Consider the following 123040-nt stretch of genomic DNA (forward strand, 5'->3'; position numbering starts at 1 on the left):
TGTAGGATATATGATGTTCACAAATGCCTGTTTCATTACTTCTATTAAACTACTTTATTTTTTACCCCCGAGACATGTTTAATGAGAAAATTAATGCAGTTTATCAAGTCCATTGAGACGTGTGTGTGGTTTTCATATGGTGTATTTAAAACTTGTTTATGTTTAATAAACACAAAATGGGACTTTTCATTCTAAGACTTTCATTGAGATTCTCTTTAGTATACATCACATCTGGGCCTGTATCCACAATGCATCTCAGAAAAGGTCCAAGGCGTCCTGTTAAAACATGTTTACATTTTTTTAAATAATAACTCCCAGCTTAGAGTAGGTTTATGATAACCCTTACCACCAGGTGGTAATAATGATGCAATCTCTATTGCACTCCCTACTGCCCTTTCAGACCTGGACAAAAGGAACACCTATGTGAGAATGCTATTCATTGACTACAGCTCAGCGTTCAACACCATAGTGTCCTCTAAGCTAAGGATCCTGGGACGAAACACCTTTATTTATTTAACTAGGCAAGTCAGTTAAGAGCAAATTTTTATTTTCAATGATGGCCTAGGAACAGTGGTTTCAGGGGCAGAACGACAGATTTCTACCTTGTCAGCTCGGGGATTCGATCTTGCAACCTTTCGGTTACTAGTCCAACGCTCTAACCACTAGGCTACCTGCCGCCACAAACCTTTGCAACTGGATCCTGGACTTCCTGACTGGCCGCCCCCAGTTGGTAAGGGTAGGTAACAACACATCTGCCACGCTGATCTTCAACACGGGGGCCCCTCAGGGGTGCGTGCTCAGTCCCCTCCTGTACTCCCTCTTCACTCATGACTGCATGGCCAGGCACGACTCCAACACCATCATTAAGTTTGCTGATGACACAACAGTGGTAGGCTTGATCACCGACAACGATGAGACAGCCTATAGGGAGGAGGTCAAAGACCTGGCCGTGTGGTGCCAGGACAACAACCTCTCTCTCAACGTGATCAAGACAAAGGAGATGATTGTGGACTACAGGAAAAGGAGGACCAAGAACGCACCCATTCTCATCGACAGGGCTGTAGTGGAGCAGGTTGAGAGCTTCCAGTTCTTTGGTGTCCACATCACCAACAAACTAACATGGTCTAAGCACACCAAGACAGTCGTGAAGAGGGCACGACAAAACCTACTCCCTCTCAGGAGACTGAAAAGATTTGGCATGGGTCCTCAGATACTCAAAAAGTTCTACAGCTGCACCATCGAGAGCATCCTGACGGGTTGCATCACTGCCTGGAATGGCAACTGCTCTGCCTCCGACCGCAAGGCACTGCGAACGGCCCAATACATCACCGGGCCCAAACTTCCTGCCATCCAGGAACTCTATACCAGGCGGTGTCAGAGGAAGGCCCTAAAAATTGTCAAAGACTCCAGCCACCCTAGTCATAGACTGTTCTCTCTGCTGCCGCACGTCAAGCGGTACCGGAGCACCAAGTCTAGGTCCAAAAGGCTTCTCAACAGCTTCTACCCCCAAGCCATAAGCCTCCTGAACAGCTAATCAAATGGCTACCCAGACTATTTGCATTGCCCCCCCTCATTTAAGCTGCTACTATTCTCTGTTTATTATATATGCATAGTAACTAACTCTAACCGGTGCCCCCACACATTGACTGTACCAGTACCTCCTGTATATAGCATCGCTATTGTTATTTTACTGCTGCTCTTTACTTATTTGTTACTTTAATTTCTTTTTTACTTAACTATTTTTTACTTAACACGTATTTTTCCTAAAACTGCATTGGTGGTTAATGGCTTGTAAGTAAGAATTTCACTGTAAGGTCAACTACACCTGCTGTATTCGGCGCATGTAACAAATACAATTTGATTTGAAGACACTGCCCAGGCAAACTGAGCCAGGAGTAAAATCAACTCAAAAAAGTTTATCTCAGCTGATAGTCACGACATCCCGCAAAGGAAAGATAGTGATGACGCTCATTGACATTGTTGCAAATGATAGGGAATAACCAATGAGGCATCGCCAGCTGTGAACTCTATACATCAAATATTGCGATGGTAAAACGTTTGATATAGTTTTCGCCTGACACGATCACTTTGCCTTCTCTTAATTATCGCCTAATATGTTGGCATAAATAACCTTTTTTTTGTTTTTACCAATTCTGATTATTTAGTGATTATTATACTGTTACCAACCCTTGTCACTTCCCTTTAACAACTTTTAACTCCCGTTTATCAAATCACTTGCCAATAATGTTGCATACGTTTGAAAGGTCTAGAATTTTAATCGGACACAATCAAAGTTTACATAAGCCTTAGATGCTTTCAGTTGCCCAATATACCGGCATTCCCGATTTAGGGTTTTGTTGTTGCGCTTCGACGGGATAACATGAAATAGCATTATGTAGGTAATTAAATAATCGAAAGAAAAACGTGTTTATTAATTTAATCTAGTCTTTATAAGTATTTAGGCATATCATGTGAAATAGGCCTCGTGAAATCATTGTCAAAAGCTCAAGAGATACTGTTGCATGTACGTCTAGATTATTTACGAATTGATCATATAGAAATATCCAAACATTATTTGAACAACTCCAAAGCAATTGCATGTGGCACAGGAACCACTGACCCACTTCATTACCAGTAAACCTGCTGGTAACTCTTAACTGGTTAGGCCAGCTCATGTCGTTTCCTAAATATCTGTCGACTAGCTGGGACTGTTATGACTAAAGTAGCTTCATGCATCGCTTTTATTTTTACCCATTAGAGTAGGAGTAAATGTATCTATTCTCAGCACTTATGAACAATTTTCTACTCTGAGAGGCTTTTGTGGATACCGGCCCAACAAAGAGTCTTAGAGTAGAAGTGCTGATCGAGGATCAGGCCCCCGGCCTGTCTACATCGTCTTATTCATTATGATCTGAAAGGCAAAACTGATCCTACATCAGCACTCCTCTGAGAGACTTTTTGGATACGGCCCCTGATTTCACCTTATTCTACATACCCCCGACAGCGCATTATAACCAGACTACTTACTAAATATACCTACACATCCCCACACACTAACAAAAACCTACTGTACACGTCAAAATAGTTTAGTCTTGTCTGATCATAGCTGACTATTCACCCACACCATATTTACTGTATGTCCACCATGATGGGTTTAACAACAATGAAGTCGTTCTGTAACTACAGTATAGGACCTAAACGTAGACACATGCACACACACAAACATGATAACATTTATTGTGTGTTGTAGCTATGTGGTAGTAGAGTAGTGGCCTGAGGGCACACACTTAATGTGTTGTGAAATGTATTGTAATGTTTTCAAAATTGTATAACTGCCCTAATTGTGCTGAACCCCTGGAAGCAGCTAATGGGGATCCTTAATACACACAAACAGTGGGGATGGGTAAACACTCCATGTTGAAAGTGTGTTTTATTTTCTGTGTGTGTGTGTGTGTGTACGTACCTGAGGGAGTGCATGTCTGTATAATCTGTATCACCTGTCTCTTCCAGGAGGAGGAGGTGCTGCTGGTGAAGGAGGAAGGGTGTGAGGAGGGTCTGGGGAACCCTGAGGGGACCATGGTCATGGAGGACAACCAGACTACACCTCCTGAACCCACAGAGGAACCAGCTGAGCAGCACAGGACCCTACACAATCTCACTGAGGTGAGCCCATTGTATGGTATTAGGTCAGGGCCCGTATCCACAAAGCCTCTTAGAGAAGGAGTGCTGATTTAGGATCAGTTTAGCCTTTTAGGTCATAATTAATATGATTAAATGGAAAGATCAGCAATTCTACTCTGAGACTTTGTGGATACGGGCCCAGATGTTGATTCATTTTGTTTTAAGTGTGGGACCCTGCATTTGAATTATCCAACCATTTACGTGTCAGGTAATCAAATCAACTAACATGTTTGCATAGTACTCATAGCAATCTCTCATTGCCCAATCAGAAGATGCTCCATAGCAGGGTGCTCATATCAGATTTCTTGATCCAACATCCTCTCACTCTGTATCTCTTACAGTCAGTAGACATGGAGGATGGGAAGCCTGATCTGCTGCTGGTCAAAGAGGAGACGATAGAGGACGGACCAGAGAGCATTGACCTGCTGAGTGGACTAAAGATGGGGGAGCAAGGTAAGGGAGACACACAAATAACCTACATACAGTAATAGATCTTCAATGGGAATAGTGATGCGCCTGACAAATGTTTTTATTAAACACATATGAAACCTTATGAGTACTTTATTTCTAAAACAATATCAATACAATTTGTATGAAATTCAAAAATAAACAAAACTATGTATATCAACATGACAGTCATAGATATCACCAGGCAAATAACACACACAAAATCCATGTCTATGATTTTTGTTCTGTTGTCATGTTTGTTAAAAAGTTAAGTCTGGATTGTAACATTTGCCAATAGGTGGTTTGCTGGAGGCTAACAGAGGAGACTTGGTGGCCATATTGGATTCCCAGACTGGTGCAGCCAAGAGCCCAGGGGATGACATCACAGAGCAGGCTGGGACCAAAAGCGACATAGTGGAGTCCTGTGGATGGGACAGTGTCCTCATCTCTGGGCTGGGGAACAACACTGTTAACCACAACCAGAAACAGACAGTCGAACGCAAAACAACATCCGATCTTAGTCTCCATGACAACAGACTGGCTGAGACCAGGACAAGGTTTAGATTTGGTCTGCGGGGACGGGGAGGTGTCAGTATGGGGCGGGAGAGAACAGACACAGACTCGGCTGGCGATGCTCCGTCCTGCTCCTATAGTTGTGATTCAGAGAGACTGATTGGGCCTCAGGTTAATCACCTAACAGGTGCTGCCTTCAGCCTGCCTTCTATAGGATCTATCAACTGGAACATGGACCCTGTGACAACACAGACACTCCCTGGCCTTCGTCCTCCTCACACTCTGCTAATGTTAAACCAGACCTCAGACAATGCCAGTGCCTCAACACTAAATGGCTACACAAGTCCATTGACAAATAACAGTAGTAGTAGTAATGCTATCAGCAGATCTGGTGGCAAAGAGAAGTGCTTCCCATGTTCATTCTGTTGGAAAGTCTTCAGTTTCCGCAAACAGATGGAGAGCCATCAGAGGATGCACACGGGGGAGAAACCGTTTGGCTGCCACCTGTGTGAGAAGAGGTTCTCCCACCAGCACCACCTGAAGAGGCACCAGAGGGTCCACACAGGGGAGAAACCCTACAGCTGCCCCCAGTGTGAGAAGAGGTTCTCCCACCAGCACCATCTGAAGGCGCACCTGAAGGTCCACACGGGAGAGAGGCCATTCACCTGTACGCACTGCGGGAAGAGGTTCTCAGAGAGGAGCTACCTCAGGATACACCAGCAGAAAATGCACACAGCCCATGTATAGAGTATTATGACATGTAATGTAGTACTAGTTAGTTTGTAGTTAATTCTGTTGGTTTAGGATGTAGTAGGGAACTGGATGAGGTGAACTGAGAAAATAATGAGTATGATGAGGCAGAGTAGATGATATGGTGAAAGCTGGTGTGATGGTGTCTGTAAAAATGCTTTACTTATGAAGAGTAACAACCTTGTCCTGTTTGATGCTGGTGTTTTATAATGAGGAAATGATAGTGCCTTAATTCAGGTTTACTTGACCTGAAGTAGTTGATCGGTGAAAATTATCTGTTAATTGAATGATTAGAATATTCCGCCCTGAAACATAATTGTATGGAATTGATTAGAATGTATAAAATCATAATCAATAAATGTGTAGTCCTAGTCAGAATTAGGGTAAAGACAATATGTCTTTATGGTATTTTAAACACAGACTGTCTGAGCTTGGTGCCGACCTGACTAGAGATTTGAGAGAGAACGGGGAGTAAGTCTCAAGGACAAGGTCACTAATCTCTGTCGGCTGGGTAGCAGGACATGTGTGTGCTTATGGTTGTGTATGTGTGTGTGTATGGTTGTGTGTATGTGTGTGCGTATGGTTGTGAGAAGTCAGTATAAAATTAATTGTTTTGTATTCTTGACTGTGTGTTGTTGTGTCGTTATATGCCAATGTTTCCTGAGGCTATGGTCTTAGGAGAGGACTTAGTGAAATTTGGCAGTTTTATAAGTATAAATCTACCAAATTAAATAAGGCCTGGCAATTTTTGTTTGTTTTTGCCATATGGTTTACCACACACACACACACCAGCATGCACACACAACTTACTGGTTATGAATATGGGTTAGTGCCGAGGTATCTTAAAGGGGCACACACACACACACACACGAGTTTTAATTAAACGTGAATGATTTTGAATAGAAATGTACTGGAAACTTATTGTAAACCTGGGATACGAAATGTATGAAATGTTTGACTATTTCATTAATTAGTCAAATATAGTAAGACACACTTCTTTGAAGGGTTTGTATGACCTCTGTCCTGACTTTCCACTGTGGTTTGATCGCCCTCAATGGAAAGCCATTCAGATGATGATTTGAAGGTCATTTGTAACACTGATATTTATGATGAAGTTCATAGTTCATAGTCATATTTGTGATTTGGACCAACGGGAAGAAGGAGAGGGCGTTGCCTTTGAGGCTGCATTAAGACTATTTTCCTTTAATCGTATGGGTACAATGTTTTTCTTTATGGAATTATTAATGGTAGTGATTCTTATTCGATTAGATTTTTTAACACATGACTCACACTGGTGTGAATTACCAGTCCTCTGAGGTTTTGGATTGAAGTTTACACACCTTGAGTGATATGTAGAAGTGTATGGAGTGATATATGAAGGAGTGTATTGTTGTGTTGTATGTTCTGTTTTGTTTCGATACAAATCTCACTAGATTGGGTCTGCTGGATTGTTGGGATTTCTCACGATGGGTTAGAGATCTAACTTCCTGATCCTGTGGCTCTGCGATGAAGTTGACAGTGTGATGGGGAATGTAAGCCAATTTGAAAAAACAATTCAGCAGAATGTGTTGTTATTCTCTTTGACATGTGTTTAGAGATTTGTATTAGGAATAAATGGTAAAAGTAATAATTTGTCATATAGTCAATGCTTGTCTGGATTTCCTGAATCAGAAATGAACTAAACTGTTGTTCTGATCTCTCTCTCTCTCTCTCTCTCATATCATGAAAAGTGACGTCAGAAGGTGTCTTGATGCATGGCAGGGAAAATTCGGCAGAGAACGGTGTGAACCTCAAAAACCCCCTCTAACCGTCTGAAGAAGTGCAACAAAAGCGTTCAATACGGCCCTGTCCACACCACTTCCACCAAAAGACCTGAGCCAGCAACCGGTGTACAGCATCCAATCAAAGCTATCAACTGGTTCTTCTCTTGTGTCTTTTCTCTCGGGAGTGTGACAGGAGTCCACCTAGAGTGAGCATGGAGGGAGATCTGTTCCAGTCTTCTTTCATGTTGCTGGTATGCTGGTTGACAAATGGACAAGACATAATGGGTGGTAAAGGTGGTGGCAGCCCAGGTGAGACATTATCAGGGGCCATCCACTTTGAAATATGAAGCTATCTGAAAAACAACCAATGAAGAGACACCAGGAGAATCAGTGCCTGGTTAACTGCACCCATAATTGATTTAGATTTGTCTAAAATTGTTTATTTTGGGTATAAGGTTGATTGTAGAGATCTACACACTGCTACATGTATAGTAATTTAGATTAAGAATGCATTAAGATAATGATCTGTAATTATAAATCATGATAAGAAAGTTAATACAAGAATTATAGGTTCATTATACTGTATGTTAATATAAATGTACATTCTGCCAATGTTGGTGTATGCCAAATTGAGGGTTCTAATCACTGAACAATGTCATTCTAAATTTGGGTTGCATAATTAATTAGGTTTTGATTATGATTTGGAAATTGAATGATTTTTAAAACTGACGGATTGATTGGTGAATGGAGAGGGTGAACTCTGACCCGGAGAGTGGAACTGATCCTAATCTATTTGATTTATATCCATTACCAAATTACATTTGTGATGATAATGATAATACTCAGGAACTATAGCACGTATGGTACTAATGGATGGTGCTAATGGCTAGGGTGAAGAGGGTGAACTCTGATCCGGAGAGTGGAACTGATCCTAATCTATTTGATTTATATCCATTACCAAATTACATTTGTGATGATAATGATAATACTCAGGAACTATAGCACGTATGGTACTAATGGATGGTGCTAATGGCACATAGAGTCTATAGGAGTGGCCTTATAAGTAGTGGAATCATGATGTTTGTTCTGGGTCATGTTCATTGGGCACCAACGCAATACATTTGACTTAAACCGGGATTCACTACCTGGATTTGTCCAACAAGATATGCTAATTTGTGTTCCTAAAGATGGTGTTATGGGGATGGAAATAGTTATTTCCACCATGCTGACCAATGGGGGTATGCTCAGTATCAACAAGATGATTTCTTTCATACTGATGAAAAATGTACTCTGATTTAGATTGCTGGTCATTTGTTAACAACATTCTAATGTTTATATCATTCCCAAATGAAGGATCATTTTATGTTTAAGGTTAAAGGCCGTGTCGCAAGCGATGAGTATTGACGTTTCTAAACGTTAAAACAAAAGCGTCTCGATTGTAGTTCACATGAGCTAGTCGTGGGCAAAGCTAACAGCTGCTAACTGTAGGCAGAAGGCAGAATACTGCCGAGAGTTTGAGACCTAGGAGCCCCCCGGTGAGTAGGCCTGAAGAGAGAAATCCAGAGGATGAGTTTAAGTTAGGTAGGATTTCTTGCGTTTATTGCTATGGTCATTAAATTGTACTGCACTGATGGAGCTTAAATCGCAGAAAGTATATGTGGCAGTGGCAGCAGAACAGACATTTTTGGGTGTAAGGGTTTCTCTTTGCAGAAGATCTACAGTTGGTTTTAAGAGAAAGGTTCCATCCTCCCAGGCTGGTGTAGGATCTGGTAAGGCTAAAGTAGTGGGATAAGGGTGGTGTGTTTATGTGTAGAGTTAGGTGGAGGTGCGATAAAAAAAAATAATCCTTTCCACTTTTTTCTGACAATGTGCAATTCACACTCCGACCTGTGAAAGGCAGCAATACGCAACACAACTAGTCTGCCGGAAACTCACACGAAGAATTAACGGAAGTGAAAAGTGACAAAGAACAATGTCCACGTTAGTGTTTTATTGTTGTTATTTAGATGTTAAAATATAACTAATTTAACTGCACAGCATCACATACTTACCCCATATAGTGTTTAATTCACGTTGGAGACAGGACTTGGTTGATAGACGATATTTATGTATGTACCGCAGGTTAGTTAGCTGCTAACAATGGCTAACTGTGTGGTTTTTCACACTCAAATAGCTTCCATCATGGAGGTGCTAGCGAATGCAGCCGTGGCAGAGATTTGTAAACTCGTAGACGACGACTATGCAGTGTTTCGTTTAGAAATAACTCAAAGCCAGAAAGAAAACAGGACATTACGAAGGAAACTACTGGAACTGAAGGTGGCACGAGAGCGCACAGAGAGGACAATGCGAGAGCGCGTCCTCGCCAGTCGTCCCAGTAGTGTCAAGATCCTCGACCGATACAGAGGAATGGCAAGAGGTACATTTTGCAGAAAAAAGGCAGAGGCTGCGTAATCGGGTCTTGGTCAGTTTTTGGATAGAATGCAATAATTCTCCTGATTACTTAGCTACCTTGAGCAAAGACACAATAGCATATTGTAACCAGATCCCTGATTTACTGTATTTCTTATTACTCATTGCAAACAATGTGATACATGGAACCTAATCAGCCTACATCAATCAATAAGTAGTACATACAGTAGTTATAATAAGTGTTACCTTGCATCCTACCCATTCTAGACAGCGTCAATAGTGCACAATATACTGTTGATCATTGACAGTAGTTAACCTAAGCACCTCTTCCCCCCCCCAATCACTCTCTCAGGTGAAGGAAATCTCACTGGAGGACACAGGAGCTTTGTGAAGCCAGTGGGACACAATACATGGAGAGATGACCAACCAATCACTGTAGATGAGGGGAGTGGAACCACAACCCAGAACGTTATCGTGATAGAGGTCAGTGTAATAGTGTTGCATTGAAAATGGGTTACTATGTAAATGAAATATGGCCTGTTTATTTCTGTAAGGCTCCCCTTAGCTATTCACTTGTTTACATGTACATCCTCATGTATCTGCCATATGGGAGTTTGTGAGACTTCCCTACGACATTGTTATCCAATTCAACTAGTTACCGGTAACAACCTCCTCTTCTTGTCAGGCTGCAGATGCAGAGACTGCAGGTCTTGGGGTCAAGCAGGAAAGGTCTGAAGGAGAGGAGGGCCAACGACACAGCAGAGACATCCAGACTGGATCGGCTGGAGCGCCATCTTTAGCCACAGCAAACCCCACCACCGCCACCACGCAGCCCAGGACCAGATGCAGCATCACGGAGGTCAGTGGAACGCTGAACAGCACCCGCAAGTCAGAGACCGACACCAAGGCTTTAACTGTAACACAGAGACCAGAGAGCCCAGAGAGACTGGGGCTGGGGAGACTGGACTGTCCTCCTGCTCTCGGCTCAGAGTATTTACTTTACGGTAACCCAAGCCTGAGGACGGGTCATTCCCATCGAGACGCAGGTGATGTGTTAGAAACTGGCAATGATCCGTCTTGTTCTTACACTACAGAGATGGACCCTGGCAACATTCCCTTGGATTTAGAGACACACACTGATCTGTCTAGAGGGGACTGGAACCAGTACAGTGGTACTGTATACACTGAAGGCTGCCGAGATAAGAAAGGGGAGGTTATAGTGGTAGATGAGGTGAAAGTGGAGGGCGACGCTCCTCCCACATGGAATGCAGATACTCACTTAGGAGATGGACTCTCACAGGGCAGAGATTTCTTAGATTACAGGGAAAGCTTAGAGACTAATCCAAATGTCACGACACACTCCCCTTTAAATGACCTCACGGATCGCAACCGAGTGTCCACGTCGATGTGGCCTTCCGATTCACACGGCTGCGTCATTTTTGATCAGGTATTGAACTCAAACGACAGAGCTAGAGCCCAGGCTCAGGGAGGAGGAGCCACATCAGGCAATAGTAAAGAGAAACGGTTCCTCTGCATGTTTTGTAACAAAGGCTTCAGCTGCCCCCAGAAAGTGGAGATCCACCAGAGGGTCCACACAGGGGAGAAACCCTTCAGCTGTACCCAGTGTCACATGCGCTTTGCTGAGGCTGGCAACCTGAAGCGGCACCAGAGGGTCCACACAGGGGTGAAACCCTTCAGCTGTACTGAGTGTCATATGCGCTTCGCCCAGGCTGGTGACCTGAAGAGGCACCAAAGGGTCCACACGGGAGAAAGGCCATTCGCCTGTAATCACTGCGGGAAGAGGTTCTCTGAGAGGAGATACCTAAGGATACACCAGCAGAAAATCCATTCCTCTTTAACATAAAAGTAACCATTCCACTCGATAGCTACCTGGCTAGCTAAGTAAACAACAGCTGGAACGATCTAGCTAGCTGTAAAGTTTTCAAGTATCCCCACTAGCTGGCTACTAGACAACCAATATAACAGTTGGGCCTAAAGCTTTTTGTTGGGACCCAAGACAAGCAACTCTTGCCTGTATCAGTATTGGACACTAGCAATACTGTGGACCAATACTTTTATAGCAATATAGCTACCTACTGATATAATGGCCCAATGTATTGCACATTGTTTTGATAAGCCGGTTAGAATAAGGCTGTCAAATCATAAATCATAATCTGTACCAAATGCATTGCCTATCAATTAGTGCTGGGCGATATATAGAATTAATTTGATTCATTCGACTTCATGTTTTTGTGCAATATTCCAAATGCCTGTATCGCATTTGGAGTATTGCACAAGTTTTTAGTTTGAGTTTTTCTGAGCGTTTATGTCCCCTTGTTCTGATGTTGTCTTTTTGGTCTCGTTCGCTCCTTCTGTGCTGTGCACCTTTCCATTTACACCAGAGATCGGTATATAACGACGAGATGCTCATGTCTCCCCGCCCTAACAATGGGGGGGAGTCGTCCCAAAGGCAGAAAGGCAGGGGACAAGCTTAGGGTCAAAATAAGCGCATACAAACGCATTTGGCTTATTTTGGCGAGAGTGAAACCTCTCCCTTCTCCTCTTTCTCCCAAGCCCCTCCCCCTACCACACACAACAATAAAGATGAGAGATCACTTCTTCCTCTCTGACAAACGGTTTCAACTCGCTATTTGCATTTGAGGTTTGGTCCAACAGAATCGGTCATATGGACACCGAAACACATGGAGACATTATTTTACTGTAATAGAGGAGAAGGTAACCTTTCGACCCCTGTTTATGTTTCAGCTGCTCAAATTTCGAGCAGAGTAGACACTGCTAAAACGGATGTACCAATGAACATTCATTCTGGAAAACGTACGCTCAGTTTGTCATGCGCATATTACGGTACCACGTATCGCTAGCAGCATTTTTGTCAAATAAAGATTGTTTTACTAGCTGTTTAGTCTGTGTTTTCTAAATGTGGAATAAGCATAAAACTATTTATATAAGGAATTGGCAACTTGTCATTCTGAGAAATAAGGTAGGCCACTTGACCTCAACATCTGAACAAGGTGAACAGGCCGTTCAAACAGTTGGAGACAGACAGATGGTTGTGTTCATAACAATCCCAACTGTTCTACCGTGTTAGCTGAATTCAGAGCGTGTGAAATTATATCGAGATCCAAGTTGGCTAAACTTGAAATAGAAATATTAGCTGGCTACTCACTAGCACGTGGGCTTGTGCTTGAGAGATTGTTTATGAGACCGGTGTTCATTTTCTACAATACCTAGTGAATGTGCATTATGCAGGGTTCTGGTTAAATTTGTAACAAAAGGACATTTTCATAGACAGACTTGAAAGCCAGATCAGTGATTATTAAACTATTTTGATAAAATAATGAAACTCTTAGTGGTTCTTGTGATTGTGGAAGGCTTATATTTAGCCTAGGTATAACTTCACACGCTCTGAATTCAATAGATTATTGCTCACTGTTTTAAATGAAGTGTATTTGACCTTTTACTTGTACAACAAACTTATTTAGAGAAAATAAATATATATAGTGAATCTCCCATAAGTTTGAAAAAAAAAAATCAAGATATGAGTTAAGCAATATCGCCCAGCCCTACTATCAATAAACATCTTCAAATGTATACATATCGTGTACTTCTGCTCTGTTCCTTGTTATTTACTTTGTATTATCAACCTTCAGCCAGATATTACATTGTTGATGTTTATGGAGTACATACATGACTCGTTCTCCAAACAATAACACCTGTGTTCCTGTACCAGAATGTAGTGTATACTGTATTAAAGGTTATAGTCAAGACAGGAGGAAGTGGGGGCTTGTTAGAGCACAGACATGGTTCTAATGTGGTGCTAATGTGGTGCTCATGAGGAACTCAGTGGTGCTCATGAGGAACCCTGTAACAATTGAATTGTCATTGTGGCCCCTGTCAAACATTGTAACAATGGGAACCCTCAGTCAATGTGTGATAGGACGCTGAGCGCAGGAGTAGACTAGAATGAACATGTGGGCTTTCTGTACATTCTAATCATTTATTTTCCATTCCATTGTTTGTTCACCTTGTAATTGGTTTTGTAAACATGATCAGAACAGGCATTAAATGGTAAACGGAACAAAATATGGACCCATTGTGATGTCGTTTTTTTTTTTTTTCACAATTTCATCCACTTCCTCACTTTGTCAATAGTACAATATTGCCGCTTGCTCAACCCCCGGGAGTCCTCCGTCCTGTAAGAGTCATGAAACACATAGTTAGGTTGTTGAATGGTCATCATGTCTGTCATGGATCCGGTCCATACATTACCAGTTTGCTGTTCTCAGTTCAGCCCAGAGAACTGAGAGTCAGGCATCTCTCTCTCTGTATACAGTCAAGACAGTACTGTCACGTTCCTACCCACCGTGTACATCAACACCCAGGTCAAGCCACCCATGATTGTCCAACCTTGTAGTCCTGACTAGGCTACTCTACTTCACCTAGGTGTTGTCGTCCCGACTACTCCCCCTGGGTGTTGTCGTCCCGACTACTCCCCCTGGGTGTTGTCGTCCCGACTACTCCCCCTGGGTGTTGTCGTCCCGACTACTCCCCCTGGGTGTTGTCGTCCCGACTACTCCCCCTGGGTGTTGTCGTCCCGACTACTCTACTCCACCTAGGTGGTGAAGGTATTTTAGCAGGGTTAACAATCATGAACGGTGACCTGATTTGCATTTTGTGGGAGAGAGAGAATCCTCTGTTTTCTGGGCATGTGTGAGTTATGTTATTTACAGTGACATAGGCCTACCTTCACAATAAGCTCAAATGAATGTGTACACTGCATTCTTCAGGGCAAACTTCAGTGAGGCTGAGTTATTGTCTGTTGACTCCTGAAACAGACTCAAAGGTGGAGTTAGTGAATAGTGACATTGTCTGTCTGTCTGTCATGGATCAATGTAAAACCTAAATGATATGAACTTAACAATGATATACTCAAGTATTCTAAGTGGAGAGAAAGGTGTATGTCTTGGTCATGGTTTCTATTCTGTAGCCATGCAGAGCAGAAGGGGCTGGGATGGGTAGCCGAAGAGAAAATGGCATATAAGGCAATTACAATATTAGTTATCGCATGTGATGCCTGTTGGATACGACAGAATGTTAATATGCCTAACACAGAAGCACAAAATTGAGGGAAACACTCAATCTGTCAACTTTGAAAGCAAGCTTTTTGGATAATTATAACCGTTTGGTCCTTACTCATTTTTTAAAATGTTATTTAGGTTTAGATAATTGATGTCACAGGGTAAAACAATTAGAAGCAAAAGACAATAAATTAAAAAATGTAATTGTTTGACAACCCTGGCGTGTAAGCTTTTAAATGATATCAAACTCAACTGTGATGAAGACATGTCTCATGTTATGCTAGGGTATGCAAAATGAATCAACTTTGAGCACCTCTCCTGAATGTTTTGGCACTTAGGTCCAAAATGTTACTTTCTGACCACTTCTACCATGGGCAAATATGTATGAAAAGTTTCGTTCAAATCAAAAGGGATGTGGTCAAAAAGTGATTGAAATCAAAAGGAATAACCTCAAATCAATTAATACATTTGCATAATATCAAATCAACTAACATAGTACTCATAGCAATCCCTCATTGCCCAATCAGAAGATGCTCCATAGCAGGGTGCTCATATCAGATGTCTTGATCCAACATCCTCTCACTCTGTATCTCTTACAGTCAGTAGACATGGAGGATGGGAAGCCTGATCTGCTGCTAGTCAAAGAGGAGACAATAGAAGACGAACCAGAGAGCACTGACCTGCTGAGTGGACTAAAGATGGGGGTGCAAGGTAAGGGAGAAATGCATATAGCCTACATACACTAATAGAGCTTTAATGGGAATAGTGATGCACCTGGCTGTTTTTTCTGAAACCAGTACAACTTATGTTTACATAATGTATGAACTTGACCAGGTAATTGACTCAATTTCATATGTAGAGTTTTTGTCAAATCTATTTTGTAACCTCTTCCTGCAGGTGGTTGGCTGGAGGCAAACAGAGGAGACTGGGCCGCCATCTTGGATTCCCAGACCCAGATGGGTGCAGCCAGGGGACAACGTCACTGAGAAGGCCAGGACCAGAGGTGACATAGTGGAGGTCAGTGGATGATGGGACAGCATCCTCAACTCTGGGCTGGGGAAGAACACTGTTAACCACAGACAGAAACAGACAGTCGAACACAAAACAACAACCAAATGTAGTATCCATTACAGCAGACTGACTGAGACCAGGGAGAGGTTTAGATTTTGTCTGTGGGGATGGGTAGGTGTCAGTATGCGGCGGGAGAGAACAGACACAGCCTGGACTAGCGATGCTCCATCCTGCTCCTATAGTTGTGATTCAGAGAGACTGATTGGGCCTCAGGTTAACAGGTGCTGCCTTCAGTCTGCCTTCTATAGGATCTATCAACTGGAACATGGACTGTGTGACAATACAGACACTCCCTGGCCTTCATCCTACTCACACTCTCCTTATGTTAAACCAGAACTCAGACAATGCCTGTGCCTCAACACTCAGTAGCTACACAAGCCCATTGACAAATGACAGTAGTAGAGACAGAATCAGTAAAGGTGGCAGCGCCAAAGAGAATTGTTTTCCGTGTTCGTTCTGTGGTAAAGCCTTCAGTTTTCCCAAGCAGGTGGAGATGCACACAGGGGAGAAATCATTTGAATGCCACATGTGCCAGGCTAGTTTCTCCCACTAGTCCAACCTGAAGAGGCACCATAGGGTCCACACAGGGGACAAATCATACAGCTGCCCCCCAGTGTGAGAAAAGGTTCTCATACCAGCACCAGCTAAAGATGCACCTGACGGTCCACACGGGAGAGAGGCCGTTCGCCTGTACACACTGCGGGAAGAGGGTCTAAGAGGAGCTACCTCAGGATACACCAGCAGAAAATGCACACAGCCCATGTATAGAGTATTATGACATGTAATGTAGTACTAGTTAGTTTGTAGTTAAATCTGTTGATTTTGGATGTAGTAGGGAACTGGATGAGGAGAACTGAGGGAAGAATGAGTATGATGAGGCAGAGTAGATGATATGGTGATGGTTGGTGGGATGGTGTCTGTAAAAAAGCTTCACGGATGAAGAGTGACAAACTTGTCCTGTTGTTTGATGTGGGTGTTTTATGAGGAAATTATATTGCCTTAATTAATGTTTACTTGACATGAAGTAGTGAAGGTGTTTGTAATGTAATGTTGAGCCTTTTCCAAAGTATTCTAACATTAATTTAATTAAAGTGAGGGTACCAGATTTACAGAAAAAGATAGAATATTGTGCAATAAAAGTACTGTACTTCACGTTATGTGAGTGTATGACCATTTCGTTCAAATTAAATACAAAATTGACTCTGTGCTGACTGGTTATTTTTGTATCATTGTAAGGACTTTCCCTTCTCTGTCAAACCAAAACATACTTAATTCTTGAATCAACACGTATGGACATTTTAAAAAATAAACTCCAATGACTCCATATTGTTAGGTACTTGAATCAGTGTTAAAGATGGGCTTGACTGTGGTTAACATTTTATAATATCATGTTTCTGTGTCTACAGCAAAGAGTTTCTTATGCTCTTTTGTACAATTTGTTTGCCGTCTGCAGTCCATGAGGACCTGCTGATATCCTGTGTTGCTATCGGGAGGAGACTGGACCTCTGTAGTGGCTGGTTACAAACCCTGGCCCCAGATCAGGACCCTGGAACAGAAGCCTTCGATCTTCCTTCCTGAGTTGGAACCGGGACCAAACCACAACTGACAGTCTCCACCACACAGAACACAACCAGTGGACAGGTGGACCGAACAACCTCAGACCTTGTGGTCATCAGAGAGACAGAGGCTCCAGTCAGGGATCCAGTCTGCAGCCCAGAACCTTCTCTTCGCAGTCTCAGTGTAGGGATGGAGCAGGGCCTGGGGCTGATAGAAATAGACCCTCCTGTTCCTATGATACAAACACCACAACATCCATGATGAGCAGAGAAGGTCACCCTGGGCTTCAGCTTTTACAGAGAGTGGTGGAAGACCCTCCTGGTGGTAGTCTATCGGGAAGTCTGTCTTCTCCTTACCTCAGGCTTACCCCACCAATGCAGACAGGGTCAGGATGGGCGTTCACCACGAGAGGTACCTAGCCTATAACACAGCACACAGCCCAACAACACCCAAACAATGGCTAGAGGTCAAGGAGGGAGCTCAAAGACTAACCACCTGAGGGTGGCTCCTGCTTTGTACCTCCTCTGGTGTCATCGGGTCACAATTTGGGAGGCTGAGCATTAGGACATATGCCGACAAGCCATACGCCTGCCCCACGTGTGGAAAGCGTTTTACTGAGGCGAACTATGTGAAGAAGCACCAGACCATTCACATCAAGGAGAGGCGCTTGAAGTTCAAACTATGTTACAAGAGCTTCTCCTTCCGGAGTAACCTAACCAGACATAGGAGTGTCCACAATGGCGATGAATTGTAGCAGTGTGGCTTGAGATATATTATAGTTATCATCTGAAGTGTCTTCTGGTAAGAGTTGTTTTGGTTTACTAAATCCCTCAGTTGAGCACATGGGTATTCTCACATGATACAGACTTGTTGTTTGGTGTGCTGGCATAGCATGCTCCCTGAATTTGAGACATCTGTGGCATTGTGTTGTGTGATGATACTTCACATTTTAGTGTCATTTTATTGTCCCCAGTTGTAGGTGCACCATGCCACACCTGTAAGGTGGATGGATTATCTTGGCAAAGAAGAAATGCTCACTGACAGGGATGTAAACACATTTGGCACAAAAGTTCAGGAAAGTAAGCTTTTTTGCACTTGGAACATTTCTCTTATCTTTTACTTCAGCTCATGAAATATGAGACCAACACTTTACATGTTGCGTTTATATTTTTGTTCAGTGTACATTACCTCAGTAGAGTAAATATTCAACTGTCCTTTTTCTAGACTAGGTTTACTCTCTCTAAAAAAAATGGTTTTACACAATTCTGTTTCAAATGACAAGTTAATAATGGGTTAATTACCCTCCTAAACAAGTCGTACACTCTTCCCCAGTTTGTAGAGACCCTTCTAAGATTAGCATAACCCAGTAATTTTATCCGGGTTTCTCATAACTGGGATACAAGCCTTTTCGGGTTATTGTAAACCGGATATGTTGTTTGATATGCGTCAACTCAAAAGCAGAATACTTGAGTATCCCGAATAAAAACGTGATATTGGTGTGCATGTAAATGTGGTCAGTGATTAAAAAAATGTGTTAGATTGTTGGCAGAGGCAATGTGGTGAAAGTAAGGCAGACATTTTTAGATCACAAGGAAATCTGTACTATAATGTAATGGGAACAGAAGGGAGAAGTTATGTTGTGGTGGATGAGATTAGGGGATATGGGATTGAATTCTTATTTGGAATTTCTAGGGAAACATGGTACTGGAATGAGGTTTGTAGGGAATTATTTTATTTTATTAGAAATTCTCTATAGCAGTATAGAGACCCACAGTGGAGGTGTCATAATACCCATAAAACCTAGTGGTTAAACAGGGAAATGTTTCCAATTTTTTTCCCCCATAGGTGATTTTAGAAACACTTAATAAGGGCTGTGTTTCGTGTAGGCTTACCCTGGCGTGACATTTTGATAAAGTTGTAAATCGGACAAGGTGACTATTATCAATACATTCATCTCTTTACTCTCAGATTTAAAAAATTATAATTAGCATCAAAGTAGATAATCATGCAAAACTACAAATCCCTGCAAGCTCCTGCACATCATCTCTAGCTGACACCTTTGCTAACAGATATTGTGTCAGTTTAAAACATGCTCAAGACAGTTCACAGAATTTTCCATTTAAAGAAATGTTGCCAATTTATTCTTTACTACATTTAGCTAACGTTACATAGTTAATCCAGAGATTCTTACCTTCAGCAGTCTCATACAGATATTCATGATATTTGTAGTGCTTTATGATTGGCATATTAGCAGTTAATTAGCATTTCATTTTAGGTGGGTAAATACAGGCAGATATATTGATAAGTCACCTTGTCCTAGAGAGATTTACACGGTTATCAAAATGTCATGCCAAGGTAAGCCTACATGAAACACAGTCCTTATTTTAAATGTTTCTAAAATCCTTTATGGGAAAAAGGAATGGTGGAAAAACAATTGGAACCATTTCCTTGTTTGACTGCAATATTTTATGGGTATGACTTATACTATGGTCCTCTATGGCAGTGGCATGCATTCATGGATGCCAAGGGAAGCCAGGCTTCCCCCAAAAAATGGACAAAAAATATAATATATATGTCTCTCTGTGTTTCATAATTTTCCTTCAATTCGCAAAAGGCTGAATGTATCTCACAGGAGAAATCATCTGAGCGAGCGATACAGCGCCCCTCTGTCTCTATACTTGTGGGCCATCCATCTAATGCTGTTTTGTCCAAACGAGTATGACATTGTTGACGCCCGTAGCATTTAAAAAATATATTTTTTTTATTTTACCAGGTAAGTTGACTGAGAACACGTTCTCATTTGCAGCAACGACCTGGGGAATAGTTACAGGGGAGAGGAGGGGGATGAATGAGCCAATTGTAAACTGGGGATTATTAGGTGACCATGATGGTTTGAGGGCCAGATTGGGAATTCAGCCAGGACACCGGGGTTAACACCCCTACTCTTACGATAAGTGCCATGGGATCTTTAATGACCTCAGAGAGTCAGGACACCTGTTTAACGTCCCATCCGAAAGACGGCACCCTATACAGGACAGTGTCCCCAATCACTGCCCTGGGGCATTGGGATATTTTTTAGACCAGAGGAAAGAGTGCCTCCTACTGGCCCTCCAACACCACTTCCAGCAGCATCTGGTCTCCCATCCAGGGACTGACCAGGACCAACCCTGCTTAGGTTCAGAAGCAAGCCAGCAGTGGTATGCAGGGTGGTATGCTGCTGGAATTAAGGGAAGCCAGCGAATATTTGGCCTCCCTTGACAAAAAATGTGCCACTCAGCGTTGTGCTAAACTGAGCGAGCTCAACTGTGAATGGTCCTGGCGCACCAAAAAAAAGTGTCAAAGGAAGCCAGCTTGGATTTAGGTGTCACTCCTAACAAATCCCATTGAGAGTGGTTTTAGCTAGCTAAAATTGTCCCTTTCCAAAATTAGCCATAGATGGAGCTAGGGATTTGGACTTGTGGTTTTACTTAATTCTCCGTACTGGGCAATGATTATTGCGATTCTGATCCATTGTTGTGACTGGCCTAATTGGATGGAAGTTCCATATGTAGCTAGATGTAGGCCTAAAAGGCTAATGTTAACTAGCTAATGTTGCCCATGAATGGAAGTAAGGCTAGCGAGCAGCATGCTAGCTAGCTAAAATTGTCCCTTTCCAAAATTAGCCATAGATGGAGCTAGGGATTTGGACTTGTGGTTTTACTTAATTCTCCGTACTGGGCAATGATTATTGCGATTCTGATCCATTGTTGTGACTGGCCTAATTGGATGGAAGTTCCATATGTAGCTAGATGTAGGCCTAAAAGGCTAATGTTAACTAGCTAATGTTGCCCATGAATGGAAGTAAGGCTAGCGAGCAGCATTTTAGCCAGGTAGCCTAGAACAACAAACAAAAGTGTGTACTGTATGATAGAGTGATAGAGCGTTTTGTCAACATGAAAGAGAGGAGGCTGGCATTGGCATTTCTCTACAAGTTGGGTGAGTCAACATGTTTTTCTACTTGCACCAATGGCCACACACAGAAGTCAGAACCATGGACAACCACGTCATATTTTGCTTATGTTGATTGTACTAAATAGTTTTTGGTATCTTTTAGTTGTCCCTGTATTAGACTAAGCATATGTGATCTGATGTTGAAGTTGAAATGTTGCTGGAAGAGTGGAGGCAGCTCCTGTTTTCTTTGCGACTTGTGGTAACTCTTTGTGGTTCTAAATCAATAGTTGTTTAGTGGTCCGAAAATGTCAGAAACATTTACTGGCTTGACCATGCTGTAGGTCCTGTAACGGTCTGTTACTGTACATGCAATATGCTTTGTGGATTGCACCGGACAGAGGTTGCCATCTGTTCTTTTGATAAAACAAAAGTATGGTTGAATTCATTCTGCCACTGTCTTATTGTCTCAGCCTTTAGGCATATATCACGGTCGCAAGGCATAGGAATTAACAGGTTACAGAGCAAACAATACAATTACCACAACACAGGTTGTAATAGGGCTTTTTTGGAGGGGGTGGCATAGCTTCCCCAATGATTTTACCTAAGCACTGCTACTGCTCTAAGGCAGGGTTTCCCAAACTTGCACGTTTTGGTTTTTGCCGTCGCGCTACAAAGCTGATTCAAATAACCAACTCATCATCAAGCTTTGATTATTTGAATCAGCTGTGACGTTCTATGGCAAAAAACAACGTGCACCCAAGGGGGACCCCAAGAAGGGGTTTAGGAAACCTGCTCTATGGGGAAGCCGTAAGCGGCCTCACACTCCAGTACAGTAGGTGGCGGTGTGTGTACCTTTCAGAAGTAACGTTAGCAGTAAACGGAAGTAAACCGTGACCAATAATCATTTCCAAGTTCGCGTTTTTGTTGTTGTTTTTCAGACATTTATTAACACCATGGACTCATTTAATTGCACAGCATCGCATACTTGTCCCAGGTAGTCTTTAATTCGCGTTGGTGACCGGACTTGGTTGATAGACGTTATCTAGGTAACGCTAGCTAGCTGCTAACGTTAGCTAACAATGGCTAACTGTATGGTTCTTCACACGCAAATAGCCTCCATCATGGAGGTGTTAGCGAATGCAGCAGTGACAGAGGTCTGTAAACTCGTAGACGACGACTATGCAGTGTTTCGTTTGGAAATAACTCAAAGCCAGAAAGAAAACGGGGCATTACGGAGGAAACTACAGCTACTAGAACTGAAGGTGGCACGGGAGCGCGCAGAGACAACGCAAGATCGCGTCCTCGCCAGTCGTCCCAGTGGTGTCAAGATCCTCAACCTACACAGAGAAATGACAAGAGGTACATTTTGCAGGAGGCCTTGTCGCCCGGTCCCCCCCCTGGCATGTGGCTTTAGATGTATTAAATGCTTAAGGTTAAAGGGGAACTTCACCACTATACATTATTTGGAGTGATTAACCACTCTACCGACATAATTCTGAGTGATGAGGTGTTAAATAAATAATGATGCACTATAGCGGTATTTTAAAATGTTCGTGCCAGATAGTTACACTGATGACGCCATCAGATGATTGAGCGTGCTGTCTGATATAAAAATGAATGGAGTCATGTTTTGTAGCAATTATTGTGGCCCAATTTGTGTTTCGCTAATTGCACGATCACGAATTGATATGGTTGTCCCTGTTCACTAGAGCCATTGCAGGGCTTGACATTCAGGTACTTTTTCTAGTACCGTGTGAAAACTACCGGCCCAAATTAAAAAATGACTGTTCCTAGCCAATATTACAGGAAAGCAGGTTGAACATGCAGAATTTCAATCATGGGTCATTTCATGTTTCATTTGCAGTCTGCACAAGTACCTTATAGCCAACCATACCATTTGGAAAACGCTTCCTGCGGTTACTTTTTATATTGTCATGGCAGATACTCGTAAAAATGAAATAAATCAAACAGCACTGGTTTCCACCTAGGATCCCGCTCTTTTCAATAATTGTTTTTGCCAGAGATTACAATCGGCTGTATGAGGCGTTATGGCTTTGCCACCTACCAGTTGATACATTTTTTTTTTTTTTTTCACCTTTATCTGGCTAGGATAAAGCAAAGCAGTGCGACAAAAACAACAAATAAACGACATAGCTCATTAACAGCTTCTGGAATTAAGCTGGTTTTTAAACAATTATATAGACTACAGAATAGCATTATTACAATATTCATTTTTACCAACAAGTAAGTGATGTGTAAATTTGTCTTGACAAGCAAGCAGCTACATAGTGTAGGCCTACGTAAACCTTTACTTGCTAATAATGGCATCTCTGTGTAGGATGTCTGGCGGAGGACTTTTATTCTGTGTTGGTGAAATACGCGTGCCGATGTACAACCTTGCCTCCGCTGTGAGGAGTCTAGTGTGAGTACCAGGCCATACTTAGGTGGGGTTTACTAGTCCAGTGTTGCCAACTTAGCGACTTTGTCGCTATATTTAGCGAGTATCCAGACCCCTCTAGCGACACATTTTCAAAAAGCGACTAGCGACTTTTTCTGGTGTTATTGGAGACTTTGAGACTGACATGAAAGCACGTATCGTTCTTACTCTTCTCAACGAGCAGCGGGTGCTGCCGTGGGCCCCACCCCCGTCCCAAAGCACTCACAGGCGGCCCAGTACTCGCGCAGCAGTCAGAGCAGGAGATGTTCACCCCTCTACGTCCAGACTGCAAATGAATCGCGCATGCGGGAAGCCGCCGCTGGCTGATCACGCCCTGGCTTACATACAGGGCGGGATGTAAATGTAAAATGTTCTTTCTCTAAAATAAATCACTGCATTTGACACACAGCCTCAGTCACTTACTCACCTTGTCCACTGTGTGTGTGCCTCTCTGTGACATAAGTTAAACATCTAGCTGGCTAGCTCATCATGTCTCAGTCTAAACTGTACACTCAAAAATACAGAAAGGAGTGGGAATCAAACCCTGAATTCAAAGGCTGGTTGAAGCCGTTTATTGGCGATGATACATGGGCATACTGCCTGTATTGTAAGGCTGATTTCTACGCCAAACTTTGATGTAAAAAAACACATGACAACTCAAAAACATACTAGAAAAGCAAAGCCTTATAACAGTTCCATCCACTCTTAAATACAAGTAAAACTAAATGCATGCTCTTCAACCGATCGCTGCCTGCACCTGCCCCCACGTCCAACATCACTACTCTGGACGGTTCTGACTTAGAATATGTGGACAACTACAAATACTTAGGTGTCTGGTTAGACTGTAAACTCTCCTTCCAGACTCACATCAAACATCTCCAATCCAAAATTTAATCTAGAATTTGCTTCCTATTTCGCAACAAAGCATCCTTCACTCATGCTGCCAAAACATACCCTTGTAAAACTGACCATCCTACCGATCCTCGACTTCGGCAATGTCATTTACAAAATAGCCTCTAATACCCTACAACAAATTGGATGCAGTCTATCACAGTGCCATCTGTTTTGTCATACCCACCACTTCGACCTGTACGCTCTCGTTGGCTGGCTCCAGGTCATCTACAAGACCCTGCTAGGTAAAGTCCCCCCTTATCTCAGTTCACTGGTCACCGTAGCAGCACCCACCTGTAGCACGCGCTCCTGCAGGTATCTCTCTGGTCACCCCCAAAACCAATTCTTCCTTTGGCTGCCTCTCCTTTCAGTTCTCTGCTGCCAATGACTGGAACAAACTACAAACATCTCTGGAACTGGAAACACTAATCTCCCTCACTAGCTTTAAGCACCAGCTGTCAGAGCAGCTCACAGATTACTGCACCTGTACATAGCCCATCTATAATTTAGCCCAAATAACTACCTCTCCCCCAACTGTATTTATTTATTTAGCTCCTTTGCACCCCATTATTCCTCTCTATTTTGCATATTCTTCCACTGCAAATCTACCATTCCAGTGTTTTACTTGCTATATTGTATTTACTTCGCCAACATGGCCTTTTTTTGCCTTTACCTCCCTTATCTCACCTCATTTGCTCACATTGTATATAGACTTATTTTTCTACTGTATTATTGACTGTATGTTTGTTTTACTCCATGTGTAACTGTGTTGTTGTATGTGTCCAACTGATTTGCTTTATCTTGGCCAGGTCGCAATTGTAAATGAGAACTTGTTCTCAACTTGCCTACCTGGTTAAATAAAGATGGGGGGGAAAAAAGCTGCCAGTTATGGTTAATTTTTTTACTGCAATAAAGGCTGGGGCCTTGGCATTAGCTATTGCTCAACACTGTTCCATGCTGGCATGTGATCACATTGGCGAAGCATGTAGAGCTGCTTTCTCAGACTCCACTGCTGCTACCCAATTCAAAATGCACAGGACAAAATGCACAGAAATTATTAATGGTGTTCTAGCACCATACTTTCTGGAAAAGTTGGTCGCAGATGTGGGTGACCAGCGTTTCAGCCTCCTCGATGAGTCCACGGATGTAAGTGTTTCTAAGTACCTGGGGGTTGTGATAAGGTACTTTAGTGACACCAAGCAGAAAATTGTATAAAGGAGATGCCAAATCTATAGCCCATGCTGTTGTGGCTTTCCTCGAGAAGTGTTGTCTTAAAAAAGAGAAACTCCTGGGGATAGGGACTGACAATTAGGTGATGACGTCATTTAGCGACTTTTAGGACAGCCAATAGCTACTTTCCTTACTGAGGAGTTGGCAACACTGCACTAGTCTAGACCGAGAGGAAAAGCCTTGACATTCTTGCCTCAGCGTGGAAACCGAATGCTGGTTGACAACTGTGATGCGTCAGATGTCGGGCAAAATTGTAAAGGATTAAATACAAATATACATATTCTGTTTTGGAGTTTGAAAATGTACTGGCCCAAGCAGGCCATATGAAAGCCGGACCAACGGGCAGCCCTGAATGTCGAGCCCTGCACTGGACTTGTCTCAACGATGTTCCTGTCTGCCTGGACATTGCAGGATATCTAGGTTGACTCAATTTCCCTGACTACTGTGTGATAGGTGCCCTACTTCCTTGTCCAATTGTGTTCCCACCCTGAAGGCAGGCTCTTCAGAGCCTCATAGAACAGGCACGGGCAAATCCAGTCCTCGGAGCTGCAGTGGTCACTTTTTCCCCTAGCAAACACAGCTGATTTAAACTAATTGCGTTCTAAACTGAAGATCATGATTAGTTGATTATTGGAGTCAGGTGTGTTAACTAGGGCTGGAGCAAAAGTGTGACACTGATCAGGCCCCAAGGACTGGAGTTACCCATCCCTGTCCTAGATCAACTGACGGTGGCAGCCAAGACCAACTTGGGAAAATTAGTAAGTTGTTTTGTTTTTGCTAGCTAGCAATATAAGCTCTTTTTACACGATGCAGTGTTATTCAGTACAATTTCGTGATCAGTTCGGCCATAACGGGGCTAGCTAGTACCACTACAAGTCAAGATATCCAAGTTTAGCTAGCTTTGTTTACTATATCTAAAATTTACTGTAGTCTAGTGTTATAATTAACTAGCAAACTAGCCTCAGTGCAGGTCACTGAAGAAATGCTTTGCGAAGCGTAAATGTGTAACTTTGGCTTTATGACTCATGAGTAACTATACCCATGTTGGAGCTAGCTAGCTAACATTTTGTATTTGGTTAAGATCCCCATTAGCTGTTGCAAAAGCAGCAGATACTCTCCCTGGGGTCCAAAACATGTCTGAGATGTCTCATTCTACATCTTGCTGCTACACAACGATTGCCCATTCATTTCTAATAGTGTTTTTGTCTTTCTCTCACAAACAATACCGCTTAGATATAAAGAAGTTGATCACTCCAGGACATGTGAAAGATCCCATAACAATCTCCCCTTGTATCAAAGTGACTTAACACCTCACTACACCACACAAATACATCATATGCAAGTATTCCCTTTGTAGAACTGTAGTATTTATAGGCAATTTGTATATTTTTGTTGTACTGTATATATGTCCGACATTGCCATAACTGTTCCTGCATACGACTGTGTAAAGTCACCTCTGTCTCCAGAGCAAATACACTTTGTCTTGAAGACAAGCCATGTCTACTTATTTGCTATATTGAAATCTATTTGCAATATAAAATCCCCCCCCAAAAATGTAATAAAACTTACTCATTGCAGTTTATTTTTATTTGTTTACTATTTTCTACATTGTAGAATAATAGTGAAGACAAGGAAACACATATGGAATCATGTAACCAAAAAAAAGTGTTAAACAATTCAAAGTAGCCACCCTTTGCCTTGACAGCTTTGCATTCTCTCAACCAACTTCATGAGGTAGTCACCTGGAATGCATTTCAATTAACAGGTGTGCCTTAAGTTAATTTGTGGAATTTCTTTCCTTCTTAATGTGTTTGAGACAATGTGTTGTGACAAGGTAGGTGTGGTATACAGAAGATAGCCCTATTTGGTAAAAGACCAAGTCCATATTATGGCAAGAAAATCTCAAATAAGCAAAGAGAAACGACAGTCCATCATTACTTTACGACATGAAGGTCAGTCAATCCGGAAATGTCAGTGTGTAGTCCCAAAAACCATCAAGAACTATGATGAAACTGGCTCTCACGAGGACCGCCACAGGAAAGGAAGACCCAGAGTTAACTCTGCTGCAGAGGATAAGTTCATTAGATTTAACTGCACCTTAGATTGCAGCCCAAATAAATGCTTCAGAGTTCAAGTAACAGACACATCAACATCAACTATTCAGTGCAGACTACGTGAATCAGGCCTTCATGGTCAAATTGCTGCAAAAAAAAACACTACTAAAGGACACCAATAAGAAGAGAGACTTGCTTGGACCAAGAAACACAAGCAATGGATGTTAGACCGGTGGAAATCTGAGATTTTTGGTTCCAACCGCCGTGTGGGGGTGCTTTGCTGGTGACACTGATTTATTTATAATTCAAGGCATACTTAACCAGCATGGCTACCACAGCATTCTGCAACGATACGCCATCTCAGCTGGTTTGCGCTTAGTGGGACTGTCATTTGTTTTTCAACAGGACAATGACCCAACACACCTCCAGACTGAGTAAGGGCTATTTGAGAGTGATGGAGTGCTGCATCAGATGACCTGGCTTCCACAATCACCCGACCTCAACCCAATTGAGATGGTTTGGGATGAGAGTGAAGGAAAAGCAGCCAACAAGTGCTCAGCATATGTGGGAACTCCAAGTCTGTTGGAAAAGCATTCCTCATGAAGCTGGTTGAGAGAATGCCAAGAGTGTGCAAAGCTGTCATCAAGGCAAAGGCTGTCTACTTTGAATAATCTAAAATATATTTTGTTTAACACTTTTTGGGGTTTCTACTAGATTCCATATGTGCTATTTCATAGTTTTGATATCTTTACTATTATTCTACAATGTACAAAATAGTAAAAATAAAGAAAAACCCTTGAATGAGTAGGTGTCCAAACTTGACTGGTACTGTATACATATGTAAAATAGCTAGGAATATCTGTACCACAATGCAGTTGTGAGCATACTGGGCATTTTATATTATACTATAACATAAGTCAAACTGAATATGGATGTTGTTGGTTGAATGTTCTTCAGCTGGTGTACCTCGTCTTGTTATGGGTGTCATGGCAGCTGGTTTAGCGGGCTGTGGCGATGTTGGCAGGGATGTTGGGTTTGTGGATCTATGACTCTGGCTCCTTTTAGACAACCATCTGATGCTTTCTGCGTTCCACAGCCAGGTGGACAAGCCTCTCCCAGAAGTGGTGGGTTCTGGGCTCGTACACTTTCTTTACCACCCACTGCTTTGACCTCTTGCAGAAGATTTGTTTGTACTGCAAGTCTCCTGGAAAGACATGAAGACTGATCATGAGGGTGTGTAAAACACGACTGATCATGAGGGTGTGTAACTGGGGCTGTTGCGGTGACCGTATTACCGCCACACCGGCAGTCATGACCGCAGTAAAATTTGACATGACCGTCGAGTCAGGGTAATCTCCTCTTATGCACTCTGGACATGCATTCGTAGTACTCAACTCGCTAACGACCATCAGGTCGCTAATGGCCTGGTCTCAGGGCTCTATTGTCCCTCTAGCCATCAATGTAAAGGCAATTGAAAATCACCCCTGAACACTTATCAAAACAGTATGTGCTTTTAAAACTCATCTCACTGTGATTGCTCAATTTGAAGAAAGAAGTTCAACAGGTTAAAACATGGTCGTTGTGAGTTGTTTCAAAGCGTTCTCAAATCGTCAATAGCCGCATCATGCAGCCCATATATCTTTAGAATGCCTTAGAAATCAAAGGTTTGTATCATTCCCAACTACAGTTGCCAAATAACTCTAAATCTAGCCTATAGGACCTGTTTCAAATGATTACTTTTACGCTCATCATAGCCACTTCATATGCACTCACTCGCACTCTGGAATTTTATTAATCTAAGTTTAATTATATTCCTCTTACTATAAAATAATGGCACAGGACTTAAGCATATCTTGTCTGCTAAATGAACAAGCCTACAGCCTTAGGTATGGCGCATAGCCAGATAACAGAATGAGTTGGCCTACTGCATGCTTTCTGAAATATATTTTCTTCATATATATCAATGTTTCTTTAGACCTGCCTAAAATAAATAAGGGATTTATTGTGATGGTGTATATTCAATTGATTTTAGACTTTAAAAATGTATATGTTCCAAAGGCCGCATCAACGGCTTGCATGCATGGAGGCCTGGACATGCTAAACATGGTTATCTTAATTAACGGTCAATTACCGGGAGACCGGTAGTCTTCTGCATGACAATAACTGCTGAGAAAAGGCCATGCCTGCCACAGCCCTGTGTAACCATACAAGAAACCATGTTCATCTGTAAACAAAAAAAGGGTACAGTACACTGGTATGTGTTGTAACACTCAATGAGGGACTGATTTAAACCTGGGTTTCACAAAAGTATCGTAGCACTAAGATAATCTTTCGTCCATTTCGTTTCAATGGAATTAAGATCTCGGTGCAATAATGGTTTTGGGAAACCCAGCCCAAGTAGGTGCGATTTAATGATCAGGTAGAACATAAAACTAGCAGGCCCCAGACCTCGTAGGGTAAGAGTTGATTCCCAAAAGCTTAAGGTTAAGTTCATTGTTTGAACCTTTGTAGGAGCGTTAAATCTGAGCTTTCCCCCCAAAACCATCGTTAGTAAAGTTGAACTTAAACGCTTGTTATTTACCGACTGCCTCAGACCACTCCTAGAACACCAAACTGCATCGTTAATGTCCCCCCCCCCCCACACTTCTGCGACACTTTATACACAGAAGATAACATAGAATCAAGCTGTTTACAAATCACATTTTACAGATAGCAGCCGGGTAATTACATTGATTTGCTTTGGAATGTCTAGCCAGCTTATTATGAAAGCGAGCTAGCTAGATTTGCTTAGATAAACACATGTAGTTCGCTTGCTAGTTAGCTAAATCAAATATTTTATTTGTCACATGTGGCCGAATACAACAAGTGTATACTTTACCGTGAAAGATAATTCAAATCCATGTTTTATTGGTCACATACACATATTTAGATGTTATTGCAGTTGGAGCGAAACGCTTGTGTTCCTGTCTCCAAGAGTGCATTAGTATCGGACAATTAACAATACGCATCTAAAAGTAAAAGACTGGAATTAACAAATATAAAAATATTAGGATGAGCAATGTGGGAGTGGCATAGACTAAAATACAGTATATACTGTAATGACCCTGGGTTTATAAGCGCGGAAATCGACTCTGCCGCCGCTCGAGCATGCTTTTGCAGCGCAGTCGATAGCGTGCCGGACCTCGGGCTAGAAGGTCGAGGGTTCGAGACCTGCTCCCTGCTGTTTCATTACAATATAAATGAAATGAGTAAAGCAGTATGTAAACAGTTAAGGTAATTGAGGTGATATGTATATGAATGTAGGGTTAACGTTAGCTAAGTTACCTCAGCTTGACTTTTTTGCTGCGCTGATCGGATGCCTTTCTTTGAAGTGGAAAAATCGATGGAATAGCATCACTTTTCGATGTTCGATGACCTATTGTAACTATGTGCTTGGAGTCAGGAAGCAGGTGCAGAAGGGGAGTTTAATAAACATGGCAGATAAACAAAACAGGAGAAGCGTATTGAACGTGAACAAACCCACTACTGCCTGAGGCTACAGAGGACTAAATAAAGGGAGAGTAATCAAGGTTATGAAGAAGTCCAGGTGTGCGTAATGATGGGGAGCAGATGCGTGTGATGATAGGGGTGACACCTGGCAACCTCATTAGTTGAGACTTCAGGTCTGTTTCGAAATCCCCTGGCTGAAAGTGCTGGCATTTGGATATTTCTCAAGGAGAGTATTCACATCAACTGGATCCACCTCTACCGGGACGGTACTACGTCTTGAAATCGCTATGAATTCTGGATATTGTGGTTCGCTTACAACCAAGAAATGTGGATGGCCCGTTTCTACCGGTGAAATGCAGAAACGCATCTATTTGCGTGTAGTGAGAAAATTCTCGATTTTTATGAAAAATGCTATGTTAATAACATATTCATGGACATATACAGTGAAATAGAGCAGCGGTGAAATTTCCCTTTAGCCAAAATTTGGTCTTGGTCAATTTTTGTGAAGTATGCAATAAATTCCCCTGATTACTTATCTATCTTGCACAAAGACACTATCATATTCTAACCAGATTCTTGATTTACTGCATTACCTATTATTTACTCATTTGAAACAATATAATGCATGGAACATAATATCGATCTATAAATAGTACTGTATATCAAGAAGTAATCCGAAAGGTTACCTTACATCCTTGCCAATTTTACACAGTGTCAATAGGGTAAAATATACCATTCAGCATTGACAGTAGCTAACCTAACCACTTATTTGCCCCCAATCACTCTCCCAGGTGAAATACATCTCACTGGAGGCCACAGGAGCTTTGTGAAGCCAGCGGGACACAATACATGGAGAGATGACCAACCAATCACTGTTGATGAGGGGAGTGGAACCTCAACCCAGCACGTTATCGTGATAGAGGTCAGTGTAATAGTGTTACATTAAATTACAGTTACTTCAAATGTGGCCTGTTTATTTCAGAAAGGCTCCCCTGAGCTATTCACTTGCTTACATGTACATCCTCATTTGAGCTTGTGAGACATTTATCTAATTTAACTAATATTGTACCCGTAATAACCTCCTCTCTTCTTGTGTCAGTCTGCAGAGGCTGTAGGTCTTAGGGTCAAGCAGGAGAGGTCTGAAGGAGAGGAGGACCCAAGACACAGTAGAGACATCCAGACTGGAGCGCCCCCTGTAGCTACGGAGGACACCACAGCCGCCCCAGTACAGCCCAGGACCCGACGCAGCATCACGGAGGTCAGTGGAACGCTGAACGCCATCAAGTCAGAGACAGACACCAAGACTTTAACTGTAACACAAAGGCTTTTACACACAGGATCTGACCATAGGTCACACCCAGAGAGACTGGGGCTGGGGAGACTGGGCTGTCTTCCTGCTCCCGGCTCAGAGTATTTACTTTACGGTAACCCGAGCCCGAGGACGTTTCATTCCCATCGGGATGCGTTAGAGACGGGCAATGATCCGTCTTGTTCTTCTACTACAGAGATGGACCCTGACAACATGCCCTTGGGTTTAGAGACACAGACTGATCTGTCTAGAGAGGTCTGGAACCAGTACAGTAGTAGTGTATACTCCGAAAGGTGCTTAGATAAGAAAGGGGAGGGTTTGGTCGAAGATAAAGTGACTGTGAAAGTGGAGGGCGACATTTCTCCCACATGGAATGTAGATAGTCACCTAGGATACAGACTCTCACACGGCAGCGATTTCTTAGATTACAGGGAAAGCTTAGAGACTAATCCAAATAACACGACCCACTCCCCTTTACACCCACTCAAGGATTACAACCCAGTGTCCACTTCAATGGGGCCTTCCGATTCACACGGGTGTATCCTTTTCGATCAGGTATTGAACTCAGATGACAGGGCTAGAGCACAGGCTCGGGTAGGGGGAGCAACATCAGGCAATAGTAAAGAGAAACGGTTCCTCTGCATGTTCTGTAACAAAGGCTTCAGCTGCCCCCAGAAGGTGGAGATCCACCAGAGGGTACACACAGGGGAGAAACCCTTCAGCTGTACCCAGTGTCACATTGGCTTTGCCCAGGCTGGTGACCTGAAGAGGCACCATAGAGTCCACACAGGGGAGAAACCCTACAACTGCCCCCAGTGTGAGAAGAGGTTTTCCCGCCAGCACCATCTGAAGATGCACCTGAAGGTCCACACGGGAGAGAGGCCGTTCGCATGTGCGCACTGTGGGAAGAGGTTCTCAGAGAAGAGCTACCTCAGAATACACCAAAAGAAAAAACATTCCACTCTATAACATAAAGTAACCATTCCACTCGATGGCGTCTGACATTTAGGTCAAACCCTACTTTAACCCTTACACTTGTGGGAATTGGCCTATATGAATGGAGCTCAATTGAAATGTTTCTTACAGAAGAAATAGGGAAAGCATATGCATAACCATGGTAGCAATCAAAGGGGAACTGTTTGGAGATTATGTGAAAATTATTAGACTAAAAGTGAGGACACAACAGTTCACCTGACACAAGACTGAATCAAAACATTACACTGTTGATTTTATGCACATTTTACATTTACTCTACTTTGCAGCATATGTTTAAAACAAAATCAGAAAATACACTGGATACTTTCAGTAACATAATAAGAATATTCCTGGAAAATGTAGGGTAGGTGCAACATAAGACAAAAAAAATACAAGGGTTTGAGTGAGGTCTATTTGTTGTTTCCAAGTGGCAACACACCTCTCCAAAGTGTACACAGTTCCTGGAGCAAGCACACTTTGTTTGGAACACAACCCTGCATCCCAGTCTTTACACAATTACTGTTGCAATCCAAAAACAGTCCTTTTTAAAAAGCACAATCTGGGTCAGGTGTTCATCATTTGAAACCTTGTTCTAATGCCAACATGAATTATAAACGCTAAATTATAAAACATGTCTAACACAGTGTTAGGCTTTCACAAGGCAATTCAGAGAAGCAGATCTTCATTTTCATGCACATGGAATAGAGTTATAAGTAAATTCAAATGCGTGGTCTGCGGCAAATCTTCACAATACAACAAACAGGCTCATTCTGTTCAGGACAACACAGGGTATAACGCCATGTCATCTTGTAACTAGGGCTGTTGCAGTGACCATATTACTGCCACACCAGCAGTCATGAGTGATGACTGCAGTAAAATTCCACTTGTCATGGTAATCTCACTTTATGCACTCTGGACATGCTTTGGTAGTACCCAACTTGCTAACAACCATGTCCTAATGGCTCTATTGTCCCTCTAACCACTCTGATATCACATCAAACAAATATCATCAAAAGAGAATGCCTATAGTACTTTTAAAACTCACATCACTGTGATAATCACATTTGAAGAAAGAAGTTCAACAGCAGGTTGAAACAGTGTGAAACATGGTTGTTATGGATGTTGTTTCAAATCCTAACACAACGAAATGGACAGCACTTTCTAAGGTGTTGATTAATTGAAAACACCCATACACATAAGAGTTTATGCATAGGCGTATGAGCCTAAACCCGAAAGAAAAAAAACGGAATTATGATTGTGCCTTTTATACATACAGTACATAGCCTACCGCATATTACGCATGGCAGAAAAACATCAAACAAAACTGATTTAAGATGTCTTTGGTACATAATTAGCCTATACTCCAAAACGAAACAAATTCGAGTAATCGCCTCGGAGTGGCCTGTATTATACTGGATAGATTGGTTACTTTATGCTACGCTCCATGAGTCGGGGAGAGAATGTATAGCGATGCTAGGCGATGCTGTTGGTTCATTGATTGTTTGTGCAGTGCGGCTTACAAGGTAGCCTACAATTAGTGAATTTGTATTTGATTTTGAATAGCCTAGTTATAGGGCATTTTTAATATGTTAATAATTAATTGGGTCACACATTACCTTTAGCTATACATCTCTCACCCTCCTGCGTTTCCATCTCCTCCTCGCTCTCATTTATTCCTTTCTCGAGCGCGCAGACGGGCTGTCAACAGTTTAGTGAAATATGTTTCACTATCGATGTTCCCGAACATATTTCAATTGGTTTCCCAAATTAAGCACTGGGTAGCTGCAGGAACAAGGTTGGTGGCCTCCATTCGCTATTCGAGTGCCTACAGATTAAATTATTTATTTTTCGGCCACTGTTGATAATGGGCCATTCTAAATCGACATTTTACATATTAGTAAAGACGAGATTAATTTGAGAATAGTCTGATGGGTGAAAATATGATCACTTGAGAGAACAGCTGTGCAGCCTGAGGCAAGGAACAAGCTTTTTTTCTTTCTACTTTCTCAAATCATCAATATCCTGTTGTCACACCATGCAGCCCATATATGTTTTGCTTTCTAAGGCATTCTAAGGTTTGTATCATTCAAATCTAAAGTTGCCAAATAACAAAAAAACTAGCATATAGGACCTGTTTCAATTGACAACTTTTTTTACGCTCAACATAGCCACTTCATATGCGCAGTAATTGGAAAAATATTACTTAGATTTTATTCAGCTAAGTTCAATTATATTCTTCTTACTGTAAAATTTAAAAAAAATGGCACAAGACTTAAGCATATATTGTCAGCTAGACTTAACAAGCCTACAGCCTATGGCATGGAGCATAGCCAGATAACATAGGTCTACAGTACGCCAACTCGTACTCTGTTCTTCTGAAATACATTTTCTTCATATCATAATGTTTATTTAGACCTGACTAAAATAAATTATGGATTTATTGTGATGGTGTATATTAAATTAATTTATTATACTTTTTTTATGTAGATGTTCCAAAGGCCCGCATCGGCAGCTTGTATGGGCGGAGGCCTGGACATGCTAAACGTGTTTATGTTAATTAACGGTCAATTACCGTGAGACCTGCAGCCTTTTGCATGACAATAACCGTCTGACAAAATTTTATGACCACAGCCCTTTTATTTTTCAGCATTTCCCTCAATTTACGTTCCCCTCACTCAGACAATATTAACATTTGCAAAAGTAGCCCAATTAGCAGCATGGAGGGAGGGGGGCATCTTCTTGTAGTGTGGTGCTCTAGTTCAGAACGTCTGTCAGTCAAAACCCATTCATTGCTGAGACCCTGAGCTCCGACGTTATGTATAGCATGTTACTGTACAGCCACTTCGTTCCAATTTAAGTGCTTATCAGTGTCAGAATCTTCCATTTTCAACCCGGTAGGAGTGTAAAGGGTTAAAAAAAACATTTTCATTGTCAACAGAAAAGCTCCACAGATGCATTTGGAATAAGGAGAGTAACATTTTTCATTATTACATATTCCTGAGTATAATATTGCATCCAGACATTGTTATATACACGGAGTATACCAAACATTACCAATACCTTCCTAATATTGATTTCCCCTGCACTCAGAACAGCCTCAATTCATCGAGGCTGGCCCATGTTGACTCCAATGCTTCCCACAGTTGTGTCAAGTTGGCTGGATGTACTTTGGGTGGTGGACCATTCTTGATACACACGGGAAACTGTTGAGCATGAAAAACCCAGCAACGTTGCAGTTCTTGACATAAACCGGTGTGTCAAATATTTTGTCTTGCCCATTCACCCTCTGAATGACACACACACATCTCAATTGTCTCAATACTCCTTTAACCCGTCTCCTCCCCTTCATCTACACTGACTGAAATGGATTTAACAAGTGACTTCAATAAGAGATCCTAGCTTTATCTGGTCAGTCTAAGTAATGGAAAGAGTTCTTTAATGTTTTGTACACTCAGTGTGTAAGGCATATATAAGCCTAAAAAGTCTGTTACATATTGTGTGTAGGCTATAATGATGTTCACAAATGCCTATTTCATTACTTCTACTTAATTTTTTTCTCCCCAATACACTTTTTTAATGAGAAAATGAATGTAGTTTATCAAGTTCATGCAGAATGATGTGTATGTGTGGTTTTCATATGGTGTATTTAAAACTTGTTTATGTATAATAAACACAAAAATGGGACTTTTCATTCTAAGACTTTCATTGAGACTCTTTAGTAAACAGTTGTGGCCAAAAGTTGAGTGACACAAATATTAATTTTGTCTGCTGCCTCAGTTTGTATGATGGCAATTTGCCTATACTCCAGAATGTTATGAAGAGTGATCAGATGAATTGCAATTAATTGCAACATCCCTCTTTGCCATGGAAATGAACTGAATCCCCCCAAAACATTTCCACTGCATTTCAGCCCTGCCACAAAGGACCAGCTGACATCATGTCAGTGATTCTCTCGTTAACACAGGTGTGAGTGTTGACGAGGACAAGGCTGGAGATCACGCTGTCATGCTGATTGAGTTCGAATAACAGACTGGAAGGTTCAAAAGGAGGGTGGTGCTTGGAATCATTGTTCTTCCTCTGTCAACCATGGTTATCTGCAAAGAAACACATGCCGTCAACATTGCTTTGCACAAAAACGGCTTCGAAGGGGCAAGGATATTGCTGCCAGTAATATTGCACCAGAATCAACCATTTATCGGATCATCAAGAACTTCAAGGAGAGCGGTTCAATTGTTGTGAAGAAGGCTTCAGGGCGCCCAAGAAAGTCCAGCAAGAGCCAGAACCGTCTCCTAAAGTTGATTCAGCTGCGGGATCGGGGCACCACCAGTACAGAGCTTGCTCAGGAATGGCAGCAGGCAGGTGTGAGTGCATCTGCACGCACAGTGAGGCGAAGACTTTTGGAGGATGGCCTGGTATCAAGAAGGGCAGCAAAGAAGCCACTTCTCTCTAGGAAAAACATCAGGGACAGATTGATATTCTGCAAAAGGTACAGGAATTGGACTGCTGAGGACTGGGGTAAAGTAATTTTCTCTGATGAATCCCCTTTCCGATTGTTTGGGGCATCCGGAAAAAAGCTTGTCCGGAGAAGACAAGGTGAGCGCTACCATCAGTCCTGTGTCATGCCAACAGTAAAGCATCCTGAGACCATTCATGTGTGGGGTTACTTCTCAGCCAAGGGAGTGGGCTCACTCACAATTTTGCCTAAGAACACAGCCATGAATAAAGAATGATACCAACACATCCTCCGAGAGCAACTTCTCCCAACCATCCAGGAACAGTTTGGTGATGAACAATGCTTTTTCCAGCATGATGGAGCACCTTGCTATAAGGAAAAAGTGATAACTAAGTGGCTCGGGGAACAAAACATCGATATTTTGGGTCCATGGCCAGGAAACTCCCCAGATCTTAATCCCATTGAGAACTTGTGGTCAATCCTCAAGAGGCGGGTGGACAAACAAAACCCCACAAATTCTGACAAACTCCAAGCATTGATTATGCAAAAATAGGCTGCCACCAATCAGGATGTGGCCCAGAAGTTAATTGACAGCATGCTAGGGTGGATTGCAGAGGTCTTGAAAAAGAAGGGTCAACACTACAAATATTGATTCTTTGCATCAACTTCATGTAATTGTCAATAAAAGCCTTTGACACTTATGAAATGCTTGTAATTATACTTCAGTATTACATAGTATCATCTGACAAAAATATCTAAAGACTCTGAAGCAGCAAACTTTGTGGAAATTAATATTTGTGTCATTCTCAAAACTTTTGGCCACGACTGTACATCACATCTGATCTCACCCTATTCTGCATACACCTGATTATGCTTTATACACTTACTAAATATACCTACACTAACAAACACCTACTGTACACCTCAAAATAGTTTAGTCAGGTTTGTCTAATGATGACTTATCATAGCTAACTTACTCTTCACCAACAACATATGTCTACAATGATAATCATGCAATTTAAAATCAAAAGGTCCAGACAAAACAGGACAGATAAAGAGTTAGGGGTTTGGGTTTATTTTATTTTATTTTTTACAGGGACAGTGCACATTAATCAACGTTTCAGTAAAAGTGCCGATTTTATCCAGCTGGCTAATTTTCAACCGCAGTCCCTGGGCAGGTTATTAAAAACAATTAAACTATAGACAATCATTGAGCAGTGAGCACACGCAGAGCAACATAGGACAAGCAAGACATAGCATACAGACAGAGCAACATAGGACAAGCAAGACATAGCATACAGACAGAGCAACATAGGACAAGCAAGACGTAGCATACAGACAGAGCAACATAAAACAAAAAGCAGCAAGACAAAATTCATAAAAGCAACAAAGTGTTTCCACACCTCATAAGCTACAGACAACATGGAAAGCTGCAATACACAGCTAGAGATTATGTTCACAAATCTGATTGACCTTTAGCCATGTCTTCATGCCTTTTGTGAAAGTGTGATATGTGGTGCAGTTATGTGTGTCTGATGGCAGTGTATTCCAGAGATGGGAAGCTCTCACAGAGAAAGCAGATTTACTAAAGGTGCTTTTCCTTAAGGGAACTATACAGTCACCTCTCATGGCAGACCTTGTGGATCTGCTGCCATATGTTTGGGTTTTCTGTTTAACAAAAATACTGAGTGGAGGGGGAGCCAGGCCATTTAGGATCTTGAATACAAGACATGCGTCGGTGTATTGCACAAGATTTTCCCAACTCAGGAGCTCATGCTTTCTGAAGATGTAACAGTGATGATGGCTATTGGGCTTCCTATCAAGCACTTTGAGAGCCTGTTTGTAGACAGACTGAATAGGTTTTAATGTTGTACAGCAAGCTTGGGCCCAACTAGTCAAGGGGTTGGGTAGAGGATACGAACCTGGTTTAGGGTAAGGGTTTAGGTTAGGCGAACACAGGGGAACTAGGAAGGCACAAAAGGTGATGGGGTGACAGAGTCAATCATGGACGCTAGGCTATATGATAGGTTTAACAACAATGAAGCTATTCTGGAACTACAGTATAGGACTCGAACGGATGGGTAAACACTCCATGTTGAAAGTGTTTTTATTATCTGTGTGTGTACGTACCTGAGGGAGTGTACGTCTGTGTAATCTGTATCACCTGTCTCTTCCAGGAGGAGGAGGGTCCAGAGGTGCTGCTGGTGAAGGAGGAGAGGTGTGAGGAGGGTCTGGGGAACCCAGAGGGGACCATGATGGAGGACAACCAGACTACATCTCCTGAACCCACAGAGGAACCAGCTGAGCAGAACAGGTTCACACACAGTCTCACTGAGGTGAGCCTTTGAATTATCAAACCATTAGAGTGTCAAGTAATCAAATCAACTAACATGTTTGCATTGTACTCATAGCAATCCCTCATTGCCCAATCAGAAGATGCTCCATAGCAGGGTGTTCATATCAGATGTCTTGATCCAACATCCTCTCATTCTGTATCTCTTACAGGAAGTAGACATGGAGGATGGGAAGCCTGATCTGCTGCTGGTCAAAGAAGAGACAATAGAAGCCGAACCAGAGAGCATTGATCTGCTGAGTGGACTAAAGATGGGGGAGCAAGGTAAGATAGAAATACATATAGCCTACATACAGTAATAGATCTTCAATGGGAATAGTGATGCACCTGGCTTCTATTTTCATCCATAAAATTAAATCAATAAAACTTCTTTAAATACCAAAAAACTAAATAGTTACTTCACCAGGTAATTGACTCAAAACTAAATGTGTAGAGTTTCCTCTGACATGTTTGTAAAGTCTATTTTGTAACCCCTTCCTGCAGGTGGTTGGCTGGAGGCTAACAGAGGAGACTGGGCAGCCATCTTGGATTCCCAGACAGGTGCATCCAAGGGCTCAGGGGATGACATCACTGAGCAGGCCAGGACCAGAGGCGACATAGCGGAGGTCAGTGGATGGGACAGCGTCCTCAACTCTGGGCTGGGGTACAACACTGTTAACCACAACCAGAAACAGACAGTTGAACACAAAACCACATCTGAACTTAGTCTCCATGACAACAGACTGGCTGAGACCTGGGCGAGGCGTAGACTTGGTCTCCGGGGACGGGGAGGTGTCAGTTTGTGGCGGAAGAGAATAGAAACGGACTCGGCTAGCGATGCTCCATCCTGCTCCTATAGTTGTGATTCAGAGAGACTGATGGGGCCTCAGGTTAACCCCCTAACAGGTGCTGCCTTCAGCCTGCCTTCTATAGGATCTATCAACTGGAACATGGACCCTGTGACAACACAGACACTCCCTGGCCTTCGTCCTCCTCACACTCTCCTAATGTTAAACCACACCTCAGACAACACAAGTACCTCAACACTAAATGGCTACACAAGCCCTTTGACCAATGACAGTAGTAGAGATGGAATCAGTAAAGGTGGCTGCGCCAAAGAGAAGAGCTTCCCGTGTTCGTTCTGTGAGAAAGCCTTCAATTTCCCCAAACAGGTGGAGATCCACCAGAGGATTCACACGGGGGAGAAACCATTCCTCTGCCACCTATGCCGGGTCAGTTTCTCACACTCGTCCAGCCTGAAGAGGCACCAGAGGGTCCACACCGGGGTGAAACCCTTCAGCTGTACCCAGTGTCACATGCGCTTCGCCCAGGCTGGTGACCTGAAAAGGCACCAGAGGGTCCACACAGGGGAGAAACCATACAGCTGTACTCAGTGTGAGAAGAGGTTCTCCCACCAGCACAAGCTGAAGATGCACCTGAAGATCCACACGGGAGAGAGGCCATTCACCTGTACGCACTGCGGGAAGAGGTTCTCAGAGAAGAGCTACCTCAGGATACACCAGCAGAAAAACCATTCCACTCTATAAAATAGAAAGTAACCTTTTCACTCGTTAGATGTTTAGATCAAGCACTGCATTAAACACAAGATTAATTTTCATTGTCAACAGAAAATAGCCACAGATGCATTTGGAATAACAAGATTAGCAGATTTCAGTGTTAAATATTCCATGGTAGAATATTGCATCCAGACATTGTGTGATATATAATCCTACAAAGTCTGCTACATATTGTTTGTACTGTGTAGGATATATGATGTTCACAAATGCCTATTTCATTACTTCCATTCAACTATTAAATGTTTTTCCCAAGACACTTTTTAATGAGAAAATGAATAAAGTATATCAAGTACATGCCGATTTAATTGATACGTGTATATGTGGTTTTCATATGGTGTATTTAAAACGAGTTTGTTTAATAAACACGAAATGTGACTTTTCATTCTAAGACTTTCATTGAGACTATTTAGTACACATCCCATCTGATCTCATCCTATTCTGCATACACATAACAGCACTTTAAAACCAATATACACTTAAATATACCCACACACTAGCAAACACCGACTGTACACGTCAAAATAGTTTAGTCAGGTTTGTCTGACTTGATTTATCATAGCTGACTTATTTTTACCCACAACATATTTATGTAGTGGGGATGGGTAAACACTCCATGTCACTCCGTGTCTGTACCCAAGGGAGTGTACAATGAGTATACCAAACATTAGGAACACCTTCCTAATATTGAGTTGTACCCCCTTTTGCCCTCAGAACAGCCTCAATTCGTCTGGTCATGGACTCTACACGGTGTTGAAAACGTTCCACAGGGATGTTGACTCCAACGCTTCCCACAGTTGTGTCAAGTTGGCTGGATGCACATTGGGGGGTGGACCATTCTTGATACACATGGGAAACTGTTGAGCATGAAAAACTCAGCAGCGTTGCAGTTCTTGAGATAAACCGGCGTGCCTGGCACCTACTACCCTACCCCGTTCATAGGCACATTCACCCTCTGAATGGCACACATGCACAATCCATGTCTCAATTGTCTCAAGGCTTAAAAATATTTTTTTTACCTGTCTCCTCCCCTTCATCTACACTGATTGAAGTGGATTTAACAAGTGACATCAATAAGGGATCGTAGCTTTCACCTGGATTCACCTAGTCAGTCTGCCATGGAAAGAGCAGGGATTCTTAATATTTTGTAAACTCAGTTGATGTCTGTATCACCTGTCTCTTCCAGGAAGAGGAGGATCCAGAGGTGCTTCTGGTGAAGGAGGAGGGGTATGAGGAGGGTCTGGGAAACCCTGAGGGGAGAACCAGACTACACCTCCTGAACCCACAGAGGAACCAGCTGAACAGCACAGGACCACACAGAGTCTCACTGAGGTGAGCCCACTGTGAACTACTGTCTGTATGGTATTAGGTCAGGGTCTGTATCCACAAACCCTCTCAGAGAAGGAGTGCTGATCTAGGATCATTATACGGTTATTTGTAAAGATCTTAGATCAACACTCCTAGTCTTAGACGCTTAGTGGATATGGGCCCTGGTCGTGACAAATTTTGTGTTAAGTGTAGAACCATGCCTTAGAATTGCTAAACCATCAAAGGCATAGTTCAAGATTCTGGCAATGGATCCCTTTATCCACTTCCCCAGAGTCAGGTGGATACCATTTTTACGTCTCTACATCCAGTATGCAGAAAGTTAGAGGTAATTTCGTGAGTCAATGCTAACTATACCATATTTTGTTACATTACAGCCTTATTCTAAAATGGATTCAATCAAAAAAAATCTCATCAATCTACACACAATACTCCATAATGACAAAGCAAAAACAGTTTTTTAGATATTTTTACCTTATTTACATAAGTATTTAGACCTTTGCTAGGAGTCTCGAAATGGATCTCAGGTGCATCCTGTTTCCATTGATCATCCTTGAGATGTTTCTATAACTTGATTGGAGTCCACCTGTGGTAAATTCATTGATTGGACATGATTTGGAAAGGCACACACCTGTCTATACAAGGTCCCACATTTGACAGTGCATGTCAGAGCAAAGACCAGGCAATGAGGTTGAAGGAATTGTCCATAGAGCTCCGAGACAGGATTTTGTTGAGGCACAGATCTGGGCAAGGGTACCAAAACATTTCTGCAGCATTGAAGGTCCTCAAGAACACAGTGGCCTCCATCATTCTTAAATGGAATAAGACTCTTCCTAGAGCTGGCCGCCCCGCCAAACTGAACAATTGGGCCTTGGTCAGGGAGGTGACGAAGAACCCGATGGTCACTCTTACAGAGCTCCAAAGTTCCTCTGTTTAGAAGGGAGAACCTTCCAGAAGGACAACCATCTCTACAGCACTCCACCAAACAGGTCTTTATGGTAGAGTGGCCAGACGGAAGCTACTCCTCAGTAAAAGGCACGACAGCATGCTTAGAGTTTGCCAAAAGGCCCCTAAAGGACTCTCCGACCATGAGAAACAAGATTCTCTGGTCTGATGAAACCAAGATTGAACTCTTTGGCCTGAACTTACAGCCTTATTCTAAAATAACCGCCATAAAATAAGTCATTTTTTGGGGTGTGGAACGAACAGCTGACTTTAGACGGAAATAGGAATTTTGAATCTGACTTCTCTGTGGCCGTGTATGGAAATTGTCTTTCTGAGCCGGGTGTCAGTTAAACTACAATACCAAAGCAATTCATATCTTGCAATAAACTACTTTAACCTCAAGAGAAGAATAAATGTAAAAATAAATAGCATAATGTTCTCGTACTTAAACAGTCCTGATCAGATAGGTCTAGACAATATCCAAAACAACTAACAATACACTGAATTCATACATTTTCAGTAATTTACAACACAATACCACAACAAGGTTTTTCAATCTGGGAGGTCAACTCAATAAAGTATTCGATAATTTCACTGTGTATTTTGGATGCCATTAAAATGTGCCAGAAGAGAGCTAGTTCTGCAAAAAGTTCTTAACCCGGGGGATCCTGGCTGGCTACTTTTTCTATTTGGCTGGCTACTCCATGTGATTGTGGAAAACACTAAGCCCTACCATGGACGTCCAGTGTCGGTCGGTGCTCAGTGAGTGAGGATGCTTGTTACAGTAAATGGAAAGAGGGTAGGTGGTCCATGTCATGGGAGGTGTCGGGAGTGGTGACATTCACTGGAGACAAAGAGAGAGGCAGTGTGAGGGGTTGTCCAGATTGTTTTTGTAGTCTTGCTTTAACCACCAGACAACCGAAAGATGAGCTGAACATGACAGTATGCAAGTGGAAGGGAGGACAGTAGCAGGAGACCCAACTGTGGTTTGTGACTACTACGATTTCCCATTGTAGCCAATTCAATGGCAGTAATTCTGTTACCAATTTACCAATTTGGTAACAGAATTGAGAGTTTCAATCCCTTAATATTTCATAAACTTGATCAGTAAGAATAATAACTAATTGGTACAGTAAGTCTACTTTTACATGTTATGACCTGTTATTATCCTTCCTCCTCATGAGTGTAAACGGTGTAACAAGAGTTTCTAAGTAACATTATCAGACATAGGAGTGTCCACAATGGGGAGAAATCGTAGCAGTGTGGTTTTAGATGTACACAGGGGATATCTGGGAACCATTCTTTAGCTGACATATAGTTATCATGTGAAATGTCTTGGGGTAAGAAGATAATTCATCCCCCTCGGCATTATTCCTATTTTGTTGCATTACAACCTGTAATTTAAATCGATTTTTATTTGGATTTCATGTAATCGACATACACAAAATAGTCCAAATTGATGAAGTGAATTAAAAAAATTACTTGTTTAAAAAAAAAAATTTAAATGGAAAAGTGGTGCGTGCATATGTATTCAACCCCTTTGCTATGAAGCCTCTAAATAAGATCTGGTGCAACCAATTACCTTCAGAAGTCACACAATTAGTTAAATAAAGTCCACCTGTGTGCATTCTAAGTGTCACATGAGCTGAGTATATATACACCCCAGAGTCTGCAACGCCACTAAGCAAGTGGCACCATGAAGACCAAGGAGCTCTCCAAACAGGTCAGGGACAAAGTTGTGCAGAAGTACAGATAAGGAATGGGTTATAAAAATATATCAGAAACTTTGAACATCCCATGGAGCACCATTAAATCCATTGTTTAAAAAATGGAAAGAATATGGCACCACAACAAACCTGCCAAGAGAGGGCCGCCCACCAAAACTCACAGACCAGGCAAGGAAGGCTTTAATCAGAGAGGCAACAAAGAGACCAAAGATAACCCTGAAGGAGCTGCAAAGCTCCACAGTGGAGATTGGTGTATCTGTCCATAGGACCACTTTAAGCCGTATACTCCACAGAACTGGGCTTTACGGAAGAGTGGCCAGAAAAAAGCCCTTGCTTAAGCAAACATGTTTGGTGTTCGCCAAAAGGCATGTGGGAGACTCCCTAAACATATGGAAGAAGGTACTCTGGTCAGATGAGACAAAAATTTTGCTTTTTGGCCATCAAGGAAAACGCTATGTCTGGCGCAAACCCAACACCTCTCATCACCCCAAAAACACCTGTTTTTCCATCAGCAGGGACTGGGAAACTGGTCAGAATTGAAGGAATGATGGATGGCGCTAAATACAGGGAAATTCTTGAGGGAAACCTGTTTCAGTCTCCAAGAGATTTGAGACTGGGAAGGAGGTTCACCTTCCAGCAGGACAATGACCCTAAGCATACTGCTAAAGCAACACTCAAGTGGTTAAGGGGAAACATTTAAATGTCTTGGAATGGCCTAGTCAAAGCCCAGACCTCAATCCAATTGAGAATCTGTGGTATGACTTAAAGAATGCTGTACACCAGCGGAACCCATCCAACTTGAAGGAGCTGGAGCAGTTTTGCCTTGAATAATGGGCAAAGATCCCAGTGCCTAGATGTGCCAAACTTATAGAGACATACCCGAAGACACTTGCAGCTGTAACTGCTGCAAAAGGTGGCTCTACAATGTATTGACATTGGGGGGGGGGGGGGTGAATAGTTATGCACGTTCAAGTTCTGTTTTATTTTTTGTTTGTTTCACAATAAAAAGTATTTTGTATCTTCAAAGTGGTAGGCATGTTGTCTCAATCAAAGGATACAACCCCCCCCCAAAAAAATCTATTTTAATGCCAGGTTGTAAGGCAACAAAATAGGAAAAATGCCAAGGGGGTGAATACTTTCGCAAGCCACTGTATCACTCAACAACCCCTTTGTTAACTTTTCATTTGAAACGGGCTTGTGTAAATATGTTTTTAGAGAAACTAAACCTAGGCTAGAACAAGGTCAGTTGAATATTTAACATACTGAGGTGATGTACACTGAACAAAAATATAAACGCAACATATAAAGTGTTGGTCTCATGTTTTATGAGCTGAAATAAAAGATCCCGGAAATTGTCCATACGCACAAAAAGCTTATTTCTCTAAAACGTGTTTACATCTGTGTTAGAGAGCATTTCTCCTTTGCCAAGATAATCCATCTACCTGACAGGTGAGGCATATTAAGAATTACACTGGTGCAGTTTGTGCTGGGGACAATAAAAGGTCACTCAACACAACAAGTCTCAAGTTTTGAGGGAGCGTGCAATTGGCATGCTGGCTGCAGGAATGTCCACCAGAGCTGTTGCCAGATAATTGAATGTTCATTTGTCTACCATAAGCCACCTCTAATGTCAATTTAGAGAATTTGGCAGTACATCCAACCTGCGTCACAACCACAGACCACGTGTAACCACGCCAGCCCAGGACCTCCACATCCGGCTTATTCACCTGCGGGATTGTTTGAGACCAGCCACCCGGACAGCAGATGAAACCGAAGAATTTCTGCACACAATGGTCAGAAACCGTCTCAGGGAAGCCCAGCTGCGTGCTCGTCGTCCTCACCAGGGTCTTGACCTGATTGCAGTCTGGCATCGTGACCGACTTAAGTGACAAAATGCACACCTTCAATTGCCACTGGCATGCTGGAAAAGTGTACTCTTCACGGATGAATCCCAGTTTCAACTGTACCGGCCAGATGGCAAACAGCGTGTATGGTGTCGTGTGGGCGAATGGTTTGCTGATGTGATGAGATCCTGAAGCACATTGTCATGCTATTCATCCGCCGCCATCACCTCATGTTTCAGTATAATGCAATGACCACATGTCGCAAGGATCGGTACACAATTCCTGGAAGCTGAATATGTCCCAGTTCTTCCATGGCCTGCATACTCACCATACATGTCACCCAATTGAGCATGTTTGGGATGCTCTGGTTCGACACGTACGACAGCGTGTTTCAGTTCTCGCCAATATCCAGCAACATCGCACAGCCATTGAAGAGTGGGACAACATTCCACAGGCCACAAACAACTGCCTGATCAACTCTATGGGAAGGAGATGTGTTGCGCTGCATGAGGCAAATGGTGGCCAGATACTGACTGGTTTTCTGAACCAGCCGCTACTTTGTTTTAAAAGGTATCTGTGACCAATATATGCATCTGTATTCCCAGTCATGTGCAAGCCATGTATTAGGGCCTCATTTATTTATTTAAATTGACTGATTTCCTTATATGAACTGTAAATCGTATTTTTGTTCAGTGTAGATGGAATAAAGTAATTATATTATTTTCTACTCTATTCTTGCTAACACTCTGTTCTTTCTAAACAAGTCTGCTCTGAGCTTGAAAGATGTTGATCATAGGAGATTTGATGTGTAATGTAATAAGCAATTCTGCATTTTAAAAGGACAGCGTGCATACCTTTTTCATTCAACCACACCCTTTGAGCTATGACGTCATGTCGCCAACCAATAAGATCCTTTCTATTAAGTAAAGCAGAGGCCAAGAGATTTGTGTTTTTTTATGCTTAAACACTAACAGCGATTCTTGAAGCACCATCTCTGAAACCATTAACACTTGTAGCCAATGCTTTAACCAAGTGTGCCAAACTGAATGCACGTTCTCTGCTTTACACTGAGTTTGCAATTTAATAACATACTTCTAGCAAAACTGTAAACATTGGTCTCTACATTGCTACACAATTTCGCCAATTGCCTTTCCACGTGAAAACACTTTTAGATAATGAGTTCACTTACAAATCAGAGCTTGAGCACTATAAATAGGCCACAGGTAAACATTTGGTTTGGACAACAATGGAGGCCAGTATTGGACAGTAAGAGAGTAAGAGGGGTGAGAACTAGAGGAGGACGAGGAGGTGAAGTAGGACGGGGATAAGGAGAGGACGAGGAGTCAGGAACACAATAACTGAAGAAATCAGAGCGACTGTGGTTGACCATGTTGTCATGGTAACACTCTGTTCCCATGTTGTCAACCATGGGACGAGCATGAGGGAGACTGGGCAACGGGTTCAACCAAATCTGAGCCACTAAACTGTTGCAGGTATCATCTGGATATTTCGAAATGAGACTAAGTGCTGTAGTCTTACTGGTACAGTAATATGTACTGTACGTTCATAATGAGAAGGATCTATCACTAAAACCATTCAAATGTTTTTACAGAACTGCAAGAAAACCAGCATCTGGTGGAAGAGGTCGACTGTTCACCCCAGAGCAGGAGACCCACATTGTAAATATGGTCATTGCAAATAACTGCATCAGACTCAGAGAACTGCAGGACCACATAATGGCAGATAACACCATATTCCAAAACGTCAACAGAGTGAGTCTCTCTGCACTGTCTCGGCTACTGAAACGCAATAGAATTAGGATGAAGCAGCTGTACAGAGTCCCTTTCGAAAGAAACTCAGACCGTGTAAAACAACTGAGATATGAATATGTGCAGGTAAGCTATACTATCCTATCGCTGGTACTGGATCTGGAAGTGTATGGTGCTACATCATATTGACTGATCCCTGTCTTTTCCTACTGTGCTACATTGTTTTGTCTCTTTCAGAGTGTCATGGAGCTAGAAGCAGATGCAGTGCATCATGAGCTAATATATGTGGACGAGGCAGGTTTCAACCTTGCAAAAACAAGGAGCCGCGGCAGAAATATCATTGGACACCGTGCCATCATCAACGTCCCGGGACAACGTGGTGGCAACATAACAATGTGTGCGGCTATTAGTCAAAACGGCGTCCTTCACCATCATGCAATCCTAGGCCCATACAACACTGCACACATTATCACATTTCTGGACACCCTCCATAACAGACTAATCCCTAATGACCAGGGGCCAGAGCAGCCCAGGTACGTTATCATCTGGGACAATGTTAGTTTCCACCGGGCTGCTGTGGTCCGCAATTGGTTCACAGGTCACCCACTTTTCATCGCACTCAATCTCCCCCCATACTCTCCGTTCTTGAATCCTATTGAAGAATTCTTCTCTGCATGGCGTTGGAAGGTGTACGATCGCCAGCCCCACCAACGCATACCCCTTCTACAGGCAATGGAGGAGGCTTGTGGAGACATCGATCCGGGGTCATGCCAGGCCTGGATACGGGACTCCAGGCGATACTTTCCACGCTGCCTAGCTCAAGACAACATCGCATGTGATGTGGATGAAGTCTTATGGCCAGACCCACAAAGGCGGCGAGATTTAGCCTAATTTTCTTCTGTTCTGTTTTTTCCTAGCACAAATGTTTTTCCTTCTACTGCGCTTTTGTTGTTTGAGGAGTGTTAGAACATTGAAGGGAAAAACCTTTTCCCCCTTATTTGTATTGATAGTTTATGTTCGGAATACACATCCATAATTTACACATTTGGATACCTGTGTTTACTACATGTATGACAAAACTTTATTGCAAACTGCTATGCCCTGCACACAGAAAAAGTAAAAGCCATAAGTGTTTTTCATTTGTACTATCAGTGCGTAGTTGGTGCTTCGTGTGCTTATTCAAAAGGTGGTTTGTGTGTACTGAATTGATGCAAAAGCATTTTTTTAAGAGTAAAGAGTTTTGCAAGAATTGTATAATGTTTTGGTGGTTAGTGTGTAGAGTTTTGCAAAAATAGCCTGTAGTTTCAAAGATAGTGCCTAAGCAATCAGAAAAAAACTGTCATGGAAAGAATGGTGGAACAGGGAGGGAAAGGGAAGACACCTGTATAAGATCCAGGAAAAGGTGGGGGAGATCCTCAGGTCAACAGAGAAGGGAGGAAGACGTAATCACAAGACTGAAACTGGGACACACAAGGCTCAACAGCACTTTGAAATTAGGGAAACATCCGACTGGGAAGTGTGATCAATGCCAGTAGATGGAGAGAGTGGAACACATCCTATTTCAGTGACAGCGATATGGGAGGGAAAGGGACAGTTTTATTAGTAGGAATAATGGTATTGAACAGCCGAGTTTAATTTAATTGTTAAGAAAACCTTAAGGTAATGATGTATTCCGATAGGGAGAATTGTTTAATTGGATAGGGTTCAACTTCAGACCTTATCCAGCTCTGGTCCACAGTCCAGTAGGTGGCGGTAATGCATCAATAAATTTGGTTGTAAAACGCGATTTACAAACCACTGAGGAAGTGTAAACAGAAGTGAACAACAATTTTCACTTTAGCGTTCTTGTTATTTAGACGTTTATTAACACCCTGGAACTCGAAATATGACTAATTTAACTACACGGCATCACATACTTACCCCAGGTAGTTTTTAATTCGCGTTGGGGACAGGACTTGGTGGTTAGATCTGTTAATAGGTAACTAACGTTAGCTAGCTGCTAACAATGGCTAGCTGTATGTTTTTTCACACTCAAATAGCCTCCATCATGGAAGTGCTAGCGAATGCAGCCGTGGCAGAGGTCTGCAAACTCGTAGACGACAACTATGCAGTTATCCGTTTGGAAATAACTCAAAGACAGAAAGAAAACAGGGCATTGCGGAGGAAACTACAGCTACTGGAACTGAAGGTGGTGCGAGAGCGCGCCCTCGCCAGTCGTCCCGGTAGTGTCAAGATTCTCGACAGACACAGAGGAATCGCAAGAGGTACATTTTTCTGAATGTGGATGCTGCGCGGCGATCTGCGCACGTGTGACTTCAGATGCGTGAACAACAGGTTAACCAGATTTGGGTCTTGGTCAGTTTTGGGATAGTATACAATAACTCCACTTTACTTACTTAACTAACTTGCAAAAAGACAATCATTTTCTAACCAGAATCTTGATTCACTGCATTTCCTATTATAATTGAAAAGAATATGAAGCATGTAACAATCAATCCATCTATAAATAGTATATCAAGAAGTTATGCTTAGTGTCACCTTACATCCTTGACATTTCTAGTGTAAAAACTGTCAATAGTGTATAATATAGCGTTGAGCATTGACAGTACCTAACCACCCCCCCCCCCAATCACACTCTCAGGTGAAGGACATCCCACTGGAGGCCACAGGAGCTTTGTGAAGCCAGCGGGACACAATACATGGAGAGATGACCAACCAATCACTGTTGATGAGGGGAGTGGAACCTCAACCCAGCACGTTATCGTGATAGAGGTCAGTGTAACAGTGTTACAGTACATTTCAGAAAGGCTCCCCTCAGATATTCACTTCCTTACATGTACATCAGCATTTCTCTGTCTGTGAGACTTCACTATGCCATTGTTATCCTATTCAACTCATGTACCTGTAATAACCTCTTGTGTCAGTCTGCAGATACAGAGGCTGTAGGTCCTGGGGTCAAGCTGGAGCGGTCTGAAGGAGAGGAGGACCCACGGCAGCGCAGAGACATCCAGACTGGAGCAGCTGGAGAGCCCCCTGTAGCCACGGAGGACCCCACTACCACCCCAGCCAAGGGCCCGACGCAGCATCACGGAGGTCAGTGGAACGCCGAACGCCGTCCTCAAGTCAGAGACAGACACCAAGACTTTAACTGTAACACAAATACTCTCACACACAGTATCTGACCACAGATCAGACCCAAAGAGACTGAGTCTGGGTAGACTGGGCTGTCCTCCTTCTCCCGGCTCAGAGTACTTATCGGTATTACACCAGAGCCAGGGAACGGTTCATTCCTATGGAGATAGTTACGTGTTAAACACTGGAGGTGATGATCCGTCTTGTTCTTACACCACAGAGATGGACCCTAGCAACATATCCTTGGATTTAGAGACACAGACTGATCTGTCTAGAGGGGACTGGAACCTGTACAGTAGTACTGTATACTGTGAAGGGTGCCTAGATAAGAAAGGGGAGGGTCTGGTCGTAGATGAAGTGACTGTGAAAGTGGAAGGCGACGCTCCTCTGACATGGAATATAGACGAGACAAAGTTAGGAGAAGGACACTCACAGGGCAGCACCAGTGACAACTTAGACTACAGGGAAAGCTTAGAAACAACCCACTCCCCTTTACATACGTTCAGCGGTCCCGACCCAGTGTCCACGTCGATGGGGCCTTCCGATTCACACGGCCGCATCATTTTTGATCAGGTATTGAACTCAAACGACAGATCTAGAGCCGAGACTCAGGGAGGGGGAGCAACATCATGCAATAGTAAAGATAAACGGTTCCTCTGAATGTTCTGTAACAAAGGCTTCAGCTGCACCCAGAAGTTGGAGATCCACCAGAGGGTCCACACAGGGGTGAAACCCTTCAGCTGTACCCAGTGTCATATGCGCTTCGCCCAGGCTGGCAACCTGAAGAGGCACCAGAGGATCCACACAGGGGAGAAACCATACAGTTGCCCCCAGTGTGAAAAGAGGTTCTCCAATCAACACCAACTGAAGATGCACCTGAAGGTCCACACTGGAGAAAGGCCGTTTGCCTGTAATCACTGTGGGAATAGGTTCTCAGAGAGGAGCTACCTCAGGATACACCAAAAGAAAAACCATTCCACTCAATAACATCGAAAGAATCAATTCCACTCGATAGCTTCTGACATTTCAATCCAACCCTGCATTAAAGCTAAACTCAGCAAGATGACATACATGCAAAGTTAATAACAGTAGCGGGTCAATTTGCGCAACAACTAAACATGAGGCTTAACGTCTCTGCGGTTTTGGTACCACAGCTACCACGTTATAGCAACGTGAAGCGAACCCGTGTGCATGCACAGATACTCTGTGTGACTGTGAGAGAGCAAAGTCTAGCATCACGCTCATCAAAATATCTGCAGTTCTGATAGTGGAAACCTCATAGCGCTGAGTCTTCCTTTAAAGACGAAGGTTCTTTTTGATGGTTGTCAGAATAATGGGAATTTTTTTATATTTTTTTATTTCACCTTTATTTAACCAGGTAGGCAAGTTGAGAACATGTTCTCATTTACAATTGCGGCCTGGCCAAGATAAAGCAAAGCAGTTCGACACATACAACAACACAGAGTTGCACATGGAGGAAAACAAACATACAGTCAATAATACAGTAGAAAAATAAGTCTATATACAATGTGAGCAAGTGAGGTGAGATAAGGGAGGTGAAGGCAAAAAAAAGGCCATGGTGGCGAAGTAAATACAATATAGCAAGTAAAACACTGGAATGGTTGATTTGCAGTGGAAGAATGTGCAAAGTAGAGATAGAAATAATGGGAATAACAGATTTGTGTTGAATATTCCTGGGTAGAATATTTTATTCAAGCATTGTGTGATATATAAAGACATATATAAGCTTAATGAGTCTCTTACATAGTGTTTGTACTATGTAGGCAATATGATATTCACAAATGTCTATTTCATTACTTCCATTCAACTGCTTAATTTTTTCCCTCAAGACACTTTTAATGAGAAAATGAATGCATTTCATCAAGTCCATGCAGATTTGTAGTTGAGCCGGAAGTATGTGGTGGTTTTCATATGGTGTATTTAAAACGTGTTTATGCTTAATAAACATTAAATGGGACTTTTCATTCTGAGACTTTCATTGAGACTCTCTTCAGTATACATCACATCTGATCTCACCCTATTCTGCATACACCCAACAGCGCTTTAGAACAAATATACACTTACTAAATATACCTACACTACGGCAGTGACGGTCATGGAATTTTGGATGAAGGTAATTGGCCTGCCACATTGTAAGGCACACATTTTCTCCTCTCCTTCACTCCTGACTGCATGTTCTGCCATAGAAATATGGTGAATAGAACCGGCGTCCCCATTCAAGTCAATGGTGGCATAATACAACATGTTGCTTGTTTCAGCAAGGAGCTACAAAGTTTCATTGCCTTGTTAGGAGTCCACGTTACAGAAAAAATGGACTCAACCGCACAAATGCCTGACCGTCCCATCTTCAGTCCGCTGTTCGTTCCACAATTATATATACAACAGAAATATAAACGCAATATGTAAAGTGTTAGATATTTTCCATATCCACAAAAAATGTGTTTACGTCCCTGTTAGTAAGCATTCCTTGAGGACCAATTAAAATCAGATTACCTCCCTCTCGCAAAGAATGCATCCTCACCTCTTCATTTGAGTAAGAACACTTCAATATTTTATTAAATCAAATGTTATTTTTTGTGTCAAATAGTAAAATACCTGTCACATTATTTAGTAATGACAGAATGCATTTAAAACTTCACAGCACAGTAAAACTTTTGTTTGACAAATACATATATTGATAAGAGTGGGAAAAAAAGGTGCACATGCATTGATAAGCACAACAAAAACAGCATTAACGCTAAGTAATAAAATGAAGATGGTACTTCTAAAATCCTATTTCACACCAGAGCCTGCTGAATTTGCAAGATAACTTTTTCCTTCATTTTGATTTCGGCACAAATGAAAATGTGGCACTGACCCACCCATGGATTGATGTTTCAGTGTTACGCAGTTCCAAGCCTGCTAGAGTTAGCGGGCAGGCGGATGAGCAATATCCACCGCTGTAGTACTGATGAAGCCTGAGCTGGATTGTGAAACCCTGAGTAGATCTAGCTGGCTTTGTATGATACACCTCTGAGGGAGTGTATGTCTGTGTAATCTGTATCACCTGTCTCTTCCAGGAGGAGGAGGGTCCAGAGGTGCTGCTGTTGAAGGATGAGGGGTGTAAGGAGGGTCTGGGGAACCCTGAGAGGACCATGGTCATGGAGGACAACCAAACAACACCTCCTCCTGAACCCACAGAGGAACCAGCTGAGCAGCACAGGACCACACACAGTCTCACTGAGGTGAGCCCACTGTAAACTACTGTCTGAATGGTATTAGGTCAGTGCCTGTATCCACAAAGTGTCTCAGAGCAGGAGTGCCGATCTCGGATCAGTTTTACCTTTTAGATCGTAATGAATAAGACTATATAGACAGGTGGTGAACTGATCCTCGATCAGCACTTCTACTCTGAAACTTCGTTCGGGCCACTATCCATAAAGCGACTCAAAGTAGAAAATTGGTCGTACGTGCTGAGAAGATACATTTTACTCCTACTCTTACGGGTAAAAATAGAAGCGATGCATGAAACCTCTTTAGTCATGAGTCCCACCTAGTCGACAGATATTTAGGAGACCTCATGAGATGTCCTAACCAGTTAAGAGTTATCAGCAGGTGTTTTGATAATATGAAAATGCAGCGAGTCAGTGGTTCCTGCGCCATAGACAGGCAATTGCTTTAGAGTTGTTCATTTTGTTTGTTGATATTTCTATATGATCAATCAAATGATCTAGACCTACATGCAACAGTATCTCTTGCGCGTTTGACAATGATTTCACGAGGTCTATTTCATATGCTATGCTTAATTACCTACATGTTCTTTTAAATTATCCATTTGGAGCTTAACATCAAAGCTGCTCAAAAATATGCCCTAAGCCTTTAATGGAGTGAGCACTTGTCAATCACTCGAGTCGGACACTCTTTTGGCCAAAATGAGAATTGAGATGATCAGAGCGCACTTGTATCCCAACTGGAACTTGTCAATATTCCAAAACCAGTGTTTAATTTGAGGAGCAGGATCCGTTTTGGACCGTTTCGTTCCGGTACCTTGAAGAGGAGTGAGACAACATTCCACAATCAATCAGCAGCCTGATCAACTCTATGCAAAGGAGATGTGTCGCAAAGGTTATTCGTGCCAACATTTTAAGCAATAAATAAGAGTAGGCAAAGTGATCGCGTCAGTCGGAAATTACATTTGATGTACAGTCCCATTCACTGTGGTTGTCTGAAGCGTGCTATAGAGTTCACAGCGGGCGATGCCTCATCGCGATTGTTGCAAATGATGGGGAATAACCAATGTCAATAAGCATCATCACGGTCTCTCCTTTGCGGTACCTCAAACTGTCATGATTGCCAGCTGAAAACTTATGAGTTGATTTTACTCCTGGCTCAGACTGTCTGGGCAGTGTCTTAACATCATCCTAAAAACAACTCTGAGCTGTTTTTTGTTGTTGTCATCTTAAAACAGGTTTTAACAGTACTCCTAAGACCTTTTCTGAGATGGTTTGTGGATACATTTTGTCTTAAGTGTGGCACCATGCCTTTCAATTATCAAACCATTAAAGATTGTCAAGTAGTCACATCAACTAACACGTTTGCATAGTACTCATAGCAATCCCTCATTACCCAATCAGAAGATGCTCCATAGCAGGGTGGTCATATCAGATTTTTTGATCCAACATCCTCTCACTCTGTATCTCTTACAGTCAGTAGACATGGTGGATGGGAAGATTGATCTGCTGCTGGTCAAAGAGGAGACAATAGAAGACGGAGCAGAGAGCATTGATCTGCTGAGTGGACTAAAGATGTGGGAGCAAGGTAAGGGAGACATACTCACACAGTTTATTAGGTACACCATCCCGTTCACGAAAATGATTTGCTTCTGCAGACAGTGATTCACGTGGCCGTGGCTTGCTATATAAAGCAGGCAGACAGGCACCGAGGTATTCCGTTACTGTTTGTTTGAACGTTAGAATGGGCAAAACGAGTAACCTAAGCGACTTTGAGCGTTGTATGATCGTTGGGCCAGGCGCGCCGGTTCCAGTATCTCAGAAACGGCCTCCTGGGCTTTTCACGCACAACAGTGTCTAGGGTTTACTGAGAATGTGCGATCAAGAAAAAAAACATCCAATCAGTGGTTGTCCTCTGGGTGAAAAAAACGTCTAGAACCGTGCAAGCTAACAGGCGGGTCACAAACAGGCAAATAAAATGGCGCAGTACAAGAGTGGTGTGCAGAACGGCATCTCGGAACGTACAACTCGTCGGTCCTTGTCATGGATGGGCTATTGCAGCAGACGACCACACCAGGTTCCACTCAGATCAGCTAAAAACAAGAAGAAGTGGCTCCAGTGGGCACGCGATCACCAACACTGGACAATTGAGGAGTGGAAAAACATTGGCTGGTCGGACGAATCCCTGTTCCTGTTGCCTCATGCTGATGGCAGTCAGGATTTGGCGTAAGCAGCATGGGTCCAGGGCTCCATACTGCCTGGTGTCAACGCTACAGGCTGGTAGTGTAAGGGTGTGGGAAATGTTTTCCTGGCACGTTAGGTTCCTTGATACCAACTAAGCAACATTTGAATGCCACAGCGTATCTGTAGCTATTCTGGAGGGAAAGGTGGGTCCAAACTGGTACTAGATGGGTGTACCTAATAAAATGGCCACTGAGTGTATAGCCTACTTAAAAAAATTAAAAATTAAAAAATATTTTATTATTATTTATTTATTACTTATTATTACTTATTTACAATGACGGCCTACTGGGGAACAGTGGGTTAACGGACTTGTTCAGGGGCAAAACGACAGATTTTTACCTTGTCAGCTTGGGGATTCGATCCAGCAACCTTTCGGTTACTGGCCCAACGCTCTAACCACTAGGAATAGTGGTTAGAGCGTTGGGAATAGAGGGAATAGAATAGATATTCAATGGGAATAGTTATTCAATGGGAATAGTGATGTACCTGGCTATAATTATTTCTTAATTTTCTTCATTCATAAAATGAAACTTATATTTACATGCAAAAATAATTTAGGAACTTGACCAGGTAATTGACTCAAACTCCATATGTAGACTTCTCTGACATGTTTGTAAAGTCTATTTTGTAACCTCTTCCTGTAGGTGGTTGGCTGGAGGCTAACAGAGGAGACTGGCCAGCCATCTTGGTATCCCAGGCGGCTGCATCCAAGGGCTCAGGGGATGACATCACTGTGCAATCCAGGACCAGAGGCGACATAGTGGAGGTCAGTGGATGGGACAGCGTCCTCAACTCTGGGCTGGTGAACAACACTGTTAACCACAACCAGAAACAGACAGTTGAACACAAAACAACAACCGAACTTAGTCTTCATGGCAACAGACTGGATGAAACCAGGATGAGGCGTAGATTTGGTCTGCAGGGACGGGGAGGTGTCTGTATGCGGCAGGAGAGATCAGACACAGACACGGCTAGCGATGCTCCGTCCTGCTCCTATAGTTGTGATTCAGAGAGACTGATGGCACCTCAGGTTAACCCCCTAACAGGTTCTGCCTTCAGCCTGCCTTCTATAGGATCTATCAACTGGAACATGGACCCTGCGACAACACAGACACTCCCTGGCCTTCGTCCTCCTCACACTCTCCTAATGTTAAACCAGACCTCAGACAATGCCAGTGCCTCAACACTAAATGGCTACACAAGCCCATTGACAAATGACAGTAGTGGAGATGGAATCTGTGGGAAAGCCTTCAGTTTCCCCAAACAGGTGGAGATCCACCAGAGGATTCACACGGGGGAGAAACCATTCGGCTGCCAACTGTGCCGGGCCACTTTCTCACACTCATTCAACCTGAAGAGACACCAGAGGGTCCACACAGGGGAGAAACCCTTCAGCTGCCCTCAGTGTGAGAAAAGGTTCTCACACCAGCACCAGCTGAAGATGCACCTGAAGGTCCACACAGGAGAGAGGCCATTCGCCTGTCTGCACTGCGGGAAGAGGTTCTCAGAGAGAAGCTACCTCAGGATACACCAGCAGAAAATGCACACAGCCCGAGTATTATGACATGTAAATGTAGTACTAGTTAGTTTAGGATGTAGTAGGGAACTGGATGAGGTGAACTGAGGAAAGAATGAGTATGATGAAGCAGAGTAGATCATATGGTAGGTGTGATAGCATTTTTACAGAGACTTCACTAATGAAAAGTGACAACCTTGTCCTGTTGTTTAATGCTTTATTCAGGTTTACTTGACATGAAGTAGTGAAGCAATGTGTACATTTTGACATATTTAGTTATAGAGGTGTTTTTAATATATTTTTTAAATCAGCTCTTTTGTTTTTAATAACATCAAGTTTTTTTATTGCAAATGTCTACCATTTATAAGCCAAGGATTTGCAGATTGACTGACCGTTTAACACTTTTTGGCTTAGCTAGCTTTTGTTTACAAAATGCATCTGGACACAGTACCATCTTTTTTTGATTTCACCTGGTTGCCAATTCCAGATCTTTTAAGAACATTATTTGATGAGTCGCGTGAGAGGAATGGGAGCTAGAGGAATCCACTAGTGCTGAGGGCTCGTAACGAAGGACTACCGGCTACTATTCTGAACCGAACGCGGTGAGCTTTCTGGTGCCCAGAGCTGCTGGAGCATCACCTCAGTGGCTGCTACACAGAGGAGACGTCCAGTGGCTATAAGATTCAGGCTGGTTCCCAGAGTTACCCTCTACAAGATCGTCAGCAAGACTTCGTCACCATCCTCTGTCTAGCTCCCTTCGCTCAAGCCGTGAACTGACCCTCTCCGTTTTCGGAGGATGCCGCTTTCAAAGACTTGGCCCGCTATTGGTTGACCCGTCATGATATATCGCTTGTTTGTTTCTTTTTGCTCTTGAAGCGCATTGAGATTCTATGAAAAGCGCCATAGAAATGTAATAAATTATTATTAATGTAATGTTGAACCTTTTCCAAAGTATTCTAAAATTAATTTCATCAAAGCACGTGTACCAGATTTACAGAAAAGTAAATAGTGCGAAGTTATTCTACTTGTCACATGTATTGTTTTGTGCAATAAAAGTACTGTAATTCACATTATGTGAGTATGACCATTTCGTTGAAATTAACCTGTCTAGGACTAGGGTGCCGCTCGCGGCACACCCCCCCCACCCCCACTGAAAAGGCAGAGCCGCGAAATTCAAAAAAAATATTTTTTTTAAATATTTAACTTTCACACATTAAAGTCCAATACAGCTAATGAAAGACACAGATCTTGTGAATCCAGCCAACATGTCCGATTTTTAAAATGTTTTACAGGGAAGACACAATATGTAAAGATGTAAATCTATTACCTAAAAACACATTAGCATAATCCACCATCTTTACTTTGTCCACCAACACCAGTAGCTATCACCAATTCGGCTAAACTAAGATATTTATAGCCCCTAACCAAGAAAAAAACTCATCAGATGACAGTCTGATAACATATTTATGGTATGGGATAGGTTTTGTTAGAAAAATGTGCATATTTCAGGTAGATGGCATAGTTTACAATTGCACCCACCGTCACAAATGGACTAGAATAATTACAATGAGCAACGTGTTTACCTAACTACTAATCATCAAACATTTCGTAAAAATACACAGCATACACTAATCGAAAGACACAGATCCTGTGAATACAGACAATATTTCAGATTTTCTAAGTGTCTTACAGCGAAAACACAATAAATCGTTATATTAGCATAGCACATGTGCAAACATTACCCCAGCATTGATTCTAGCCAAAGAGAGCGATAACGTAAACATCGCCAAAATATATTATTTTTTTCACTAACCTTCTCAGAATTCTTCAGATGACACCCCTGTAACATCACATTACAACATACATATACAGTTTGTTCGAAAATGTGCATATTTAGCCACCAAAATCATGGTTACACAATGACAAAAGTAGCCCAGCTGGTGAGAAAATGTCCGTGCGCCATATTAGACAGTGATCTACTCGTATACATAAATACTCATAAACGTGACTAAAAAATATAGGGTGGACAGCGATTGATAGACAATTTAATTCTTAATACAATCGCGGAATTACATTTTTTAAATTATCCTTACTTTTCAATACAGTTTGCGCCAAGCGAAGCTACGTCAAAAAACATGGCGTCCTAAGCCACTAACATTTTTCGACAGAAACACGATTTATCATAATAAAAATTTCCTACTTTGAGCTGTTCTTCCATCAGTATCTTGGGCAAAGGATCCTTTCTTGGGTCTAATCGTCTTTTGGTGGAAAGCTGTCCTCTTGCCATGTGGAAATGCCAACTGCGTTCGGGATGAACTGGAAGCGTGCCCAACGATTCACAGCGTTTCAGAAATAAATGTCCCAAAATCGCACTAAACGGATATAAATTGCTATAAAACGCTTTAAATTAACTACCTTATGATGTTTTTAACTCCTATAACGAGTAAAAACATGACCGGAGAAATATAACAGGCTAAACTAACGCTTGGAAAAATAGCAGGTCGATGTCCTGACGCAGCTGGAAAGGAGCTCCTACCTACAGGGTTTTTTAATTTATAGTGCCTGTGATTGCGCAATCGACCCCATTCAAATCGTCATCACGTAAAGGCCTCCAGGGGAAGACGTAAGCAGTGTCCGTATACTCATAGGAATAACATTGGCCTTAAAACTGACTCCAGAACAGTGGCCAAAATTTCTGAAATCTGACTCCATGTCAGGGAAATTGCTGTAGAATGGGTTCTGTTCCACTTAGAGACAAAATTTCAACTCCTATAGAAACTATAGACTGTTTTCTATCCAATAATAATAACAATATGCATATTGTACGATCAAGAATTTTGTAGGAAGCCGTTTCAAAAATTACACGATTACCATAAATAGTGACAACAGCGCCCCCAGCCATAACAGGTTAAATACAAAATTGACTCTGTGCTGATTGACTTGGTTATTTTTTTTATCATTGCAGGGACTGAGTTTCCCTTATCTCAGGCTAAAACCAAAACATTATACTTAATTCTTGAATCAACGCAGATGGACATTTTCTATAATAAACTCCAATGGCTCCATATTGTTAGGTACTTGAATCACAGTGTTAAAGATGGGCTTGACTGTGGTTAACATTTATAATATCATGTTTCTGTGTGTACAGCAAAGAGTTTCTTATATAAACCTTTACATTCTCTTCTGTACAATTTGTGTTTACAGTCTGCAGTCCATGAGGACCTGCTGATATCCGGTGTTGCTGGCAGGAGAGACTGGACCTCTGAAGTGGCTGGTCACAAACCCTGGCCCCGGATCAGAACCCTGGATCAGGAGCCATCACGCTTCCTTCCCGAGTTGGAACCAGGACCGAACCGTAAGGGACAGACACTCCACCACCACACAGAACACAACCAGGGGACAGGTGGACTGAACAACCTCAGTCCTGGTGGTCATCAGAGAGACAGAGGCTCCAGTCAGGGATCCAGTCTGCAGCCCAGAACCTTCTCTTCGCAGTCTCAGTGTAGGGATGGAGCAGGGCCTGGGGCTGATAGAAATAGACCCTCCTGTTCCTTTGATACAAACACCACAGTATCCATGATGAACAGAGCAGGTCACCCTGGGCTTCAGCTTTCACAGGGAATGGTGGGAGACCCACCTGGTGGGGTCTGGGTTCATAGAAAGCCTGGGTCTAGCCTTCCTCAGTTACCTCAGGATTACCCCACCAATACAGACAGGGTCAGGATGGGTGTTCACCACAAGAGGTACCTAGCCTATAACACAGCACATAATCCCAACAACACCCAAACAATGGCTAAAGGTCAAGGAGGGAGCTCAAAGACTAACCACCTGAGGGTGGTGGCTCCTGCTTCTACCTCTTCTGGTGTCATTGGGTCACAACGTGGGAGGCTGAGCATTAGGACGGACAGCGACAAACCGTATGCCTGCCCCACGTGTGGTAAGCGCTTTGCTAAGGTGAAATATGTGAAGCAGCACCAGACCATTCACACCAATGAGAGGCCCTTCAAGTGCAAACTATGTTACAAGAGCTTCTCCCGCCTGAGTAACCTTATCAGACATAGGAGTGTCCACAATGGGGAGAAATCGTAGCAGTGTGTCTTGAGATGTACACAGAGAATATCTGGGAACCATTCTTTAGCTGAAATATTATAGTGATCATGTAAAGTAGGGCTAGGCGGAATATTATATTTTACTATATACCAGTAGTTTGGCTTTTTACTTGTATAACGGTCGTGTTAAGCCAGTGTTTTTATAGTTTATTCCGTTTGCTACTTGAGTTGTCTCCCTCTCCTTCCACACACACCAAGCCCTGCACTCGGTGTCACTCAAGGGAGAGCATGTTTTGCTGCTACCACGAGTCACAACTACCACTTGCAATGACAGTCTGCATGGTCAATGCATTCTATCATTTCACTATTCGTTTGTGTATCTTACTGTCTGCAAACAGCTAGTTTGTCTTTTCTTAGCAAGGTGTGGTTAAAATAAATCGTATTAGCTCATGCTCATCGCACCTAGTCAGAGAAAACGTAGCTATCTAGCCGGATACCTGGTGTAGGCCGAGATCAGCATGTTTGTGCAACGGTATATCCTAAATCGAAGAGGAACAGGCAAAGCATAAATATTTCAGCGACAGTAAGCGAAACATTTCATGTAACGTTAATTAGGGTCCACTGGGAAACACTGACCAACACTGGTTCCTACCCTGTCACAATGACCTTCCCTGGCTTTTTAATTCGTTATGTCAAACGCTGCATTCAAAGTGACCACTATATTACAGATTTTGTTTGAAGTTTTATTAAACAGTATAAAACCCATCAGAATGTACAAAGCCCCATTTATTTGCGTATTTAGAATTAGAATTTCCTTCGAACATATAGGGTTCTGTTCTTGCCACCGATATGATCTAGCCAGCCGTTCTTTTTAGGTAATTTACTGCTCTGAGTTTGAAAGGGGTTTCACTAGATAACACAGCCAAAGTCAAAATTGTCTACATCATAAAAATACATGAAAATAAAAATTTGCTTTCTGGACTTAATTTAAGGTTAGGCATAATGTTAGTGTTGTGGTTAAGGTTAGGTTTAAAATCAATGTTTAGAGAAATTGTAGAAATAGGCAGAGTTCAGCGATAATGACTTTTTAGCTGTGTACGCTAGAGAAAATGATTGAAATATACTAATCATGACTACGTTGATGTGTAACGTAATAAACATTACCGTAAGTCAATGAACAGCACGCACACCCTTTTTATTTGCCACGCCCTTAGAGCCATGACGCCAACCAATAATATCCTTTCTCTAAAGTGCAAACGAAAGTAAACAGTGACCAAGAACAATTTAAACTTGAGCGTTTTCTATTGTTATTTAGACGATTATTAACGACATGGAACTCAAAATATGACTAATTTAACGGCGAAGCATCACATACTTACCCCCATGTAATATTTAATTCGCGTTGGAGAGGACTTGGTTGATATATGTTATCTAGGTAAGGCTAGTTACTGTACCTGCTAACAATGGCTAACGTTACTAACTGTATGGTTTTTCACACTCAAATAGCCTCCATCATGGAGGTGCTAGCGAATGCAGCCGTGGCAGATATCTGTAAACTCGTAGACGACGACTATGCAGTGTTTCGTTTGGAAATAACTCATAGCCAAAAAGAAAACAGGACATTGCGGAGGAAACTACAGCTACTGGAACTGAAGTTGGAACAGGAGCGCGCAGAGAGGACAACGAGAGAGCGCGTCCTCGCCAGTCGTCCCAGTAGTGTCAAGATCCTTGGTCGATACAGAGGAATGGCAAGAGGTACTTTTTGCAGAAGGCTGCGGGACCTGTCGCCCAGTTCCCTTCAGCGCATATGTTCCGATGTGTTATCTGGAATTGGGTCTTGGTCAGTTGCTGGATAGTATGCAATACTAGCCCCTGATTACAAAGCACTATTTTATTTTACCAGGCAGGTCAATTAAGAACAAATTATTGCACAAAGACAAAAACTATTCTAACCAGATTCTTGATGTACTGAATTTCATATTATTATATACAATGAAAACAATGTGAAGCATGGCAGATAATACATCGATCAATAAATTGTGTATCAAGAAGTTATAAGAAGTGTTACCTTACATCCTTGCCAATTGTAGACGGTCAATAGTATACAAATAGCGTTGAGCATTGACAGTACCTAACTTAACCACCCTTTCCCCCCCAATCCCTCTCTTACATGAAGGACATCTCACTGGAGGCCACAGGAGCTTTGTGAAGCCAGCGGGACACAATGTGTGGAGAAATGACCAACCCATAGTTATAGATGAGGGGAGTGGAACCTCAACCCAGCATGTTATCGTGATCGAGGTTAGTGTCATAGTGTGACATAACATTTTAAGTACAGGAAATGTGGCCTGTTCACTTGCTTACATGTACATCCTTATTTATCTGCCAATGGGGAGCTTGTGAGACTTCCCTATGATATTGTTTTCCGAGTCTACTAATGTACCGATAATAACCTCCTCTCCTCTTGTGTCAGTCTGCAGATGTAGAGGCTGCAGGTCCTGGGGTCAAGCAGGAGAGGTCTGAAGGAGAGGAAGACCCACGGCACAGCGGAGACATCCAGACTGGAGCAGCTGCCGGAGTAGCGCACCCTGTAATATATATATATTACGAAATTTGGTTGTGCATCAGCAGTTAATCTTATGTCAGTCACTGACTGCTGCTCAATTAGCCCACATCAGCTAACATTTTTAAGATTGGTAAGTTAGTCCAGCCAGCTATCTAAACTTGTAGTGATCATGGTCAAATTACCAACCAGGGGGCCCCCATTGATTTTGTTCGTCACTCTCACATCATATTCAAAACTGCAAACATTTCTCTCCACCCCATCGCAAAATGTGTAGAGTCAGGGATCGCGACTCAGTGTCCACGTCGATGGCACCTTCCGATTCACACAGACCCGTCCTTTTCGTTTAGGTTTGAAATTCAATTTAGTAGGTATTAAGATGGTGCCGAAGAGGATGGCTGAATTTTTACATGCTCCTAATTGCTATTTTGTTCGTTTTTTTGCGTTGTTGAACTTATTTTGTATATAATGTTGCTGCTACCGTCCCTTATGACCAAAAATAACTTATCGACATCAGAACAGCGATTACTCACCTCGAACTAGAAGAAGCTTTTTCCTTTAACGAGTTCGATGAGAAGGATATACTGCTTTCCCGGGAACAGGCCCAAATCCCCGTCATTTGCGTGAAGAAAAGATGGAGGAAAGGGGGGCGCAGGTCGGGCTGCCTTCTGAGAATCCGTAGGCGAGCGAGTAAACTCCCACTGCCATGCGTTCTACTGCCTAACGTGCAATCATTGGAAAATAAAATTGATGACCTACGATTAAGATTATCCTACCAACGGGACATTAAAAACTGTAATATCTTATGTTTCACCGAGTGTTGGCTGAACGACGAGATGGATAATATAGAGCTGGCAGGATTTTCCACGCATCGGCAGAACAGAGAAGAAGCTACATCTGGTAAGACGTGGGTCGGGGGTGTGTGTCTATTTGTCAATAACAGCTGGTATGCAATGTCTAATATTAAAGAAGTCTCGAGGTATTGCTCGCCTGAGGTAGAGTACCTTAAGATAAGCTGTAGACCACACTATCTACCAAGAGTTCTCTATATTATTCGTAGCCTTCTATTTACCACCACAGACCGATGCTGGCACTAAGACTGCACTCAACCAACCATAAGCAAACAAGAAAATGCTCATCCAGAAGCTGCGCTCCTAGTGGCCGGGGACTTTAATGCAGGCAAACTTACATTTGTTTTACCACATTTTTACCAGCATGTCACATGTGCAACCAGAGGGGGAAAAACCAGACCACCTTTACTGCACACACAGATGCATACAAAGCTCTCCCCCGCCTAACATTTGGCAAATCTGACCATAATTCTATCCTCCTGATTCCTGCTTACAAGCAAAAACTAAAGCAGGAAGTACCAGTGACTCGCTCAATACGGAAGTGGTCAGATGATGCAGATGCTACGCTACAGGACTGTTTTGCTAGCACAGACTGGAATATGTTCCGGGATTTATCCAGTGACATTGAGGAGTATACCACCTCAGTCATCAGCTTCATCAATAAGTGTATTGACGGCGCCGTCCCCACAGTGACAGTATGTACAAATCCCAACCAGAAGCCATGGATTACAGGCAACATCCGCATCGAGCTAAAGGCAAGAGCTGCCACTTTCAAGGAGCGGGACTCTAACCCGGAAGCTTATAAGAAATCCCGCTATGTCCTCAGACGAACCATCAAACAAGCAAAGCGTCAATACAAGATTAAGATTGAATCCTACTACACTGGCTCTGACGTTCGTCGGCTGTGGCAGGGCTTAAAAAAAATTACGGACTACCAAGGGAAACCCAGATGCGAGCTGCCCAGTGACGCAAGCCTACCAAACGAGATAAATGCCTTTAATGCTCGCGTCGAGGCAAGCACCACTGAAGCATGCACGAGAGCACCAGCCTGTTCTGGATGACTGTGTGATAACGCTCTCGGTAGCCGATGTGAGCAAGACCTTTAAACAGGTCCACATTCACAAAGCCATGGGGCCAGATGGATTACCAGGACATGTACTCAAAGCATGCCAGACCGTGAAGTGTCTTCACTGACATTTTCAACATCTCCCTGACCGAGTCTATAATACCTACATGTTTGAAGCAGACCACCATAGTCCCTGTGCCCAAGGAAGTGAAGGTAACCTGCCTAAATGATTACCGCCCCATAGCACTCACGTTGGTAGCCATGAAGTGCTTTGAAAGGCTGGTCATGGCTCACATCAACAGCATTCTTCCGGATACCCTAGACCCACTCAAATTCTCATATCGCCCCAACAGATCCACAGATGGTGCAATCTCAATTGCACTCCACACTGCCCTTTCCCACCTGGACAAAAGGAACACCTATGTGAGAATGCTGTTCATTGACTACAGCTCAGCGTTCAACACTATAGTGCCCACAAAGCTCATCACTAAGCTAAGGACCCTGGGACTAAACACCTCCCTCTACAACTGGATCCTGGACTTCTTGACGGGCCGCCCCCAGGTGGTACGGGTAGGCAACAACATGTCTGCCATGCTGATCCTCAACACTGGGGCCCCTCAGGGGTGTGTACTTAGTCCCCACCGGTACTCCCTGTTCACCCATGACTGCGTGGCCAAACACGACTCCAACACCATCATTAAGTTTGCTGATGACACAAGTGGTAAGCCTGATCACCGACAACGATGAGACAGCCTATAGGGAGGAGGTCAGAGACCTGGCAGTGTGGTGCACCAGGACAACCACCTCTCCCTCAATGTGAGCAAGACAAAGGAGGTGATCGTGGACTACAAGAAAATGCAGGCCGAATAGGCCCCCATTAACATCGACAGGGCTGTAGTGGAGCAGGTTGAGAGCTTCAAGTTCCTTGGTGTCCACATCACCAACAAACTATCATGGTCCAAACACATCAAGACAGTCGTGAAGAGGGCACAACAAAACCTTTTCCCCCCCAGGAGACTGAAAAGATTTGGCATGGGTCCCCAGATCCTCAAAGTTCTACAGCTGCACCATCGAGAGCATCCTAACTGGTCACGGCCTAGTATGGCAACTGCTCAGCAACTGACCGTAAGGTGCTACAGAGGGTATTGCGTACGGTCCAATACAACACTGGGGCCAAGCTTCCTGCCATCCAGGACCTCTATACCAGGCGGTGTCAGAGGAAGGCCCTAAATATTGTCAGACTCCAGTCAGACTGTTTTCTCTGCTACCGCACGGCAAGCGGTACCGGAGCGCCAAGTCTAGGACCAAAAGGCTCCTTAACAGCTTCTACCCCCAAGCCATAAGACTTCTGAACAATGAATCAAATGGCTACCGGACTATTTACATTAACCCCCCCCTCCCCCCATTTGTTTTGTACACTGCTGCTATTTGCTGTTTTATTATCTATGCATAGTCATTTCACCCCTACCTACATGTCAAATTACCTCGACTAACCTGTACCCTTGCACACTGACTCGGTACCGGTACCCCCTTTTTATAGCCTTTATTGTGTTACTTTTTATAATTTTTCTACTTTTAGTTTATTTGGTAAATATTTTCTTAACTCTTCTTGAACTGCACTGTTGGTTAAGGGCTTGTAAGTAAGCATTTCACAGTAAGGGCTACACTTGTTGTATTTGGCGCATGTGAATATTTGATTTGATTTTAATTTATTGTCAGCAGAAAAGATCCACAGATGCATTTGGAATAACGAGAGTAACAGATTTCAGTGTTGAATATTCCTGTGTAAAATATTGCATCCAGGCATTGTGACTTTTGACTTATCATAGCTGACTATTTACCCACATCATATTTATGTCCACAATGATGGGTTTAACAACAATTAAGTCATTCTGTAACTACAGTATAGAACTCAAACGTAGTGAGGATGGGTAAACGCTCCATGTTGAAAGTGGGTTTGTCTGTATCACCTGTTTCTTCCAGGAGGAGGGTCCCGAGTTGCTGCTGGTGAAGGAGGAGGGGTGTGAGGAGGGTCTGGGGGACCCTGAGGGGATCATGATCATGGAGGACAACCAGACTACACCTCCTCCTGAGCTGCACAGTACCACACATAGTCTCACTGAGGTGAGCCCACTGTGAACTACTGTCTGTATGGTATTAGGTCAGGGCCTGTATTCACAAACCCTCTCAGAGAATGAGTGCTGATCTAGGATCAGTTTAGCCTTTTAGATAATTATGAATACGGTTATGTAGATGGGTGGGAAACTGATCCTGTATCAGTACTCCTACTCTGAGACTCTTTGTGGATCCGGGCCCAGGTCTTCATTAATTTAGTGTGAGACCATGTCTTTGCAATGTTCAAGCCATGAAAGAGTGTCAAGTAGTAAAATCAACTAACACTTTTGCATAGTACTCAGCAATCCCTCATTGCCAAATCAAAATATGCTCCCAATCAGATGGTGATCCTATCAGATTTCTTGATCCAACATCCTCTCACTCTGTATCTCTTACAGTCAGTAGACATGGAGGATGGGAAGCCTGATCTGCTGCTGGTCAAAGAGGAGACAATAGAAGATGGACCAGAGAGCATTGATCTGCTGAGTGGACTAAAGATGGGGGAGCAAGGTAAGGGAGAAATACATATAGCCTACATACAGTAATAGATATTCAATGGGAATAGTGATGCACCTGGCTATGTGTTCTTATTTTTCTTCATTCATAAAATTTTATCAATACAACTTATGTTTACATACAAAAACATACAGGTGGTTGGCTAGAGGCTAACAGAGGAGACTGGGCATCCATCTTGGATTCCCAGACCGGTCCAGCCACTGAGCAGTCAAGGACCAGAGGTGACATAGTGGAGTCCGGTGGATGGGACAGCGTCCTCAACTCAGGGCTGGGGAACAACGCTGTTAACCACAACCAGAAACAGACTGTCGAACACAAAACAACAACCAAACTTAGTATACATGACAACAGACTGGATGAGACCAGGGCAAGGCGTAGATTTGGTCTGCGGGGACGAGGAGGTGTATATATGCAGCAGGAGAGAACAGATACAGACTCAGCTAGCGATGCTCCATCCTGCTCCTATAGTTGTGATTCAGAGAGACTGATGGCGCCTCAGGTTAACCCCCTAACAGATGCTGCCTTCAGCCTGCCTTCTATAGGATCTATCAACTGGAACATGGACCCTGCGACAACACAGACACTCCCTGGCTTTCATCCTCCTCACACTCTCCTGATGTTAAACCAGACTTCAGACAATGCCAGTGCCTCAACACTAAATGGCTACACAAGCCCATTGACAAATGACGGTAATAGTAACTCTATTAGTAGATCCGGTGGCAAAGAGAAGCGCTTTCTGTGTCCATTCTGTGGGAAAGCTTTCAGTTTCCCCAAACAGGTGGAGATCCACCAGAGGATGCACACAGGGGAAAAACCGTTCGGCTGCCACCTGTGCCGGGCCAGTTTCTCCGACTCGTCCAACCTGAAGAGGCACCAGAGAGTCCACACAGGGGAGAAACCGTTCAGCTGCCCCCAGTGTGAGAAGAGGTTTTCCCACCAGCACCATCTGAAGAAGCACCTGAAGGTCCACACAGGAGAAAGGCTGTAGGCACTGCGAGAAGAGGATCTCAGAGAGGAGCTACCTCAGGATACACCAGCAGAAAATGCACACGGCCCATGTACATGTAATGTAATACTAGTTAGTTTGTAGTTAATTCTGTTGGTTTTGGATTTTTATTTTATTTTACCGTTATTTTACCAGGTAAGTTGACTGAGAACACGTTCTCATTTGCAGCAACGACCTGGGGAATAGTTACAGGGGAGAGGAGGGGGATGAATGAGCCAATTGTAAATGTAGTAGGGAGCTGGATGAGGTGAACTGAGGAAAGAATGAGTATGATGAGGTAGAGTAGTGATGTTGAACCTTTTACAAAGTATTCTAAAAATGTATTTTTTTATCAAAGGGAGGGTACCAGATGTCCAGAAAAGGTAAAGTGAGAACATAGTGAGAAGTTATTATACTTGTCACAGATTGTTTTTAAAAGTAGGGTAGAGTGGGGTAAGTTGAGCCATTTCATACATTCAGGGAGCTTGCAATTGGCATGGTGGCGGTGGGGTTATTGTATGGGCAGGCATAAGCTACGGACAACAAACACAATTGCATTTTAATTGTTGGCAATTTGAATACACAGAGATCTGTGACCAACAGATGCACATCTGTATTTCCTGTCATGTGAAATCCATTGATTAGGGCCTATTGAATTTATTTCAATTGACGGATTTCCGTATATGAACTGTAACTCAGGACATTTTTTGAAATTGTTGCATATTGCATTTTATATTTTTGTTCAGTATATTTCAGGATGTTGTGTATCCCTGGAAATAATCTGAATGTATTTAAACATTACAGTTTTGAAAACATAGGCCACTTTTTTTTAACAAGCTATTGGCACAACTTACCCCGGGTATGGGGTAAGTTGAGCTGCAGAACAGGGTAAGCTACACATTTTTGTTCTGTACCATTTTTATTTACCAAACAACTTTTTGAAGAAAAAAAAAACAAAAAGATAAAGAAATTCAACACAATTTATTTTTGGTATTTTAAGCATTTTTAACACAAGCTTAACACCTAACATAGTGTCCTCCAAGCTCGTCACTAAGCTAAGGACCCTGCGACTGAACACCTTCCTCTGCAACTGGATCCTGGACTTCCTGACGGGCCTCCCCCAGGTGGCGAGGGTAGACGACAACACATCCATTACACTGATAATTAACACGGAGGCCCCACAAGGGTGCATCCTCAGCCCCTCCTGTACTCCCTCTATACCCACGACTGCGTGGCCTCACACAGTTCCAACTCCATCATGAAGTTCACTGACGACATGACAGTAGTAGGCCTGATTACCAACAACGACGAGATGGCCTACAGAGAGGAGGTAGGCACTCTTATGGTGTGGTGCCAGGTAAATAACCTCTCCCTAAAAATCAGCAAACCAGGAGGAACCAGGCTGGATGCCCCCATCATCATCAACGGGACTGCCATGGAGAAGGTCAAAAACGTTTAAGTTCCTCGGCGTACACATCTCCAAGGAGCTGAAATGGTCAAACCACACAGACACTGTGGTGAAGAAGGCAAGACTGCGAGTCTTCAACCTCAGGAGGCTGAAGAAATGATGCCTGTCCCTGAGGGTCCTCACAGTGTTCTACAAGAGCACCATTGAGAGCACACTGTCGAGCTGCATCACAGCCTGGTATGGCAACTCCACCGCCGCTGACCGCAAGTCTCTACAGAAGATGGTACGCTCATTTGAACACAACATTGGGTTCACACTGCCTGTCCTCCGGGACACCTACAACACCAGGTGTTGACAGGAAGGCCAAGAAGATCATCAGGGACCTCAGCCACCCGAGCAATTGCCTGTTCTCCCCGCTTCCATCACTCAGACGCGGACAGTACTGCAAAAACTGTCAGACTGGCCTATAGCTTCTACACCCAGACCATCAGGCTGCTGAATAATCAGCGCTAGACAGCTACCCCGCCCCCCCGGATTTCCTACCCGCTGCCCCCCCCCCCCCCCATGAGCACTCTTCACCCCCCCAACTGACATTTACCCTGCCCCCACCCCCCAATGGACATTTATCTTTGTTGCGGTTGTAAATATGTATATTATAATTTTTTTGTATCGTTTCATTCACTTCTTTTTGACCTGCACTGTTGAAGCTCAGAGCTTAAAAATGTCACCGTACCCTGCTGTTACACAAATTACACCTGTGCATGTGACTAATAAACTAATCTAATCAATACCTGGGGCTGACAAACGTCTCTCTCTATGATACAAACACCACAGTATCCATGATGAACAGGGCAGGTCACCCTGGGCTTCAGCCTTCACAGAGAGTGGTGGGAGACCCCCCTAGTGGCAGTCTATCAGGAAGTCTCTTATCTAATGCCTAGTGACTGGGTCTGTAAAAAGCCTCAAGTTGGACCCTATTTTGACACTACCAATACAGATCGTGTCAGGATGGGCGTTCACCACAAGCGGTACCTAGTCTATAGCACAACACACAATCCTAACAACACCCAAACAATGGCTAGAGGTCAAGGAGGGAGCTCAAAGACTAACACCCTGAGTGTGGTGGCTCCTGCTTCTACCTCCTCTGGTGTCATTGGGTCACAACATGGAAGGCCGAACGTTAGGTCAGACGCGAATAAGCCGCACACCTGCCTCACGTGTGGGAGGCGCTTCGCTGAGGCAAACTATGTGAAGAGGCACCAGATCGTTCACACCAAGGAGGCAAATCAAGTGCAATTTGTTACAAGAGCTTCTCCTTTCTGAGTTACTTTCAGACGTAGGAGTGTCCACAATGGGGATAAATCGTAGCAGTGTGGCTGAGATGTACAAAGGGAACCATTCTTTAGCTGACATATTATAGTTATCATGTGAAGTGTCTTGGGGTAAAATTGTAATTAACCACATGCCCCTCGTTAAACCTTTGTTAAATTGTCATTTGAAACAGGATTGTGTAAATACCTGTTTTTATAGAGACCGTAAACCTAAGCTAGAACAAGGAGTTGAATATTTACCTTACTGAGCTGAATAAAGAAATAAAGTAATTATATTATTTTATACTCTTACTAACACACTGTTCTTTCTGAACACGAGCTTAAAATATACTGAACATAGGATAATTGATGTGTAACGTAATAAGCAGTACCGTAATTAAAAGAACAGCGCGCAACTTTTTTTAATTTCACCACACCCTTTGACCTATTACTCACACCAATAAGATCGTTTCTCTTCAGTGTAAACGGAAGTGAACAGTGACAAAGAACAATTTCTACGTTAACATTGTTATTTAGACCCGTATTAACACCCTGGACCTCAAAATATGACTCGTTTAACTGTACAGCATCACATACTTACCCCCGGTAGTGTTTAATTTGCGTTGGAGACAGGACTTGGTTGATAGACGTTATATAGGTAACTTAACGCTGCTGACGTGAGCGTTATGATTTTTCACACTCAAATAGCCTCCATCGTGGAGGTGCTAGCGAATGCAGCCGTGGCAGAGATCTGTAAACTCGTAGACGACGACTATGTAGTGTTTCGTTTGGAAATAAGTCAAAGACAGAAAGAAAACGTCGCATTGCGGAGGAAACTACAGCTACTGGAACTGAAGGTATCACGGGAGCGGGCAGAGAAGACAATGCGAGAGCGCCTCCTCGCCAGTCGTCCCAGAAGTGTCAAGATCCTCGACCGATACAGAGGAATGGCAAGAGGTACATTTTGCCCCGTTCCCCTCTGCGCATGTGTTGAGATAGTATGCAATAATTCCTCTGATTACATAGCCATCTTGCAAGAAGTTATAAAAAGTGTTACCTTACATCCTTGACAATTCTAGACAATGTCAGTAGTGTACAATAGACGGTTGTGGCATTGACGATAGCTCACCTACCTAACCACCTCTTTCCCCACAATCACTTTCTCAGGTGAAGGACATCTCACTGGAGCCTACAGGAGCTTTGGGAAGCCAGCTGGACATAATACATGGAGAGATGACCAACCAATCCCCGTTGATGAGAGGAGAGGAACCTCAACCCAGCATGTTATCATGATAGAAGTTAGTGTAATAGTGTCAGAAAGATTTCATACCCCTTGACTTATTACACATTTTGTTGTGTTATACCCTTAATTCAAAATGGATTCAATTGCTTTTTTCCCTCACCCATCTACACACAATACCTTATAATGACAAAGTGAAAACATGTTTTTAGAAATGTTAGCAAATTCATTGAAAATTATATACATAAATATCTCATTTTAATAAGTATTCAGATTCCTGACACAATTCATAGAATCGCCTTTGGCAGTGATTACAGCTGTGAGTGAGTCTTTCTGGGTATGTCTCTGCTTTCCACACCTGGATTGTGCAACCTTTGCTCATTAGTCTTTAAAAAAATTTTTGAAGCTTTGTCAAATTCATTGTTTATCATTGCTAGACATTCATTTTCAGGTCTTGGCATATATTTTAAAGTAGATTTAAGTAATCTGTAACTCGGCCACTTAGGAACCTTTATTGTCTTCTTGGTACCAACTCCAGTGTATATTTGGCATTGTGTTTTAGGTTATTGCCCTGCTGAAAGGTGAATTCCTCTCCCAGTGTCTGGTTAAAAGCAGACTGAACCAGGTTTTCTGCTAGGATTTTGCCTGTGCTTAGCTACTTTCCGTTTATTTTTTATCCTGGAAAACTCCCCAGTCCTTAACGATTACAAGCATACCCATAACATAATGCAGCCACCACTGTGCTTGAAAATATGGAGAGTGGTACTCAGTAATGTGTTGTATTGAATTTGCCCCAAACATAATACTTTGTTTTCAGGAAAAAAGTTAATTGCTTTGCCACATTTTTTGCAGCATTACTTTAGTGCCTTGTTGCAAACAGGATGCATTGTTAGGATTTGTTTAATTCTGTACAGGCTTCCTTCTTTTCTCTCTGTCAATTAGGTTAGTATTGTGGATTAACTACAATGTTGTTGATCCATCACAGCCATTAACTTCTCTAGGATAAGTGGCAGCATTTTCACGTTTGGATGAAAAGCGTGCCCAGAGTAAACTGCCTCCTACTCAGTCCCAGATGCTAATATATGCATATTATTATTAGTATTGGATAGAAAACACTCTGAAGTTTCTAAAACTGTTTGAATCATGTCTCCGACTATAACAGAACTTATTTGGCAGGCAAAACCCCGAGGACAAACCATTCAGATTTTTTTTTTTTTTTAGGTCACTCTCTTTTCAATGTGTTTTCATTGGGAATCCAGATTTCTAAGGGACCTTCCTGCAGTTCCTATCGCTTCCACTGGATGTCAACAGTCTTTAGAAATTGGTTGAGGTCTTTCCTTTGAGAAATGAAGAAGTAGCCATGTTCAGAATGAGGCTCCAGTGAAGTGTACTGTTTGTTAGAGGCGCGTGACCAGAAAGCATGCTACACATTGTTTTCCTCCGGTATTGAACACAGATCTTCCCTTCTTTAATTTTATCGATTATTTACGTTAAAAAATACCTAAAGTTGTATAACAAAAGTAGTTTCAAATGTTTGAACAACGCTTACAGGTAACTTTTGAGATATTTTGTAGTCACGTCGTGCAAGTTGGTACCAGTGTTTTTCTGGATCAAACACGCCAAATAAATGGACATTTTGGATATATATCGACGGAATTAATTGAACAAAAGGACCATTTGTGATGTTTATTGGACATATTGGAGTGCCAACAGAAGAAGCTCGTCAAAGGTAAGGCATGAATTATATCTTTATTTCTGCGTTTTGTGTCGCGCCTGGAAGGTTGAAATATGATGGTCTGTGATTGTTAGCTGGGGTGCTATCCTCAGATAATAGCATTGTTTGCTTTCGCCGTAATGCATTTTTGAAATCTGACACGTTGGCTGGATTCACAACAAGTGTAGCTTTAATTTGGTATATTGAATGTGTGATTTCATGAAAGTTAAATTTTATAGTAATTTATTTGAATTTGGGGCTCTGCATTATCACTGGATGTTGGCCAGGTGGGACGCTACCGTCCCACATATCCCAGAGAGGTTAAACTCTGTCACTGTTTTAAAGTCATCCCTGAGCAGTTTCCTTCCTCTCCGGCAACTGAGTTAGGAAGGACGCCTGTATCTTTGTAGTGACTGTGTATTGATACACCATCCAAAGTGTAATTAATAACTTCACCATGCTCAAAGGGATATTCAATGCCTGCTTTAAAAAAAACAAATCCTCCCATCTACCATTAGGTGCCCTTCTTTTCAAGGCAATGGAAAACCTCCCTGGTCTTTGTGGTTGAGTTTGTGTTTGAAATTCAATGCTCAATTGAGAGACATTACAGAAAATTGTATGTGTGGAGTACAGAGATGAGGTAGTCATTTAAAAAATCACATTAAACACTATTATTGCACATAGAGTGAGTCCATGCAACTTATAATGTGACTTAAGCACATTTTTAGTCCTGAACTTATTTAGACTTGCCATAACAAAGGGATTTAATACGTATTGACTCAGGACATTTCAGCTTTTAATTTTTTATTAATTTGTTAAAAAAATAGCGAAAACATGAGTCCTCTGACATTATGGGGTATTGTCTGTAGGCCAGTGACATAAAAATCTAAATGTAATCCATTTTAAATTCAGGCTGGAACAAACAAAATGTGGAAAAGGTCAAGGCGTGTGAATACTTTCTAAAGAGAGTGTATCTCACAATGGGAGTATATCTCCCATTGTGGCGTCTGTGAAAGCATGGGCCATTGAGACGGTGACAAAAATCTCAATTTTGAAGTAGTACATTTTATTTTTCTACTACTTCTATGAGTTGGCAAACAAACTGAAAGGGTGCTCACTGCCACCTAGAGTCAGTTGCTTGAGCAGGTATGAAGTCAATGTTGATGATTTACTGGCACCTGCACTTACTCACAAGTATAATTCATTGGCTGATCAAAGATCCTTCCTGATGACCTGAATAGAATTATATGATCCTTCCTTAACCCACAGAAAGTCCCACCGAGTTGACTGCTTCAAAACGGTGTAAGTCCTCAATGGCTTTTCCCATGCTAAAACAGGATTTTGGGCACCTGAATCCTCTATCTATCTCTGTGGTACATCCTCATTTATCTGCCTTAACGGAGCTTGTGAGACTTCCCTACGATGTTGTTATCCAATTCAACTCATGTACCGGTAATAACCCTCTCTCTTCTTGTCAGTCTGCAGATGTAGAGGCGGCAGGTCCTGGAGGATCATCTCTGGTCAAGCAGGAGAGGGCTGAAGGAGAGGAGGACCCACAACACAGCAGAGACATCCAGACTGGAGCAGCGTCTGTAGTGGCGCCCCTTGTTGCCATGGAGGACCACGCGACCGCCGTGCAGCCCAGGACCCGCTGCATCACAGAGGTCAATGGAATGCTGAATGCCATCGTCAAGTCAGACACAGAGACTTTAACTGTAACACAAAGGCTCTTACACACAGGATCTGACAACAGATCAGACCCAGAGAGACTGGGGCCACTGGGCTGTCCTCCTGCTCCCGGCTCAGAGTATTTACTTTACCCAAGCCCGAGGATGGCTCATTCCCATCGGGACTCAGGTGACGCATTAGAGACTGGCAATGATCCGTCTTGTTCTTACACTACAGAGATGGACCCTGGCAACATGACCTTGGGTTTAGAGACACAGACTGATCTGTCTACAGGGGACTGGAAACGGTACAGTAGTAGTGTATACTCCGAAAGGTGCTTAGATAAGAAAGGGGAGTGTTTGGTCGTAGATGAAGTGAAAGTGGAGGGCGACATTTCTCCCACATGGAATGCAGATAGTAACCTAAGAGATGGACACTCACGGGGAACAGATTTCTTAGATTACAGGGAATGCTTAGAAACTAATCCAAATGTCACAACCCACTCCCCTTTACTCGTGCTCAGAGATCGCAACTTAGTGTCCTCATCGATGGGGCCTTCCGATTCACACAACTGCCTTTTTGATCAGGTATTGAACTCAAATGACAGGGCTACAACCCAGGCTATGGGAGGAGAAGCCACATCAGGTAGTAGTAAAGAGAAACGGTTCCTCTGCATGTTCTGTAACAAAGGCTTCAGCTGCCCCCAGAAAGTGAAGATCCATCAGAGGATCCACACAGGGGAGAAACGCTTCAGGTGTACCCAGTGTCATATGCGCTTCGCCCAGACTGGTGACCTGAAGAGGCACCAGAGGGTCCACACAGGGGTGAAACCCTTCAGCTGTACCCAGTGTCATATGCGCTTCGCCCAGGCTGGCCACCTGAAGAGGCACGAGAGGGTCCACACAGGGGAGAAACCCTACAGCTGTCCCCAGTGTGAGAAGAGGTTCTCCCGCCAGGACCAGCTAAAGATGCACCTGAAGGTCCACATGGGAGAAAAGCTGTTAGCTTGTACGCACTGAGCTACCTCAGGATACACCAGCAGAAAAACCATTCCACTATATAACATAGAAAGTAACCGTTCTACTCTACAGCTTCTGACATTTAGATCAAACCCTGCATTAAAGGCAAAGATTAATTTTCATTGTTGTCCACAGAAAAGGTCGACAGACGTGTTTGGAATAACGAGAGTAACATATTTCAGTGTTGAATATTCCAAATTGTATTTGTCACATGCTTCGTAAACAACAGGTGTAGACTAACAGTGAAATACTTACTTACGTGTCCTTTTCCAACAATGCAGACTTAATGATAAAAAAAAAAATAATAATTATAAGAGTAAACAATATACGGAGAATAATAATGACGAGTTAAAACAACATGGCTATATACAGGGAGTGCCATTACCGAGTCGATGTGCAGGGGTATGAGGTAACTGAGGTAGCTATGTACATATAGATAGGTACTAGGCCTTACAAAAAATTGTATGTGTGGGGTACAGAGATGGGGTAGTCATTTAAAAATCATGTTAAACACTAATATTGTACACATTGTCCATGCAACTTATTGTGTGACTTGTTAAGCACATGTTTTTTGTCCTGAACTTATTTAGGCTTGCCATAACAAAATGGTTGAATACTTATTGACTCAAGACATTTAAGCTTTTCATTTTTCATTCATTTGTAAACATTTCTAAAAACATAATACCAGTTGCGATACCAAGCGGTGATGCAGCCAGTCAAGATGCTCTCGATGGTGTAGAACTGAGGGCCCATGCCAAATCTTTTCAGCCTCCTTAGGGTGAAGAGGAATTGTCGTGCCCTCTTCACAACTGTGTTGGTGTGTTTGGACCATGATAGATCCTTTGTGATTTGGACACAGAGGAACTTGAAGCTCTTGACCTGCTCCACTACAGCCCTGTTGATGTGAATGAGGGCTTGCTCTGCAATCTGTTTCCTGTAGTCCACGATAAGCTCCTTTGTCTTGCCAACGTTGAGGGAGAGGTTGTTGTCCTGGCACGACACTGCCAGGTCTATGACCTCCTCCCTATAGGCCACCGTCGTGTCGTCAGCAAACTTAATGAGGGTGTTGGAGTAGTGCACGGCAGTTGTGGGTAAACAGGGAGTAAAGGAGGGGACTAAGCACGCACCCCTGAGGGGCCCCCGTGTTGATCAGTGTGACAAATGTGTTGTTGCCTACCCTTCTGGTTGGGATATGTACGTACGGTCACTGTGGGGACGATGTCGTCGGTGCACTTATTAACCTGTCTAGGACAGGGGAACCCCTTGCCAACAGCCAAAGAAATAGCAGGGCGCCAAATACAAATCAACAGAAATCTCATAAATCAAATTTCTCAAACATACAAGTATTAGGCACCATTTTAAAGATTTAAATTCTCGTTAATCCAGCCACAGTGTCTGATTTAAAAAAGGCTTTCTGTGTGGAGTAAAGCTGATCTAGAGATTTTTATTCGACTCTAGGTGACATGCTGGCAGAAATTAAGTTAAACGGAATTCAGTTTCACTGCATTAAAATCACCGGCCACTAGGAGCGCTTCCTCTGAGTATTTTCTTGTTTGCTTATGGCCCTATACAGTTTGCATCGGTTTGTACTTTTAAATAGACAGCTACGAAAAATACAGATGGAAGTTATCTTAGTAAATAGTATGTTCTACAGCTTATGTGGTATTCTAGCTCAGGCGAGCAGAACCTTGAGACTTCCTTGATATTAGAGATCACGCATCAGCTGTTGTTAACAAAGAGACACACACACCTCCCCCCTGAGTTTACCCGACGCTGCTGTTCTGTCCTGCTGATGCATAGAAAAACCAGCCAGATGTATATTATCCATGTCTTTGTTCAGACAGGACTCAGAAACAAAAGATATTACAGTTCTTCAGGTCCCGTTGATAGGATAGTCTCGAACAGAGCTCGTCCAGTTTGTACTCCAGTGATTGTACGTTCGCCAATAGAACAGATAGTAGATGCGTTTTTTTTCACTCGGCGACGCAGTTTTGTCAGGGTGCCCGCAAGTCAGCCTCACTTTCACCGCCGCCTCTTTCTCCTCGCAGTCTCTGTTTCACAGAAACATGGCTCTCTGTGGACATGCTGTCAGAGTCGGTACAGCCACCAGGATTCTTTGTGCGTCACTCCGACAGGAATTAACATCTCTTTGGGAAGAAGAAGGGCGGGGGTGTATGTTTCATGACTAACGATTGGTGTAATTGTAACACCATACAGGAACTCAAGTCCTTTTGTTCACATGACCTAGAATTCCTTACAATCAAATGCCGACCGTATTATCTCCTAAGAGAATTCTCGTCGGTTATTGTCACAGCCGTGTATATCCCCCCTCAAGCCGATACCACGACAGCCCTCAAGGAACTCCACTGGACTCTATGCAAACTGGAAACCATATATCCTGATGCAGCATTTATTGTAGCTGGGGATTTTAACAAAGCAAATTTGAGAACAAGGCTATCAGCATATTGATTGTAGTACCCGGGCTGGCAAAACACTGGATCACTGCTACTCTAACTTCCGGGATGCATACCGTTCGGCAAATCTGACCACGACTCCATTTTGATTCTCCTCTCCTATAGGCAGAAACTCAAACAGGATGTACCCGTGACAAGTACCATTCAACGCTGGTCTAACCAATCGGAATCCACACTTCAAGATTGTTTTGATCACGCAGACTGGGACATATTCCGGGAAGCCTCAGAGGATAATATTGATTTAAACGCTGATTCGGTGAGTGAGTTTATAAGGAAGTGCATAGGAGATGTTGTACCCATTGTGACTATTAAAACCTACCCTAACCAGAAACCGTGGATAGATGGCGGCATTCGTGCAAAACTGAAAGCGCGAACCACCGCTTTTAACCATGGAAAGATGACCAGGAATATGGCCCGAATACAAACAGTGTAGTTATTCCCTCCGCAAGGCAATCAAACAAGCGAAATGTCAGTTTAGGGACAAAGTGGAGTCGCAATTCAACGGCTCAGACAAGAGACGTATGTGGCAGGGTCTACAGACAATCACGGTCAACAAAAAGAAAATCCGCCACGTCATGGACACCAACGTCTTGCTTCCAGGCAAACTAAACACCTTCTTTGCCCGCTTTGAGGATATCACAGTGCCACCGACACGGCCTGCTACCAAGGACTGTGGGCTCTCCTTCTCCATGGCCGATGTGAGTAAGACATTTAAACATGTTAACCCTCGCAAGGCTCCTGGCCCAGACGGCATCCCTAGCCGCGTCCTCAGAGCATGCCCAGACATGTGTTTAGCGACATATTCAATCTTTCCCTATCCCAGTCTGCTATCCACACATGCTTCAAGATGGCCACCATTGTTCCTGTACCCAAGAAGGCAGAGGTAACTGAACTGAATGACTATCGCCCCGTAGCACTCACTTCTGTCGTCATGAAGTGCTTTGAGAGACTAGTCAAGGATCATATCACCTCCACCTTACCTGCCACCCTAGACCCACTGCAATTTGCATACCGCCCCAATAGGTCCAGAGACGATGCAATCGCCATCACACTACACACTGCCCTATCCCATCTGGGCAAGAGGAATACCTATGTAAGAATGCTGTTCATTGACTACAGCTCAGCATTCAACACCATAGTACCCTTCAAGCACATCATTAAGCTTGAGGCCCTGGGTCTCAACCCCACCCTGTGCAATTGGGTCCTGGACTTCCAGACAGGCCACCCCCAGGTGGTGAAGGTAGGAAACATCTCTAATTCGCTAATCCTCAACACTGGGGCCCCACAAGGGTGCGTGCTCAGCCCCTCCTGTACTCCCTGTTCACCCATGACTGCATGGCAATGCACGCCTCCAACTCGATCATCAAGTTTGCAGACAACACAACAGTATTAGGCTTGATCACCAACAACGATGAGACAGCCTGCAGGGAGAAGGTGAGGGCCCTTGGAGTGTGGTGTCAGGAAAACAACCTCTCACTCAACGTCAACAAAACAAAGGAGATGATCGTGGACTTCAGGAAACAGTAGAGGGAGCACCCCCCTATCCACATCGACGTGACAGTAGTGGAGAAGGTGGAAAGTTTTCAGTTCCTCGGCGTACACATCACGGACAATCTGAAATGGTCCACCCACACAGACAGTGTGGTGAAGGCGCAACAGCTCCTCTTCAACCTTAGGAGGCTGAAGAAAATTGTCTTGTCACCTAAAACCCTCACAAACTTTTACAGATGCACAATTGAGAGCATCCTGTCGGGCTGTATCACCGCCTGGTATGGAAACTGCACCGCCTACAACTGCAAAGCTCTCCAGAGGGTGGTGCGGTCTGCACAATGCATCACCAGGGGCAAACTACCTGCCCTCCAGGACACCTACAGCACCCGATGTCACAGGAAGGCCAAAAAGATCATCAAGGACAACAACCACCCGAGCCACTGCCTGTTCACCCCGCTACCATCCAGAAGGCGAGGTCAGTACAGGTGCATCAAAGCTGGGACAGAAAGACTGAAAGTATTTTTCAATCTCAAGGCCATCAGACTGTTAAACAGCCATCACTAACACAGAGAGGCTGCTGCCTACATACAGACTTGAAATCATTGGCCACTAACAAACGGATTACTAATGCCACTTTAATAATGATGTTTACATATCTTGCATTACTCATCCCATATGTGTATACTGTATGTTATACCATCTATTGCATCTTGCCTATGTCGCTCGGTCATTGCTCATCAATATATATTTATATGTACATATTCTTATTCCATCCCTTTACTTAGATTTGTGTGTGTTAGGTAGTTGTTGTGGGATTGTTAGATTACTTGTTAGATATTGTGCACTGTCAGAACTAGAAGCACAAGCATTTCGCTACACTCAATAACATCTGCTAGCCATGTGTATGTGACCAATAAAATGTGATTTGATTTGAATATGGCCTGGTCAGGGGTAAGCAATTTGTCCCGCGTCGCCAAATCATTGAGATAGAAATCGTAATCAAAATCAAGGTTAGTAATCGCTGTTCTGATGTCCAGAAAACTCTTTTCGATCACAGGAAATAATGGCGGAAACATTATGTACTAAAAAAGGTAAAACGGCAGCTATACAATCCAGTAGGGCTGTGATGGATTTGTTTTTGTACACCTCTGTTCGGTCCGCACCGTGAACCCGAATTAATACATAAAAAACATTATTATAAAATAAATGTTTACATTAGGCCTAATGGCTTCACAGTCGTTTACAAGTGCGATGGACAGAGATGTGGATAAAAAGTTAATAGTATCTTCTCCACTGCTCAACTAGAATAGCCTATTTAGAGTGGCGGATGTAGCTTGTTGGCCAATCACAAGTCATCAAAGTGCCACTACAGTCATAGAGCCTCCTTGTGTGGGTAAGCAAATTAGATTATCTAATCAATGGAAAATTGAATTAATATGATGGAATTAAAAATTAAATGAGAAGTATATGCTACAACGAACAAGACCCAACAGGTAGGCTGCTATTTAATCATCTGAATGGAGGTGTTGTTATTTGTTACTGACGGACAGGAAAAAAGTGCATGCAGACTCAATTAGCCCAGCTAGCTAATGTAACGGATGTGAAATGGCTAGCTAGTTAGCGGTGGTGCGCGCTAGCAGCCTTTCAGTCGGTTACGTCACTTGCTCTGAAACCTAGAAGTAGTGGTTCCCCTTGCATTATACTGTTACACTAACTTAGTTAGCTATTTTAGCCAACTAGCTTCTCTCGGTTTGATGCAGTCAAGACAGGTACTTGGTAGGTAGCCTAGTGATTAGAGTCGAATCCCTGAGCTGACATGGTAAAAATCTGTTATTCTGCCCCTGAACAAGGCAGTTAACCCACTGTTCCCCGGTAGGCCGTCATTGTAAATTAGAATTTAGAAAACTGACTTGCCTAGTTCTAAATTAGAAAACTGACTTGCCTAGTTAAATAAAAATTCATATTGGATGATAAATAACCTAGATATGAAAAGCTAGAAGTTCATATACTAGCGCAAGTCAGCTCATTTGGTTGATGCCTGTCCCTTGCTCCAGTTTCAATCGATCACAGTATACACACCTCACAGTATAACACCTTAAGGCCCCTCCTCCACCTGCTCTCCCTCGCACTGTATCAACTCTAGTTAATAAACTAGCTTACAAATGGACTTTTCTGCTGCTTCCCTCACTCAGATCTGACCACGTCTATATGGAACTGGTCATCCTCGGGTCCGTTCGGAATGGGTCTCTGTATTTATGCATATTTGTCCGGGTGGGAAAGCCCCAGATTCATTTCAGAACAGGTCAAATTTTTTAGACCTCTACTTGTCAAAACAGACAGTACCAGGAACATTGTGAATAACGTCACCAAAACTGGAGTTGGGCCACAAATAGGGTGCTTTTTAATTTAGCGTATTTTGCCAAATAAACAGAAATGAACTACAGTAACTGTTCGAATTTCATTTTTCTGCTGTATCATAACCGTACCGTGACCCCAGAACCGCAATACGTACCGAACAGTGGGTTTGGTGAACCGTTACATCCCTGTAAATGAATTAATGAATCACAGACCAGCCTAAATGTAGAGCTGCTCTCTTTCATGGTCCTTTGTTTCGACGGATTTGGGACTTTCTGCCACCACTATGGCAGTTTACAGAGAGTTCGCAGGGGACTTGCCAGCCAGACCTCCGCCCTCAGATTACGCCCCCCTTTTCTTCACCAGCATGTGGAGTAAAGGCAGCTTCTGGTTGTAGGGAGGACTTGGAGTTTGACTCACGGCTTCGCCAGGATTTTATGATGTCCGTTTGCCTGTTTAGGCATCAACGGTGTGAACTTAAGGCCTCATCCAGTCGGGAACCCATCCCTCACAGCTGAGAGGGTGGCAGGACAGGTGACTGGGGATCCTGAGCAGGGACGTACCACCTCCTCAGCCCCAGCAACGCTACAGGGGATGTCTGTGACAGGGACTGGGCCCGTGCCTACTGGACTAGTGGTGTCAGCCTTCAGAAGTCACGCAGCATCAACTCATCACCCCCTGCACACCTCTTCTCTGTACCAACAGTCCACTCTGTTGGCCCAGCCAGCTGTACCCCAGCTTGGTCCTCAGCCTGCGGGACCTGAGTTCTAGCCTCCAGCCCGAGCAGCATTGCTCCGGGCACCATCTCATTAACCCGTGCATCAGCCATCAGCCTGTGCACCGGTCCAGGAAGGAGCCCTGCCCCCACCAATCCAGTCTGTGGTGCTCCAGTGGATGCTGCAGCCTTCATCACTGCCTACACAAGGGCCTCAGGCACCCCAACTGTGCCAACACCAGCACTCCACAAATGAGACTTCTGGATGTTAAGCCTGTGATGGAGAACCCTCCAGACCCAGGAGTGGACCACCGTCCTGCCCCGGTAGGAGAGCCTCCGCCATGCCTACCCTACTCCTCTGCCTCCAACCTTGGGACACTATCAGGCTCTGTTGGGGAACCTACCCCAACACCCTACTGGACATACTGGACTAGCCCTGCTTTAGGGTGCCTAGACACCGTTTGTCCCCTGGCCACTCCTTACTTGCCACTGACAGAGGGCGACATGGGGGTGGCGGAACATAGCTGCACGAGGAGTGCTCCCAGCTGACTTTGTTGACACTCAGGCAGGTGAAATCCTTCTTCTCTAAGACCCAGAAAGTAAGTAATTATTATACTGACTGGTCTCTAGCTCAATGGAGAGGGTTCTCCATAACAGATCTAAGTTGCCTTTGCCATGTAGAGGAAAAACACACCTCAGAACCTTAAGGTCAGAGAGGGTTTCACAGTGATCCCTGGAACCATGTTCTCCCGTAGGACAGGGATGAAAATATGGTTAGGGTTCCCCTGCCTTGTTGTCCAGAGCAGTGGTTTTCAACTGGTGTGCCTTGAGGAACTCTCAGGTGTGCCCCGAAACTTTTCCTAATCTTGAAAAAAAACAACACTCCCTTATAAACGTGACATGTGGAACGCAAATGGAATTTTGACTTGAGGGTGCCGCTCAGATAATATATCGAATGGCACATAGTTACATCTGTATCATTGTTTCAAGTCCAGTGCGGTCAGGCTGTTGTTATATTTGAATCATTCATGAGCAAAGTAATTCATAATTTTTCTTCGCCTGTGAGAACCATTAGCACAGGCAGGTCTGATTTGTTAGTCTTAGCTCTACCAGAGCCTCTGCCATAGAAATAAACGGAGCATGGCTTTGTGTCGGTGGTTTCACCTTTACAATGCAGAAAACCACTTGCCTCTAGCTCAAACCATTCGAACTAAAGACCTATTTTACCGGAGCTACATTCATTTCTTTCTTCTTAAAGGGGTACACACAAATTAATCATCATGAGTAAGGAACTATGCAAACTATGAAAATAGTTCAAATAAACCCTATTTAATATCTAATGGGGATGGGTAAATACTCCAATTTGAAAGTGTGTTTATTATCTGTGTGTACGTACCTGAGGGAGTGTATGTCTGTGTAATCTGTGTAATCTGTATCACCTCTCTCTTCCAGAAGGAGGAGGGTCCAGAGGTGCTGCCGGTGAAGGAGGTGGGGTGTGAGGAGGGTCTGGGGAACCCTGAGGGGACTATAATCATGGAGGACAACCAGACTACACCACCTCCTGAACCCACAGTGGAACCAGCTGAGCAGCACAGGACCGACCGCACACAGTCTCACTGAGATGAGCCCACTGTGAATGGCATTAGGTCAGGGCCCGAGTGCTGATCTAGAATCAGTTTTGCATATCAGATTTATTGATCCAACATCCTCTCACTCTGTATCTCTTACAGTCAGTAGACATGGAGGATGGGAAGCCTGATCTGCTGCTAGTCAAAGAGGAGACAATAGAAGATGGACCAGAGAGCATTGACCTGCTGAGTGGACTAAATATGGGGGAGCATCTTAGCCTCCCGCCAAACATCTGCAGGAAGAGGTTTTAACCCCATAACAGTTACTGCCTTCAACCTGCCTTCTACAGGATCTATCAACTGGAAGATGGACCCTGCGACACACTCCCTGGCCTTCGTCCTCCTCACACTCTCCTAATGTTAAACCACTGACGATGCCCCCGAAGGTCCACATGGGAGAGAGGCTGTTCATCTGTATGCACTGTGGGAAGAGGTTCTCAGAGAGGAGCTACCTCAGGATACACCAGCAGAAAATGCACACGGCCCATGTATAGAGTATAGTGACGTGTAATGTAGTACTAGTTAGTTTGTAGTTAATTCTGCTGGTGTAGGATATAGTAGATTACTGGATGAGATGAACTGAGGAAAGAATGAGTATGATGAGGGCAGAGTAGATACTTTGATGGTTTGTGTGATGGAGTGTGTAAAAATGCTTAACTTATGAAGAGTGACAACCTTGTCCATTTAGCTTGATACTGGTGTTTTATAGTAAGATAATGATAGTGCCATAATGTTTACTTGACAATAAGTAGTGAAGCTGTGTGTAATGTAATGTTAAACCTTTTCCAAAGTTTTCTGAAATTAATTTGATCAAGTCAAGGGTACCAGATTTACAGAAAAGGTAAAGTGTTACCATAGTGAGAAAAGTTATTTGCCTTGTCACATAACATTTTGTGCAATAAAAGTACTGTACTTCAAAGTCCCTAATGTGAGTGTTTGACCATTTTATTGAAATTAAAAACAAAATCAACTTGACTGAAACTCCACCACACAGAACACAACCAGTGAACAGGTGGACTGAACAACCTCAGTCCTGGTGGTCATCAGAGAGACAGAGGCTCCAGTCAGGGATCCAGTCTGCAGCCCAGACCCTTCTCTTCACAGTCTCAGTGCAGGGATGATACAGGGCCTGGGGCTGATAGAGATCGACCCTCCTGTTCCTATGATACAAACACCACAGTATCCATGATGAACAGAGGTCACCCTGGGCTTCAAGCATTCACCATGAGAGGTACCTAGCCTATAACACAATCCCAACAACACCCAAACAATGGCTAGAGGTCAGGAGGGAGCTCAATGACTAACCACCTGAAGGTGGTTGCTCCCTCTTCAACCTCCTCTGGTGTCATTCACAACATGGAGAGGCCCTTCAAGTGTAAGCTGTGTTAAAATATCTTCTCCTTCCTGAGTAACCTTATCAGACATAGGAGTGTTCACAAGGGGGAGAAATTGTAGCAGTGTGGCTTGAGATTTTTATTTAATTGAAGTCAGTTAAGAACAAATTATTATTTACAATGACGGCTTACCCTGGCCAAACCCTAACCCGGACGACGATGGGCCAATTGTGCTCCGCCCTATGGGACTCCCAATCATGGCCAGTTGTGATACAGCCTGGAATCAAACCAGCATCAGTAGTGAAGCCTCTAGCACTGAGATGCAGTGCTTTAGACCGCTGCACCACTCGAGAGCTCAAATTCAGGGCTGGGGTCTATTGGAATTGAAGGCCGTCAATTCAGAGAATAAACTTAAATAACAATTGGGAAAAAATTACATATTTTCAATTACTCCTCAAACTAATAGAATATAATGTTTTCCATGTTTTAATTTTAAATTCAAATAACTTCCTGGATTGACTGCCTTCATTTCAAATTGACCCCAGTCCTGCTTGAGATGTACTCAGATGATGTCTGAGAACTATTCTTTTGCTGAAATATTAGATATCATGTGAAGTGTCCTGGGGTAAGAGTTTATTTAGATGTTTTTATTACTAAGTACCTCAGTTGAGCATCTGGGTAAACTCACTTTTTATTGAAGAGCAACATATTTCCCCTCTGAGTTTGGTTTTACCTATGTTCTAATAATAAGGGTGAGGGGGATACCTAGTCAGGTGTACAACAATGCATTAAACCCAATCCCTTTGAATCAGAGAGGTGCGGGGGGCTGTCATAATCAACATCCACGTCATCGGCATCTGGGGAACAGTGGGTTAACTACCTTGCTCAGGGGCAGAACGACAGATTTGTACCTTGTCAGCTCAGGGATTCAATCCAGCAACCTTTCTGTTACTGGCCAAACACTCTTAACCGCTAGGCTACTTGCCACCCCTTAAAATAAAATACACCCTCTTTTTTTACAACACCTTTATAACAAGCCAGGTTTGCGGAGATGACATGACCCTGAGGTCGTGCTTTCATTGGGGAAGAGGCCCTTTCCCCTATAGCCCCACAGTTCCGAACCTAATTTACATACTGTAATCTGTGTGTATGAAAACAATTGCAATCTTTGTGTAAACAAAATGACAATTCCAAGACAATCAGGGTACCAATAATTTATTCTAATACACCAGATATACAGTATGTCCTTGAATCGGTTATTTAATACATCTCACACAAGAAGTTATAAGGATAATTTAGTTGCTCATGGAAGCCCCGGTTGGCCTTCAACTTGAGAAAATTAAAAAAATCTAAGTTTATGTTTTTTGATAATTGACAATTGACATTAAAGGTACAAAATACAATTTTCATTAAAAAAAACATTTCAAGAAATTATAAAATAGTTTGACAACCCTATTATGACAACCCTATTTTAAATTATTTCAAGCTCAACCGTTAATCTTTTCTAATGATGAAGACATGGATGTCCCAATGTGGGGGAAGCAAAATGGGTCAACTTTGAGCATCTCCATCTCCTGAATGTTCTGGCATTCAGGTACAAAAAGTCACTTTTCTGACCACTTGGGCAAATATGTACGGTAAGTTTCATTCAAATCAAAATGGGTGTGGTCAAAAAGTGATTGAAATCAAATGGAACGACCCTTTTGTTTAAGAGGGTAATAGAGCTAGCCAGCTTGTAGTCCTAAAAATAGGAAATGAGTTACCTCTGGTTCATTCAGCCATTCCTATGGGGGGAAAGAATGGGGTTTTGGGATAAACGGTGAAAATAAGATCTGAGGTTAAGATAGGTTTAGGAGATATTTTACTTTATGTTCTATGGTATATAATCAGTCAGGTAACATGATCTTTAGGAATTATGAAGCCTTTATGTGATTGTTTTGATTACATAAATGCTTCAGAATTCCCCCAAAGTTATGTTAGCTGATTAATCAGATCTCTTAAGCCTCAAGTCTGCTCTGATCTTGAAAGATACTGATGAGTAGGAGATGTGTAATGTAACAAGCAGTACCGTATACAAAGAACAGCACGCATACATTGTATTGTTTATTAACAAATATACACAAACAAAAGAGGAATAGTCACATGCAAACAAGCATACATACAAACTATTTACATTGCCAGGAATCCTAAACAAACAAATCATATTCATTAATAATACAACAAGTTTGAATTGCCTTTTTGCTTTTCATTTTAGTTCAAGTAGTGCCATATTGTTTAAATAAATTTATAAAGTGAAAAAAGTTAGGTTTTGAATTAGACCATTTGCATTTGTGAATATGAAATTGACCTAGTATTATTAGCAGTTGAATTAAATATACTACATCTTTATCTATGTCAGAATTTCTGAAATAAATCCTATCAAAACCATTAAATAGTACAGCCGGTCCTATTGTTTTTGTAACAAAATTCTGTATGTCAATCCAAAAAAGTATACTATAAATACAGGCAAAAAACAAATGCAAAATGGTCTTCTCCATTCCACAGAAATCACATTGATAGTCAATATTCAGCTTGAATCTTTCGAAAATATGTTTCACAGGATAAATTCTATGTAACATTTTAAATGAAACTTCCTTTACCTTGTTACTGATACAATATTTGTTAGCAATTTCCCATGCTTTCCCCCATTGTATATCACCATAGATATTTGACCAAAATAATCTTGTTGGTGGAATTGTAGTATCACAAACAATAATCTGTTTATTCCTACATTTATCTTTGATATTATATTATATTGCCAATTAATATATTTTCATGTAAATCTGTTACTTACATCAACCACAGAGGAATTTAAAAGAGATACAACCCCCCTTAGAATCGCATCAAAAACAATTGCATATTCTTTCGGGATTGTTGGAATTTTAAATGTATCAAGAAATTCCACACATGAGAGTAGATATCCATCCTCATTCAGTAACTGACCAACCAAAATAATTTATTTTCAAACCAGTATCGAACGAAAAAATTGACTTATTTTTCAATCGTATGTCTTTGTTGTTCCATATAAAGTATTCATGAGGGGAAAAGCGCGCATACGCTTTTCATTTAGCCACACCCGGCTTGAGCTAACGTTACAACATCCTTTCACCTCAGTGTAAACGGAAGTAAACAGTGACCAAGAACATTTCCACGTTACAGTTATTTGTTATTTATACTTTTTTTTGACACTATGGAACTCTAAATATGACTTGTTTAACTGCACGCCATCACATACTTAACCCGTGTAGTCTTTATTTCGCGTTAGAGACAGGACTTGGTTACAGGACTTGATAGATGTTATCTAGGTAACGCTAGCTAGCTGCTAAGGGTTAACTAGCAATGGCTAACGGTATGGTTTTTCACACTCAGATAGCCTCCATCATGGAGGTACTAGCGAATGCAGCCGTGTCAGAGATCTGTAAGCTTGTAGACGACGACTATGCAGTGTGTCGTTTGGAAATAACTCAAAGCCAGAAAGAAAACAGGACATTACGGAGGAAACTACAGCTAATGGAACTGAAGGTGTCACGGGAGCGCGCAGAGAGGACAATGCGAGAGCGCGTCCACGCCAGTCCCAGAAGTGTCAAGATCGTCGACCGGTACAGAGGAATGGCAAGAGGTACATGTAGCAGAATAGTCCAGGCGATATGAAAATTATGTTCACTCTTTCATAAAGCATATCATTTGCAACACTTGTACAATTTGTGGCCCTGAACATTTCAATACTATCCAGCTGCAGCCATGCAGTATAACCTGTGTCTAAAACTAGCCTGTCAACAAAATCAATCCCCCCTCTGAATTCGTATTTTATGACTAAAGAAGTAGAAAACACATTCATTTAAAAAAACAACGATTAACTCTGGACACCATCGCGTTTGATCACAAACACGTATATTTATGCAATACATTTTCCAAAATGGATGAAAAGAAAACAATGATATGTATGTCCAAAATAATCCGTTTTAGAGGTACTGAAAATAATGACAAAAACATGTTTTGGATAGCAAACACTTTAAAATTAACTCAGTGGTGTCTGAACTCTTGATAAATGGAGGACATTCAATTATTAATCATGTAGGTAATTAAGAACAGTGGTATGATATGACATAACAATTTTAGCAATTTTATTTATCTTGCAGTGTTGAAAATTGTGTTCATATGAGAAAAAGTCTGAAACCAGTTTCTACATAAGTAAATATTTACATTTAAAGATAACAGGTTATAGCTATAAACATGCCAGTCTAATGGTTTTAAAGGCAGAGGTAGGGCTGAAATGTTAAACCTATAGTAACAGTGAGGTTTTCCCTTCAGCCTCTCTAAAACAGAATCGAAGTTACAACAATACCTAAAAAACAAATCAGAAAACTGTCACATAGTGACAATGTATCAGGCTCCTTATCGTAACGCTATGACAAACATACCACACTTTTCTATCCACAAAATCTTACAGTATGAACATGTATAGGTTAACCCTAATGTCCATTTGTTAAAATACACTCAAGCCTTTTTCAACAAAAATAATGAAGATATGATACAGAGATGATAGAATCCCTCTTCTCTTTTCTTCCCTCTCTGTCCGCCCTCCTGCCTGCCAAACCGTTAGTCATTACTACTACTATTCACAGCAAAGATGATTCCTGCCGTTCAATCAGTCAGGGACTTTGAGAACAAAAGGACAAACCTAAAGAGCTCTCGAACGATGAGCCGTGGAGAAAGGAGACAGGGCAGAGATGAGTTTCGCTTCTGAAGATACCGCTGCACTGCGGTGCAAAAATGGCCTACCCTGCTCCTTCAGTCGCCTCCTGCTATGTGGAACCAATGTGCGGAACCAATCTACTTGAGGATTTTGTGGTGGGGTAGAGGGTGAGGGAGGAGGTGAACGCGTTGCTGAGCCTTGTGTTGGCCAGCACGGGCGAGGCGGGCAGGAAGGTCAGCTTGGACACTTCTCTGTAGGATAAAGTGGAGTTCTTAGAGCTCTGTAGGATAAAGTGGAGGTCTTAGGGCTCTGTAGGATAAAGTGAAGGTCTTAGGGCTCTGTAGGATAAAGTGGAGGTCTTAGGGCTCTGTTGGATAAAGTGGAGGTCTTAGGGCTCTGTTGGATAAAGTGGAGGTCTTAGGGCTCTGTAGGATAAAGTGGAGGTCTTAGGGCTCTGTAGGATAAAGTGGAGGTCTTAGGGCTCTGTAGGATAAAGTGGAGGTCTTAGGGCTCTGTTGGATAAAGTGGAGGACTTAGGGCTCTGTTGGATAAAGTGGAGGTCTTAGGGGCCTTGGTCCTCTTCCCCCTCTGCAGGGCTGGGGTTGGGGCCACAGCTGCTCTGCCTGGTTGCTCTCCTCTCCAAAGCCTACCACCTGACAGAAAGAGAGACACACACACATACTCAAAACAGGAAATAGAGATTTCTAACTTAAATGGGACAATCTGGTGGCCTGAATTCAGCAGACAATTTGAAGTTATTTCATTCCATAATGACTTACCAGCCATACTCCTTTCTTGTGTAGATCCATAATCACAATAGGAGGATAGTGTCCACATGAAGCACAAGAGAAGTTGCATGTGTTGTCACAAAGGGCCTTTAAGTGAAGGTAAACATGGAGACCAGTGTCTGCCCAAATGAAAAAATACTACAGTTTACTGTACAGTACTTAGTATAGACTTCTGTAGTAAACTTTAGAATACACACAGTAGTATCCCTCGATCATGTGTATTACTTACTATAAAATATTGTAGTATACTGTAGAATACTATAGTAAATGCTACAGTATTATTCACAAAAAAACTATAGTAAATCCAACAGTAATATCCAAAAACACTACACTTTTTTAAAAACATTTATTAAACAAATACTACAGTATTTAATTTGCATATATACCCTACCCATTCCTCTCCGCATATCACAATCTGTGACACTCATAAGTGAGAAACCTACATGCCAAATATAGAACATAGTCTTCCATAAAGGTTATAGAAAAGAGCTCCTACTCTTTTTCTATCTGTTTAGACCCCAGTCCTACCTACAGATCTGGAAAATTAGCTCTTTTAGTATTTTTCCAGCAGGTTTCCTCATGTCAAAGATAATAAAAACAAAAACACTGTAGTAAATACTACAGTAATGTCCACAAAAACATTACAGTATATTACAGTCCGCAAAAACACTACTCATAGTATATACTACAGTTTTCTTTCACTAAAGTATTTATACAAGAGTTAACAGTAAATACTACAGTATTCACTGTTGTGTTTTTGCAGACTTCAGTACACAAAAACACTACAGTGAATACTATAGTATAAAACTATAGTAATACTACAGTATTTAGACCATAGTATAATATAGTCTCTTTTTTTAAATTGGAGGCGAGAGATACTTCACATTGTTCCAGTTTTCCAGACTGTCAATGACTGCAGAATGGGTCTAAATGATAGTAGTGGGTCTAAATGATAGATAGTGTAGGGGGAAAAAGTACATCAATAAATAACCTCATAGCCATGTTCACAAATGGTTGCAAAAACAAGTAACCCGTTCATATTAACATGTAGTGACTGTTCAAATAAGAAGACTGATAAGTCATCACCTGAAGTAACCTCCTCAATAAGAGACACACATGGAGACTAAGCAGAACATTGTCATTGAAGTTGTGTAGCCAATGTTTGTACTCTGAAACCACACTCATAATAAGACGTGGTTGGTTCAAAGACAGAAACATAATGTTTGAATTTAGGCACAAGGACTGTGGTCTCAACAGACAAAGGGACCGACTGAGCCATAGCCAGACATAGGAGCTTCAGGCACTCAGACATCTTGTCTCCAAACCATTTATTTTCTACCATCTCCGACAAAACATCTCCCCTCATGTTTTCATTTTCCGCTGTAGATGTACAATAGTCCACTAACTATTTGAAAGAAAATAACACTTGATCGTTGTGCTAGTTCATGGTTAGACTGGCATTGAGGTGACTCGCAGTACGCTTCATGCGCCTCCTCCTTTCTCTGTTTGTGAAAAGGCACACTTGAACCGTGCATTGTTTTGACAACAGCAAATACTCCATTTGCCTTCGCTGGATCCAGGAACTGGCTGAGCAGGTTTGAAGTTGAGGTGCTGTCCCAGCCTCTCCCCCGGTGGGTGCTGTCCCAGCCTCTCCCCCGGTGGGTGCTGTCCCAGCCTCTCCCCCGGTGGGTGCTGTCCCAGCCTCTCCCCCGGTGGGGAGATGGAGGAGCTGATTCTTATTCAAAAACAAAGATTCGCAAAAACAATGGAAGTGACGCTGCACCCTGAAACCAAGGTTGCACCTGTAGATGCAACATCCTGTGGGCACAAACACAAAATGCAGAATACATTAACTCCAGATCAAAATGAATGATCACTAGTGACAAATATTATTGACCAACTTTTATATTTAATTGCTCTACCGAGATGAGCATTTGAATGCAGGTTTAGTTTGCTTCAGTCGGTGGCCATAGGGATTGTAGAGGCCCACAGAGGACAGTGATACAGCTTGCAGCACTGTGTGCATTTCTGCACCGGGGGTGGCTGCGTCCCTTCCTGCACACTGTGATTTGACAACAAACAAACAAGAGTTATGGAGAACATTGTTAGCTAGAACAACAACAATATGAAGGAGGATGAACTTTCTGAGGACTAAGGATACAATGGTAACACGGGAGGTTGGAACGAAAATATATTCCAGAACTTTCGAAGTGCCCTAGTGGTAAATTGAACATCACCAAGTCAGCCTTCTTCCATCTGAAAAACATCTTACGACTCAGACCCTCTCTCACTGACCCCACTGCTGAAACCCTCATTCACACTTTTGTTTTATCACGCCTGGACTACTGCAGCGCCATTCACTACGGACTCCCCAACAAAACACTGGACAGACTTCAACATGGAAAAAATGCAGCTGCACGAGTCACACACACCAGCCCTTGAGACCCCATCACCCCACCCTCCTCAAACTCCACTGGCTCCCAGTTCAATACAGGATCATCTTCAAATTGCTCATGCTCACCTACAAAGCACTCAATGGACTGGCGCCCACATACCTTACTGACCTCCTGCACCCCTTCACTCCCACCTGTTCACTGCGCTCCTCCTCCACCGGGCCTCCTCCACCTCCCTCGCACCAGGCTCCGCTCCATGGGAGACCTGGCTTTTAGCACTGCAGCTCCCCAACTCTGGAACTCCCTCTCCATGTCAACCTCACGATCCATACACATATTCAGGTCCACACGAACACACTTCTTCACACAGGCTTACCTGGATTCTCTGTAGTCTTGAGCTTTTATCTGTCTGTCAAGTTCACGTCCCTGGTTAGTCTGTCATCATGTTTAGTGTTCTCCCTGGTTAGTCTGTCATCATGTTTAGTGTTCTCCCTGGTTCCTCTGTCATCATGTTTAGTGTTCTCCCTGGTTCGTCTGTCATCATGTTTAGTGTTCTCCCTGGTTAGTCTGTCATCATGTTTAGTGTTCTCCCTGGTTAGTCTGTCATCATGTTTAGTGTTCTCCCTGGTTAGTCTGTCATCATGTCTAGTGCTCTCCCCTGTTTAGTCTGTCATCATGTCTAGTGCTCTCCCTGGTTAGTCTGTCATCATGTCTAGTGATCTCCCTGGTTAGTCTGTCATCATGTTTAGTGTTCTCCCTGGTTAGTCTGTCATCATGTTTAGTGTTCTCCCTGGTTCGTCTGTCATCATGTTTAGTGTTCTCCCTGGTTCGTCTGTCATCATGTTTAGTGTTCTCCCTGGTTCGTCTGTCATCATGTTTAGTGTTCTCCCTGGTTCGTCTGTCATCATGTTTAGTGTTCTCCCTGGTTCGTCTGTCATCATGTTTAGTGTTCTCCCTGGTTCGTCTGTCATCATGTTTAGTGTTCTCCCTGGTTCGTCTGTCATCATGTTTAGTGTTCTCCCTGGTTCGTCTGTCATCATGTTTAGTGTTCTCCCTGGTTCGTCTGTCATCATGTTTAGTGTTCTCCCTGGTTCGTCTGTCATCATGTTTAGTGTTCTCCCTGGTTCGTCTGTCATCATGTTTAGTGTTCTCCCTGGTTCGTCTGTCATCATGTTTAGTGTTCTCCCTGGTTAGTCTGTCATCATGTTTAGTGTTCTCCCTGGTTCGTCTGTCATCATGTTTAGTGTTCTCCCTGGTTCGTCTGTCATCATGTTTAGTGTTCTCCCTGGTTCGTCTGTCATCATGTTTAGTGTTCTCCCTGGTTCGTCTGTCATCATGTTTAGTGTTCTCCCTGGTTCGTCTGTCATCATGTTTAGTGTTCTCCCTGGTTCGTCTGTCATCATGTTTAGTGTTCTCCCTGGTTCGTCTGTCATCATGTTTAGTGTTCTCCCTGGTTCGTCTGTCATCATGTTTAGTGTTCTCCCTGGTTAGTCTGTCATCATGTTTAGTGTTCTCCCTGGTTCGTCTGTCATCATGTTTAGTGTTCTCCCTGGTTAGTCTGTCATCATGTTTAGTGTGCTTTTATATACTTTATTTAATATAGGATTTTATTGATTTTTATCCTGTTGACTTTGGGTGTCGCGAAAATAAGTCTAATAATTATAATGTTTTATATTTTTAAATTATCATTATCATTGTGGGAGGATTTGCTGATTTTCTTTTCCTCGCTAAATGAACATCTCAAAATGAGCTTGATTTGATGTTATCTTGACTGGGAGTGTGATCATAAAGTGCTCCAAAATGGAAATGTTCTCTTCTGAAATATAATTTGAGGAGTGGTAGTTGACCCATACGTGCCCATGAAATCACCAGGTTCCTGGGTCCAGACAAATCAAAGGCCCTTGTGTCCCATGAATTTACACAAAGGTTTACAGGGTTTACACAGTCCACCATTATATAATAATCGAAAATCTTTATGATGTTGTACATGGCATCATTGTAATCCTTGACCATCAAAATATAGGGTTAGACATGGAAAATACATTATTTGGTTATGGCGGAATGGGAAATGCCCTCAGCAGCCAGGGGGCATTTTTGATGATGTGCGTGGTAGAGGTCGACCGATTATGATTTTTCAACGCCGGTACCGATTATTGGAGGACCCAAAAAAGCCGATGCCGATTAATCGACCGATTTTGTTTTTATTTAATTTAATTTTTTTAACTTATTATTATTATTTTTATATATATTTTTAATAATGACAATTACAACAATACTGAATGAACAATGAACACTTTTATTTTAACTTAATATAATACATCAATAAAATCAATTTAGCCTCAAATAAATAGTGAAACATGTTCAATTTGGTTTAAATAATGCAAAAACAAAGTGTTGGAGAAGAAAGTAAAAGTGCAATATGTGCCATGTAAGAAAGCTAACGTTTAAGTTCCTTGCTCAGAACATGAGAACATATGTTCTGAGCAAATGGTGGTTCCTTTTAACATGAGTCTTCAATATACCCAGGTAAGAAGTTTTAGGTTGTAATTATTATAGGACTAATTCTCTCTATACCATTTGTATTTCATATACCTTTGACTATTGGATGTTCTAATAGGTACTTTAGTATTGCCAGCCTAATCTCAGGAGTTGATAGGCTGAAGTCATAAACAGTGCAATGCTTGAAGCATTGCGAAGAGCTGCTGGCAAACGCAGTAAAGTGCTGTTTGAATGAATGCTTACGAGCCTGCTGCTGCCTACCACCGCTCAGTCAGACTGCTCTATCAAGTCATAGACTTAATTATAATATAATAACACACAGAAATACGAGCCTTAGGTCATTAATGTGGTCAAATCCGGAAACGATCATTTCGAAAACAAAACGTTTATTCTTTCAGTGAAATACTTTATCTAACGGGTGGCATCCATAAGTCTAAATATTGCTGTTACATTGCACAACCTTCAATGTTATGTCATAATTATGTAAAATTCTGGCAAATTTGTTCAATGAGCCAGGCGGCCCAAACTGTTGCATATACCCTGACTCTGCGTGTAATGAACACAAGAGAAGTGACACAATTTCCCTAGTTTAATATTGCCTGCTAACCTGAATTTCTTTTAACTAAATATGCAGGTTTAAAAAATATATACTTCTCTGTATTGATTTTAAGAAAGGCATTGATGTTTATGGTTAGGTACATTCGTGCAATGATTGTGCTTTTTTCGCTAATGCGCTTTTGTTAAATCATCCCCCGTTTGGCGAAGTTGGCTGTCTTTGTTAGGAAGAAATAGTCTTCACACAGTTCGCAACGAGCCAGGCGGCCTAAACTGCTGCATATACCCTGACTCTGTTGCACAGAGCGCAAGATAAGGGACACAATTTCCCTAGTTAAAATAAATTCATGTTAGCAGGCAATATTAACTAAATATGCAGGTTTAAAAAATATATACTTGTGTATTAATTTTAAGAAAGGCGTTGATGTTTATGGTTAGGTACACATTGGTGCAATGACAGTGCTTTTTTCGCAAACATGCTTTGTTAAATCACCAGTTTGGCGAAGTAGGCTGTGATTCAATGGTACATTAACAGGCACCACATCGATTATATGCAACGCAGGACACACTAATTAACCTAGTAATATCATCAACCATGTGTAGTTAACTAGTGATTATGTTAAGATTGATTGTTTTTTATAAGATACATTTAATGCTAGCTAGCACCTTACCTTGGCTCCTTGCTGCACTCGCACAACAGGTAGTCAGCCTGCCACGCAGTCTCCTCGTGGAGTGCAATGTAATCGGCCATGATCAGTGTCCAAAAATGGCAATTACCGATTGTTATGAAAACTTGAAATCGGCCCTAATTAATCGGCCATTCCGATTAATCGGCGGACCTCTAGTGCATGGCATCATTGTCATCCTTGACCATCAAAACATAGGTGTAGACATCACTTTTTCTGTGTTAATGTTTGATTCAGAAGATGACGCAAAATACATTATAAAGTTATGGCGGAATGGAAAATGGCCACCAAGAGGTGTTTTTGTTGTGCCTCCATATCACAAAATGTAAAGGGAACCAAATTGTACAAGTGTACCAAGTTTCATGCTTTTATGAAAAATTTAAGATGTCAACTAAAACTTGGCACATATCGCCTGGACTAGAAGGCAGAGGCTGCGGGGCCTGTGCCCTGTTCTCCTCTGCGCATGATTTTTGATGTGTTAACCAGAATTGGGTCTTGGTCAATTTTTGGATAGTATGCAATGATTCACCTGATTATTTAGGTATCTTGCACAAAGACACAATATCATATTCAAACCAGATTCGTTATTTAACGCAATTCCTGTTATTTACTCATAGAAAACAATGTGATGCATGGAACATAATAAATTAATCAATAAATAGTATATCAAGAAGTTATGAGAAGTGTTACCTTACATCCTTGTCAATTCTAGACAGTGTCTATATTGTACACAATACCATTCAGCATTGACAGTAGTTAACCTAACCACCTCTTTTCCCCCAATCACACTCTCAGGTGAAGGACATCCCACTGGAGGCCACAGGAGCTTTGTGAAGCCAGCAGAACACAATACATGGAGAGATGACCAAACAATGACTGTTGATGAGGAGAGTGGAACCTCAACCCAGCACGTTATTGTGATAGAGGTTAGTTTAATAGTGCTGCATTAAAAAACGTTTTACTTTGTAAATCAAATGTGGCCAGTTTACTTCAGAAAGGTTCCCCTCGGCTATTCACTTGCTTACATGAACATCTTTATTTATCTGCCATAGGGGAGCTTGTGAGACTTCCCCACGACATTGTTATCCAATTCAACTAGTTACTGGCAACAACCTCCTCTCTTCTTGTGTCAGTCTACAGAGGCTGTAGGTCCTGGGGTCAAGCAGGAGAGGTCTGAAGGAGAGGAGGACCCACGGCACAGCAGAGACATCCAGACTAGAGCGGCTGGAGCATCCCCTGAAGCAATGGAGGACCCCGCCGCCGCGCCCCAGCCCAGGACCCAACGAAGCATCACGGAGGTCAGTGGAACGCCGAACGACGTCCTCAAGTCAGAGACCGACACAGAGACTTTAACTGTAACACACAGGCTCTTACATACAAGATCTGACCACAGATCAGACCCAGAGAGACTGGTGCTGGGGAATCTGGGCTGTCCTCCTGCTCCTGGCTCACAGTATTTACCGGTATGTCACCAGAGCCAGAGGACGGTTTATTCCCGTGGAGATGGTGATGCGTTATACATTGGAGGTGATGATCCGTCTTGTTCTTACGCTACAGAGATGGACCATGGCATCATATCCTTGGGTTTAGAGAGACAGACTGATCTGTCTAGAGGGGACTGGAACCGGTACAGTAGTAGTGTATACTCTGAAGGGTGCCTAGATAAGAAAGGGGAGTGTCTAGTTGTAGATGGGGTGACTGTGAAAGTGGAGGACGACACTCCTCTGACATGGAATGCCGACAAGACTCACTTAAGAGAAGGACACTCGCAGGGCAACACCAGTGACTTCTTAGACTACAGTGAAAGCTTAGAGACAAATCTAAATGTTGTGACCCACTCCCATTTACACTCTTTCAGGGATCGCGACCCAGTGTCCACGTCGATGTCGCCTTCCGATTTACAAGGCTGTGTCCTTTTCGATCAGGTATTGAACTCAAACGACAGGGCTAGAGCCCAGGCTCAGGGAGGAGGAGCCACATCAGGCAATAGTAAAGAGAAATCGTTCCTCTGCATGTTCTGTAACAAAGGCTTCAGCTGCTCCCAGAATGTGGCGATCCACCAGAGGGTCCACACAGGGGAGAAACCCTTCAGCTGTACCCAGTGTCACATGCGCTTTGCCCAGGCTGGAACCCTGAAGAGGCACCAGAGGGTCCACTCAGGGGTGAAACCTTTCAGCTGTACACAGTGTCATATGCGCTTCGCCCAGGCTGGTGACCTGAAGAGGCACGAGAGGGTCCACACAGGAGAAAAGCCATTCGCCTGTAATCACTGCGGAAAGAGGTTCTCTGAGAGGCGATATCTCAGGATGCACCTGCAAAAAAAACATTTCCACTCTTTAACATAGAAAGTAACAATTCCACTTGATATCTTCTGACGTTTAGATCATACATTAAAGGAACACTCAGCAAGCTGACGTAGATGCAAAAAGGAAACCGCAGCAGTGGGTCCATTTCTACAACAACTAAGAGCGTTGAAGTGCAAGGCCCAGGCATTGTTGGATATACAGTAACTTCAGAAATAATTCACACCCCTTGATTTTTTTCCCACATTTTGTTGTGTTACAGTCTGATTGTTTGTTGTTGCTGAAATTGACATGTTGTGTCACTGGCCTACATACAATACCCCATAATGTCAAAGTGGAATTATGTTTTTAGACATTTTTACAAATTAATAAAAAATTGAAAGCTGAAAGATCAAATCACATTTTATTCGTCACATACACATGGTTAGCAGATGTTAATGCGAGTGTAGCGAAATGCTTGTGCTCCTAGTTCCGAAGATGAGCGATGACCGAGTGGCAGAGGCAAGATGCAATAGATGGTATAAAATACAGTATATACATATGAGATGAGTAATGTAAGATATGTAAACATTATTAAAGTGGCAAGTGATCAATTTATTAAAGTGCCCAATGACTTTGAGTTTGTATGTAGGCAGCAGCCTCTCTGTGTTAGTGATGACTGTTTAACAGTCTGATGGCCTTGAGATATAAGCTGTTTTTCAGTCTCTCGGTCCCAGCTTTGATGCACCTGTACTGACCTCACCTTCTGGATGGTAGCGGGGTGAACAGGCAGTGGCTTGGGTGGTTGTTGTCCTTGATGATCTTTTTGGCCTTCCTGTGACATCGGGTGCTGTAGGTGTCCTGGAGGGCAGGTAGTTTGCCCCCGGTGATGCATTGTGCAGACCGCTCCACCCTCTGGAGAGCTTTGCGGTTGTGGGCGGCGCAGTTGCTGTACCAGGCGGTAATACAGCCCGACAGGATGCTCTCAATTGTGCATCTGTAAAAGTTTGTGAGGGTTTTAGGTGACAAGCCAAATTTCTTCAGCCTCCTGAGGTTGAAGATGCGCTGTTGCGCCTTCACCACACTGTCTGTGTAGTTGGACCATTACAGTTTGTCCGTGATGTGTACACCGAGGAACTTAAAACTTTTCACCTTCTCCACTGCTATCCCGTCGATGTGCATAGGGGGGTGCTCCCTCTGCTGTTTTTGAAGTCCACGATCATCTTCTTTGTTTTGTTGATGTTGAGAAAGAGGTTGTTTTCCTGACACCACACTCCAAGGGCCCTCACCTTCTCCCTGCAGGCTGTCTCATCATTGTTGGTAATCAAGCTCACTAATGTTGTGTCGTCTGCAAACTTGATGATTGAGTTGGAGGCGTCCATGGCCACGCAGTCATGGGTGAACAGGAGGGGGCTGAGAAGGCACCTTTGTGGGGCCCAGTGTTAAGGATCAGCGAAGTGAAGATGTTGTTTCCTACCTTCACCACCTGGGGGAAGCCCGTCAGAAAGTCCAGGACCCAGTTGCACAGGGCGGGGTTGAAACCCAGGGCCTCAAGCGTAATGATGAGCTTGGAGGGTACTATAGTGTTGAATGCTGAGCTGTAGTTAATGAACAGGATTCTTACATAGGTATTCCTCTTGTCCAGATGGGATAGGGCAGTGTGCAGTGTGATGGCGATTGCATCGTCTGGGGATTTATTGGGTCGGTATGCAAATTGAAGTGGGGTGGCAGGTAAGTTGGAGGTGATATGATCCTTGACTAGTCTCTCAAAGCACTTCATGATGACAGCAGTGAGTGCTAGGGCGATAGTCATTTAGTTCAGTTATCTTTGCCTTCTTGGGTACAGGAACAATGGTGGCCATCTAGAAGCATGTGGGGACAGCAGACTGGGATATGGAGAAATTGAATATGTCCGTAAACACGCCAGCCAGCTGGTCTGCGCATGAGTCAATAAGTATTCAACCCCTTTGTTATTGCAAGCCTAAACAAGTTCAGGAGTAAGTAGCCGGCCGCGACCGGGAGGTCCGTGGGGCGACGCACAATTGGCCTAGCGTCGTCCGGGTTAGGGAGGGTTTGGCCGGTAGGGATATCCTTGTCTCATCGCGCACTAGCATCTCCTGTGGCGGGCCGGGCGCAGTGCACGCTAACCAGGTCGCCGGGTGCACGGTGTTTCCTCCGACACATTCGTGCGGCTGGCTTCCGGATAGGATGTGCGCTGTGTTAAGAAGCAGTGCAGCTTGGTTGGGTTGTGTTTCGGAGGACGCATGGCTTTCGACCTTAGCAATGAGACAAGATAGTAACTACTAACAATTGGATACCACGAAATTGGGGAGAAAAGGGGGTAAAATTCAAAACAAAAAAAATAGATTTACCCAGAAAGACGCACAGCTGTAATCGATGCAAAAGGTGATTCTAACATGTATGTAATACCCCAGAAGTGTGAATGCTTTTTCAATGCATTTGCTAAAATTTCTTAAACATGTTTTCACTTTGTCATTGTGGGGTATTGTGTGTAGATGGGTGAGGGAAAAACATCTATTTAACCAATTTTGAATTCAGGCTGTAACACCTCAAAACACCTCAAAATGTGTAATAAATCAAGGGCCATGAATACTTTCTGAAGGCACTGTATAAGGCATATACAGTATAAGCCTAAAAAGTCTGTTACATAGTGTTTGTACTGTGTAGGCAAGTGTTTACCAACTCCAGTCCTCAAATCACCCAACAGTACACATTTTTGTTGTAGCCCCAGACAAGCACACCTCATTCAACTCAGAGGGCTTGATGATTAGTTGACCAGTTGAATCAGGTGTGCTTGTCCAGGGCTACAATAAAAATGTGTACTGTTGGTGGTACTTGAGGACTGGAGTTGGGAAACACTGGTGTAGGCTATATGATGTTCACATATGCCTAGTACATTACTTCCATTCAACTGCAGAATACAATTCCCTGGGCACTTTTAATGAGAAAATGAATACACTTTACCAAGTTAACAAACAGATTACCGACCATTTCGAATCCCACCGTACCTTCTCCGCTATGCAATCTGGTTTCAGAGCTGGTCATGGGTGCACCTCAGCCGCGCTCGAGGTCCTAAATGATATCATAACCACCATCGATAAGAGACATTACTGTGCTGCCGTATTCATCGACCTGGCCGAGGCTTTCGACTGTCAATCACTACATTCTTTATGGCAGACTCAACATCCTTAATTTCTCAAATGATTGCCTCGTCTGGTTCACCAACTACTTCTCTGATAGAGTTCAGTGTGTCAAATCGGAGGGCCTGTTGTCTGGACCTCTGGCAGTCTCTATGGGGGTGCCACAGGGTTCAATTTTCGGGCCGACTCTCTTCTCTGTATACATCAATGATGTCGCACTTGTTGCTGGTGATTCTCTGATCCACCTCTACGCAGATGACACTATTCTGTATACCTCTGGCCCTTCTTTGGACACTGTGTTAACTAACCTCCAGACGAGCTTCAATGCCATACAACTCTCCTTCCGAGGCCTCCAACTGCTCTTAAATGCAAGTAAAACTAAATGCATGCTCTTCAACCGATCACTGCCCGCACCTGCCCGCCCGTCCAGCATCACTACTCTGGGCGGCTCCGACTTAGAATATGTGGATAACTACAAATACCTAGGTGTCTGGTTAGACTGTAAACTCTCCTTCCAGACTGACATTAAACATCTCCAATCCAAAATTAAATCTAGAATCGTCTTCCTATTTCGCAACAAAGCATCCTTCACTCATGCTGCCAAACATACAAAACTGACCATCCTACCAATCCTCGACTTCGGCGATGTCATTTATAAAATAGTCAATCACCAAATTGGATTCAGTCTATCAGTGCCATCTGTTTTGTCACCAAAGCCCCATATACTACCCACCACTGTGACCTGTATGCTCTCGTTGGCTGGCCCTCGCTTCATACTCGTCGCCAAACCCACTGGCTCCATGTCATCTACAAGCCTCTGCTAGGTAAAGCACTGCCTTATCTCAGCTCACTGGTCACCATAGCAGCACCCACTCGTAGCACGCGCTCCAGCAGGTATATCTCACTGGTCACCCCCAAAGCCAATTCCTCCTTTGGCCGCCTTACCTTCCAGTTCTCTGCTGCCAATGACTGAAACAAACTGCAAAATCACTGAAGCTGGAGACTCATATCTCCCTCACTAGCTTTAAGCACCAGCTATCAGAGCAGCTCACAGATCACTGCACCTGTACATAGCTCATCTGTAAACAGCCCATCCAACTACCTCATCCCCATACTGTATTTATTTATTTTGCTCCTTTGCACCCCAGTATCTCTACTTGCACATTCATCTTCTCCACATCTACCATTCCAGTGTTTAATTGCTATATTGTAATTACTTCGCCAGCATGGCCTATTTATTGCCTTAACTCCCTTATCTTACCTCATTTGCACTCACTGTATATAGACTTTCTGTTTTCTTTTTTTCTACTGTATTATTGACTATGTTTTGTTTATTCCATGTGTAACTCTGTGTTGTTGTATGTGTCGAACTGCTATGCTTTATCTTGGCCAGGTCGCAGTTGCAAATGAGAACTCGTTCTCAACTGGCCTACCTGGTTAAATAAAGGGAAAATAAAAAAAAGTATGCAGATTCTTTGTTGAGAGGTGTATGTGTGGTTTTCATATCGTGTATTTACAAATTGTTTATGTTGAATAAACACAAAATGGGACGTTTCATTCTAAGACTTTCATTGAGACTCTCTTTAGTATACATCACATCTGATCTCACCCTATTCTGCATAAATCCAACAGCACTTTATAACCAAATACTAAAAATACCTACACACTCACACACTAACAAACACCTACTGTACTGGTTTGTCTGATGGTGACTTAGAACTTATCATAGCTGACTTATTTTTTACCAATAACATCATATTTATGTCCACCATGATGGGTTTAACAATAATTAAGTCATTCTGTAACTACAGTATAGGACTCAAACATGGAGTGTTTACCCATCCCCACTATGTTGAAAGTTATTATCTGTGTATGTGTGTGTACGTACCTGAGGTAGTGTATGTCGGTGTAATCTGTATCACCCGTCTCTTCCAGGAGGAGGAGGGCCAAGAGGTGCAGCTGATAAAGGAGGAGGGGTGTGAGGAGGGTCTGGGGAACCCTGAGAGGACCATGTTCATGGAGGACAACCAGACTACACCTCCTCCTGAACCCACAGAGGAACCAGTTGAACAGCACAGGACCACACACAGTCTCACTGAGGTGAGCCCACTGTGAACTACTGTCTGAATGGTATTAGTTCAGGGCCCGTATCCACAAAGTGTCTCAGAGCTGATCATAGATCATAATGAATGAGACTATGTAGGTAGGGAGCTGATCCTTGATCAGCACTTCTACTCTGAGACTCTTTGTGGATACAGGCCCAGATCTTGATTAATTTTGTATGAAGTGTGGGACCATGCCTTTGCATTATCAAACCATTAGTGTCAAGTAATCAATTCAACTAACACGTTTACATAGTACTCATGGCAATCCCTCATTGCCCAATCAGAAGATGATCCATAGCAGGATGCTCATATCAGATTTCTTGATCCAACATCCTCTCACTCTGTATCTCTGACAGTCAGTAGACATGGAGGATGGGAAGCCTGATCTGCTGCTGGTCAAAGAGGAGACAATAGAAGATGAACCAGAGAGCATTGATCTGCTGAGTGGACTAAAGATGGGGGAGCAAGGTAAGAGAGACATACATATAGCCTACATAGAGTAATAGATCTTCAATGGGAATAGTGATGCACCTGGCTATTGTTTTAACAAATTATAATGTATGAACTTGACCAGGTGATTGTCAAACAAAAAACTCCATATGTAGAGTTCTCTGCCTTGTTTGTAAAGTATTTGGAACCGCTTCCTGCAGGTGGTTGGTTGGAGGATAACAGAGGAGACTGGGCGGCTATCTTGGATTCTCAGACTGGTGCAGCCAAGGGCCCAGGGGACGACATCACAGAGCAGGCCAGGACCAGAAGCGACATAGCGGAGGTCAGTGGATGGGACAGTGTTCTCAACTCTGGGCTGGTGAACAACACTGTTAACCACAACCAGAAACAGACAGTCGAACATAAAACAACAAACAAACTTAGTCTCCATGACAACAGACTGGCTGAGGCCAGGGCGAGGTGTAGATTTGGTCTGCAGGGACGGGGAGGTGTCAGTATGCGGTGGAAGAGAACAGACACAGACTCGGCTAGCGATGCTCCATCCTGCTCCTATAGTTGTGATTCAGAGAGACTGATGGCGCCTCAGGTTAACCCCCTAACAGGTGCTGCCTTCAGCCTGCCTTCAATAGGATCTAGCAACTGGAACATGGACCCTGCGACAACACAGACTCTCCCTGGCCTTCGTCCTCCTCACACTCTTCTAATGTTAAACCAGACCTCAGACAATGACAGTGCCTCAACATTAAATGGCTACACAAGCCCATTGACAAATGACAGTAGTAGTAACGCTATCAACAGATCCGGTGGCAAAGAGAAGCGCTTCCCGTGTTCATTCTGTTGGAAAGCCTTCAGTTTCCCCAAACAGGTGGAGATCCACCAGAGAATGCACACGGGGGAGAAACCATTCAGCTGCCACCTTTGCCAGGCTAGTTTCTCCCACTCCTCCAACCTGAATAGGCACCAGCGGGTCCACACAGGGGTGAAACCCTTCAGCTGTACCCAGTGTCACATGTGCTTCGCCCAGGCTGGTCACCTGAAGAGGCACCAGAGGGTCCACACAGGGGAGAAATGTGGAGGAAAGCTCCACAGATGCATTTGGAGTACCGAGAGTAACATATTTCAGTGTTGATGCAATATTCTACCCAGAAATATTCAAGACAATGCGTGACATATAAGGCATTTAAGCAATGCAAAAACGTTCCATTGTAAATCTCAATCTGGTTCCGGTGGGCATCATTTGAAAGCTTATTATATTTCCAACATGACTAGCTAAGTTCTAAAATGCGATCTTACAGTGTTAGGTTTTGACAAGTCACTTTAGACAAACAGATTGGCATTTTGGTGCGCGTAGAATGGAGTCATAAGTGCGTTCAGGTGCGTGTTCCATTTCAAATTTTCTTCACAATACGACAAACATGCTCATTCTGTTCAGGACAACCCAGGGTATGACACATGTCATCCTTGTCACTGTACATCAAACATGACGAACGTTGATACTGCAAATGACACGGGATTTCAAATGTGAAACGGGAAGTGCACATTTTTGTTGACAAGCTCCATTACTGCAGGAATGAAATAATACAGTTTGATTATTTAAGAAATCTAAAAAGTCTCTCCTTTTGATTACAATAATTCCACGACACTTCTCACAAAAACGTCTGTAGCGTCCAAACGGTTTGGCCTACAAGCTAATATGACCACTCTGTGGAAAGATGAGGCTCTCCCGAACACGATGTTCTCCGTTTTGCTCTACGACCCCCATAAGTGTCACAAGACTTGTCAGAAGGTAACCGGTGCTGATTAAAACAATGAATGGAAGTATATGGAGGTAGTTTTGTGCCAAAAAAAGAAGAATACACTAAGATTGTATTTTATAACTTAGTTAGTCATGTTGGAAAAATAATAAGATTTAAAATGATGCTCACCTGACCCAGATTGAGATTTATAACGGAAAATGTTTGCATTGCTTAAACAACGACAGTAATTGTGTTATGGTGGGAACACAGGGCTGTGTAATTTTAATTTACATTTTTTATAAATAGAAGTGTGCTTACTTCAGTTCCTCAACTTTGAAGCTAGGGGAGCTCAAAAAGCACCTTATATTTAAAGGCTCTTTCCTTGAATCATAAAATATCATTATTATGTAGAAACTGCACGGTTTGGAGAGGTGTGTGTCCACTTGGAGTCACCAGTTAGTCCTCACTTAAACCCTTGTCATTTGTTGGTCTTATGTTGCACCTACCCCAATTTTTCCAATAGTATTATTATCATGTTACTGAATGTATCCAGAGTATTTTCAGATTTCGTTATCAACAAATGTGGCAAAGTCCAGTAAAATGCACATGAAATCAAGTGTCATGTTTGGATTCAGTCTTGTCAGGTGAACTGTTGTGTCCTCACCTTTTGGAGATCATGGGGAAATGATTAGACCAAAGTGTTCTCTTTGAACTGCAACCACGGTAATGCATATACTTTTTATATTTCTTCTGTTGGAAACATTTCAATATGGCCCTTTCCATATAGACAAATGTACACAAGTGTAAAGGGTTCATGAGAAAATGAATGCACTTTCTCAAGTGCATTCATAAACAAGTGTTAAATACACCATATGAAAACCACACATACACGTCTCAACAAAAAAAAAACGTCATGAACTTGAGAGTGCATTCATTTATATATATTAGAGGTCGACCGATTATGATTTTTCAACGGCGATACCGATTATTGGAGGACAAAAAAAAGCCGATACCGATTAGTCGGCCGATATTTTTAATTTATTTGTAATAATGACAATTATAACAATACTGAATGAACACTTATTTTAACTTAATATAATATATCAATAAAATCAATTTAGCCTCAAATAAATAATGAAACATGTTCAATTTGGTTTAAATAATGCAAAAACAAAGTATTGGAGAAGAAAGTAAAAGTGCAATATGTGCCATGTAAGAAAGCTAACGTTTAAGTTCCTTGCTCAGAACATGAGAACATATGAAAGCTGGTGGTTCCTTTTAACATGAGTCTTCAATATTCCCAGGTAAGAAGTTTTAGGTTGTAGTTGTTATAGGAATTATAGGACAATTTCTCTCTATACGATTTGTATTTCATATACCTTTGACTATTGATGTTCTTATAGGCACTTTAATATTGCCAGTGTAACAGTATAGCTTCCGTCCCTCTCCTCGCCGCTACCTGGGCTCGAACCAGGAACACATCGACAACAGCCACCCTCGAAGCAGCGTTACCCATGCAGAGCAAGGGGAACAACTACTCCAAGTCTCAGAGCGAGTCACGTTTGAAACGCTATTAGCGCGCACCCCGCTAACTAGCTAGCCATTTCACATCAGTTACACCAGCCTAACCTTGGGAGTTGATAGGCTTGAGGTCATAAATAGCGCAATGCTTTAAGCACAAGAGCTTCTGGCAAAACGCATGAAAGTGCTGTTCGAATGAATGCTTACGAGTCTGCTGCTGCCTACCACCGCTCAGTCAGACTGCTCTATCAAATCATAGACTTAATTATAACATAATAACACACAGAAATACGAGCCTTAGGTCATTAATATGGTCGAATCCGGAAACTATCATCTCGAAAACAAAACGTTTATTCTTTCAGTGAAATACGGAACCGTTCCGTATTTTGTCTAACGGGTGGCATCCATAAGTCTAAATATTCCTGTTACATTGCACAACCTTCAATGTTATGTCATAATTACGTGAAATTCTGGCAAATTAGTTTTCAATGAGCCAGGCGGCCCAAACTGTTGCATATACCCTGACTCTGCGTGCAGTGAACGCAAGAAAAGTGACACAATTTAACCTGGTTAATATTGCCTGCTAACCTGGATTTCTTTTAGCTAAATATGCAGGTTTAAAAATATACTTCTGTGTATTGATTTTAAGAAATGCATTGATGTTTATGGTTAGGTACACGTTGGAGCAACAACAGTCCTTTTTCGCGAATGCGCACCGCATCGATTATATGCAACGCAGGACACGCTAGATAAACTAGTAATATCATCAACCATGTGTAGTTATAACTAGTGACTTGATTGTTTTTTATAAGATAAGTTTAATGCTAGCTAGCAACTTACCTTGGCTTCTTACTGCATTCACGTAACAGGCAGGCTCCTCGTGAGGCAGGTGGTTAGAGCGTTGGACTAGTTAACCGTAAGGTTGCAAGATTGAATCCCTGAGCTGACAAGGTAAAATTTGTCGTTCTGCCCCTGAACAAGGCACTTAACCCACCGTTCCTAGGCCGTCATTGAAAATAAGAATGTGTTCTTAACTGAATTGCCTAGTTAAATAAAGATGTAAAAAAAAAATACCGATTTCCGATTGTTATGAAAACTTGAAATCAGCCCTAATTAATCGGCCATTCCGATTAATTGGTCGACCTCTAATATATACACTGCTCAAAAAAATAAAGGGAACACTTAAACAACACAATGTAACTCCAAGTCAATCACACTTCTGTGAAATCAAACTGTCCACTTAGGAAGCAACACTGATTGACAATAAATTTCACATGCTGTTGTGCAAATGGAATAGACAAAAGGTGGAAATTATAGGCAATTAGCAAGACACCCCCAAAAAAGGAGTGATTCTGCAGGTGGTGATCACAGACCACTTCTCAGTTCCAATGCTTCCTGGCTGATGTTTTGGTCACTTTTGAATGCTGGCGGTGCTCTCACTCTAGTGGTAGCATGAGACGGAGTCTACAACCCACACAAGTGGCTCAGGTAGTGCAGTTCATCCAGGATGGCACATCAATGCGAGCTGTGGCAAAAAGGTTTGCTGTGTCTGTCAGCGTAGTGTCCAGAGCATGGAGGCGCTACCAGGAGACAGGCCAGTACATCAGGAGACGTGGAGGAGGCCGTAGGAGGGCAACAACCCAGCAGCAGGACCGCTACCTCCACCTTTGTGCAAGGAGGTGCACTGCCAGCGCCCTGCAAAATGACCTCCAGCAGGCCACAAATGTGCATGTGTCTGCTCAAACGGTCAGAAACAGACTCCATGAGGGTGGTATGAGGGCCCAACGTCCACAGGTGGGGGTTGTGCTTACAGCCCAACACCGTGCAGGACGTTTGGCATTTGCCAGAGAACACCAAGATTGGAAAATTCGCCACTGGCGCCCTGTGCTCTTCACAGATGAAAGCAGGTTCACACTGAGCACATGTGACAGACGTGACAGAGTCTGGAGACGCCGTGGAGAACGTTCTGCTGCCTGCAACATCCTCCAGCATGACCGGTTTGGCGATGGGTCAGTCATGGTGTGGGGTGGCATTTCTTTGTGGGGCCGCACAGCCCTCCATGTGCTCGCCAGAGGTAGCCTGACTGCCAATAGGTACCGAGATGAGATCCTCAGACCCCTTGTGAGACCATATGCTGACACATGCACATTTGTGGCCTGCTGGAGGTCATTTTGCAGGGCTCTGGCAGTGCACCTCCTTGCACAAAGGTGGAGGTAGCGGTCCTGCTGCTGGGTTGTTGCCCTCCTACGGCCTCCTCCACGTCTCCTGATGTACTGGCCTGTCTCCTGGTAGCGCCTCCATGCTCTGGACACTACGCTGACAGACATAGCAAACCTTTTTGCCACAGCTCGCATTGATGTGCCATCCTGGATGAACTGCACTACCTGAGCCACTTGTGTGGGTTGTAGACTCCGTCTCATGCTACCACTAGAGTGAGAGCACCGCCAGCAATCAAAAGTGACCAAAACATCAGCCAGGAAGCATAGGAACTGAGAAGTGGTCTGTGATCACCACCTGCAGAATCACTCCTTTTTTGGGGGTGTCTTGCTAATTGCCTATAATTTCCACCTTTTGTCTATTCCATTTGCACAACAGCATGTGAAATTTATTGTCAATCAGTGTTGCTTCCTAAGTGGACAGTTTGATTTCACAGAAGTGTGATTGACTTGGAGTTACATTGTGTTGTTTAAGTGTTCCCTTTATTTTTTTGAGCAGTGTATATATATATATATATGCGATTGGAAATCATGCGGACAGATTCTAGCTTCCATAAATGTAATTGTCTGCAATATTAACGCTGATCTACCCCCTCAAATTTGTTTTTATAAGTAAATAAAACAAGTTGACCGGGGAAGCTCTAGCAGGGCAGAAATTTGACTAACTTGCTTGTTGTAAAGGTGGCATACTACGATGGTGCCATGTTGAAAGTCACTGAGCTCTTCGGTAATGCCATTCTACTGCCAATGTTTGTCTATTGAGATTGCATGGCTGTGTGCTTGATTTTTATACACTTGCAACGAGTGTGGTTGAAATAGCCAAATCCACTAATTTGAAGGGGTGTCCACATACTTTTGACGATGTAGTGTAGTTGAAGGCTTTTTCTTTGAGTAACAAAAATGCATTGAAACTACTTAGGAACTGTGCAGTTCGGAGAGGTGTGTGGCCACTTGGAGAGACACCAGTTAGACCTCTCACTCAAACCCTTGTAATATTTTTTTCTTATCTTGCACCTACTCCAAAGTTCCAATTAATATTCTTGTTATGTTACTGAATGTATCCAGAGTATTTTCAGATTTCGTTATTGACAAATGCTATGCAAAGTACAGTAAATGTAAAATGCACATAAAATCAAGTGTCATGTTTAGATTCAATCTTGTGTCAGGTGAACTGTTATGTACTTACGTTTGGTCTTATAATTTCCATATAATCTCCAAAGTGTTCTATTTCAATTGCTACCATGCTAAATCATATGCTTTGTATAGTTCTTCTGTTAGAAACATTTCAATTTGGCCCAATTTCAACAAATGTAAGGGGTTATCAAGTGTGGGACCATGCCTTTGAATAATCAAACCATTAAAGACTGTCAAGTAATTATTATACCTTTATTTCAACAAGGACCACAGACTGAGACCAAGGTCTCTTTTACAGCTGGGCCCTGCATATACATGTTTACACATACAGTTTAGGTACAATGATTAAAAAACTAAACAAAACAAACAAAACGATCACAAAAAAAATACAGCAATATATTTCATTTACACATAGGTTATTCTACTAACAGCACAAGAACTTGCATTACCCGAAACAGTTACAAGCAAATCAAAAATAAAAATCCTCCAATAAATATTTCAAATGAGCAAGGGGGACAAGAGGTTTAAGTTTAAGTTTAGTCTGCCGGCTATTCCATAGGCAAGGAGCGTAACAGGAAAAGGCAGCCATGCCCAACTCTGTGTAAATCGCATGGGCCTCAAGTGTAATCCATGCTTGAGACCTGGTTTTAGGAATTCTAATTCTAATATTGATGAGTGAAGATAAATAAGGTAGCTTATTCAAAGTTCTTTATAGACAAACACGAGAGCATGTTGTTCTCGTCTCACCCATAAAAGTAGCTTGCACAATTTGTCTTGTATTTGTAGAGGACAAGCATGTCCTGTCTCTATAGAGGAAGCCTAGCTTAATTTTTAGCCGTTTACAAAGTTCGTCAATATAATTTTAAAAGACAATTTATCATCCAACCATATCCCTAAGTATTTATATGCAGAGACCTGATTCATTCGAGAACCATCTAAGCTCGTAAGTGTAAGTGTATTTTCAACCAACTTTTTTAACCTATTAAACATCATAAAATTTGTTTTCTTTGCATTTAAAACAAGTTTCAGCTGTATAGATTTTAAGATATTACAAGGGTCTTCTGTCTCCAATAGTGATAATGCTTGGTCAGCCGTTGAAACGATAGAGTACATGACAGTGTCATCAGCATATACAGGAATTTGACACTTATCTCATCACCGATATTGTTTATGTAGAGAGTGAACAGTAATGGACTAAGTTTAGAACCTTGTGGGACCCCTTTAACCAACTCCAATGGCTCTGACTGGATGCCATTGACTTTAACAGCCTGACTTCTATCCTTTAGATAGTCATGAAACCAACGACAGGCATCCAGTCCCAGTCCTATTGACGACAGCTTACCCAAAAGTATCGCATCGTCTACAGTGTCAAAAGCTTTAGATAAATCTACGAACAAGGCAACACACTACTTTCTATTATCTAGGGCATTAGTAATATAACTTACAACGTAATAGTACTGTGTTTAGGTCTAAAGTCAGATTGATTACTAGAAAGAGTATTGTTAACAGTTAAAAAATATTGTAGTTGCCTATTTACCAGTGACTCTAGAATTTTTGCCAAACAGGAGAGCTTAGAGATGGGCCGATAATTATCCAATTCACTACCATCACCTCCCTTGAGGAGTGGTAAAACAAAAGCTGTTTTCCAAGATTTAGGAATCTTTCCTATGACAAATGTTTGATTAAAAATATGCGTCACTACACCAGCAATAATAGATGCCGCACACTTGAGTGAATATGGATCCAGATTGTCAGCGCCTAATGATTTCTTAGAATCTATAGCAGATAGTGCAGATAAGACCTCATCTAATCAAAGTAAACTAACATCTCTGCATAGTATCAAATCAGCAAACATGTTTGCATAGTACTCATAGCCTTCCTTCATTGTCCAATCAGAAGATCCTCTATAGGAGGGTGCTCATATCAGATGTCTTGATCCAACATCCTCTCACTCTGTATCTCTTACAGTCAGTAGACATGGAGGATGGGAAGCCTGATCTGCTGCTGGTAAAAGCAAAGACAATAGAAGACGGACCAGAGAGCATTGATCTGCAGAGTGGACAAAAAATGGGGGAGCAAAGTAAGGGAGAAATGCATATAGCCCATTGTCTTCCGACAGGTAGCATCGCTTCTATGCAAGGCCCATCCCTCATCAGTGCTGGAGGAATCGTCTCACTATCTGACGTAAAACAATGCATATAGTCTCCATACAGTAATGCACCTGGCAATTGTTTTGTTTTTCTTAATTCATAAAATGAAATCAGTACAACTTATGTTTGCATACAAACGCAGACATAATAAATGAACTTGACCAGGTTATTGACTTTAAAAAAAAAAAATCTACTTTCTAACCTCTTCCTGCAGGTGGTTGGCTGGAGGATAACAGAGGAGACTGGGCGGCCATCTTTGATTCCCAGACGTGTGCAGCCAATGGCCAAGCGGAGGTCATTGGATGGGACAGTGTCCTCATCTCTGGGCTAGGGAACAACACTGTTAACCACAACCAGAAACAGACAGCCGAAAGCAGGGCGAGGTGTAGATTTGGTCTGCAGGGTCGGGGAGGTGTCCGTATGCGGCTGGAGAGAACAGACAAAGACTCGGCTAGCGATGCTCCGTCCTGCTCCTATAGTTGTGATTCAGAGAGACTGATGGCGCCTCAGGTTAACCCCCTAACAGATGCTGCCTTCAGCCTGCCTTCTATAGGATCTATCAACTGGAACATGGACCCTGCGACAACACAGACACTCCCTGGCCTTCGTCCTCCTCACACTCTCCTAATGTTAAACCAGACCTCGGACAATGCCAGTGCCTCAACACTAAATGGCTACACAAGCCCGATGACTAATGACAGTAGTAGTAATGCTATCAGTAGATACGGTGGCAAAGAGAAGCACTTCCCGTGTTCATTCTGTGGGAAAGCCTTCAGTTTCCCCAAACAGGTGGAGATCCACAAGAGGATACACACAGGAGAGAAACCATTCAGCTGCCACCTTTGCCAGGCCAGTTTTTCACACTCATCCAGTCTGAAGAGGCACCAGAGGATGCACACAGGGGAGAAACCATTCAGCTGCCACCTGTGCCGGGCCAGTTTTTCCCACTCATTCAACCTGAAGAGGCACCAAAAGGTCCACACAGGGGAGAAACCATACAGCTGTACCCAGTGTGAGAAGAGGTTCTCCCGCCAGCAGCGGCTGAAGATGCACCTGAAGGTCCACACAGGAGAGAGTGCGTTTGCCTGTACGCAGTGCGGGAAGAGGTTCTCAGAGAGGAGCTGCCTCAGGATACACCAGCAGAAAATGCACACGGCCCATGTATAGAGTATAGTGACATCATAATCTAACTGAGCAGCAGCAGTTAGGGAGAGCTCCTCGTAAAATGTTATTATTTTTGTTAAATGATTTTGTATTTAGTGAACAGTTTGGTTGTTTCAATGCAGTGCTGTGTTCTCCACCTCGGGCCTCCCGGGTGGCGCAGTGGTCTAGGGCACTGCATCGCAGCCGGCCGCAACCGGGAGGTCCGTGGGGCGACGCACAATTGGCATAGCGTCGTCCGGGTAAGGGAGGGTTTGGCCGGTAGGGATATCCTTGTCTCAGTATGTAAATTTTTTTATAAAATGTATGCACTCTACTGTAAGTCGCTCTGGATAAGAGCGTCTGCTAAAATGACTAAAATGTAGTAAATGTTTTTCCTTTGAGAAGATTGTTTGATTTTGAGAGAGATTTTTGAGAGAATGATCAACCTGGCTCTAAAGACTAGCAAGTCTACTAAGTCATCTTGATCATCTGGCAAGAGGCAACAAGGGCAGGATTGAGGGCCTAGGGCATCAGGACAAGAGAAGGAGGAGAAATAGAGGATAAAACAAACAGAAAAAAGGAATTGATTTGGAGGATTTCTAAAGGAAAGACGGTACAAGACATTGGAAAGTCAACCAACAAACAAAAACACACAGGAGAGGTAGGATTGTTCTGCACAATGTAATTGGTGTGTACAGTGTTAATTACACTAAATAGTGCATTATTTAAAACTGTTACATGCATCAGTGGATGCTGGTGAGAGGAGCTATAGGAGGACCGACTCATTGTAATGGCTGGAATGGAATATATGGAACGGTATCAAACATATGGAAACCATGTTTGACACCATTCCTTTATTCCACTCCAGCCATTACAATGAGTTGGTCCTCCTATAGCTCCTCCCGCCAGCCTCCACTGACATGCATCAATATTCAAATTCTAAAAATAACAATGTCAACAGTAGCAGGAGCTTGGTATATTCCATTTGATCTACCAGCAGAAAAAAACTCAGAACATTATAAACAGTATCACAAACTAAAACTGCTGAGGGAAAATCCAGAGACATTGTTGGCTGATTACACCCTAATTGGAGACTCTGTTCACAACGTTGACATCAGCTAAACGCTCGCCCACATGACGCCATACACGCCATCTGCCCGGTACAGTTCAAACCAGAATTTATCCATGAAGAGCACACTTCTCCTGGGTGCCAGTGGCCAAGTTGGTTAAGAGGCCGAACTGCAGTCAGGTCAAGACCCTGGTGAGGATGACGAGCATGCAGATGAGCTTCCCTGAGACGTTTTCAGTTTAATCAGCTGTCCAGGTGGCTGGTCTCAGACCATCCCGCAGGTGAAGAAGACGGATGTGAAGGTCCTGGGCTCGTGTGGTTACACGTGGTCTGCGGTTGTGAGGGTAGTTGGACGTACTGCCAAATTCTTTAAAAACAACATAGGCAGGTTTTTGGTAGAGAAACGAACATTCAATTCTCTGGCAACAGATCTGGTGGACATTCCTGCAGTCAGCATGCCAATTGCAAGCTCCCTGTAAAACTTGAGACATTGGTGGCATTGTGTTGTATGAGAGGCCTTTTATTGTCCCCAGCACAAGGTTTTTGATATGCCTTGGCAAAGGAGAAATGCTCACTAACAGGGATGTAAACACATTTTTGCACAAAATTTGAGAGAAATAAACGTTTTGTGCCTATGGAACATTTCTGGGATCTTTTATTCCAGCTCATGAGAAATGGGACCAACAATTTACATGTTGCGTTTCTATTTGTGTTCAGTATATTCTTTAAAGAACAAGTTAACTACTGACTTTCAGCATGCATATAGGGAAAGGCACTCAACTTGTACTGCAGTGACTCAGATTACTGATGATTGGATAATAAGATGATAGTTGGAGCTGTATTAGATTTCAATGTTGCATTTGATGTTATTGATCATAATTTGTTACTGAAAAACCTCACTTGTTTTGGCTTTACATCACCTGCCATCACATGGTTGGAGAGTTACTTATCCAATAGAACTCAGAGTATTCTTCAATGGTAGCTTCTCTAACATCAGAAATGTACAGTGCTGTATCCCTCAGGGCAGTTGCCTTGGGCCGTTACTCAATTTTTACAAATGATTTGCCACTTGTCTAAAAGGACAATGTATGCTGATGATTGCACACTCTACACATCGGCACCTACAGCCAGTAAGCTAACTGAGACTCTTCACAAGTAGTTAGTCAGTGTCAGAATGGGTAATTAACAATAGACTGGTCATAATTACATCTACAACAAAAAGCATTGTATTTGGTTCAAAGCATTCTCTTAGACCTAAACCTCAACTGAAGTTGTGCATAAAGAGTGTGACCATTGGACGAGTTGAAGAAGCTGAACTACTAGGAGTAACATTGGATGGTCAGTTATCATGGTCAAGTCATATTTGGGCTCCCGAGTGGCGCAGCGGTGTAAGGTGCTGCATCTCAGTGCTCGAGGCGTCACTACAGACACCCTGGTTTGAATCCAGGCTGTATCACAACCGGCCATGATTGAGAGTCCCATAGGGCGGTGCACAATTGGCACAACGTCGTCCGGGTTTGGCCGGTGTAGACTGTCATTGTAAATAAGAATTTGTTCTTAACTGACTTGCCTAGTTAAATAAGGGTAAAAAATATATATATACACTATCATTCAAATGTTTGGGGTCACTTAGAAATGTCCTTGTTTTTGAAAGAAAAGCGCATTGTTTGAAGGCCAGCATCCCGGAGTCGCCTCTTCACTGTTGACGTTGAGACTGGTGTTTTGCGGGTACTATTTAATGAAGCTGCCAGTTGAGGACTTGTAAGGCATCTGTTTCTCAAATTAGACACGCTAATGTACTTGTCTTCTTGCTCAGTTGTGCACAGGGGCCTCCCACTCCTCTTTCTATTCTGGTTAGGGCCAGTTTGCGCTGTTCTGTGAAGGGAGCAGTACACAGCGTTGTACGAGATCTTCAGTTTCTTGGGAATTTCTCACATGGAATAGCCTTCCTTTCTCAGAACAAGAATAGACTGACGAGTTTCAGAAGAAAGTTCTTTGTTTCTGGCCATTTTGAGCCTGTAATCGAACCCACAAATGCTGATGCTCCAGATACTCAACTAGTCTAAAGAAGGCCAGTTTTATTGCTTCTTTAAATCAGAACAACAGTTTTCTGCTGTGCTAACATAATTGCAAAAGGGGTTTTATAATGATTAATTAGCCTTTTAAAATTATCAACTTGGATTAGCTAACACAACGTGCCATTGGAACACAGGAGTGAT

General features: G+C 42.8%; 6 protein-coding genes and 1 pseudogene across 14 annotated transcripts in view; all 7 read left to right on the forward strand.

Moving 5' to 3' along the window:
- LOC129841386 (zinc finger protein 445-like) overlaps nucleotides 1–5769 on the forward strand; it is a 12129-nt gene extending 6360 nt beyond the window's left edge. The window contains exons 4-6 of the mRNA XM_055909636.1: nucleotides 3511–3663; nucleotides 4023–4134; nucleotides 4427–5769. Coding sequence (XP_055765611.1) covers nucleotides 3511–3663; nucleotides 4023–4134; nucleotides 4427–5388 — 1227 coding nt within the window. The 3' untranslated portion in view covers nucleotides 5389–5769. The remainder of the gene's footprint in view (nucleotides 1–3510; nucleotides 3664–4022; nucleotides 4135–4426) is intronic.
- An 89-nt stretch (nucleotides 5770–5858) lies between these two features.
- Nucleotides 5859–16939, forward strand: LOC129841392 (zinc finger protein with KRAB and SCAN domains 5-like). 2 transcript variants are annotated; one of them, XM_055909649.1, is made up of 5 exons: nucleotides 5859–9570; nucleotides 9916–10046; nucleotides 10249–10422; nucleotides 15262–15373; nucleotides 15560–16939. In XM_055909649.1, the coding sequence occupies exons 1-5, from the start codon at nucleotides 9294–9296 to the stop codon at nucleotides 15646–15648; spliced, it is 783 nt and encodes a 260-aa protein (XP_055765624.1). In that variant the 5' UTR covers nucleotides 5859–9293; the 3' UTR covers nucleotides 15649–16939. The 2 variants fall into 2 exon arrangements, with proteins under 2 accessions (XP_055765624.1, XP_055765622.1); XM_055909647.1 differs by lacking the exons at nucleotides 15262–15373; nucleotides 15560–16939 and having other exon boundaries at nucleotides 10249–12480.
- A 5160-nt stretch (nucleotides 16940–22099) lies between these two features.
- On the forward strand, nucleotides 22100–50832 carry LOC129841382 (uncharacterized). 2 transcript variants are annotated; one of them, XM_055909631.1, is made up of 9 exons: nucleotides 22100–22579; nucleotides 32113–32243; nucleotides 32421–32579; nucleotides 40236–40394; nucleotides 40564–40675; nucleotides 40895–41016; nucleotides 43151–43296; nucleotides 49419–49701; nucleotides 49813–50832. In XM_055909631.1, the coding sequence occupies exons 1-9, from the start codon at nucleotides 22300–22302 to the stop codon at nucleotides 50464–50466; spliced, it is 2046 nt and encodes a 681-aa protein (XP_055765606.1). In that variant the 5' UTR covers nucleotides 22100–22299; the 3' UTR covers nucleotides 50467–50832. The 2 variants fall into 2 exon arrangements, with proteins under 2 accessions (XP_055765606.1, XP_055765607.1); XM_055909632.1 differs by lacking the exons at nucleotides 43151–43296; nucleotides 49419–49701; nucleotides 49813–50832 and having other exon boundaries at nucleotides 40895–42349.
- Nucleotides 50833–50915: 83 nt separating this feature from the next.
- LOC129841394 (zinc finger protein 184-like) lies at nucleotides 50916–72802 on the forward strand. 5 transcript variants are annotated; one of them, XM_055909654.1, is made up of 6 exons: nucleotides 62933–65501; nucleotides 65923–66047; nucleotides 66220–67209; nucleotides 70210–70350; nucleotides 70740–70851; nucleotides 70992–72802. In XM_055909654.1, the coding sequence occupies exons 4-6, from the start codon at nucleotides 70282–70284 to the stop codon at nucleotides 71843–71845; spliced, it is 1035 nt and encodes a 344-aa protein (XP_055765629.1). In that variant the 5' UTR covers nucleotides 62933–65501; nucleotides 65923–66047; nucleotides 66220–67209; nucleotides 70210–70281; the 3' UTR covers nucleotides 71846–72802. The 5 variants fall into 5 exon arrangements, with proteins under 5 accessions (XP_055765631.1, XP_055765630.1, XP_055765627.1 ...); XM_055909655.1 differs by lacking the exons at nucleotides 62933–65501; nucleotides 65923–66047 and adding an exon at nucleotides 51747–52347; XM_055909656.1 differs by lacking the exons at nucleotides 62933–65501; nucleotides 65923–66047; nucleotides 66220–67209; ... (1 more) ...; nucleotides 70740–70851; nucleotides 70992–72802 and adding exons at nucleotides 50916–51839; nucleotides 52217–52347; nucleotides 52500–52668; nucleotides 55788–55906.
- LOC129841397 (oocyte zinc finger protein XlCOF20-like) lies at nucleotides 52663–54685 on the forward strand (annotated as a pseudogene).
- Nucleotides 72803–75009: 2207 nt separating the features above from the next.
- On the forward strand, nucleotides 75010–89791 carry LOC129841390 (oocyte zinc finger protein XlCOF7.1-like). Of its 3 annotated transcripts, none has more exons than XR_008757314.1 (4): nucleotides 75010–75517; nucleotides 75728–75858; nucleotides 78993–88882; nucleotides 88967–89791. XR_008757314.1 is itself a non-coding variant. In XM_055909641.1 (3 exons), exons 1-3 carry the CDS (start codon nucleotides 75247–75249, stop codon nucleotides 80199–80201), a joined length of 1611 nt encoding a protein of 536 aa, XP_055765616.1. In that variant the 5' UTR covers nucleotides 75010–75246; the 3' UTR covers nucleotides 80202–89791. The 3 variants fall into 3 exon arrangements, 1 of the variants encoding a protein (XP_055765616.1); XR_008757315.1 differs by having other exon boundaries at nucleotides 78993–85559; nucleotides 88689–89791; XM_055909641.1 differs by having other exon boundaries at nucleotides 78993–89791.
- Nucleotides 89792–93300: 3509 nt separating this feature from the next.
- On the forward strand, nucleotides 93301–120544 carry LOC129841383 (zinc finger protein 60-like). Its single transcript, XM_055909634.1, has 8 exons — nucleotides 93301–93856; nucleotides 102650–102780; nucleotides 102988–103152; nucleotides 109233–109397; nucleotides 109759–109870; nucleotides 110053–110174; nucleotides 118428–118539; nucleotides 118824–120544. Exons 1-8 carry the CDS (start codon nucleotides 93577–93579, stop codon nucleotides 119774–119776), a joined length of 2040 nt encoding a protein of 679 aa, XP_055765609.1. The 5' UTR covers nucleotides 93301–93576; the 3' UTR covers nucleotides 119777–120544.
- The last annotated feature ends 2496 nt before the right edge of the window (nucleotides 120545–123040 follow it).

This window comes from Salvelinus fontinalis, chromosome 42 (genome assembly GCF_029448725.1).
Source record: "Salvelinus fontinalis isolate EN_2023a chromosome 42, ASM2944872v1, whole genome shotgun sequence".
Classification (NCBI taxonomy): Eukaryota; Metazoa; Chordata; class Actinopteri; order Salmoniformes; family Salmonidae; genus Salvelinus; species Salvelinus fontinalis.

What these genes read in the sequence shown, in the direction of transcription:
- LOC129841392 (XM_055909647.1), top strand. Translation starts at nt 9,294, where the DNA reads ATGGCTAACTGTGTGGTTTTTCACACTCAAATAGCTTCCATCATGGAG. An exon ending in ATACAGAGGAATGGCAAGAG is followed by an intron (nt 9,571 to 9,915) that starts GTACATTTTGCA and finishes TCACTCTCTCAG; the next exon opens with GTGAAGGAAATCTCACTGGA. An exon ending in AGAACGTTATCGTGATAGAG is followed by an intron (nt 10,047 to 10,248) that starts GTCAGTGTAATA and finishes TCTTCTTGTCAG; the next exon opens with GCTGCAGATGCAGAGACTGC.
- LOC129841382 (XM_055909631.1), top strand. Translation starts at nt 22,300, where the DNA reads ATGGCTAACTGTATGGTTCTTCACACGCAAATAGCCTCCATCATGGAG. An exon ending in CCACACAGAGTCTCACTGAG is followed by an intron (nt 43,297 to 49,418) that starts GTGAGCCCACTG and finishes ATGTTTTTACAG; the next exon opens with AACTGCAAGAAAACCAGCAT. An exon ending in TGAGATATGAATATGTGCAG is followed by an intron (nt 49,702 to 49,812) that starts GTAAGCTATACT and finishes TGTCTCTTTCAG; the next exon opens with AGTGTCATGGAGCTAGAAGC.
- LOC129841394 (XM_055909652.1), top strand. Translation starts at nt 55,863, where the DNA reads ATGGTCATGGAGGACAACCAAACAACACCTCCTCCTGAACCCACAGAG. An exon ending in CCACACACAGTCTCACTGAG is followed by an intron (nt 55,953 to 57,413) that starts GTGAGCCCACTG and finishes TATCTCTTACAG; the next exon opens with TCAGTAGACATGGTGGATGG. An exon ending in ACTAAAGATGTGGGAGCAAG is followed by an intron (nt 57,526 to 58,825) that starts GTAAGGGAGACA and finishes CTCTTCCTGTAG; the next exon opens with GTGGTTGGCTGGAGGCTAAC.
- LOC129841390 (XM_055909641.1), top strand. Translation starts at nt 75,247, where the DNA reads ATGATTTTTCACACTCAAATAGCCTCCATCGTGGAGGTGCTAGCGAAT. An exon ending in ATACAGAGGAATGGCAAGAG is followed by an intron (nt 75,518 to 75,727) that starts GTACATTTTGCC and finishes TCACTTTCTCAG; the next exon opens with GTGAAGGACATCTCACTGGA. An exon ending in AGCATGTTATCATGATAGAA is followed by an intron (nt 75,859 to 78,992) that starts GTTAGTGTAATA and finishes TCTTCTTGTCAG; the next exon opens with TCTGCAGATGTAGAGGCGGC.
- LOC129841383 (XM_055909634.1), top strand. Translation starts at nt 93,577, where the DNA reads ATGGCTAACGGTATGGTTTTTCACACTCAGATAGCCTCCATCATGGAG. An exon ending in AGCACGTTATTGTGATAGAG is followed by an intron (nt 102,781 to 102,987) that starts GTTAGTTTAATA and finishes TTCTTGTGTCAG; the next exon opens with TCTACAGAGGCTGTAGGTCC. An exon ending in CCCAACGAAGCATCACGGAG is followed by an intron (nt 103,153 to 109,232) that starts GTCAGTGGAACG and finishes CGTCTCTTCCAG; the next exon opens with GAGGAGGAGGGCCAAGAGGT.